Source organism: Rhea americana, unplaced genomic scaffold (assembly GCF_003343005.1).
Source record: "Rhea americana isolate MKP2758 unplaced genomic scaffold, rheAme1 scaffold_212, whole genome shotgun sequence".
NCBI lineage: Eukaryota > Metazoa > Chordata > Aves > Rheiformes > Rheidae > Rhea > Rhea americana.
Genome location: NW_028186279.1, coordinates 1,103,830 through 1,248,008, shown reverse-complemented (window position 1 = coordinate 1,248,008; position 144,179 = coordinate 1,103,830). Strand labels below are relative to the sequence as shown.

Here is a 144,179-nt window from a genome sequence, read left to right as displayed (position 1 = left end):
ATAAGTCGGGAGCTGAGAGTCAAGACATGAGGGTAGTGACTTCATCGATGAAGGGTGCAGTCAAAAAAGTAAAGCAGAGCAGGTTCAGTGACAGTAACCAAGGTCAGCCAGGAGTCCAGTGACTGCCAGAAAGGTTTGTAGCAATAGTTATACACAGACCAGAACTGAAAGTCTCACCTCATAGCTTAAGAAGGTTGAATCCAAAAGATGACTACCAACATACCTTTTGGACCAGCTTCTGCAGTGGTTTAATACAGAGGAACTCAAAAGTTAGTAAAGTTCTGCCAGTTGATCTTATTTTATCCCAAGTCAAATATAGTTTTTTTGAGTTAATCAGTAAGATTCTACTCCTATTAACAGAAAAGAGTCCTAAATGAATACAACTGACGTCTAATACCTGGTCCAACCAGTTGCACACTACACTAGCTCTTCTGCTTTTATAAGCTGAGCATGGGAAAACTGGCTGTACTTGTTGCTTCTGCAGCTCCTCCCTACTCTTTCTTTAACCAAAGATCCTCACCCTCTTGTCCTCCTGTGCCTCATCTCCTTCTTGGCAACACTATCAACAGTCTTGCTCCTCTACTCTGAGCTTGCTACCCGATCTCCTTCACACACACATGATGTTCTAGATCAAATTTGTGCTAGGCAGAAACCAAGTTATTCACCCCGGAAACCAACACTAGAGCCATATATTCATCCCAGCTCCACTCTTAGTGCTCCTGATTGCAGCAACCTGCACACAGCCAGCCAGTGGCTCCTGGAGCTGGCCAGCACTCAGCCCCACTCGGCAAAGCCTGCTGTGCCACACGTTGCCCCAGGCAGGCACCTGGGACATTTGTGGGTCCATTGGCAGCCAGGCTAAAGGGATGTCATATTTTGCTAACAGCTAGAATGGGTTCTTCTGTGGGACGGTGGATCAGTGCATTAGAGGGGAAAACATGAGGCCTTTATGAGAAACTGTCTGGTTTCACTAACAAGCACTAGGGGAGTCCAGCAGGCTTATTCAGACTCTGTCCTAGRGTTAGTCTAGGGCTGACAAGTAGGTCTTTTCTGCTGCTGGGATTCTGCATTGTTTTGCAGCTTGCTTAGTCATCAGTAACAGTAGAAAAGGTGTGGAAAAATGACTGTCAGTTTTCCTTCATGTTTTACATCCTCTTTGCCTAAGTGTGAATGACTATACAAGGTGGACAGGAATGGATAAGCAAAATCCCTAAGTCCATAATGCAGACTTCTACAAAACAGAAGCCAGTCTCTGGACCATCCTATGTGTGGTCTAGAAAAGTGCTATTTCCAGGGAAATCTGGCTGGGACTTCCATTGTGACTAGGGATAAAGGAAGCTGTTGCTAAATCTGCTGGGGCCAAACACTGCATTTTTTTTTTTTTTTTTTTTTACTAAGCAAGCTGCTCTTGAAATCAGTGTAAGCTTTGCATCTTTAGAGAAATGCAGAATTTGAAGTCCTAGGCAAATATTATTTAAAAGAAAATCTACTGAATTAAGCAGAGCCAAATAGTGTCCTGCTGAGCAAGGGCAGAGTCAGCCCTTCACATCTATAACAGGACTTGCTCTTCCCATTCTGTCTGTTAGTTGTCTGCATTTGGATGCTCTGACAAACAAAAGCTAACCAACACAGAAATGGAAAGAAGCAGACATCATAGACAAAATCAAATTCAGCTTAAAAAAAAAACAAAGAAAAATTAAAAAAGTTTACTATTGCTTCCTCACCTCACATCTTAGATTACACAACGGGATGGTTATGACAGTGTAGCCAGGAAAACACTGTGATGTAAGAAAAGCAAGAGAATATGTTGAACTGCAAATAACTGAGTGCTCCATGATAAAAACTGAAGGAAACAGCCCCATTTGCTTCCCTCTGCGTGAGTTCATGTAACTGTTAGCACATTAGTTATTTCAYTTGCCAAGAGATTTTTTTCAGCTTACCTAGTCAATTCTAAGTAGCTTTGGATAATTAAAGTTGTTATCATACTAGTATAAAATCCATTCAGGCCCTGTTTCCACAGCTACAGGTAACTAGGCTCTAACTGCAGTTTATGCCTGAGAGGGGTCACAGCCTGGAAGAAAACACGTTGCAAAGCCATCCTTGCTACAATCTTTCCTCTTGCCACTAGTCTATGCTGTTGTATAAAGTTCGGAACAGGCCTTGTGAAGCTCATTGCAACCGTTTGAGGTGATCACTTTTGTCTGAGATTCTTCTGAATTCACTTGGAGAACTGTATGCTCTATTGTTCTATTTTGTAAAGTATACTTAGCTTGCTTAATTAACCTGTATTTCAGACAAGCCTTGCAAGCATTCACCCACCTCTAGCACATGCCTGCGTTAATCACGCAAAGAGGTCTAAAGTAAACTCCTCCTCCATATTACGGTTCTGAAATAGACCAAAAAAAAAAAAAAAAAAAAATGCTGTCTGAATTATCATTACTCTGAATTTTCTCTAAGAGAAAAGAACATGGACCAGAATGTATGTGGGTGAAGAGGAAAGGGCGTTTCTGATTGTGGTTAATGAAGGTTACGTCTATTGAAGCTGGGTGCAGGGATGTAAAACAGTTCAAGGTGCAATCTGGATGGGGCCCAGAGCACGAGAGGTATTACACAGTTGTCAGAAGTAAGCTTTTTTTTTTTTTTTTTTTGTAATATGTGTGAAAAATCATATAATTTTTCATATTTGTATTTTGTCCAAAACAAATACACAGCAGCATTATTCCTAAATAAGAAAAAAAAAATCAATGCCAGGCAGACTAGCACTCATAAGCAACCTCACAACAGCAAACCAGTGTGTGTTTGTAAAGGAAGAAAAAGGGATAAGATAAGAAAACAGATTTCAAGTATCTAGTGTTAAAAAAAAAAACAGAGGAAAATAATCATTTTAGTCACTGTAAGGGGGAAAATGCTTTGCCCAGTGTCCTTTAAAATTTCAATTAGAGCAACTTGAGAGTCACAAAAATACTCATTTGTCTACTCCTCTGTTTTACTTTAAAGAAAAAATTTAAAAAGAGATTTATTACCAGAAGGAGGTGAATAAAGGTTGTTCTGATGAACCATTGGCATTATTATGATCTTAGTACATATTAATGAAATTTTAAAATGCAAATCATTGACCCACTAGGTGGTCTCATGGTCTCATAAATAGTAATCGTTTGCATTCCAGCATCCAAATACCTAGTTAGGAGCTTTACAGAATGCACATTGTAGGTGATACAGACCATAACAAGTACTTTGGCAAGGGAAAAAAAGTCATTCCAGCCTATTGTGTCAATTAAAATGAAGGGGTTTTTATGTAGTGAACCATATGTTCAAAGAACATTACATGTAAAATTACATACAATCGTTCTGACTATGAAGAACACAATAATCCTGACACACTAGTGTATGGCTGCTGCTGAAATCTGATACTGGTGCTTTTTCTACTTAGCTTGTGTCAAATAATGATTTGGATTGCAGCCATACCTTACTTTGGGCTGTGATCCTACCAAAAGTCACAGAGTAAGAAGATCAGGGTGATTATACGGGAAAGTAAAGCACCAGTGAGATCTTTCAGAAGCGATGTTGGTGAGGGTGTCACTACTCCCTCTTAGCCAGTGGAAAACTAATTATTCACACTGGTGGTTTAGAGGAGATGTAGTTTAACAGCAGGAGAGGGATTCAGATATGCTACTGGCACACAAATCCCCATGCCTCCTTTCCCCTCGCCTAAGCATTGCAATCTAAATAGGCAAACAACCGAGGCCCTTGGGGTCTAGAGCAATGGGACCTGTATCTTAGCAAAGAGAGGCCTTCAAGTGTTCCTGCATTAACAGCCCATTTTGGGAGATAGATACAATTTTTTTATATGCCTTGAAGCCAGAGCAAAAGGCATACACAGAAACAAATCCTGAGGCACAGTTCAAAAGTGCAGTGGTGTGCAAACTAAAATGTGTGATGTCCTAGCCGGCTGCTGGTGACACACATGCACCCTGGTGTTGCTGTCTCTCCAACTGCAAGGCTTGGTGGTCTTTGGCAATTGCACATACCACGACTTAGGTCTGAAGCGGGTGCCTGACTTTCCACCTAAGTACGGTGCTCAGAAGATTCTCTCTGGTGCAGCTGCTGTTGCAGGAGCTACACGCAGTGTTAAAGAAACRTTTATGCACAATTAATATTAAACTACTGAAAATGTTTTCCAGTTTGTAAAATTATTAATTCTATTTTTTACTGATCTGTCTATTTACCAAATTAAGCCAATATATCAAAACTAATGTCTTCTCTCTCTAATTATTATTAATAAACATTGCTTATTTTTCTTAACAAGAATTCATTTTCTCTTTTCAAATTAATAACAGTTTGGAGTAACTCAGGCACCACAGGGCCTGATTCCAGGCTCATTTTCACTGAAGTCAATCTGGAGTAGCTCCAGAACTTTCACGTGGAGAGATTTACAACTGTGTATGTGGGAGCAGGAGCTATCCCTCTGCCTATAGACTCTCTCTTGAAAGTTTTTTCTAGTCTTAAGTCCAAATCGTRCTCTTCCACAGTATGGGGCAAATAAAAATCACATCACCAGCCATACCTTAGTTAACACTTGTGAAGCTAGTGGAGCTACATACCCTTATTTTCACCCTATAAGCATGCAGTTTGGCTACAACTCTTAGGAAAATCAGTCCACGTAAGGAGATGAAGAAATATTCAGAAAGGGCAGAAGAACTGGTGCTGAAACTATACAGAAGCAAAGCCACCATGTGAAACCTGGCTACCCTTCAGTGGTTCCCAGGATGTTTGTTCTCTGCTCCTCAGGATGTTTATTCCGTGCTTCTCAGGACGTTTGCCCTGAAGGTCTGCTCCTGCGCGCACCTCCTGGGCCATCCTTCCCCTGCTGCAGTGCTGGCTGGGAAAGGTTGCAGCCGCAGGCAGCCCGGAGCTTGCATGGCGCACCATCTCCCGCAAGGCACCCCGGGGGGCACAGCACGGAGCAGGCACAAGCCTTAAGGGAGCGGAATTAGCCCACATGGGCACCTCCTCCTGAAGCCACAGGTTTTACAGGAGGGGGCACGAAGGCTCCGTGACTACACGCTTCCTCCCAGCCTGCCACCAGCGGAGGGCTGTGAATTGCTCCCGAAGGCCCCCGGGGAAGCGGGAGGGCCCAAGGCAGTCCTACCTCCCACCAGTCTTTTCAGGACTTTTTTGCCCCCTTTTAGTGTAATTGTTYTGTTTCTGTCTCTGCCATTCAGCAGAAGAGAGCCTAAGACGGACTGCAAAGGAGTGGATGGAGTGCTTGCTGGATTTTTTTTCCCCTTTCTGAAGCCAAGGCTGTTGTTTTATAAGCGCCCTTCTGACACATATTTGTGCTTGAGGAGGTTAGGGAACTTATGCCTCTTAAAAATGATGTCCTCASTTTATCCACAACCTCTGTATAGCAAAAGCAACTGCAATCAAATACCCTCATGTTACCCAGCATTTAGCACAGCCCTGACCTGACAGTGCCATCCTCTCCAGGGAGGAGAGGTAATTTAGACTCCCTGATAGCTCTCTTCTGTCCAACTCTATAGTACCGGATGTTGTTTAATTATATGTGGGCTGTGCTTTGCTTTGTGCCTTTTTATAAATTAAACCTCCCATTGTCATTTTAGCACAGCTTTTGTACTCCTGCCTTAGCCTCCTAAAGCTGCATTAGCCTCCTAAAGCTGCATCTGTACTGCATCTTCACCCAAGCATCATAAAAAATGCTAAATGACTTATGTAGGTCTTCTCACTTAAGGTCATTTCAATTATGGCAACATCAACAGATGTATATGTTCATTAATAAAAGTGTGATATGTGTTTGTGTCCCTCTGAAAGTTCAGTCAGAAAATTATAGATTATACTGAGACACTGCAGGAATTGCTACTCTGTAAGTCAAATGCTCTATTATTAAAAATGTCATCCCATATGAATTTCATAAATAGCAAAGCCAAGAACAGAGTAACCATTTTAAAAAGTCTAGAGGGGATTCCATAACAACATTTAAATGCATTACTACTCAAACAATTTGATTGGATTATAAAATATTTAAAACTGCAGCTGTACTTGTGGTGTTTAATGTTGACTATTTTGATWTCTGGAACATCTTACCTAAGAAGTACAAGTTTACAAAACTAATTATATAATTGTTATATAAATTTATAAGCAAATCCATAATCCATGGAAATCCATAGTTTATAAGGTATCGTGTACCGCTGGCTCACTCTACATACATGCATAAATGAAAACCGAAAAATAATGTCAGATATTAGAGATTTGTTAAGACTTATTTTATGAATAAAGCAGGCCCTTATTATGCCAAAGTTGTCCCAACAACTAAAAATAAATATCATAAGAGATATAGGACCACCTGTGCTAAATGTACACTATTGCGCAGATTCTCAGGTAGGGTTAGCTGGCATTGATCCATTGAAGTTAAAGGCTATATAGACAATTTTTGGCTTTATTTTCAGTCTGTGACCTCTAAAATTTTTTTCAGGATCTCTCCTGAAAGCATATCTGAGATATGCTTGGATTGATAAGTAAATCTTCATTGACTTTTTAAGGAGAAAGGACCATTTCAAAATCTATTTTTTCAGAAGAATAGCTACGTATTAATCCACAAATATATACCGATGCCTATATGCTATAGATATCCTTTCCTATGCTATCTGCACTACTTCTGCCAAACTGTCTGTCCTCTCTGCTCTTCTACCTGARTGGGTGTCAAGACACAATTCATTCAACAAGCTCAGGTTGTCACTGCATTTTCATGGAAAGTAACCTAGTTTCTGAAGCTTGGTGAACACTGGAAGTGCCTATTTTAATAGCTGATATGTTGGGTGAGACTTTATGGATTAGACGGGGGCTGAAAATGTTAACCTCTGCAGTTTCAGCTGTAGGATCAGTTTTGCAGGCAAGTGGCTGTTGGCATATGATGTAACAAATCTGAATCCTTTGTGCATGTGCAGAAAGCAGTGTGGGTTACCCTGTTTTGCCACAACAGTTCCAGGAATGCTCTGAATTCCAAGTCACCGCTGGGACTTCATGTCCACTTGCCTCCAGGAGGCAGCCTGACRTAAGCCTGACCTCAGGCAGCTTGTGACTCTTGTCTGTCCCTGCAGCAGTGGCTGAAACAGCGAAGCTCTCTGCTGCTTGATACTGCTCCTGCAAAGGCAGACAGAACAGCTGGAGACACAAGCCTGCCCACAATGCATTTAAGCATGTGTTAAAGGAGAATTCAAAGTTTTGGGTGCATCTGAGGAATTACCCAGCAGGGTCATCCCCAAACACAATTCTACAAGCATAGGGTTGAAATAGCAGCCTAATTCTGGCCATAATGGCACAGCTGTGGTATTTCACTTGGACTTGAAAGAGGTCCCTCTGAGGGACCTTCTTACAAAGCCAGCCTTCCACATGTTCCATGCCTTTACACAACTCTTATCTCTCAAGACATTTTATTTTGGGCTATTTGACCTGCAATATATGCAAATTCAAAATGCCCTTTTGAAATTCACATCTCTAACTCTGCCCATCATTTAGGGTTGGCATAAAAGCATCACTCACATATCTCAATGAGCTAAGTGACCTTGGAGACCTTGTTTTCCTGAGGGAAAGTCACCTGTATTTATTTCTATTAAACAGAAATTAACTTGGACCTCCATATGCCACCTCATTTGGCATAGTTAATTCCAGGTTCCAGAGTTATCATTAAAACAAAAAGCAGATCTTATGCATTGAAATCAGTGGGAATTAGACTTTAGTAAAGCATACAAGGCTATAATAAAGATAATCAAACAGTGTAGAGACAATCCACTAATGGTTGAAATGAGGCGGAACATCTCCATGACTTGTCTCTACAGCTAGCCCTGGGCTCAGTTGCCTTTGGAGTTCAGGAAGTTTTTGTCATTTTAAAGTATGTATGTCAAGCCTACGCACTTCAGGCCACAGCAGGCAGCAAAGAAAGGGTTTTGCTTGCCCTGAGGTAAGAAGTTCTAGTTGAGGAAATGAAGATCACCCAGTTCCAGTTGAGCAACTGAACTCCGCTGGTTTCAGCTGATGGCATGCATACCTACCAGGCCTTTAAAACCAGGCCAATGCCTAAATGGTACACATTTTTCTTCCACAGATGGTCCTTGAAAAATCACCCAGTCTTTAAAACAAACACAGACCTGAAGTTTCTGTAATTTCTTGGGTTTCTATATGACAAAGAGGCCAAAGGCTGCTGAAGCAAATTAGGATCATGCTCTCAGTATATCTTCAGAATTATTTTGTTCTTATCCTGAAAGCAGAATTTGACATTCAGTCACCTTTGCAAGTCCAAAGAAATGCTATTGACTTCACTGGAACTACTATAAATTTACGCTCAATATAAGTGAGAGTGAAGCTGTGCCCTAGTTTGGTCATTACTCTATGAGTTCATATGGTTTAGAGCAAGTCCAATAATTATTGGTGTTGTTTTTATTTTAAATGCCTAGCTTCTTGGCACACAGTAATTTTCATGAGTGGTCCCTGCCCTTGATCATTTCAAATAGTGTTTGAAGCATATGGATCTTAAAAATCTCACTGGCTTTTAGGAATAGAGCCTTTTCTATGACTAGGTCTGTAAGCTAAAGCTGTGTCATTTCAGAGGTTCAGAAAAAGGTACAATTGGAAATTTGTGCATTAACCTATGTACACAGTGGAGAGCTGAAAACATCACAGAATTAAAGGAAATGTAATGCTAACAAAGCTCTTGACATTTGGCTGCCTTTACTTCTCCTCTACTACCTATGTGTGGTCTCTTGGAAAAAATAACTAGCTATATGGAAAATACATGATCAAACATTTATATTTAGGTACAGCATGAATGAGCCTGCATTACGTTCCTCCCTCATTACAACTTGTAAAGAGGAATAATCCAGCCATCAAGAAATTTGTCAGTTTGAAGTTATAGGGTGAGTAGCTCTCACCTTAGACAAGACCAGTGCTCTTCTGTATTCACATAACATTTTGGGTATAATGGATGCACATTTCATATCATTATTTACTTCCAGTTGTACTATAATTTGCAGATGGTCCAAATAGCCCAAAGATTATTTCTTTGGGCCAAATAACTGAAAGATTATTTAAGAAATAAAGCGCCTCTGAATAGGATATCAAATATGAATACATACTCCTCTTCATTCTCCTTCATTAAACCAGGTTTTAAGATCCAAGTACGGGAGGAGCCTTATTTCTTGCAGTGGAGTTATTCCTGATTTACACTAGATTAGAATTAATCCTCATAACTGGAGAAATCTATTCTACCAGGATAGTTATGGGGGGCATTGATCCTAAAGAAATAACATGATCTTCTCCTTCAATTACTTTGGACTTCACTAAATAAAATAATTTTGCTAATGAATGTTGCAAAAATATTCATGTAATTCTCATGCAGTCAGTCTGAGCTTCTGCTGAAGTAAGTTTCTGATAATAGCAAATATTTTACTCACCAGAAAGTGTACAAGCCATAGAGCCACTCCTACAACAGAAGAAAACAGAAAATCTGAAAATATTAGTTCATTAAGGTAACTTCAATATCAGTGCCAGACACTGAGATCTGTGCAAACACGCACACTAACTTACAAGGTGCTAATACATCTTCTGATCTCATGAAATCATTATTTCTTATTGACCTACTGACTAAAGCCATGGATAGAATTTATAGACCAGATGTGGATCCTCTGCAAGTGGAGGCTATTTTTGTTGAAATAGTGTTCTTACGGACAAAATCACTGACTAAATCAGGCAGGCAGAACTTAGGTAGAATCCCCTTTGAAATCAATTGGAGCATTGCCAGAATAAAGACTGCAAGCTGAAAGATACACTACTATAAGCAGCAGTAAAGTACAGCTTAACAGTGGAGAAAGAGTAGAATCTTTTGCCAGTCACATGCTTATTAGCTTGCATGCTGGTAAAATATATGAGTTTTCATACACTGTTATGAKTTTTGGCCCTGTTTTTTTATGAGCGCTCTGAAACAAATGGTAACCCTTCGCAGGAAAGGACCTGTAAATATAGGTGTCCTGCTAGCAAACAAAGGAAGTATATTCATCATTACCGAATTCTTAAATTGTTCATGTATTTTCATTCCAAGTCCTAAAAAAAACTGTCACACTAAAAAATTAACAGGCTTCCTCTGATACACAGCCCCCATCTTGACTCTTTTTCAGTGTTTTTGACATGCYGACCTATTTCACTATTTCTAATTGTGGTACATTCTGAGGTCCACAATTTATTGGTAGAGATCTCCTAAAACTAATCCAGCCAAGGTTCAGCACCACACATGGTAGTCGTTCCTATAAGAAATAATAAGGAAGAAGACAGTGAAGGGGAATAGGAAAGGAGGTGAGGAAGTCATTGTCAGCACAGAAAACTGCTAATCCCTGAAACATTTTATGTCTTGGAAACAAAAAAAGTGCTACAAAAATACAGGGAGTGTTAAGGAAAGAATCACAGAGGGGGTCTCTTCCACCTCACCAACTGCAAAGTCTTCTATCATCTCCCTACAGTTTGGATCACATTTCACATTAATAAATCCTAAACCTTTAGGTTGACTCTCGCTGTATATTTACCATTATAAAGAATAACTATCCTAATCCATTTGAACAATTCAACCTCTACTATTTTGTGCAGATTCACCCAACACAATGTAATAGTTTAAGAACTTTTCTCCAGGGAAGTTCAGACTCACCTCAAACAGTGCCACTTACCTTGTAATCAGGAGTACGGATCATAGCCCCAAAGGTAGACTAAAAAGAGCCAGGATTTATTAAAGAATGCATTTAATTTTCTTTTGCTTGTTATCAAAGCAAAGAAAAACAATTCAAAAAATTTATGTATGACAGRCCAGATTACATGATTGGCCTGCTTATTATCTAGTATCCTGTTACTACCATAGCTTATTAGCAATTGCTACAGGAAAACACTTCACTGTAAGCAGTCAAATGTCTATCATGATGTACATGTGTAGTTGCTCCCTACATCACATCAGGTAATATGTAGCATATGTTCTGATGAAGCAGGAGGGATTATTTCTCTGCCAACATTTTTACTCCTATCTTCAAATATTTACCATTAGATATCTGGATAGTCTTGTTATATCTAAATAGAAGTCACTCTTTAGGCTTCACTGATATCTTCTGGTGATCCATTATTTATTCTAAGAGTGCATTTTATTCTCATTTTTAATGTACAGCATTTCAATTTCATTATAATTTCCTGTTGTATGAAAAACACTGCATGGTTAGAAATCAGAGGGGAGGTACTCCAGAAGCCCAARTCCTAATACCTGCAACATTAATTAGCCATTCCTGCATGAATGTGTGGTTCCATATAGTGGTGCGTGTACCATACTATTGTTTATTACTTGTACTGCCGCAGCAGTACACAGAGAATCATGCAATTGTGAATCAAGGCTACAGCATCCTAGGCACTGTGCAAAGAGACTATCACCTCCCTAAAGTAGAGATCTCCTACAGTAAAGCAGAATATAAAATGCGGAAGGTTTGCAGCAAGCCCTGGTTTACTACCATTTACAACTTCTAACTTCACATAGCCTTAGATTCCCACTGTTGTACCAATGTGCATCCTGAGTCTTGACACCTCTTACTGCAGATGCATCTTACTGGGATGCATCCAGTGAGGCTCTAAGAGTAACTCTGCCAGTTTCCCGGCAAACTGCTGATAAAGGATAGGTAGGATTGAAATAGGGGGGAAAGTCTGAAGTCAGAGCAATGGGGGACGAGCTACCACTGAGGCTCCCCTTGGTCCTTCTGCCTTTCACAGGAGCCTTCTGCAAGCACAAAGGCTGGTCCATCTGCTAGACCGAAACAGCTTTGGTAAAATARTGCCTTGGCTTTTTGCAGCTTGGAGGGCTGAGTCCCCGCTTTTCCATGGGCAGTGTTCCCATGCCCTCACAGCTAGATTTGGGTGCTGCTCGCGTTTCACATACTGAACTGCTACCCACCCAAAACCAGCTCTGCATAACTCTGCAGTTTTCTGGCTTTCTGGCATTTACAAAGGATTGTGCAAGGCTACATATTCCCTAAGCAAAGCCTTAATCTGTTTTCAGTCAGTCAGTTTCTTTCTGGCAGCAGATACAAGGCCACACAGTCAAATAATGAACTTGTCTTTCATTGGGATATAGTTTATTAATGACAAAAACACTAATCCATTAATCAATTTAAAACAAGTTGGTAAATGCAAAAAATTCTGTCTCTTTTAGTAACAGGATCACATGCATCTTAAAAGGGGGCCATTATCTCCATGGGTTTCTCAGCTGAAGTTAAAAATCTAAAAATGATTTTCACTCATTTCTCATTAATATGCAAAATTATTCAAATTAGATAGTAATTAACCATCTACTCAGTAGAAAACCTTTTCATGATAATTTATGATAAACTCAGTAGCAGCTTTGATTGAGATTGATTTTTGGTGTTGAGAAGCTATCATGAATACAAAAAAGCACCTGAAAAAATATTTTTAAACACCTAACTCACTGCTCAGCTAATTATATGGTAACCATGTTCATAGATTATTTCAAAGGGAGGCCTATAGGCAAGACACTAAAGCTGAATGAAACAGGCAAAACATCCTTTTGAGTTTGTCCTACATTTCATCTTAAAGCTCAGCTTTCGTTACATCTCCCAGCCTAATTCATTTAGAATGTTAAATGTTTAGCACTGTTTAATTCAGCAAACTGATACATTGGAACTAGGGCTTTGCTTGATAAGGCATACAGGAATTCTTTCAAGATAAAACCGTTCTGAAAAATCAAAATACATTTGAGACAAACTGTTGTTTTACAATGTACTGTTCCCAGGAAAATCACTGTGATTTGTAAACAGACCCCAGATTTCTTTTTGCAGATGGTGAAGGGAGCTCAGTGGGTTACAGGTTTAACATCATGGGCATGTTGCACTACAGAGAATACAGTTCTGTTCTTCACAGCAAACATGAGCTTCAGGATTGGGGGACATCTTAGCTCTGAACACTGGGGATTGCTGTTCACAGATGTTACTCTCTTGAGATGGGAAAACCAGAGGGAAAGAAGCACTGACCTTGTGCTGCTGAAGTAGCACTAAGGGGAGAAAAAAAATATTCAATACCTATTGTTACTAGTGGGAATTGCTGTGAGCACCCATGCCAAAGAGGCAGGACTATGGAGGAAAGGAAAAATAGATATTTCTAAAGGCTTTTCCTCTGAACTTGATCACAGAACTGATGTGACCAATGCCTGATGCCTCATAATAAATAAGCTATATACTGTTATATTCTGAGGATTTTGTGTTATTTAAATAATTACCAACAGTAACAGGAGAAATAGGAACTTTGAAGCCAAATCTCTTGGTCTATGTAATTTGGGAGAGGAGGGTGAAGATGAGGGGGAAGGTTGATTACGAGCTCTATATCCTTAAGATTTTAGCTCCAGCTCGACTTCAGAGGTCAAAGGCTTGTTCTCTAGGATGCAACCAAAGCTATGCATAAACTGCATGTCAGCCCAAGTAAATCTTTTTCARTCTTTAATCTAAGACTCAAAGTATGCCTGTATGGTATAGCGTTGTACCCTGCAAAATACCCATTCACTCTAAATGAGCTATCTGTGGTCATGCCTAGCACAGTGCTTTGCTCAGGTGTACATACCTTGACTCTGGTGCCTGAATTAGTGCAGGTTTCCCTGCATAGCACTATATGCCCTCAATATGAAAATYTGATCCCTCTCAGAAATTTGCAGAGAAATTGTCAATGACTTCCGTGAAATTAGGATTTTTCTATTTGATTCTAGCCTTAAACATGATAGAAACTCTGTATACATGTCTGATGTGAGACATCCAGTATAAACCATGTACAGTGACTAAATATAAAAATTTTCTTATCAAAAGTCACAAAAAGAACCTAGCTTAGTAAGAAAAAATGTAACTAGTGTGAAAAGGTTAGAGTAAGATAGCTTTGAACAAATCTCCATTCATACAAGTGCAATGGCATCAACATTCACATACATTTGCTCTTGGCTCAGTCTTATTTACTGCCTCACTGCAACCCACAAAATCCTTTTCCTCATCTGTGTGCTACATAAATGTCCCAGTTAGTAAATAATCCCCCAACTGTACTCCGTCCAGCATTATTTTTTACAATGTAATGTATTTGCCATCTATTGACCTGGTACCTATACAGACCAAAGCCTATTGAATCTGATTGCATTGTTCCTCGTTATTTACTCTGCCTCCAATTGCTTCCAGATGGTAGCGCATTACAATGACTCTATTCATTCCTCCCAGAGAAGGCACAGAGGGTGGCAGTGGACAACCTTCCCCAAGAGCCCTCCCCTCTGGAGTCATAGAGGACACCCCATTCATCCTGACCACATTCATCCACAGTCATGACATGGGAATGTTTTCAAAGGGTTATAAAAAACTCTCTCAAGAAGTTACTGATGACACCCAAGTTAGTATTTTTCCTTCCGCGGACATGGGGAGAATCATCTCAGACATGGTACAACACTTGCAGGAAATTCAAATCAAAATGCAAACTCAGGTGTCATGTCTATACAATGACAAATGTCATGAATGGCGCTCAAAAGAAAGGCCATTTGGGGGGGAGAAAGTAAAATCCCTCAAGTGACAAAGATTTAACTATTGGATCAAAGAGAAGGGAGTCACAGAGGGAAAGAAGATAGAGAAGAATTTCAGTTAGACTGGAGTAGCAGTGCTCTCTGAGGCAGCAGAGACTGATAAAAATGAGAAATTTGTTCCGAACTTCCACACCCATTGCTTTTCAATTATCTATTTTTCCTACTTTTTGAACACTGAGATTCAAATAAATTGAAAGTAGCTGTGTCTTTGACAGAAGCAGAAAGAATAATAATCCTCTAGTATTTATAAACCTTTTCTTTTATTCCTTCCATTGGAATATCTCAGGGGGAGTTCATAGGTAGGAACTTCTCCAGTAGTGAAGTACTATTCTACTTACTTTACAGATGGGAAACTGCAGCAAAGTACAGGTTTGGCCATGTGTCTGAGGTTACACAGGAGGTTTGTGTCAAAATTAGAAAGAGTTCCTTGACATTAACATTAACTTGGACTGCTAAGCATTAATCACGAGATTTTCTTAGTGGGTGTGGGAGAATGGATGTCACTGAGAAGTTTGGGTGAGTGAGTCCAGAATTAAGCAGGCTCTGATAAGGATGTGCTGTTCAGGCAGCTGGTAAGCTGCGGTGAGAGAGAATTACAAGAACAAATAACATCACGTTTTAATGTGGCATATTTTTTAAGCTGACAGATGAAAGCTTAACAATATTCAATGACTGGCAGTGGAAACCTGAAGAAGTCCAATTGGAAATCAAGTGTCATCTCTCTGACCACTTTGCACCACTTGAAAGAGAACAAATCAACAAAGCTACCTTAGCCATCAAGCTGAAGCCACTACTGCTCTTTTGCTGCAAAAAGAATCCAGCTCAGAAAAGCTTTGCCTCCCCAGGAGTCCTGGAGCACCCCATTCTGCAAAATCCTACCCAGATTCTGGGGAAAGCGCTGTTAATTTCAAAGAGGATTCAAAATAAGGTGGAATAGTGTATGGTCCAGCTATAAAATTGAACAGCAGAAGCACCACAGTACTTACATGGGGCAAAATTCCCCTTGTCAGTCTACTTATTTGTCATCAATGAGGATAACCCAAAACTTTGCCTTTGTGTTTTTCAGTTTAATTTCTTTTTGCTGCTTGTGGAAATGTGAAACAGTTAACAACTTTGTTTCAGTAATATATAATTCCTAGGGAGGAAAAATTGGGGACCTAAGGAACCTTTTTTTTTTTCCCCTCCCTTATTATAAAATCATTTTTCAAATCACCTTTCTGACAAGTTTGTCCATATTGATTAGCTCCTTTTAGAATGACATTGTCTGACCTGTCTAAATCCATCAATTGCTCTCCTGCTGATGCTTAATTCCCAGGCTACTTTAGCTTCTAATGGTATAGTATGAATATTATTCATAAAGTCTTTTTGCTGAAACGATCAATAATCACATACATCTTAAGTTTGCATTCTGCGCATTGTTCAAGTAGCCCTTTAACAGGCCACAGACTCTTCTGTTTTCCTTTTATCACTGTGGACTGTAAATGTTTCATTAGTAGCATTTAGAGAGTACATACTTGATATTATATCCCCAGGAGTTTCAAGGGAGATATTAGGAACTTGTTCAGCATTAGGATTAATGCATATTCCCAGTAGTTTTCATTGCATTTCCATGCTGTGTGCCACAAATTCTACTGTTAAATATGTTTTGTCCACTTAAAAACTGTTTGGTAGGGAAGGCATGCCTTAATTGTTCCCAAGACATTGGGTAATGCTCTACTGATGGGCCTAAGGTTGAACTAATAGGCAAGCAAGATGCAGTTTAGCTTCAGCAGGTTTTAAAGTACTAATGAGACACAACATACTGAAGTTAAGAACTTGTCAAGATGGGTAGTTCATATAAAAACTTGAAACAACTTTTAAATTTTTTTCCTTTAAAAAACATACAAGCAGTGTGGCGATCTAGCCGATGCAGAGAGGATGATATGCTGATGTTAAATATTTTCTAGATTAATAGGTAGACAATTGCCTTACAAAGAATTCAAGTATCATTTGAATTTTACAAAGAAGTATTTTATTAAAGGAACTGTTAGGAAAGTATTTTCAAAACTAGATCCCTAAATTGACCAAAATGTACCTGTCTGAACAGTAGTAGGTAAGCACGATTGTAAAACACAGTTTTTCAGTTTGCATAATGGTTGAGTTGGATATTCTGTATTCCAAGTTGTTGTTTACACAACTGCATATCTATATCTAGCAGACTTTAGAAGTTGGGCAATTTTAAAGCCTTAAAATAGACATACTGACTACTTACCGTTTTAACTTTATGAGATTTTCCTGGAAGCTCCCTTAAAACAAAAATACAAGATTCTAGGTATTTTAGTAACTACAAAACTGATTGGAACGTCATTGGATTTTAACTACTGCATGCCAGGTTGTTGTGTTCAGTGACATAAAATAATTCATTTTCATTTTATAACATAAATGTGTAAGTGTCCTGCTGCTGAGATGTAGCAATCAAATCAGAGGTTCAAATATAGTATTATCCTGATGCTGGTATAAGGGTGAAAATGATTCTTTAGTTCACAGTTAATCGGTACAGAATGTCTTCACAGTCAGTAACAGACTTCTGCATATACTTCTGCAGAGCCATTACTTCAGGGTTCATAAAGTGGAATACAGCACTTCTGACAATGCTATAGGATTTTTTTAGACCATAAAAATGTTGCTTACATGGAAAAGGAAAAATCAAACTCATTTTTAGAAGGATCATTTCAAGACAGGCATTTCAAACAATTAAAGCCCAAACTGCTTTGTGGATAGTGATATTTCACAGATGTTTGAAGAATGGTTACAATCTGCCCAAACACATTTTTTATGAAGACCACTGGAGAGCTGCAACACTGGGATGGGATACTGCAGGCTAGGTGACTGCCTTTCTGACCATAGAGCACATGGTTATTGTAGATAAATGGAGTGAAATCTTCTCTGTGATTGAAAAGCTCAAAACTATTTTAATGCTCACAGATTAACAAAAAAAGTCATATAAATAACAGCATATTGCCGTATCTCACACTTATACCTTAAATGTGCTTTGTCTTATACAGCTAACTTAGCTCACCACTTCACGTGCCCTTTCTTAGTTATACACTAAAAAAATTTAATAYATGCCTGTACCAAATGGACAGTACATGCCCCAAGTGCCACTTCTAATGGCTCTTAATTTGATCAAACCAAACTTCAGTGGAATACGAGTACTTTTCTGCAGTGAGAGCTACTCAGCTCCATGCCACATTTCCTCTGTCAGACATCCTGTTGAAATATTAAAAAAGACAGTTGCTGCTGTAATTGTAGAATAACACAAGTCTACTTTTTGGCCTTTCTTGCATTAAAAAAATAAACAGATGACTGAACTGCTTTAATATTAGAGAAAAAAGAAAGACTTGCAGGTAGGAAACCAATTTGAAAAAAAAATAGCCCAAAAGATGAAGTGATAAGCCTGCAGGCAAGACTGCATGCTGATTTGCAATTACTTAGTGTGGGAACAAGCACATACTGAAAGGCTGGGAGCAGTTAATCAACCAAAATTTGACTTTTTGCACCTCCCAGTACCAAATTCCTAAAAGCTTTTCCATAGTCTCCCATGTTGTTCCAGAGCTACATCTGCTAAAGGATTCAAGATCAGCTCTGTTTTGGGGCCCTGGCCTCTAACCGCTGAAACCTTCTAACCGCAGAAAGCAAGCAGTCGTATTAAAATGCCAAAAAGCCTGCACAGAACGGTGGTCATGGAAGGTCAAAAGAAGAGGCGACTTCAGGTAAGTTACATAATGAAAGTACATCGAAGAAACTGGACAATTTATAAACTCCATGTTTGCACCACCCCTACCACCCCTGCTTGAGCAAGTATATACACGTGCCACTGACCATCACTGTGAAGCAAGACTGGGAGTCTTGGCAGCACTGGTCCTTTCACTCTCCTTGCAATGTTAGAGACAGTGCCTGAGGAAGGGCGGTGGTGGTGATATTACCAAAACCCAGTTATCTACAACAGTGCGGGGGAGGAAGGGTCTTCAAGGACCCTGAGAAATCTTTACGCAAATGCCAGTGAGGTGTGCCTTTACGTCGATGTGCCATTCCTATAATGTTTTTCCACCAAAATTTTCAGTAGGGAATATCTAAAGTTTTTTAATTTGCTGGGAATCAAATGCTCTTGTTTACAGTTTCACACTTCTCATAAAGTGGGAGGGCATCTTATCTTTCTGCAGCTGAGTAAGTCAATAGCGTGCAAAGAGGTTATTTCCCTGCTTTAACACAAATAAATGCCCAGTTTCAGAGGAATGCAGCACCTGCTTGAGGCTGTGGCTCTCCCAGAACAAGAGAGAAGGACTCAGCTTCTGCAGCTACCTTCCTGAAAAAAAGAGTAGACTGCTGTACTCACTGAGGAACACAACAGGGGACAGGCAGTCTTTTGCATCTGGAAACCCCCAAAAGCATTTTTGCACATACTTTTGATGCTTCCCCTGGCACACTGCCACTCTTCTCCCTGGTTGCATACAGCTAGATCCTGTAAAAGTGGCTGAATTTTTATGAACCAGACAGCTGAGGCTACTCTGGGGAAAGGCATCAGGGGACAACATCTGAGTAAGGGAAAATTGGAAAAATTATTTTGGGCATGAATTGGGTCTAGTTTTTCCTGAACAAGCTCTGCTCATCTAAGGAAGGCCTGAATCAGAAACCAAAAAAGGTGCAAAAGAACTTCCAGGATTGAATGCTGAATGTTACTCCTAAGATGATTTCATTTGGTCTCTTATATGTAGCATCAACCATCAAACATTTCCCCCCCCCCAGATATACCCTGTTATTTTGCTTTTTCTGACCCTTCACAAGATTACCTTCTTTGCCGCTTCTCATACTCTTAAGGCAGTTTGGAAGTGCTGCTGCACTGTACTTAACGCTGACCCAAAGGACAGAAATCTCCACCACACTGTTAGGAATACTGCAGTATTTGTGATAGTTAACATTCACTCTTTACCTCTAACCTCATGCTTTCTGCCCATCATACCATAGAGTTTTTCTGGACTCAGTATACAAAGGAAGAAAAGGAGAAAACATAAAAGTAGTAATTCCTATGTAAGCTTGCTCCAATATAATTCATGATGCTTCCTTAGCAAATGACTGAGTAAGACTTCATTTAATATTACTGTGGGGATTTTCACAGTAATATCCTCTTTCTACTAAGCAAGGCAGATAATATTGACAATGTTGCCAAGTAATTACATCAGCAAAGCAAATGTATGGCGTTGTGCCTTAACAATTCTTCTTCTGGCTGCCCAGCATGCATCTCAGCAAGCAAAGATACAGGCCACTGACAATAGAAGAAATGGTTTTATTTATTAATCGTGAAGCTCCAGGTTACAGAAATGCCCCTCAGCCTTGCTATGCTTCCCATATAAATAATTGAGCATTTTATAGTTCAGCACGGTTGCTACGAGAGCATGTAAAGCACAAAGTTCAGGTGTTCATTGATAGTCAGTGCAATATATAAAGAACCCAGTAGAACCCAGACAAACTTCGTTCATTCCTTCCTTCACCCACCAGAGGTGTACTTGATACCACCATAGGCTGAATGACATGCAGCTGAATGTAGTTTTGGGGACAGCTAGTTCAAACAAAAAGTGCCTACAGAGCATACCATCTTGTCCTTCGCAGGATTCGCTTGTGTTCTTGGCCGCAATCTGGCTTGTCACTGACAGTAGATTTCTTGGAGACCTTTGAAAGTCAATGACGGTGTCCCTTCAGATGCCCTCTTATCAACCCTCTTATCTCACCATCCTGAAAGTTACAGGTGAATGGATAAATAGCAGTGCTCCAGACCCTATGCATTGTCATTTGGACAATCCAACCCCAGAATTTCCATCATTGTCCATGCTTTTCATCTTCTAGAAGGCATCTATCAGTCAGGGAACTTCGCACAAGTGTAACTAGAGAAGACACTTCAATAATCCTTCCTGCTGTGGATGGTTCTGCTGCCACGAACAGCAGCCATGAACGTCTGACACTGCCTTAGCCTCACTGATGGCTCAACATGACACAAAACAGTATCTCTTTTTCACAATGTTCTGTCTTTGCCAGGCAGAAGATTGCTATCAAATGCACCAACAATCCTCCTTATATACCTATAAATTATCTATGCATGCACCCCGATGCTATGAGGGATGACCATATGCTCACTTCACCATGAAAAATAGAATTTCAGAGACACAAGTATCATCAGTAAAATAGCTGTCTTCCCTGACAACGTGGAATTTTGCCATTTAAGATCCTACAGTGGATTTGTCTCTTAATGTCTCTTTAAAATTAATACTTCTGTATTTTTGCATATTTCCATACAGAGTCTAACATCTTAATACAATCACAAGAGCTGAGTTTTTCTCTAGATTTGCATTCCAAAGTGTGTTCTTGTGTCTGCTTTATCAAAGAGACTAGAAAATTCACTATTTTAATTCAGATGCACTAGAGAAAGTGCCAAAAAGTTTTCAGGATGACTACAGTTATTTGAAGCTCATCACATTACATGAGATCACACTCATTTTGTTACTACTATGTAACATCTATACAATAGATATATATATCATGTATATATGCATATATCACAAATTTCACTATCAGACCACATGTACAGCCTAAAGTTCATTTTTGAGACAAGGGATGAGTAGGAGGGGCATAACACTGAAGGTCTGTTTTAATAGTGAATTGCTCTATACATTCACAAAAATAAACTACTAGTTTGCTATACCCTATAATGAAGTATGCTTGATTCACTAAGAGATACCTTGATTTCCTGTATAAAAATGGAACACTGAGCATTTTTACCAACACTTTCTTACATGAGCTACAAGCCAGTAGAATTAGTTTCACTGAGTCAGCTGGATATCAGCTCAGATCAGTCTTATTCTATCATAACACATCCAGTCCAAGAGACAAGACAAGTCCCCAAAGCTGAGGAAAAGGAGCTGGCAAAAGCACTTGAAGTGCCAAACTTAGATTTTCTCCTAAATAGATGCCTGTGCTTTAATGACACTTCCAGTAACAATAAAGGTAAACACTAGAAGTGAGAAAACAAATACCTTTTCCTGCATTTGCTTACACAGTTTGGGGAAGGCATGGAAACTCTTAAGTTTTACAATGTCCTTACTAGGACAAACATACGTAAGCCTTTCTTTGTGCATAAGGATCGATTCTTTTCTTTCTTTCTTTCTTTTTTTTTTAATGGAGCTTTATTTGTTCCCAGTTATCTAATATAAATTATAGGGAGGTTGCTTTATACCTTCCTGTATATCTAGTAATATAACGCTAGTGTTTTCCGGTCCGGATGATCAGATTTTCTTCTTTTCCTTACATGTGAAAAGTGTTGACGTGATAGCACAGAACTCTGTATACTCTACAAGACTCACCTGAACAGTTCAGGAAATAACAATTCAAGTTTCCCAACTGTCCTACTGCTGTATTTCAACCCTCCTTTGGAAGGACAGCTTCAAAGAATTAGAATATAAATCCATTCTAATGCCCATTCAATCCTTCGTCTATCTGCTGTCACTGCTAAATACTGTGTCAATTAGTGTCAGTTGTAATGGTGGTTTCTGAACTATGAACAGTTCTTCACCTGGGAATTGAACTAGAAGACCATCATCTTATTTCACACTGGAAACCAAAACAGTCATCATGCAGTAATAACTTTTGGTCACTGCTAACCCAGACCTCATCAAACCAGTGACCTTGAAATGAAAAGGTCTGCATCCCACTCCCCTTCCTTCCATTGCTCAAACAACAAAATCAAGAGTTTTTAGGATTTGAAGGAATCTAAAATGTAATGGATATGTCATTGAACCCTGACGTCTAAACTGGAAGCCAATGAGATCTATTCTCTATCATTCTTCCAAGGCAAGATTGAAAGAAAAACCCAAACTTACTTATACAAGGATTTCATTTTCAGCAACAGCCTACGAGCTCTTCAATACCTATGAAACCCATAATCGCTGACCTCAGGACATCTCTCACCATCAGCTGATAACTATCCCAAATTTTCCTACTGCAACAATCTTTTTTATAGTCCAATCTATATGCAGAATGTCACATATTTTGGACTTAGTCCACTGTGAAAAAACAGACACTAACCACTTAAATTACTGGGTTCTTATTTATTTGAATTATTAGTTCAAATTAATTGAAGAGGTCTTGTTATTGAGCCAATGCTGTTTTATTACCCCTGCACAACTTGAGCCAAATATTTGCTGTTTGGAATAACAGGAATCAAATTTTTTTCCGCTGCCTTTTCTTTCTACTAAAAAAATGTTATAAATACTGCATTAAATGGGTAATAATATACACGGTAATCTCTTTCATTTCCGTTCTTTGTATGTTTTATAGATCAATTGCTGTCTTTTCACTTTCAGAAAACTGATACCTAAAATTTGATGTGAAATGTGTGTGTACCTGTAAATACACACATGTATATATATACGCTATTACAATTACAGCACATAAATCTCTATGTGTGTTGCCAGTTTTAAACAGACTGACAGGTCCCTGAAAATATTCAACATGTGGGCATTTTAATTTTAGGTCCATGACATTTAAAATTACTAAGGCTAGGTTTTGTATCACATATAAGACTTTTTTCTTTTTAAAAATAATAACTGTAGATCTGCTTTCTCATGCCCAAGTAGTCCTCTATGAGACATGTAAGGATATGCACCGCAGATTGTCATGAACAGAGCAATAATCATAAAATTAGAAACAAAGGAATCAGACAGAACAAAGCTTTTCTTAAAGATTCTAAATCACACACAAAACATTTGTTCTGCTCCAGCTCTTTGTGAACTAATTGGCTCTCCTGGAGGGACAGGTAATTGTACTTGACTACACAAGCTGTCCTGAAGCTCCCTTGGAAAGCTCCAGTAAGCTTCCAGTGTTAGCAGCCATCAAGGATTTCACAGGTCAGGCATCGGATCGATACAGCTAAAAGCAGCAGGGACTGTAATGTCGACAGCAGGTTTCAGAAAACGCTGCAAGTGCCAGTTTGTTCCTCTTCATGCAGAAGCTCAAGACAGCTTAATTAACCCTTGGAAAATACAATTTATCCAGAGGCTCTGCGGGTCTGTACTAGGCCTTATTGGTGAACTGATAGCAGAGATACTGTTGCTGGCAGCTCTGAATTCCCATTTTCCCCTTTAATGCTTTTTCAGTTAGGATGCAAAAAAAAGCATGATTTTAGGTGGATGTTTTTGCCTTGTCCTGAAGAGGCCACGAAGGAGGGTGTTTTGYCAGAGCCCACCTGGGATCTCAGCAGAAGCCTGGCCCAGCAGGTGCACTGATCACTCATGCCTGGCGCGGTTGGTGTGTGTGCATGTCTGAGCTGGGCGTGCGGGTGTGGGGTGAGAGAGGGAGAGAGCGCGACTACGACAGAAACAGAGAGGCAAAGTCATCTCCCGCAGGACTAAATGCTTCTTTGCCCTCTTGCAAAGATGTTCCCTTGTTAGTTGTCTATTTTGACTGTCTTTTAATACCACATGGCCATGAAAAGTGCAGACAAGGTAATTTTCCACATCCCAAAACATCTACGTTTTAGAAGACAAAGAACTTGCCAGGAGTGACAGACCAGTGAGAAGTTAGCTTGTCTGATATGATATTCAAATTTGTGTCTGCAATGTCAGGCCAACAGGCTGAAGAGTTTTTCCTTCCACAGCTCTTTTCAAGCTAAGGAAATCTCTGAAGAAGATATGCATAGAGCAACTAAGAAAAAGAAGTTACTGAGGCTTAGCAATCCTACCATATAAATCTACCTATGAATTCAGTTAAAAAATATTTAAAATATTGCTCCACTTATAGTTACATTAGTTATGTTTTTAATTTGTGTAATTTCAATTAATTCATTTAAATATATCTTCAGTTTCTATCTGCTTTCATTAATGAACGAAACATGTAGCTTTTGAGTTGGTAGGGCAGATACCACCCAATTCCCTCTGGATTATTACTGTTGCTGATTGGTAAAAGGTTGTGTTTGAATAAGTAGGATGAAGTAGCTGAACTCAAAAACCAAAGTTTTATATATGTGCATATGTATACTGTAATATACATATACATCCATGTGTATATCTATATTACCCATGATATTTACTATAAAAATTTGAATCCTTCTGACATTACCATAAAAAGTTGGAATCTATATTTTCATCTTCAGTAACCATTAAAGGCATGGGAATTTATTATGCGATAGAAAAATGGTGAACAATAACCAACCAGGAATTTAAAAAAAAACAAAAGGCCAGACAGTATCCATGATTCTTATTTTAATAAGCTTGCAAAAACTGTGCACAAAAAGCACTTGATAGAATTATTTAATACAATTATGTCATGGTCCTATCCAAGCAACTAGATATTAATTTTTCGGGATAGCTTGTAGGAGACAGTCTGCCAGAGGTAGTGAAAGATGTAGCTTGAAGGTCTGCAAGCAAAGGGTAATGATAGATACTTGACACATTTCAACCTGGTATATTGCTGCCTACTGGGGAGCCAGAAGGTTCTGAGGTAGGCCTGTTCTCATCTGACATCTGTATTAATGATAGGCAAGAAAAAATAAAACAGCACTTGAATGACAAATGCAGAAGAGAGAAAGGGCTGGACTGTGTCCAACATACGTATGCAAGTAGAGAGGATACACTGGGCATGAAGAACTTGTGCTCTTCCTGCAGAGCTTAATTTTACGTGAGAAAAATCATCTTATATAGAAATACTCTGCACTTTCTATGAGAAGAGGGTCTTGCAGGTGAATGGACAGCAAAATGAGACATAAGACGACCGCAAAAAAGCATTACAGCTGCTTACACCAGCTGTAAGTGCTTCTCCAGAATTTGACAAAGGGCTGAGAAAAGAACTGCTCCATTCATGGTTTCTGAGCAGCCAGAAGGCACCATTATAAATCAGATTCATATTATCAAATAGCTTCCCTTTTCAGAGAAATCTTTACTTTCAGTTTGGGCTACAACCAGAACATGCTTGAAAAGACCATAGAATCCAATCAGTTTTCTAAGATTTGTGAGATAAAGAGGCATAAAAGTATTGCTAAATATGTCATCCTTGTTCTTTGGAGAACTTGAAGCTGGACTGAAGAATGAGCCAGATACCAGACAATACTAGGGGCAAGATTTATAATTAGTGTTAGAACATCATTTAAATATTTTTTTTTTCTTCAGAACACACATATGTGTCCATGGAAAGACAATGAGGTCCCCTAGGTATGAAAACACACCTGAAGAGACCTGAATTCTATTCCTGTCTCTGTCACTGATCCCCTTGGTGGCCTCAGGCAAGTTTCTTCTCTTCACTGTGTTTCTGGTTTTCCTGTCAGAATGCCCCTTCTTCTATATTTGCACCTTTAGTTTTGTTTTTCACTGGAATTTTTTTTTCAACATTTACCACTGTAAGGACCTGACCTCTATTAGAACCGCAAGGCGCTACAATAATACACAACAACATTTGATCAGCTTGTCTGCATGTAAGAAGTCACAGAATTTGTAGTAAATGCCATAACATGCTCTTGCACTTAACAGCTTCAGCATTGCAACATGTCATGCTCCAGAGATGTTGAGAAGCATGTTAGTTTCCAAGTTAGTTAGGTTGCTTTCTTTCATCTGTCACTGTTTGGAAACAACCTTTAAAAAAATACATGTTGTGAGCATTTTGTCCAGGAAATTCTAATGGATTCTCAGGACACCCAACCAAGTGCATGTTATGAGGATTCCAGGATACAGGGGACATTAGATAATGATCCTTACAGAGAGCTCTGTGCTGACATCTTCTAAGTAGTAGTATTCATTAGCTTCCATAACAGCAAAATCTAAATGTGATGTAATTCGAAAATTCCATTTTAGTAATAACAACAAAGAGCTTTCAAGTTCCTACAATATGTTTTAAAAACTAAATGCTCCTGTTACTAGGGAGTGCTGTCTCTCCAAGGATGAGTACCTATTTCTGTTTAAAGGTCAACACTTTAAGTGCTCTAAAATCCACATACTTGCTCGAATTGCCTTGAAATTTGGTGTACCTCATGGGGATCCAACATAAGGTTAGAGTGATAAGCTTAGGGTCATTTCTGCTAGTGCTTCTCAAGATACGGCCTGAAAAAATAGCTTTTCTTAAAATGAATCTGCTAAACTATTTCTTTCCACTCTTGCACTCTTAGTGGATCAAACCACTGCTTTCACAGTGCTTCAACTGCTCTTAACATTCACCATAGAACATATTAGGATTCTGAAATCACTTCTAGCTTGCCAACTTTAGTATGAGCTGTGTGGTACAAGAGGATGTACAATATAACTTACTCTGCCTCATCCCTAGTGGCAGTTGCATCTGATCCTCAAAAGTAATTCTGAAAATGAGCTGCGTATATGTGATTATTAATGGAAAAACCTTTGACAAAGACATATTTTATTTTTCGGAGTAAATACAACCAAAAAATTTTTGAAAAAGAAAGCAAATTACACATATAAATTCCTGCCTTGAGGAGAGGGGAACTAACAAACAGCAAGAAGAGGAGACCAAAGAAGCAGGAACATTTTAAGGGCAGTGGTAAGCAAGAAAGGAAGGGTTGGGTCACAAGACTCTGAAAGGAAGACCTTGAAGACAGCAAGGAGGAAGGGGGTGAGCAACTGTTGGGTCCTTATTCTCTTCTCTCATTTGTGTTTCAGGATTTTGAGAGATCCTCTTTCTGCTCCTCCACATTTGTGTCAGTCCTGGGGAAACACTGTTTCCTTGGGAAGAGAGGACAGATGTCCTCTCCTGTCCACAGGCAAGTCCACAAGTAATACAATTTTAAATGTGTGAAAAACAGGACATTCAATATTAGATTCCTGCCATCTCTTTGTAGAGGTGGGATGATGGAACAGGCTAACGCCAGAGCTGACTTGGCCAAAGCAGGCATAGAGAACAAGGCTGCAGAGGTGGACTAATAAGTCATTAGGCTACAAAAACAAAGAATATTATTATCTTATTTCTATAGAGATACTGGCTTAATGAGAGAGGGTAAAGTGACTGGAAATGGTGACTAGGGAGGCTCTGTGCTGTGGGGAAAGTTACGGAAAAAGAAGGACTGACACTGATTTTATAGTACATATTTAAAATTCCTGTAGCCATACTGTAATAAAAAAAAAAGCCCAAATGTTGGGCAATGTGTCGTGTTTGTGATTTCTCTGTTAGTAAGCAGGAATGTCTGATTACATAAAGCATCTGCTTACTGACGGTGTTGCGATGAAAATATGGCATGAGTTAATGACCATACGCTGAATTATTTCCCTGCAACAATTTGTTGAGGGGACTGCCTCAGCTCAGGGCATGTGGTGTCAGTCCTGTGAGGAGGAAGAAAAGTTGAGCTCTAGTGCTCACTGTTTAAGCTCCTAAGAAATCTTAAATTCACGCATGTCCATACGTATATAAACATGCATGCTTCGCTCATACTCCACGAAATCTGATCCATTTGTTTTTACTGAGTGAGATGTGATATTAACAGTTTGAAAGCCATATACAGTTCAGCACCACTGGACCCTCCTTTTCCACATCTGCAATCTTATGCATGTGGAATGGGATGACTGTGTATTTGTTGCTGTTGTGTATCTATCTATGAAATGTTCTGAATAATAATTTTGTCAATAACAACTGTGATTTAAAACATCCCCAAACCATTAGTCTATTAGTTAGTATATTAACCATTAGTTAGTGTAGTCAGCCCAAGTGACCTTAGACGTTTCAGCAGAAAAGTGTACTTGAAGAGAAAATACCCCAACAGGAAATTTCCAAGAGGAGATTTCTGCCAAGTAGCTTGAGACATTCAATTAATATTTTTCACTTTATTAGTGAATTATTTCCCATTCTGGAGTATCAACCCTCCCATTTCATGAAAGTAGCCTACAACCTGGTAAGCACTCTGATGTGTCCATGCTTTCTGTTATTGGATAATCAAGTATATTCATAGTCAAACAGCATTAGTGGAGAAATCTCTAAGTATCTTAAAGTCAGTGCCAAAAACTGGTCATACACAGTCGTGCGTGCACAAAATTTAGCCTAAGAAACTCTAGACAGCGTGATTACTTATTTTAAGCACAGCATTTTTCAGCATGGTTACACGGAATAGACAGATTTTCCCATTTAGTATGTAACCTTTTGGATTTGAACTAGCTCAATTTTTAATATTTTATTAATCTATGTCAACTGACATAATTACATTAAAATCATGCAAAATACATGTTTGTCAGGCCATAAACTAATCCTTTTTAAGTTTCACCACAGCAAGTTAACGCTTCTACCAATCATCACCACCATCCTCATAAAGCCAAATGATTGTGGAAAATACAAAGGTGTCAGGTAAATCCTGTAACCTGCTCTACGAAGGAAGGACAAAATGGCATCCGGGAGAGGTACGAATCACCTCTCCTAAGGAAAAGCTGCAATCCCCAAAACATTTTCTTAAGTGTCCGGTAACAGTCTCATGGAGGAGTTTGGTGACCAGTCTGTTGCTGAAACACGTGCACCTCTGGGAACCATATGGAACAGTGTCAGCCTCATAAAGATACAGGACTGGAAGGGAGTTTCCTGAGAATGCTCAGCCAGGACATGGAACCTTTTTAGTCAAGATCTAAGCCTTAGGAAGCAAAAAGGGAAGAAGTAGCTACAGCATGTCAAAGTTAATTGCCTAAAAGAACCTAAGCCCAATGTACTCTGAAGTGTATATGATCCCCTTCTGACGGCTAAGCAAGGAAGTTGGTTGCTGTTCTTTAAAGAGCCCTCATTGTAGTTCCACATACATACTCCTGCTGCAGCATTCAGGCACGTAAGTCTGCATGTGTGTACAACACATTACTCACAAGAACAAGGCAAGAACTTGGAGAAACCCAGGGAAAAGCATGGCAGAAGCAAATCTTGCAGACACGAGCACAAGTCATGCCCCTGTCCAGAGCATATTGCCAAGAGTGAGCTGGTCAGAATCTTTGCCCCAGGCTGCTCCAGGGGGGACCCAGAAGAAGAAGAAGGTAAAGTAACAGTTGTAACTACAAACTCAAGGAAGTGACAGTGACACAAACATACTTGACACTCCTGGGTGAGCAATATGCTGTCTATCACTAAGAGTCTTAGCTTCTCATAATTATAAAAGCTTAACAAAGAGTGGAATTTACTCTGGGAATTGATAGAAGTATTTTCTCCAAATCCATACAGACTGTGATAGGATCAGATTGAATAAGATAGCCTAACAATTAGGGCAAAAATTGGAACATTAGATGTGCCATGCCTTGAAAACTCCCTACCATTGCTCTGAGAATTGGTTCACCCCAGAAGGCAGAGACACAAAGGATGGGTACAGAACTAGGACAGGACCATCTTACTGCTTCTGCTTGTCGCCAGAAGGACAGAGAAAACCGTGCTACTTTTGAAAGGAACAATTGCCCTTTACAGTAGCAATACAGTAGATTTAAGACATCTAGGTTAAACAACTAGGTATTTCTAAAGCTAATTTACTTTTCAAATCTAGTAAAGATATCTCACTGCTCAGACATATTCCTGAAAAGTATAATGGTTAATGATTTAAAAGATGACAGTGAAGCAATTTGCCCACCAGAAATAATGTAATGGGGGAAGGGGTATGCAAGGACTTAAAAATACACACTGTTTAATGTACAGGCTAAATATAATGAAACATGAGCTCTTTCTAATTTTTATCCTAGTAACTCTGCTCAAAATGCAAGACCTAAATGGCATGGATGTAGAAGATAATAGGAATGCTGCTACATAGCCACACAAATGAGACTCCATGTATTTCTATCAGCATTGATATGTTACATAAATATTATTTAAATATTAACAATAATGAAGACTGTTGTATCTGTTATTTTAATATAAACAAGTTCTTATCGGACACCAGTGTTATGCAACTGGGTGGCTCAGGGATGTCTTTGTCAGAAGGGCAAAGAATAGAAAACCAGGGTAATAACAGGATGATTGATGATGGAACACCAATTTGATGGCTACAGAGTACAGATAGCAAGATACCACTCTATGCACAAAATACCTAGCAAAGCCAGAAGTCTTTGCTAGCCATGGAAACTTGTTGCTCTAGATAACTGCCTTCAGATGAAGGTAGTGTCAGTGTTTACCTTAGAGGTGCTCCATCGTCTGAGATTTTTAAGGGCCACCGTTTAGAGAGCAACTTTGGGAAACAAGCATATATAAGAGGGTTTTGCCTTGCTAGGAAGAACATAAGGACCATACCATACGGACTGTGTGTGATACAGTACAGAACAAAACAGCTGAAAACTGCAGGAGAAAATGGTTAGCTAAGGTCAATTATTAACTTGGTAATGTTCCACATGTGCTGGGCGAGTATCCTCTGAAATAGGAGGACTCTCTGTGTAGTTACTAGGACTATAAGGCAACCCTCAACAACTGTTTAGATAAGGGTCTGGTCTAAATTCTGAAACTCTGGAATCACTTTATTTGGTCAGCAGTGGGGCAAAAGATGATTTAGGAATAGTTTCCTGGTGTGTCTGGAAATACATCTGTATTTCATCATACAATGGAACGAACACAGCATAGTTCAAATGCAGGAATCAGTTATATCGATGATTATGTTCATTATAGGTACAAATTAGGAAGCTCCTCTGGGAAAATTGGCTTATTCTGAAGGTCATTGTCAGGTCATATTTACTCCACAGCAGCTTTAACAGAATCTGAAACTAAACCAATTCTGCAATATGCTTGGATTTTGCTCAGCTGAGTTTTCATTTGTGTTTTGCCTTTTAATTTCAGAGAGGTCCCAAACTTGACCATATTAATTGCTGCGTGTAGATATATAATCTTTGCAGCATTGAAAACTTTGAAGTTGCAGTGCTGTACCTGGTGGGAACGGCTCTTGTAAAGTGACACTTGTTCCTGCTGTCATTCTTTCATCTGCTGCTGCTGACATGAGGCTCCTGAGCCTGCACTGCATGCAGTGAGCCTCTTTCCTCTGCAGCCGTACTTCAGTAAGATGAGATTATATATGTTCTGCATTTCTGAACAAGGGAGAAGTAGCATAGCTACCCCTTAGCCTTCTCATTCCATTGGATCTTACATTGCAAGAACGCAACATTGCTACTGTACAGAAGAACTAACCCAGCTCAGGAGAAGGATCTCAAAACTTAGGGGTAAGAGAAGGATTTTCCAGCAAGAGGAGAGTGCAATGGGAAAGGAAAAGTGAGGGAAGAGCAAGGGGATCAATAGCAAGAAGTGAAAAATGATAGCCCCAAAATTACAGTGTTAAAAAAGGCTCTAATATTGATACCTTATCACTAATAGTAAAATTCTGCCAAGCAGTTTCAGTGAAATCAGTCAGTTCAGTGGGACACTGCAGATGTATGATTCACTGCAGGTTCAGGGCTTACAACACTATGTAAGGATGGATAGCAGAAAGTGGCCATGCAAGCACCTGCTAAAGCCAGCTGAAAAAATACAGAATTTTGGATGCCATCTTTAGCTGTGTTTAAATGCAATAGATCCACCATCGCCATATCAGTTTTCAGGAATAACATTCTCTAATCTTGCAGAGCCCTACCGAAAAATTGAACAAGATTTAAAATATACCTATCTCAGTAAAGATAATCCTGTTCATGAGGGGAGATTGTGTACAAGTCTCAGATGAGTTGCCTCTGAAGTCTGGCTCTGAGGAGCCAAATGCCATCAAGAAAAGAGATATGGACCATATTTTGTGATGTTTATGTATGAGAAAGGTGACAGAACTACGTGGAAGAATCTCCTGAAAGCCTGTGATAAAATTAAATTAGCAAAAAGTAATACACATTTATAGGAGATGACTGCGGAGATGAGCACAGAGTGGTGAGTACAAAGCAGTCTGCTGCATCTGAGAATGCAATCCATTTGAAAACATGGTAGAGCATAAGGAGTAAATGTTCCCCATAATGTGCTATAATTCTAAAGGTGGCCAAACATACTTTAAGCAACATAGCTTCCAAGAAGATCTCTAAAGTTATAAGAATTGTGTTTTTTTGCAAAATGGCTTACAAAAAACTTTTCAAACACAGACCTTTATTTTATATCTGAAGAATTCCAAACATCTGCAAAAAAGAATGATATGAAACACACTAGACTGTATTCTTATCACCTTGACTCAAACAGGCTCCTGAAGTGCTTGGTCCAAGTATTAGCATGATAGAAAAAGTACCTACAGGAACTGTACCCCATTCAAGCACATTGATGAGTCACCACATGGCTAATTTAATCTTTTCTTCCTGTGCTGACCTCTGAACAACAATACATTCAAGTCCAGCTGAGATATGCAAAGGTAACGTCTTAAAACCAAATTTCCATTCTACACAGCAAGAAAAAAAAAAAAAAAAAAAAAAGAAAAAAAAAAAAAAAAAAAAAAAAAAGACCTGAAAGAAGAAGTGAAAGAAGGAGCAATCAGATATTCTGTTTTAAATCTTGCTTCCACATAATACACAATGAGAAGTTTTTCATTGACTTCACTGAGCTGAAACTTTACTTCAGATAAGGAGGAGAAATAAAAGGGAAAAGAATAAAATGTGGAAATAGAGAAGTACTTAGCCTCATAATATAACCTGTGGTTATAAAAGGAATTGAGATAACTAATTTATCTAGCAGATATGACTATGAGACTTTTAAGAAGTCTAAAAATCTTCTGCAAGTAAAAGTTGTACAGAAAAAAGTCACCTTGTCTTTATTTAATAGACTAAGTTTTCATCACTGGACCAAATACTGTTTCTTAATGTTACGCAAACTCTGACTAAATGCAAACTATTCTAGATATTCTGATCTGGATGTTAAAATTTACTCATTATTTTTGTTCAGAATTATGGAAAAATCAGAAATCATTAAGAATATGACAATTATGACAAATAAATGCCAATTTTAAATGACAATTGTTAAGAGGGAGTAAAGGCCAGAGGAGAAAGCAAACAGTCTGGAAGAATATTCACTTGATTAAAAAAAATGTTTAAATCAAACTATACGTAGTTGTAAAAAGTTATTTTTGTAGAGGGCTGGGATATTAAATATCTGCCTTGGAAGACATATTCTTATGAATTAAAATATAATGCACAAATATGTTTAAAATATATTGTTCAAAAACTGGAAATCATGTGGTATGTTACTATTGTTTGGAAAACTTTAGAGCAATAAAGATGATATGTAGTCACAGCTAATACTCTCTCCAGCACCTACCTGGGCTACACAGTGTACTGTAATCTGCTTCAAAATGCTAAATAAATATGCTTGAACACAAGCTTGTTAGTCTGCTACTTTGAGCAGAAGACAGTTTGTTATGTAAATTCTTAATTGTTTGTTATACAGATAGGCGGACCATCAAGACACCATCAGGATTACAAAATATATGCAACAGTTTAATCAAAATGTACACACTAATAGAGATAGGTTCCCTTTAGATTCCCACATTCCCACCAAGTATCCATTAATTATGTCATCAGACTAATCCTCTGTTGTGCCTTATTGAAGCAAAGACTGAGATATGTTTGGGTTTTATTTAAATCCTAGAACTATAAAGGAGGACTCTTCAATGCAGTGATCACATCAGTTAAAGCATGTGCTTGAACTCTACTTTCAGCTGCTTCCCCTTTCAGAGCAGTAAGAGTTCTTCAACAGTTTTTTTTTTTTTTTGTGATGGTCCATAGTCTCAAGCTTGGCACAGGCAAAAGAGTTGTTCTTACAAGATGTCCTAACTTACAAGTCAGTAATGTTATCATAGAATCACAGAATCAGTAAGGTTGGAAGGGACCTCTGGAGATCACCTCCCCACTAAGCAGGGTCACCTAGAGCATGTTAGACAGGGTTGCATCCAGGAGGGCCTTGAATATCTCCAGAGAAGGAGACTCCACAACCTCTCTGGTCCAGCGCTCCGTCACTCTCACAGGGAAGAAATTCCCCCTCACCTTCAGGCGGAACTTCCTGTGGTTCAATTTCTGCCCATTGCCTCTTGTCCTGTCACACGGGACAACTGAAAAGAGTTTGTCCCCATCCCCCTGACACCCTCCCTTCAGGTACTTGCACACATTGATAAGATCCCCCCTCAGTCTTCTCTTCCCCAGGCTGAACAGGCCCAGCTCTCGCAGCCGTTCCTCAGAGAGCAGGTGCTCCAGCCCTCTGACCATCTTCGTAGCCCTACGCTGGACTCTCTCCAGTAGCTCCATGTCTCTCTTGTCCTGGGGAGCCCAGAACTGGACACAGTACTCGAGAGGAGGCCTCCCCAGGGCTGAGTAGAGGGGCAGGATCACCTCCCTCCACCTGCTGGCAACAGTCTTCCTAATGCACCCCAGGAGACCATTGGCCTTCCTGGCCTTCTTGGCCACAGGGGCACATTGCTGGCTCATGGCCAATCTGCCATCCACTAGCACTCCCAGGTCCTTCTCTGCAGAGCTGCTCTCCAGCAGGTCAGCCCCCAGCTTGTCCTGGTGCCTAGGGTTATTCCTCCCAAGGTGCAGGACTCTGCACTTGCCCTTGTTGAACCTCAGGAGGTTCCTCTCCGCCCAGCTCTCCAGCCTGTCCAGGTCTCTCTGAATGGCAGCACAGCCCTCAGGTGTGTCAGCCACTCCTCCCAGCTTGGTATCATCAGCAAACTTGCTGAGGAGGCACTCTGTCCCCTCACCCAGGTCACTGCTGAACAAGCTGAACAGGATGGGACCCAGTACTGAGCCCTGGGGGACACCACTAGCCACAGGACTCCAACTAGACTCCACGCCACTGATGACGACCCTCTGAGCTCTGCCTTTCAGCCAGTTCTCCATCCACCTCACAGCCCATTCGCCTAACCCATACTTCCTGAGCTGTTAAACTGAAAAATAATATATGGAATTCTTGGACTTTTCAATACTTTGTCTACATTTCTGTTACATCTGTTTATGTTTCATGGCTCATTCAAATGTCAGCATGAAAATCACACTTATAAACAATGCCCGCTAAGCATTTATACTTTTTATGGTGCATTTTGAACAAGCTTTTTGATATTTTCATTTTTACAGCCAATTAATGAAAAACCACTCTGAGCTATAAAGAGGAGATAATGTCAGGTTCTGACAGATGTTTTGTATGTGTGGTGCATTTATTGCAATGTTTTCACTGTAAAGCTGGAAAGGGAAACTGCAAATATTTTGTTTGTCTGCTGCACCTTAAAAATACATCTTGGGGATCCTTCAGGAAAATCAATGAAAAAATCATTCCAGCCATTGAAATCATCTCCTTCCAATAACACAAGCCTTCAGCACTGTTGCCCAAAAGAACAAAAGCTAGGGTCTCTTCTGACTCTCTTTTCATTCTCTTTCTATAATCTCTTGAAACCTGGAATGTAAAACATCTATTATCCTTTTTCCTCTTATTAGGCTTTGACTTGCTTTGTCTTCTGCTCTTTGGATTTCATTGCTCATATCAACTCTGCTCTGGGAGCAGAATTTCTTTGTCTCAAAACTGTTGTCAGAGACACAGGGACAGATAAAATTCTCGCCTGTTTTACCACATGACCTGTGGGTCCCAATGGGTGCTCTCTCGTGAGAGGAAATATGGGCGGTCAGCTATGATACATCCTCCTAGTTGTCAGCCATTGGATGTGCACAAGAGATGCAGGGACAGAACCTCCATGGATGCAGTTACTCTTTCTCCAGTTATCCCATTCCTACTAATAGCTAAGGAACTGAGGATCTTACCTATCAGGTGGTAATAAATTCAGATAGTATCAACTGTTAAGATTTAATCACAGTAGGGTATTTTCAGTATCTTCCAAGGATGACTGCTGCAGCTGAACATGCATTCACATCACAGTTCGAGTATTCAGGAACATTTATTTGAATATAGAAGGATATGAGATGTGAACTGAAAATAAGGTGACAGGAGAACCAGGCAAGACAAATTCTAAAAATGATATTGTTATTAATGGGACTATGACAGTGATCAGACCACTTGGGTGACAGGCTTCTTGACTATATGCAGTACAGCCTAGAGCATTAACGGTATATAATAGAACTTGAAGAATAGATGGAAACTGGATAATAGCAATTGTTTTTAGAAATAATGCACGGAACTTTACTATTTACATAAACATATACTGAAAAGGCCATAACAGAAAGCAAGTAAAGAATCATCTTGCTTTTCAATGTATAGTGAATAAAGTTCAGCTCAGAATGATTTGCTTTCTTCAATGGCTGCTCCAACTCTAACAACAAACATGAATACAAAAGGAAAGGATGGTCAGTGAATCTAAAAGTGTAACAGATAAATATGATTTACCCTTCATTAATCACCATCATATCTTTTATTGCTAAAAGAAAAGAATTATTAAATTCAGAATTATAAGAACTAAAGGAGTAAACATACTTTCCTCTATCAGGTGATTCTCCAGGGGCTACATGGTTGGCAGAAGCAGAATAATTATCACTAGTACAATTCTGCAAGGGCTAAGCCTCTATGTTTATAAAAGCCATTACTGTTCGCAATATTGTCTCATAAAAATATTTTGTCCCCAACTACAGAGTTCAATAGGGGATTGGGCTTTATTCTTTGGTTAGAAATTACTTCCTCATCTAATCCACAAACCTACCTCTTCTTCTCCCAGGACGTCCTCCCTAAGAATAGTAACGGAACTGAAGACAAATGCAAAAAAATCACCATATTTAAGAGTCAAGAAATATAGCAAAGTGCTCAGTGAGAAGGCATTTACTTTAGCTAGGAAGAAAGTGATTTAAAAGTCACAGTGAAACTCCTCCACAGCAGAGCCAAAGGAACAAAGTGTGTGAGATCTAGAATATGACAAGACCACTGATAGCTCAAGGGAAACTTTGAGAACTTAGAAACAGACAGAAAGTGTCATGAAAATTAGGCAACTCTAATCTGTCTAATTCTAGGGAGCAAGTAGGCAGTAGGGCAGTAGAACACTGTGAAGTGATTTCTGTCTGGATTACCAAATTGTGCTAAGCTATTGAGCACAATTACTATGAAACCAGAAATAATGCATGTATCTGATTAACAAATTGCTATGGCTAAAATATTAGATGTTTGGATGATGACATCTATTTGCAAGTTAGGAGCAGGTGTAACTACACAGAGGTGGGAACAGAGTTCTCTTTTAATAGGACAGGAGGGGCAACCAGGAATACAAATACCATATGTTTGTCTGACAGAACATGTGGTTGAAAGATCTAGAAATTTCAGAGGGGTGAAGGCCATGAAAGCCATGATGATTATCTGGTCAAATTACCACAGGCTATAGAATTTCATTCAGTAATTTCCACCCCCAGTCTAGTTATCTAGAAATTTGTGGTCTATCACAACTTGATTAGATGGAAGAGCTGATAGAGATCTATCCTGGAAAAAAAGATTACTTCTACAGCCTTTAAGCAAGAAATTTATCTCACAAAAGACCTGAAAGACTTTCCTCTCCTCCATACTTAATATTTTCCAGCATGTGTAATCAAGGCAAACCAAATGGTATATAGACATTTTTAAGTAATCTGGGTTTGGAAAAGTTTTAAGCTTAGAGATGTATTTGTTTCTTCTCTCCCAATTCTGTGACTTGACCAATGATTTCATCTTACAGCTGCTGGTTGGSAGATCAATTTTATGTCATCAAGCCTTTTCAAAGTAATCTAGATATTTTCTGTGGACAGAAATAATCTATTTGTAATGTCAAATATCCACTGCATGCAGCCATATGTCTAAGGACATCTACTCATGGTGACTGGCCATCTTTCTGTCCTGGAAGAGGAAGAAGAGCCTGTGGCCGGGTATGCATTACATGGTTCATTCAATAGGAAGCCACTCTCCCCATAGTATGCTTTCAATTTTACGGTTCCAGAGTCTGTTACATAAACTGTTGTACAGCTAAAGCTACTACCTTCTCTCTATAATGTATCATGCCCACGTCTCCCAAAACTCTTAGCCACATGCCCATGGAAACCTCTTACCAAAATTCCTATGTCAGCTAGTTTCTAGAAACCTTTTCCTGAGTATTAACTACGTCAGGTGTTGAACCAAGCCACTGGGCTGCATACATACAAGGAAAAACATACAGGGATACAACAGAAACGATTTACTGTGTGGGCACACAGACAACGGTGTACAGGGGAGAAGGGAAGGTATACTTTTTGCACTACTCCAGTCCTATGGAAAGGATAAGAGAGCCATCCAAACAAAGTAACCTGAATAAGGGGAATGATGACCAGGATAGGCTATTAGAGCGCAACGATCAGTTGATTACTTTGCTCTTGACCTTTAGTCAGAGGAGGCAGAAGAAAAGAGAGAGCCACGAGCAAAGGGAAGGATGTCTCTGACATTGTCTAGGGTTTGGTGGCTATACAAACAAAGTTGCTACATGCCTTAAAGGTGTTAAATATTACCAGCTAAACAGCTGTTTTTTATTATGATTTATGTAAAAAATAGTAGCATATGAAGACTAGGATTCTTAGAAGGAAATCTTTTTTTTTTTTTTTTTTTTTTTTTCTCTCTCTCTCTAAGGACATGTCTCTGGATTCCTGCAAGTGATATTTATATCCTTAAGGGATTTCATCAAATGTCTTCCCATGACAATCTGTTTCCCCTAAAGGATCAATCTGATAAACCACTCAACTACAGTAGGCCACTGCAGTTATAAAATGACAGTGTTATGGACAGGTGTTTATACATGTCAATAAGGCTGTTTCATCTTACACAAGCAGAAAAAATCTAGTGATCTCAACTGAATTTCTAGTGATTTCAATTACAGTGTTTTATTTTGGAGTTGCTTTTATTATCTTGGTGCAATTTTCCAATGGGAGCTTGACACCATTTGCAAACAGTATGACTCAACAAGCCAACGTCTGTATGCTATTGGAAGTACTGATGGAAACTGAGGGGCAAAAGGAGGCTCCCTGCACAACAAAAGAACCCAGAGAAGATGGTCTAGACTACAGCTGTCTATTCCAAGCTACCCCAACCGAAGGCTGCTCCAGAATGTGAGCTGCAAGGTGGACAACATAAAGTCTTGAAAATCAGCTCCCTGGATCTCATGCCCCAACCTAGATGAAATTCTCTCAGAACATGCACAGTGTGAAGAATGAGTCCTTAGCACTACTGACTTCCTTATACATATATATATATATATATATGTATATCCACTTCTGTAGTGCCACACCACTTGCTAACGTAGAGATACCTTGCACGACATGGAAGTGCTTGCCAGCTCTGAAAGGGAGTGTATTCCTAGCTTTGTCTCAATCATTTTAGAACAAGATCCAGGTACATAACACCTCTAATCCTCTTGCACTCTCTTTAATGTATGCAAAACATCAAGTCTTGAGGCATTTACAGGGAGCTCTAGAAAGTCCATTGGTCTGAATGATTGGGGAGCAGGTCTTAGAGGTAGTGATGGAGAACAGCAGCCCCACAGTTTTGATGTAAATTAAGTATCATTCCCTTTAGCCTTGTTTAATTTGAAAGTCTTCAATTAATTTCTCATTCCATACTTCCCCACTCTGAATGCTGTCTTCCACAATGGTTCAGACTGGGATCTTTGTGTGGCTTGGTCACAGTCTGTTTCTTTTAAATTCCCAACTTCCCCCTGCCAATTCTCTCTTGCAGAGAGCCACCAAGAAAAATTCTTTCCTTCCTCTTCTTATTTTAAGGATATACAACAATATAGGGTATGTCATTTGTGTATATGTGTATACATATATATGTATAGATAGATAGCAGACCATAGGATATACATATGCCAAATGGTGTGGATATGCACGCAGTATGATCTCTCACTTGTTTTTCTAACTTGCAGACTGTGAAGAATTATCAATATTCAGAAAGTGAGAGAGGTCTTTAAACTAGAGAAGAAAACTCGGGATCTCTAAAACAAATGCCAAAGTTTCCATTGATTTCAATGGGATGTGCTGTCAGTCTACAAGCTATCAAGGTCCTCCTGCTGTGTGAATATATATAAAAAAATGTCGTGGATGTGAATACRTCTAGAAAGATATATCCCAGAGAGTTCTAGGTTATTGATGCTGTTGAAGCTGTGTTGCTTTTCCCAACTCTGCAAGTCAAGCATTACTAAAAACTAATCCGTGACATACTCACAAAGTTGGTAAATATGACCAATATATTACCGAGGAAGGGAAGAGAAGCTGGACATAATGACTTGTCCAGTTAACAACACAGCACCAGCAGAGCTACCAGAAAAAGGCTAGGAGTCCTGACTCCTTGCTCCCTTTCCTTCTTAGGCATACGATGAAATCAAAATGTCAGTAAATGAGCAGAACTATTGAAAGCTACTGCTCAGGGGGCCAAAAGTCATCTTAATGCCCTAGCATGGAAAGAATAGTTTCTGGCTTTCACACAACCTTTGACACCCTATTTGCAACTTTGAGAGATGACTGCTATAATCTGTCCTAATGCCCATTCCACGGCTTGCTCATGAATTCACAGTTTCACTGTTGTGTATATATAATACCTTAAATATTGGCAATATAGTCTCCATTCAGCAGTTAAAGCAACTATGGAGTATACTGTAGTAAAACAAACAGCTGTACCCTACACAGAATAGTTCAAACCTCCAAATGAAATACTGAAATGAATCTCTACAGTGCATCTAGCTTTATTGCACAGAGAGATGAGTCCATGAAGACTATATACACAGAAGCATTATTTTTTGATGGAGGCATAGTACTTAGCTTTTAGAAAGGCAGTTCTGACTGGTTTTCCTGTGCTCTACTTGTAAGTACTATGTACCCAGCTGTCCCTTTTACACGGCTTTATGTATCACTCTATGTATTATTTATACTTGAAAAAGACAGAGCCACACAGGAGTTGGAACTCATTTACATATCAGTTACGTAGTAAGTTATTGGTGCTATTGTGTCAAAAGGTATTTTTGTTTATTCAGCAGTCTTGTAATCCAGTGATAATGAAAATAAATTAAAAATAAAAAATGAAGCTTCAATTAAGAGACAGTTGTGATATTTTCCTCAAAATATGTTATAGTTCTATTTTGATTTAATGGCCTGTTCATTTTAAAGTGACTGTTTTTAAAACAGTTGCACATTAACTGCCTTTATTATTACAAAATCACTGTCAAGTGTAGAAGTATGGAATTAGTGTACTTACATTAGAGAAAATTAAGGCAAGATGCYCATCTTCTTAACTTTATGTGCCTTTAATAGATAATCATTCTTCATCTTTTTCCTTTCAAATGTAAGGAAGCCTGAAAAGCTTAAACCAGGTTTAGTTTAATAAGAGAAAATAAGAGAACTGCCACATAGAAAATGACTAAATTATGCTTAGTTTAGGGGTTCCACTTTTCTCTTTTGCCTAAGGCTTTTGGGACATTAAGGCCATGTTATAAATCCTGGTCAGTGCTTTTTTCTAAAGAGCAGAAATGAGAGTTTATTAGCATCACAGTGGTTGCCTCAATAATGACAAAACAGTTGCTCATTACTGCTCATTAGATTCATATTAGATTCATTTGCAATAGCAATACATCTTCTATTCATACTCGATTGCAAAACAACAGATATGATTTGACACCTGCTGTAGTACAGAATTCATTAGAAAGTAATAATACAAACAGGAATTCAATGGATGGACTTAGTCTTCTCTCTCTGATGGGTCTAAAATTTATCATTTAATGTAGAATTCATATAGGATAAATACCACAGCAGGTGATAAACTACGCTTCAATAAAATATGACACACACAGAATTATATATACAAAGGGCAGACAGACCTCCAAACAAGCCAATCAACAGTATATATGCATATCATGTACTCAGTAATGTGCACAAACTGTTTCAGGTGATATTTCTATATGTATATTAACATAGCTATTAATTTTTAGAATCGTAGAGAAATACAAAAGTTACATTTTCCTCAAAATATTAAGTCAATAAGTAAACAGGTCCCTTGAAAATTTCTGGGATAAACTGGGCCCAGGATGTTACTTAAATAGTACTTAAATGCCATTATCTTAATTGACTTGAATTGTGTGCAACTATTAGTGTGTCACTATTCTTTGGAAACACTATGATGGTGCTAAACTAGGCTGAATTTTCTTTTTCTTCAGAAAATCTCATTGAAAAAAAAAAAATATATCTCTTACTTCAGCAATTCTTGCCATCTTTACTGTGTAAAGGATGAAGGTAAGTCAAGCTGTAGGTCTTCATATGGTGAAGAGTTGGAAAAATGGAAGGATAGGTTGCTTTCAAAATCTAGCCCAGAATATCCAAAAATAATGCACATTGTATTGCTCTATGCCTCACTATTACCTTTCATGATGTTTCTGATGTTATTTTGCAATCTACAAAACAAATGTCCCCTTTCTATCCTCTGCTCAGTTCTTAATTCATCTGTAAAATTAAGTATACCCAACTACTTAAATGTTTATGTAAAAATGTGTTCCTATCCCACAACATAACCAGTATCTGAAAAATTAAGAGTAATTTTATTCATGCACCCATTTTCTTTTCAATCCTTTTCCTTCCAAAACCCGTTTCCAGCAGAAGAGGTCCTCTTCCAACTCAATCCATAGTCATAATCTAGTTCTGCTTTCCACAGCAGAACTGAAGATAAGCATTGCCCTCTGCATTGTTCTAGAGAAAACATCCATGATTTGACACTTAAGGAGTATAGAAGACAGCAAGGATGAATTCTCAATGAAAGACTGCCAAAAATATATTCTGAATTTCATGATAAAGTAGAGCTGAGGCTAGAGGAACATGCAGAGATGCTGAGCTGGTATGATATGCTACAATTCTATCAGCTTTAGTGAAGCTACAATGCTTTAGACAAGCTGAAAGGCAAAGCATTGTATTACTGATTTTCCTCTTGCTAAAACAAAGCTTACTGCAAAACAAAAACTATATCAGTATAGTCTCTACTTTGAGGATCTTTGCACATGGTTCAGTTTAATTTTAGTTCTCCATGCTGGACCTAAACAACAACAAACCATGATATGAAGCTGCCTTCAGTCTTAAACACTGTGGTCCATTTTCTGTCAGAATACTGTTTTCATCAGTCTGTCTTGAAGCCAGTTTGCTTTCCTTCCCCACAACTCCCACTGGCAGACTGTTTAGACCTACTTCTGTCTGACGATTAGAAAATTTATATATACATGACCAATGTACATCTTTAGCTTAAGTCAAATAAGGTGGGGGGGAATTGCTATCTATCTTCTCAATATAATTCTGCAACTATTTGCTATATATGCTTTCTATATATCCCCTAGAAAGCAATTACATCTTCTTTCAATCTATATTTAGCTTATTTAGCCTCATAAGCATATGTCTTCATTATAATATTTTTTGCACCCTTTTGTAAGAAAGATTTTCTTTCTCCTGAATCATCATCTCTGCATCCTAGTTGGAAAAAAAAAAAAGAAAAAAGAAAGCCTCGAAATTATACAATATATACCTATCTTTACTGGAAATACTTCACCTAATACAACCTAGGATTAGTCTTGACTTTTTTCAAACTTCTTTTGTCACATTACTGGCCCATAACCATTTTGTCATTCTTCTCTTTTTCCTCCAGGAATCCAGGTTTATAACCAGCAGTCCCCAAAATTCTATACATATGTATTGAGCAGACTCAAATTTTGTATTATAAAATTTCATCACATTTCTCTTACACCAGTACTTTTAATGCATCAAATTCTTTGCAAATTTTGATTCTCTGTTTTACCAGTGCCTCACATCTTCGTATTCATTAGCAAATTTGTATAAGGAGATTTCTTTGCTGTTGTTGTTGTTCATTAAAATAGCAATAGTGAATTAAATAGGTACTGAGGTAGACCCTTAGGGAACTAACTAGTGACTTCTTTCTAATCCTTAATTTCCCCTTTCAATATATTACTTATTGTCCATTTCTCCACTATTTTACAATTCTTGCACTTATTCATACATCTCTAGCTTAATTAATAATTTCCCATGTGGTTCTCTATTAAATGCTTTTTCTGAAGTTCAGATAAATTAGATCCATCAAACTTCTCTTGTCTAGCAAATTTTAGAAAAGACAGATACCAAGTTAGCTTGGCACGATGCAAGGCAATGTTGCATTTTATTCCATATTCCATTAATCATCATGGGCTTCTACTATTCTTTCTTTCAAAAATTTGTTCTAAAGCTGCTCAATGTTGAGTTCAGGCTACCAGATATTTTTTGACCAAATCACTTTTCTCTCCTTTCTTAATTGTAAGTATTTTCCACATGGTAATATGTCATACTACCTGAATTTATTTTCCTCACTGTCTATAAACTACAGAATGGAGGTTGTAATCTTCATTCTTGACTTATTCCACCTGACACAACACACTGAAAACATGTATTAAACAGAAAGACCGCTAGTAAAACATCATTTATAAAAGGCTTATAAGTATTCCTCCTCTACTGAAGTGGGCACTTTGTTTTCTCAGGACCTCTAGTAACTATACAGTATTATTTAAAGGTTATTTCAATGCAAGACCTCTTGTCCCTGCCTGTCATAGAAAAGTCACATATAATTACTATATAACAAATATTTTGAAATAAGAGATCATTCTTGGTTCAGCCAACCATTAGAACAGCGGTTCTAAACCTAGATTTCCAAGAGTTGCTATAGAAAGAAAAAAAAAAGTCACATGAGCAAGATAAGACTCACTTGAATAAGCTAAGTGCTTTTATAATCAGCTGTTAAGGAAATTATTAGTAGCAGATTATTAGAGAAAACAGAGTCCCAGATACTGAATTTACTAACCAAAGCTGCCAAATTACCTCATCAGTCTCCTTTTATAACTATGCTTCTGTTCATGGAACCGACTGCATGGCAATGGGTATTGGACTGTATCAGGCAAGGACAGGGGCAATATTACCACTCTATGCCCTGCATTTCTGAACATTCTGGAAAAGTAACATATCACTATTTTCTTAGATGCATTATATGGTCTACATGCCATTCACCACTGTCTATAATTATTTTTAACTAAATTGAAAGCAGTCTGAACAGTCATTAAAATGCAATGGCTTCCAAATTTCTCCTGGGAAAGAAGGCATCAACACCCTGCCTCTTTCCTTCTGGATGGGATCTGAGAAATAACAATGCAAATATATTAATATTGCATGATCATGGCTACTTTCTATTAATATATCATTAATATAATGACCTTTGCACTACATTTAAAGATCATGAAGATCAATATTTATTCTGAGGTCAGGAAAAATCAATCTTGCAGTAAAATGAGTCATATTTAATATATCCGATCATAATAATTAAGTTTATATATAAAAAGTAGCATTGATATGTGAATAATGGATGCTATGACAGATGAGTTGCCCTTCTCAAATAGCTTTATGTAGCTAATCTTAGAAATCGAAAGACTTAAATGAAAATATGCACCTTTCTCCCCGAGTGCTTTACCAAAATTCCTTTTTGCTTCACTAAACCCTTTTACAAATACTGCTATACAGAAAAATAAGAAGTCACTGCCTCCTGCAGACCAAGAGCACTGGTATATTACTGCCAATATTCGTGTTATTTCCTCATTTCCTTTCACAGATATCCTTCAAAAAGACTTAGCAGCCAAGTAATAACCACCACAGAAGCTGAGCAACCTTCTCCTGCCTTTCAGATCAGTGAATCTTTACTTCTATACTATTCATACTTTATATACTAGCATAAAATGTGCAAGGACACCAGTGGAGACAAATGTACTTATTTTCCTCGCAAGACTGATAACTTCATGCAATTTTTGTGTTTCATATACGTTCATTTTTGCAGCAGAAAGGCCTGAATAGAAAAAAGAAATTGCAACAGGAGAAAGAAGAGCGTACATTTTAACTGCCTGTATGGGAAACCAGTTCTAATTCATCACGCATTCCATGATAAGGTAGGGCTAATGGCCACCATCAGATAACAGCAGCAGCAATAATCCTTACACGGTAACTCTCATCTGAGAATTTCAAAGCACCTTAAAACAAGCCACCTCAGACCTCTTCAGATGGATAAAATGAGACAGATATGAAATTATTTGTATAAGGTCAGTCAGTAGCAGAGCAAGGATTAGGATTCCTGGAATTACTCCCATAAGGAAAATCATTTCTGATCCCTTTCTCTGCTCTAACCATTAGACTTTCCCCCTTCCCTGCAAATACAATAAAGAAATCCATTCCCACAACAACAATAGACTTACATCATCTCTTCGCACATTTTTGAAAATAAATGAATGTGGCTAAAAAACATTCTTTTCTTCAGTGCTGATTTAAAAATTTTTTCTAAAGGTATGAACAGTAAAACATCTCAAACATGAGAAGAGATAGGGAACACACCCAGGCCGTGATCGTCTTTTCAGTTACAGTGATAGGGGGTAACATCTCATCCCAACAGCCGCTAAAATGATACGAAAGAGGGAAACATATGCGGGGAGAAGAATCCTGACCCTGACTGTACACACAGATTCTGCAGCTCAGTCGAAAAACAGACATTGCTTCTTCCCTGTTTCAGGGCTTTTGGAGCTTTTGTTGACAGAAGCTTTGACCTCAGTGTAATAATCTCCCATTTCAGCTAGTTCGCGATGTAGAACTGACTATACACTTCTCTGATATTTGTAGCAAAGTGAGAATGTTAAAAGAAGACTGTGTAGGCAAGTTTTGAAGGCTAAAACGGCCCCCTAGGTTAGATGATAACCCCCTCTAGAAATAATTTCTTTCCTGGCCTGGCACAGGGCAGTATGGGAGTCATTCATTCATTCCTTCAGGCTACTTGGCTTTAAAGCAAATATCACATATTGCTGTTGTTACGTCCTGTATTTTAATAAAGCTTTTCAAACAATTTGTGTTATTATAAGATGAAAGTTCTTAGACCTCCAGTTTTTGTATTGTCTTTAAAGAAAGGCCTGTTTTTTTGCCTGCCTTTTAGAAGTCTCAGCTGTTTTCTTCTGCTCTGTTTAACACATAAAAGCCTTTAATACTTTGAACTTACTGTTAGATGCAAAATGCAAGAACTGTCTACTTGAAAAACCTTAATCAGTCAAGAAGTTGGTAAATTATGTCTTCATGCCATCCATATTGAGTGTCCATTACTCCTGGACATAGCACATTAACTGACTCATTAGCTATTTCAAACCATATGGACTTAGGTTTGGGTGGGTCACACTGATAATATCCTGAGGTGAGCTTCCTAATTATTGTAATTACGTGATCTCAATCATGGGGCCAGTCACACAAAATAGTGTCAGAGTCTTTAAAATGGGTGTCAATGCACCTAGACAATGACTGAGATGAGCAATATGCCCTCTGGATGTTGGAGCTCCCTTGATACTGCAAAAAGTAATTTAAAAGTTCTGAGAAACTGGCAGTGAGCACAGTGATGACTGAATAAGCATGGCAAGTGCATGGGACTCTGTACTGATGCATGAACACAAATGAATTTCTTAGTAGAATCTGGGAAACTTGATGCTTTTTTGTTAATAGTCTTAATACAGATATGTTACATCTCCAGTGTAAATTTAGCCATGATATTTTAAGCAACAAGGAGAACTGAGGTGTAGGGGGGGATTAAAAGTAGATGTTCTAAAACATCAGTGTTAAGTACCACAAAAGCGTCGCAATGCAACAGTGTGAGAAGTTACAAGTTGTTCACCTACTATAGCAAATTTAAATGACTTTTTGTGTGAGAGGCTGCAAGATTTCATATAATTGACTGAAATCTTTTATACTGAAGCTTAGGTTTGAAGAAGAGGAAAAGAAAGGAAACAAATGGAAAATGGATCTAAGTTTTAATGTACAGTGCTTTAAAACAAAAATAGAAACAATATAGCCTTAGGACAGAGCTAATAATGGTTTGCTGTTTTATTAAATACTTAAATAATACTTTTAAAATACTTATTAAATACTTAAAGAAAATGCTCATTCCCTGAGAAACTTACCACATATGGCTTTTTGTCACACTCTATAACTTACTCTGGAAAGAGGATTAGGAGTAGGTTGCTGCTTCTGAGTCACACAGCAAGATAAAACTTCTCAAGTTTGTGCCTTACAGGTGTACTTCCAATTTTCAAAGTGCCTCTTAGGCACTTACAGACCTGAAAGGCCAGGTATTTAATGGTACCAGGCACCTGAATACATAGCTAGGTAGCCAAACCCTATATTCAAAAATTATTTTGAAATGTAACTGTGATCCCTGATCTAAAATGATCTACACATGTATCAACCCCAAAACTAGAACACTGTGTTTATTAGCAATGATTACTGAATGTCCTAGAAACTATAGCCTACCATTTTCTTTCTTGGCAATATGACAGTGACCACACCTGTACTGACTCTGCAGAAAAGCTCAGAAGATCTACTCATACATCACATCTTGACATACATATAGCAAGCAGAATAGATGAATAAAACTCCAAAAGTATTGGGTCTATCAAAACATTCAAATGGAGTCCATCAGAGCACTTCTAAGACACCATTCTGGGTAACTAGAAACCAGGCACCTGAGCTGCATGAGGCAGGCCTGTGGCACTCAGCTATTCCTACTGATGTGCCATTAGCAAGTAAAATAACAGTAACTTGACAGTATTTGCAGTCTCTGTAAGCCTCAAAGGCTGACACCTTTAAAGAGCACAAGTTTATTAGAACAATAAGGTAATAAATAATTTTTGTAGTGGTATATGCATAATTGGTGAAAGTATAAGCTAACAGCAGAAAGCCAATCTCTTTTCCTACCCATTCACTTAAACTGGATGCACTGCTATAACCTGAATACATAACTTGAATCACATACATCTCCCTTCATCCAATGCAAAAAAAAACCAAAATAAAAATATCTCATATACAACTGTTCCTGACTACAAAGGAACAGTTGTACCTTGTAGTTGTACCTTGGATAGATTTGCATATTTTTACTCTTATTTGTGTACATATCTTTCTCCTATAAGGATTCTTGAATTTAGCAGTAATATTGGCTTTACCACCTTTAAGGGGAAACAGCTCCCATCATATTTAGTTTCTTCTGAACCCCTCCCACCGTATCTGTAATTATTTTAGCCATTCTCCCCCCTTATATCACATTCCTGCAATAAGGCAATAGTTTAGAAAAAAATGGTAGTAGAGGTTTTAACCCGACTAAATGAAACTAGCTTGCATTTCTTGGGATAGTTACTAACTAGCTAATGATAATAAAAATGGGCTGTTTYAAATTCCACGCAACAAGAAAAGAGTTTTTAATCCCTCCGACAAAGGAGAGCAATGTGCTGGTTACAGGGCAAAGAGTTCCTAACATCAAGTTTGTATCTGAATAGCTATTCTTTGGTAAAATCTTTGATCTTTACTGCCTTGACTTTTTTAAAAGACATTTTAAAAGGTTATTTTAAAATGATTTTTTTTAAAATGCTTTGCTTCTTTTTCTTCCTCTTGCCTCATCTAAAACAGAATTGTATGAAAAACTTTCTACTTTTTAACTGCAATGCTATTATATACTTTTTGTGGGCTCACTGGTTATTATTGTTCCTTGAATGTATCTAGATTTAAACAACAAACTCATTCTTCAGGGGCAGCCTCCTATGTCTAGGAAATCGCTGTTCTCAGTAAATCAATCTTGGTAAGTGATATTTGTTAGTTTTTATTACACCTCTGTGTATTTACCTCTGTTTTTCTGTTCCTGTAACAAATGCTAAAAGCTTAAAAACCTTTAAAGAAGTTCTCTATTCTGAAAAAAAACTGTCCATGTCTTTCCTTAGAATTTCTCTTCTCTGACTCGTAGGTATATTTCAGGTCTTTTTATACTGCATGATAATGCTAACCTGCACAAGTCATAAAACATTTACATGATATTAAAGATGGGTAAGTATTCAGATAGTCTTGCCTTTGGATGGAATTGGAGCTATAAATCTGCAATTTCTCTTCTTTTAATAGCACAAGAAAACTGTATGAAAAGCTTTTCATTTAAAAGCTATGAAAAATCTAAACCACAGCTACATATGCAGGTATCGGTTGTTAGATGAGTCACTTAAATGTTATGCAGCCTTGAATTTTCAAAAACACTAGCAGGCTGTATATGCTACTGTGTTCGTTGGCAATAAATCAGACCCTTGTGTCTCTGCTTTTAGTTTCGCTTTTGCTATCAGTTTACAATGACTATATTTCAAACAGCCTCTTCTCTTGATGAGTTCTTTGTTTCTCAGAATTGCATGAAACTGTCTTCTTGTGATTCTTATTCTGGTTTACGAATCAAAAGCTTAACATGTTCTCGAGAACTTAAAGCTATTTTTGAACTGTAAACTTTTTGCATTAAACCCCAATTTGCTACTAAATCAATGAATTTCACTTGTTTCCTGCTGTCCTAATATTCCCAACTGCTTTATAGAAAGGATAGGAAATGAACTCCAGTTACTTCTTCTTTTTTTTTTTTTTTTTTTTTTTTTTTTTTTTTTTTTCAACTGAAACAAGAAAAATCAAGAACATGCTCCTCAGTTTTGTTTCTTTGGGAACGTACATCTTTCTACTCATTCACATATAATCTGTTTTTTTTTTTAACATCATTGCTACAAACTTTGTGTTTTAATTTGTTGTGAAAATTTCTCATTTCTACTTAAAAAGAGCCTTAAACTATCCAATAATATATGTGGCTGTCCATGGATGTCTAATGCTATCACTAATATCTGCCTAATGTTTAGAAGACAGCTGTAAACTTGATTTCAACTAGTATTTTTCTTTCTTATCCTGATGCTGTACGTTCATGGGTAGGGAAAGGATAACTAAGAAGCAGCTAGCAGTTTCATATATGTTTTCACTGGGGTTCAATCATTTGAATACTTCTCTGCAATGGTTATGCAAAAAGCACTCTCTTTAAAGAGCAGAGGCTGATTCTCTGATTCCCAGGCAACTATCTGAAGGCAATTTCTTTCAGCAAATATCTTTCAGCAATGGCAGAATGGTGTTCTCATCCAAAGTGACAGATATCCTAAGAGCATTACCCAGATGGTGGAGAGATCTCTGTGAATTAAGGTGCTAGTTCCTTCTAGTGAGTGGTAATGGTTTCTCTAACACAGTACTAGTTACCTTTCTAACCTCCTTATGGTATATTTTGACTCCTGCTGTAAAGGAAGAAACCTGCTATGAAATGCCCTATGGTAAATCTAGAGAACTTGTTTGCTTCAGGGCTGAGCTTTCTGATGCCTTTTTTTTTTTTTTAAGCTTCTGTCCTTTTATCTGATTTCACTGTAAAATCAGAATAACCCATATGACTGATGGAGAAAGGGCTACCTACTGTAATGATGCCAATACATACCTTACAATCACAGACTCCCTTTCTACCTTTCTGTTCACTAGCAAGTTATGTTGTCCCTGCAGGTGTTCTGGATTTTTGACTATTAGTGAACTCTTGTGATCACCCCATAAGAGGCCTTGCTTTGATAAGAAGAATTCTGGTCATTGCTTAGAAGTAATGATGGTCCACCCATACCTGCAGTTGAACAAGCAACTGTTTAGAGTCATATTTTCTAAAACCAAGTCTGAAAAGCTGAGGTAAGACCTAAGGTGCAGCTGGTTGTATGGGTTAGAACATCATATGGCAAACCTCAGTACACAGGGAGTCAAAGGATATGAGATCTTGGGCCTCTGTATTTTATTAATGTGTATATTCAAACCTACAGGGGCAATAAATCTAGAAAATTCCATGTGAATTATCTCCCTTAGTTCCTGTTTAGTAGTAGTTCAGTCTTTGGGAATTTGTAGTTGAGCAGGAAATATTCTCTAAAACAAGAAGAAGTGGAAAGATTACCTCCTTCCCAATGAGGCATTACAAATGCATAGTGTGCTGACCCTTAAAGACTTAAGGACATCTAGCTGTGTATGACAAGCATATTTTGCCAATCGCTGCTAAGGGGTTTTTAGCAGCAAGGGCAGCTGTAGTAATGCATGGACTGCCTTTCTTCCAATACCTCCATCTACGGTCTAGCCCAGCTCACCCAAACCTCCCACCAGATGTAGACCTGTGCCCTGCCTGCTCTGGGAGTAGAAAGCTTGGTTTCACTATGTCCCAGAACCACAGAACAGTTGAAGGGACCTCTGGAGATCATCTAGTTCAATGTCCTTTGTTACCAACTCACATGTTGTCAGTGCTAAGCATGATCCCTCCAGGTCAGCTGCTGCTGAATGCTGTATGCTTGCAGAGTAATGGCCCATGAGGCGACCAGGGCCTCTTCCCAGGGCGTTGTGGGGCTGTGGATGGCTGTGCTGCAGATTGCTGATGGCTCCTACTGGTCCAAATCGCACAAGTCTCTAAAGGATGTAGGGTGGTGTTTTTTTTTTTTTTTTTTTTTTGAATGCATTGCTTGCTCTTCTAGGTAGGTATCAATGTCTCTCTGTACAGACATGCTCCTGGGATGTGAGCTGGGTGCAGCAGCAGATCTATGCTGGAAAAATCCTGAAACTGCTTTTCTGAGGGGCTGGCAGCATGATAGCTCTGTTAGTTCACTTTAAAAGTTAAAGCACTTGCTGCTCTCACACGACTTCTGTGAACTAAGACTTTTCTTTTTTTTTCTTTTTTTTTTTTCCTCTCTCCAGGCAGGGAATGGCGAGTCTGGCTAACTACTTCTATAGATATCAAAGCACTTCAAGGGGAAAAAAAATGTTTTCTCACTTGTACAGCTAAAGGGATGGAGGGCTGAAGTGACTTGCGTAAGCTCTAGCAGGGGCAGATGCACCTTCTGGTTTCTTGACTTCCAGCCTGTTGTCTTTAACCGGCGCTTCTGCATGGGACTGAGTCGACGCATCACCAGCGGCAGAATGGCGATTCCTGGGCCCCGGCCCGAGGGGAGGCGGGAGGCGGCTCTTCGCCACGCCGGCATCCGCCGCCGCTCGCGTCGCTGAGGGGGAACCCGCCGGCGCGGAGGGAGGGCAGAGCCGCGACACCGCCCTCGGCCGCCTCCGCCGTCCCCGCCCCGGGATTTCCCGCGGAGGCCAGGCACGGCGGGCCGGTCCGTGCTGCGGGCTGCCGCACGCCGCCTCGGCGCCGCGGGCGGGAAGTTCCCCGCCGGGAAGTTTGTGGCCGAGGAGAGGCCGCCGGGGGCCCGCGGAGGTGCGTGGCCGTTGGGCCCTTAGCGGGCGGCGGGGCCGGGCGCGCGCCGCTCCCCCCCCCCCCCCCCGCGGCCCTTGGGCCGTTGGGCCGTTGGGCCGTTGGGCCGTTGGCGGCCGCGCGGGCGTGCTGGGCCGTTGGCGGCCGTTGGCGGCCGCGCGGGCCTGCTGGGGGAGAAGGGGGGTGTTGCTGCGAGGGAGCAGGGCGGCGGCGGCGGCGGGAGCTGCGGTCGGGGAGAGGGCATTGCGTGCGTGGGGAGGCGGCGGGAAGGCAAGGCCCGGCGCTTACAGCGTGTACCGCCTTCTGGGAAGAGGGTGTCGAGTGATCTCTGGCAAAGGTCAGCCTTGTCTTTTCCTTAAGGCGCCATGCCCCCGAAGAGGTGCGGAAGAAGCAAACTACCCACTCCTCTGCCAGAAGGCATGATCCTGAAAGACACGGAAGGAAAATCTTGGAGGTTGGGCAGTCAGATCGGCCAGGGAGGATTTGGCTTAATCTATTTAGGTAATAATACCGATGGTAATTACAAGGGTGTTTGGTGAACGTGTGCTCATAATCTTGYTGCATTAAAAAGAGCGCAGTGCCAAAATTTATTGTTACGGATGTGCCAGTGCTCACCTGTGCTGRAGTGTGACTCTCGGCCTTTAACAGCACCCTGTCAGGTGTCCTTGTTGTTCGAAGTTTTGCTGATGGAGCAGCATGCCTCTCCCTGGGTTGTCCAGCCCATTCTGCCAGCCTCAGATGCTTTTTGCTGTGGGGCTTGCGTRGGGTAGACAGGGTGCTGTTGCTGTYAAAGACTACCAAAGAATTAAGCGGCCTCTTTTGGGTTACCATCAGTCTGATGCTCCGGAATGCTCCTTGGGTTTCTGGTTATCAGAAATGTCATCATCTGGATAAGATGTAAAATCRGAGCTTGTCAAAGAAACGTAACGACAGCAGTAGTTAGCTGGGTGTTGCCTCTGAATTAAAATTTTGTTTTTCACCAGAGGTGGAAATGCGCATGTTTCTTCATTTTCTTCAGAAGAAGCTGCTACATTTCACTCTGTCAGTGTTTTGTAAGGAAAGAATGGTTTTAAAAGGCAGTTTGTAAAGCACTCTGGGTCACTGGAGAGGGTATAATGTATGTTGCTGTTGCTGGTCTCTATAAAAGAGCAAATACAGTTTTCAAGAGAGTGGCATGAGCTTTTTTTTTTTTTTTTTTTTTTTTCACAGAATGTGTACAGCATATTGAAGCAAACTTGTCCACAGTGATCTATCAGGGACTGAACTGAGCTGCTGAGCTGGTATTAAGATAGCAGTAAAAAAAAAATATTTAGAAGCATAGTTTAGTCCATCACCCCTGGAGGCAAGCATTTTTTATTTTTATTTTTTTAAAAAGTTAGTGATATATTAACTCTGCATTTGGAGTAATAATGCTCAAAACTTGATAATCAAACCACTACTGTACATAAATTGACTTTCACATTTAAAAAAATAGTATTTTAAAAATACCTTTACTTCTGGTATTGTTGTTTTCTGCTTTTTTTTGATCTCTTAAAAATGTGTATTTCATATTGAGTACTTTTTCAGTACTCTGATAATTCACTGAGATACAGCATGAGCTTTCCATGTAGTGTGTTTTCCAGAGTTTTATAAGAAGACAGTTTCTCATTAAAACAGGCATCATATGTCACACATCATTTCACTTCTTTTGCCTTTAGTAACTGCGAGCTGTTCAGTGTGCAGGGACTCCTTTCAAACATGCAGAGCCATGCTTGATTCAGTGGATTCGGTATGGTTGCAGGTGAAGGGGTTGCCCGTCGGTATCAAACTGTGCCATTAGGCTCCTAGTGTTGAGAGAAAAGTTTTGCATTTTCTGTGTAGGGGTTAGTGTGTTTTGTCTTTTGTATTTGCAGTCATAAATGTAGCACTCACGTGCCACTGYTTTCTTTATGACAATCTAGTATGATCTTTGTTATGTCTATCTGGATATGTCATTGTGCTTGTCTGCTTTCAGCTGTTCAGGAACTTGTAACAGCGCTGAACTGTTATTCTCCTCCCTCCTTTATTCTCCTCTGACCTATTATGGTAATTCACAAAGAACTGAATGGCAACTGAAGACCTGTATTTTATTTCATGACGTGATGGTCCCATGTGGGATCTGATGTTAGTTCTCTGAAGTGGTTGCCCAGATATACTATTCTGTTAGTTAGTGATATATATCTGTTCTCTACAGGAGGGTGAGCAATCTTTCTTGTGTTCTATCTGGACTTAAGTTACATCTTAACTTCAAGTTTGAGTGGAGAAGTGTTCTGAAAAAAAATTGTACACAAGGCAGTATCTAATATTCTGCCTTTTAAAAGGAAGACTAAATTGTATTTTGTTACACTGAATGCCCGTGTCCACCAAGTGAAAAGTCTTCAGTAGGAACCTAAATTGTTCCTGCTGCTCTGTAGGCAAAATAAGTACAGTCAGTAAAAAAATTTAGAGAAAACTATGGCTGTGTATATGTTTGCAGGTAGTTTGGTGTAGTAGAATGGATAAGGAAATGAGAACAGTTGATGATTAGGTACCTACATCTATCTTATATTTAAGTTGAGAGTTTGTTTTATTTTGAACTAGATCTGATCTGGTCTGGTCTGCTGCACAAAATTTTCTCACTAAGTGTGTGGTTTGGTGGTTTGAGGCTGTCTGAAAGAACTGCTTTGAATCCTTGTGTCACCCACAGGAGTTGCAGTGCATCCTGTAGGCTCCTACAGTGGAGTTTCTGTTCTAGTTTCCTCTGAAATTTATAGTTCACACACACTTAACTGCTCTGCAGACTGAACGAGTGGGTGGTAAATGGGGATGTCTGGAGTTTCAACTACTGCTCCTAATCAGAATGCTAGTGTAGACATAGCCTAAGATGTTCTTGACAGCAGTTCAAAAGTTACTTAGCTTTAAACTACGTTAAGAAACTGTTTTACTTCCAAACTTTTTATCCTGTCTTGGTAGTTCTTTGTTTCCTGATAAGAAAAGAATAATTTGTCTGCTTCTTCCATTAATTAAATTCTCCAGTGTACGATAATGTTCTCTTCTGATGTTAATCTATTTTATATACTTTGTGGAGGTCCTGAGCTTTGTCACAAAAACAAGCCTAGCTGCCATATCTTTTGCTTTTTTCCCTATATTGCAGAGTGTTCTATTTACTCCTTTTTTCGAGTCAGATCAGTAGCCATAGTTCCTCAGAAATGAGCAGTTATAGAGGAGCCAAAGGGTAACACACTTTTGATATTTGCGTTTTTTCTTTTGATGTATGTGGTAGCTTTTTATGACCTCTGAAACATCAATTGGTTGTCTTTGAGAGCTACTCTGCCTAGAGCATATATGGCAAGTGTTACCATAAGAAAATAGACCTTAGCATGAGCTAAGAAATGAATGTAAGGTGTGTCTCAATATTGCCATTCAAGAATAAATTGTGAGAGAGTGTGAGGATGTAGAATACAGGATCAGGATGTAAAGGAAAAGGAGACATACAGACTTGCAGAAAGCTCCCACAGACAGGAGGGACTAAAGGAACTGCAGGTGCAGTGCAGAAAGCAAGGTTGTAGTGGGTGTAAGTCTCAATGCATAAGATAAAGTGAATTGAGAAGATATAAGACAAGCGCTGTGTTCCTAAATCACTCAATATATAGTTCTGTCATATTTTCTGTTACAGTCAAATCACACCAGACCTTGTAGATGGTACAGGACATGGAATTCAATGAGTGTTTCATGCAGATTTGATTAATTTTCTGACTAATCACAAGGACCACATGCACTGTGGTATTTGTTGCAGTTTGTCTCCTACTGAGCTGAGGCAGAAAGCTGTTGGTGGATTAGCTGAGAAAGGGAATACTGTCTGGGACCATTGTTATCACTATTTTGCTTTTTCTGTAAGTGACAGTATAGCTGAAGAATGGCAGCTACCATCTTTATAATGGCATTTGTATTAATTTTATCCCCTCTTTCAGAAGGGATATTTACATTACATAGCACTGAACTAAAGGCTTAGTCCCCCTTGGAGCTCATCGTACAATTAAAATAGGAAATGGACAAGACTTATTCTCAAGTATTGGCCCTGACAGAAGCCTTCCTGTTTTGTCCAGCTCTCTCTCTTACGTGTGTTTGTATTATGTAAAATTTATCATTCAGCAGCTTATCTGGGGCTTGATTCTGCAGAAGACTTTGAAGACTTTGTCTTTGAAAGTCAAGATAACAAAGTAGATCATGGAATCAGTAAGGTTGGAGATCATCTAGTCCAACCTCCCTGCTCGGCAGGGTCACCCAGAGCATGTTAGACAGGGTTGCATCCAGGCAGGCCTTGAAGATCTCCAGAGAAGGAGACTCCACAAACTCTCTGGGCAACCTGGTCCCAGTGCTCCATCACTCTCACAGGGAAGAAATTCCMCCTCACATTCAGGTGGAACTTCCTGTGGTTCAATTTCTGCCCAWTGCCTCTTGTCCTGTCACATGGGACAACTGAAAAGAGTTTGTCCCTGTTCCCCTGACACCCTCCCTTCAGGTACTTGTACACATTGATMAGATCCCCCCTCCGTCTTCTCTTCCCCAGGCTGAAGAGGCCCAGCTCTCGCAGCCGTTCCTCATAGCGCAGGTGCTCCAGCCCTCTGATCATCCTCATAGCCCTGTGCTGGACTCTCTGCAGTAGCTCCATGTCTCTCTTGTCCTGGGGAGCCCAGAACTGGACACAGTGCTCGAGAGGAGGCCTCCCCAGGGCTGAGTAGAGGGGCAGGATCACCTCCCTCCACCTGCTGGCAACACTCTTCCYAATGCACCCCAGGAGACCATTCACTTTCTTGGCCACAAGGGCACATTGCTGGCTCATGGTCAACTTGTCATCCACCAGCACTCCCAGGTCCTTGATGAACCTTTGAGTATTAGACACAGATGCTTGGTGCTGAGAGGTGCCTTCTTGCTATGTGTTGTTCACCCACTTTGAGATAGTGTGTAATATGTATGTAGCTAGATGTGTCAGTGACCACTAAACTTTCAGAGAAGCTAACCCAAAAAGAACTGTAGAGGGCTGAGCAAGACAGGGGAGTGGAGACAAATTTGACTGTCTGCAGATATGAATGGCAAACCCCTCTTACAAAAGTAAAGGTTAACTTTCACTGTATCTTTTAGTAAGTATTTTTACAGCAGAGGTGTGAAGATTTTGATGTGCATTGTTACAGCTTAATTTCCCATTAAGAGTACTCCATACTCTATTAATCTGTAACAATGTATGTACTTGAGAAATTTTGAACTACCTCTGCAAAATATATTTACTATGGTTGCATTCCTTGGAAGGTTCTGTTAACTAAATCAAAATTACTGAAAGCTATTTACTGACCCTGAGCCTTAGGATGCAAATGGTCTTTTCAGGTGTGGGGCTTCTAAATTTYTGATTATATATGTGGAATTCACCAGGATCTACAGCTTTTATCCTCTCAAGCATTTTTCCTGGCTTCCTGATTTTTTTTCTCCTATATACCATCTTATCTGCTTCTTTGTTGACTTGTCCCTTCCCTTAGATTCCATTTGTGTATTTATCTCAACCAGAGCAAATCCAACAGCAGAAGGCTGATGCAAATACTGATTCTTCGCAATGCTCCTGAAGAGTAGAGCTGCTGCTGCTGCCAGAAGCAATATGAGCCATCTAAAATTGTTTGTTCAAATGTTGCTTTTGTCGTAGGGAAAGCAGTACAGATCATAAGCTAGTACCATCTACGGTGTTAAATGTTAGAAGAGATTTTTCCTTTTGGTAGTGGTGCTGATTTGCTCTCAGCTACCKCCGACAGAACTGTATTATCCCATTGATAAGAAGGAGGGATGGAGAGCAACTAAGGAAGAATGTGACATAAGGGTGATCTCATGACTAGTTTATAGCCCTGTGGAGAACAGTGGTAGTACATAAGAAAATTAAACAAGACTTGAGGAAGGTGCCACTGAGAGCCTTACATTCTCTCATTTATCTTCCTGATCACAGTCAGTAATTAACACTAGGTTTTATATAAATCATTCTCTAGTCCTACTGCAAGGACTCTATTAATGTACAATTTAGACTGAAAATTTAAATACRGAAAGGTCATATAATGTTTTGTTACGATTTCACTGCCACAGTGAAATCTACCTTGCATAGCACTATCTGCATTTAAGCTTCCCTCTTTTGAAACTGATGGTTCTGCCAAATATTGTTATAGATATCTTTTATAGTAATAGTTACGATATCGTAAGTATTTTAATTGTATTGTAATTGTATCTTACAATGCAATGGAACTTAGTAAGTGGTAGGTGAAAGYTAAGAGTTTTGAAACCATTTCTCATAGGTGGCTTTGCAGAAGGTGTTTTTATTTGGTTTTTATTTGACTGCTATTTTTGCATGAGTTTTGATGTGATACGGGAAACTCAGGAAACTACTATTGCTAGAGTGGTAACAGTGATACCTCAGTCTCTTTGGAGGTCTGTGACAGAATATAGCCAGCGCATTAACCATTTTTTTCCTAGAGAAGGCAAAGAGTATCTGCTTGAGCAGTAAGTATTGACCAAATGGGTGAATACTCTTAATATGAGCAGCCCAGGGAGCTAGGCTGCTGGTAGAGGTAGAGAGGAGGTGCCCCTTCTGATTTTAAGCTTGGACCACACTGTGCTCTGTCACTGGTATTCTGAGGCCTGATGTTCTGGGAATCAGGCTGATGTGTGTGAAGAAACTGTTTCAGAAAGAGTAATTTCCAGGGGTAATTTGTATAGCTGTGATGAAAGGTGTACCTGTGTCAGTGAGCAGAAGCTTTGATGGAAGCACATTCTGTCATTATCATAGTGTTCTTTCATTGATTTGAGTTAGAAAGCAAATTTTAATARCTGGTTCTAGAGAAATGAAATACTTCAACAGTAGTTTAACTTTACTAAAATATTTACTGTGTTATGCAGAAAATTAATTTTAAAAATGCAGTAAAAATGATATCTACAGATACGTGTTCAGCATCACTTTTATAAACTCAACAGAAAGAAGAACATTAATAGTGAAGAGCTGTAATTACAGGCACTAACAGGTGTCTGCTTAGGTATGGATCTTTCTGAACCTTCGGATGTTAAGCTGTAGTTTAGCGAAGGTCTCATTGTACATCCTGCTATGAACTTTAGAGGGAAAATGAATTCAATGCTAGACAACCACCACATGAGGAAAGAGTCTTTTCATCTAGTTGCTAATATTAAACTGCATAAATACAGATATAGTAAGTAGATTACCTAATCTTTCACCCTGTCTCTAGGCAAACTAAATCGTAAGTTCTGCCTGATCTTGCTGCTCAGTAGTTACTGGAAGCAGTCTCATCCTATACCATCTAGTCAACTGTAACTGCTAAAGGGAAAGTCTTCCCTGCCTGTACAGCTTCTTGCTGGTGCCTTCTTCTTCTTGAGTCTTCTCTCCCTCATCTCTCTCAGGTTTTCCATACTATTTAGCCTAGAAATCTTAACTTTCAAAGTGTAAGTTATTTTTACACAGTATTACAAAGTGTGTTGGAAAGTCTTCAAGGATCATTACTATTAYATGTTAGAGTGCTAACGCTTAATATGGCCGTTTTGTGTTGTTTTGTTTAAAACACTTGTGATTTGGTTAGGAGCCGTTGTCTTGCTCTGCATTTATCCACCTCATAGAAGTTCTGGTCAGGGTTTGAGATGATAGCGTGCTGGGTAAAACTAGGAAGTAAAGGGAGCAAGTTTGATTTTTTTTTTTTTTTTTTTCTTTTTCAGTGAGGGCGCTTTTCTAATATGATGACGGGAAGAGCTTCAGATGAAATATATAGCACCTGTTGCCTTATGGAGAGTGCTCTCTTCAGCCACCTTTGGCACCTATACCCAGTTGAAACTGGCATAGCATCTTCTAAGTGGGCACTGTGTCAGGCCAGCAGATTGGCTAGAGCAGAATCTTGCCAGAAAACAGTTTGTGCATGAAGTCTTAAATATTAGAGGCCTAGGCTCTCATCTAAGAGTACTGTAAGCAGACCATGCATAGCTTTTCTGCCTGGGGTTAAAGGATGTGTCATACCTATTCCAGCTCAGAGTTAATTAACTCTGAAAGTCAAACAATGGCTTCCATTGCTGTGGAATGAGAAACTTTGGCTTTAGTAAATCAAAATTAGGGTTTCATAGAGAGTTGAATAGGAAATAAAATGAAATTTCCCAGCAGAACCAAATGTTCCTTACTTAGAGGCATTTGCAGTTACCTGCGAAACAGTTTAGCAATAGAGCACAATTTTCTTTTGAAAACAGTTTAGTTAGGTCCTGTAGAAGATGGATTCACAAGCACAATACAGATCCATGTATATGTAATTTGTATAATAAAACTAAAATTCATAAAGATACCTGAAAGCATAATCTAGAAAAAAACTATTCAAATATGCTGATTAGAAAAGGATCTGTCCAGGAAATGATTATTTATTGTTAGAGTAAAGTAAAGATACAAACAGAGAGGCAGGTCTTCCTTAGGCTATATTAAAAATGAGCTATAAACACACTTCAAGCACTGAATGTTTTTATCCTTCCGCCCTCCATCTCCAATATTTTCTGAAAATTGAAACTATGTGCTGCATTTACCTTTAAATATTTGCCTTGGTATCCTCCGTTTTTGATGTATTTAAAATTAAATGTGTTAGATAGCAGATGCTACTTCTTTTTCATTTATGTACATTTGGTTTTTAATAACAACATTCCTGCAACTTAGGTTGTTTTTTATTGTTAGATGCTCTGAGTGACATTTTCCTTCCTTTTGTTAGCCATCAAATGTAACAGCTCTTGGCTTTATTTAAATAGGGTCGGAATTTTTCCAGCTTTTTTGCAGGCAGCCTGTAACTCTGGAGCATAGTATTAACTTCTTAAGTTAGGTTTTATTTCTGCAAAAACTAAGCTGACAATATCACTCTCCAGGATCAGCTATCCAGTGAAACAAAGGAAAAATAAAATGTAGTGACTCAAGAACTTTTGAAAGTAGTTCTCTTCGTGTTTCCAAAACGAATATATTCTCAGAATATCCAACAGTGGCAAAGACACCAGCTGTGGGCAGGAGTGGGGATGTTTTTTYGAACTGCCAAATCAGTGCTGTTTACTTTTCCGCTGTGTAAACTTTGTCAACAAAACAGGTTCTGTGAGAGCCATTGAAAATATTTCACCATATTCCAAATGTGAGTACCACAAATTAACTGCTAAAACTACAACAAGCACGTTTGAACTGGCAAGCAGAATTGGCACGTTTCTTTGTCAGGCTGTATGCAATTGTGCTCTGTGGTTGTAGGAAATTGCAGTTCATCCAGAAAAACTCTTTTGTTACTATGTCATATTAGCATTTAGAAGGCTACATTAATTAAGATTGTGGCACTCAGTAACAAAACCATTGAAATTCATGGTTAAAGCGGATGTTAAGACCATAACTGCTGTGCCTGTATGAAACTAGGGAATTCTGGATAGGGGTTAATTTGAGGTAAGTTATTTGCTGTGTTGTCTAGGCAGAACAGTAGAGAATTATGGCAAAGAATGTGAATCCTACTGCACTGCTTTATCTCAGAGTGTATTTTAAATTCTTCATATACTTTTCTTTGGTGGTGGCTCTGATTGTGGGATGGAGGAAGGCAAGAGAAAATAGAGCTGTAGCCTTTGTGCTTTGTAAATGTTTGAGAGACTCTTCTTGGCATGAGATAGAAGCAGCTATAGCCCCCTACACAGATTCATCTTGTGCCAGTGTTCCCAGTTAACAATTATGCAGACAGTGGTTTTGATTGTATGCATACATCAACACCCCTCCCCCCATCTAAGGAGATCATACATCTCTATAGTGAATGAAAAGCAACATACAAGCTGTAAACTGGGAACTCTCATATTTGTTATGCTATTTTAAGGTACCCTTTGCAAACATAATCTTGCCATATAGCACTCCTGGTACTCTATGTACCTACTTAAATGCCATCAGAGACCTACTGCATGTCAGCGTTGCTCTCCTGCAGGGTCTCTGCTTACTGTCCTGCAGTCTAGCATTTAACTGATTGTAATATTATGAATAGCCATGTGCTACCACACAGAACGAGGCTAGCACATGGCTAATTACAAGTATACAGTAATTAACTATGAGCTAAACTCGCAGGAGAGTATGTGGTGGTGGTCTATGAGGTATGTAATCAGACTGTTTGTTAAACCTTAGGAACCTTTCCAGTCTGTTAAGTAACTATACATAGTAATTAGACATTTTTTTAAAAAAAGTTATGTATATTTATAGACAAAAAGGTAGTCTGTCTTATATGTTAAATGTAGTTAAAGTACTGCTGCCTGATATAGGAATGGTAAATTAAAACAATGTAACAAAAGTGTATATATGCAACTTCTGCTTATCTATATGTAGGCGATTAATTGTCTGAGCGTTCCCTGCATAAGAAGGTTAGAGYTGTGTTATCCACTGTGTGTGTTGAGCTTTGTTTCATGTATATGCAGTAAAAATGGTGATACTTTTTCTCCTCTTGTATTTTTGAATGTCATGTTACTTATTTACTGGAGCATCTGTTCCTGTCTCTTATTGGGTTTTGTTTGACTTTTTTCCCTTTTCACCTTGTAACCATTTGCAGTGAGTTTTGTTCTCATTTTTTTTCTTGAGCATATTCTTTCAGTATGACTCCAAAAAGCTTCTATGGTGGCATTGTGTAAGAGTCGTGGGAGCTAGGCCCCTTTGCTGGGCTACCTCCCATTAATTGCTAAGTAATTTGATATTAAAATCTATTTTCTTGAGAACAGGTTCCTTTCTGATCTGTGTCAGGGAGCACATCTTATGCTGTTCTGGTGATGTGATGACATTGAATACAATGAAAACACGTGGGATATGTCCCTCTGAAGTGTAATGTTTTTTGCTATTAAGACACAGTCTACATGTGACCAAACTAGATGAAGACCTGAGTACCTGTGCCTTACTCCTTAGTCCAGTAGAAGAATATGATAAGAACAAAATCCATTTTGACTTTCCTTTCTGGTCATAAGAATAGTTTTAAATTGTGTTCTGAATATGACTGTTACTTTCCTGAATTTATAGGTAGTTCACACCTTCCAAAGCTGCTGTTTTAGGGTATGACCATATTATCTCACAAATRTTTCTGTGCTGATAACATTTTAATCAAGAGGTGTCAAGCAGAAGGCTTGGGGTCTTTGTCTGTGGGGTGTGCATACTGCCAGATTCAACCCAGATGATTTAAGCAGACCTTAAGGGAAGATGGCAGCTGAAGGAGTCTGTTCATTGTAAAAATATTTTTATGCTCAGACCATCAAAAATGTAAGCTTGGATAGTTTGATTAGATCCAAGTTTATTTGATTTTTATTATGCGGATAAAAGAGGTCTATTTTTGTGTGTGCCACTAACTGAAGTGTTTCACACCTGGACTGTTGTTGGTATTTGATCATTGTAAGAAGTTTGAAAGGGAGACTTATTTCCTAGGAACTGTATTCTTTTTAGATTTTTTTTTCAGTGATCATTCTAAAAGATGATTTAGTCTCATTAAATTTTAATCCCAGTGTAGCTCTGTGGTTCAGCAGTATCAGGGAAAACTGATAGTTCTCTCAGGGTCAGAAGAAAATAGAATCACATTGTCTGTGYGGAGAGGTTCTGTCTCCTGGGCTGTAATTGGCACATGTGGTCAATTATTGTTTTGAAATTTCTACTTGCTCTAAGAGGCGTAATCCTTCATCTCTCTTTTAGGTAAGCGATGGCTATGCTATTCCTAACATAGGCCAATGTCTAAATAATGTCAAAATAGAAAGTGAGGTTCTGGGGCCAAATTAATTTGTAATAGTGGAAAGCAGACAGTCCTGTCTACAGGCATAATGTAGGTCATAACTTTTAAGTGGTGTCTTTGTCACGATAGTGGATTGACGGGAGCCAAATAAAGAGGTTATCCAATTGACTTGAATGACTAAAACATCACTTGTAATGTGATACCTCATTGTGGTGCAAAAGTGATGGAGACATCCTGCTTACTCCCTGATCAACATTGAGGGAGAGAGTTCTGCAAATGTGGATTAAAATTGCTTTTATACTTTCTGATAAAATTTTTGAGTTTTTTTTCATTTGACAAAATTTTGATCTTTAAAAACAGGAATTAATACTACATGTTAGGAATTGGAAATCTTTGTCCCACATTTTTTGATTGCCTTATGCAACATTAGCTTGCTCTTTATTTGCAATTATGTTTTGTGGTATACAGCTTCATTCCCATCTCTTTCTCATTTTGCAGCTTCCCCTCAAACTCATGTTCCTGTAGAAGATGATGCTGTGCATGTAATTAAAGTGGTAATGTGTAGATCTCATTTCTAAATTGTTAACTTATATGCAGTGCTTTCCCTTAATTATCTATTCTTATTTTAAGCATTGAGTTTGTACTGAATGCTTGTGCCTTTTTTTCAGTCTCTTTTTTTTTCATGCTCTGTGTTTCCTTGACTTCATTAGTGCTCTGAACAGTTTAGTAAGGAAAATGAGACTGTGAATTTAAAACTATGCCTGATTTACAGTATTTCTGAAAATAGTTTCCTAAATAATTCCCCAAAGAATCAGTGTTGTTTATAAGAACATGTTGCCAACAGATTTTTCTTCTTACTACTTACAAAAACGGCAAATCAGATGGCAAAAAAAAATGTAAAAAAATATATGGGGAAAGGGGAAAATAGATTTTAATCCTCTGAATTTCACATGCTTTTTTTTTTTAGGAATTGTTTTCTTTCTAATGTATTTTTTGATATGAAGTTTACTTATTTCTCAATAGGAGTACCTTGAAAATGGCCCCTTGTTTTCTGAACTGAAATTTTACCAGAGGGCTGCAAAACAAGAGCATAGTAAGTAATGTATAAGAAAATAAAACCTTGAATTCTAATTCAGTTAGTTTTAAAGCCAAGTTTGATTGGTTTTGTTTGGTCCCCCCTCACCCCCCCCCCATGAGGTCTGATACTTTAGTGCTTTATAGTCATCTCATTTCATACATGCTGAACTGATTCTAGTTGGTGCTATAAAATTTTAGGTTGCTTTAGGTTTCTCTACTTGGATGTAGCCCTTGTTCTTTCTGATCAGAAGTGAGAACAGAATGTGCCAARTGATTTCTGCTGATACCCACACCAGGGTCCAGAACAATATATGGACTCCTGAGTGAGGCCAGTCTTACAACAGAGGGTACTTCTGCTGTAATAACTGTTCCCGTAAACAAAGTTAAGAATGCTTTTAATCATCAGAGAATTTTGTAGTACCTGAGGTAGTTGATTCTGCAGACACTCAAATAAGCATGGATGTGATTTATTCGTAGGAACTGTCCTAAAGACTATAGAGACTATAGATGACTTAGATTGCTGGTAGACATAAGAACCTTTGATGGTTTGAAGCATGCTATATTGATGTACTGTGTTTAAATTTACCATCTTGAATAATGTAAGGCTTTTAAAATCAATTGCTTTCTCAGCTGTTGCTAACTGTATCTGTTGCCTTCTAAGGATACAAAGTATCACATTGCTGAAACAGAAAACTTCTTGTTTTAGAGAATATAGAGGACTTAAAAAGAGTGAAGTTATCATCTGAATTGTTTGCTAAAGTAGTCTGTCAAATCATGTTTGTTTCATTGTAGTGAAGTCTTGGCTTGATCACTAAAAAAGGTAATAAAATACTAAAAAAAAGTCTAGTTACCCTTAACACAATGTTGTCTTTTTATTATTATTACAGTAAGAAAATGGATGAATCTCAAAAAAATAAAATGTTTAGGAATTCCGGTGTTTTGGGGATCAGGCTTGGCTGAACACAAAGGGAAAAGGTAATAATAAGAGGAATTGTAATGAAGCATGAAATTGATGGAAGAGCCATTTTCCACAAAAAGAAAGATATGTCTTTTCAATCTGACGCAAACCTACGTTCCCATCTTAAAGGATTTCTCCCTTCTGTGTATTCCCTGACAGCTATAGATTCATGGTTATGGAGAGACTGGGGGAAGACCTTCAAAGCATCTTTGAARATTCTGGGAGTAGGTTTAAGAAGGAGACTGTTCTGCAACTTGGGGCACGAATGGTACGTACGGAGAGAGAAAGAGAGAGGAAATTGCTATGCTTTTGACTTGTTGAATTCAACTAAGGAAATCCTCTTTCTGAAATGAAAAAGTCCTTTTAGGTAGTTTTTGAGTTTAAAATTAAATGTAAATAAAATTTACATACTATACTTTTTAAAGTAGAAGGAGCATTAAGTGTAAAATCAAGATGCCTTGCAGACTGGAATGTGGTGGGCTCAAAACAGACTACTTTCTAATAAATTGAAGCATAGACCAAACATTTTTAAATGTATGTCTAGACTGAGATGTGTAAACCATTCTCATATGCTTTAACATTAATTGATTTTTTTTCCTTTTCTTTTTCAGTGTCTGAAGGGTATTATATAAGATACTTACTTGAGAATTTTGATCACAGTGCTATCAGCTGTGCAACTGTGAAGTTAGACTRTTTGCTAAACAGTCTTGTACAGGCCAGGATTAGGCTATTTGCAACTGTCAGTTTTATTTTTAAATGTATTTAGCAGATGCTAATGGACAATCATATACACTTTCCTTTGTAATCTCATTTGTGTTGTGAAAGACTGCTGTTGCTGTTACTGTATAGAAATGCACAGCAAATGGAGTAGAGGCAATGGCTGCAAGCTGTAAGAAGAGGAGTTTGAATTGAGTGTAATGAAAAAARGTTTTCAAAGAAAGAATAGTTTAATACTGGAACAGGTTGCCCAGAGATGGTGTGGAATGCTAACTTCAGAGGCTTTTTAAAAACTTAATTGTTTCGTATCATGTGCAACCTGATCTAATTTTGAAGTTAGCCCTGCATCAAGCACAGTTCAACAGGAGACTTCCAGAGATCCATTCCAACCTCAGTAAAAAATAAAACTGTTAAGAGCTTTTGTAGCTATGTAATTAAGCAAATCTGYAACGCTTCTTGGCCGTCTTCATTTGAACTCTTCAACAGCCAAGATTAGACTGTCCTTTGTTCAAATTGCCAAGTATGAGCATGTGTTTTCATAACAATTACAGAGCAGTCATCGCTCAGTGAGGAGCTGAAGAAGGATGAGAGGAAATGGGGAACTGAGGTGCAGGCCTGCAATAATTGGCAGGATCAAATATGTTATAAACTTTTAGGGCTGATTGTGTATGCTCTTCCTCTGAAGAGTCTGCTGTTCTCAACAGTTCCTCCAATGTTTATAAAGTGCTTGATTTACTCTTATGACCTTAGAAGCTGGTATTCTAAGTATTTAGATAAGGATACTCATGCAAAGTATGGCTTGTTTATGATTAGCCATTAACTGCGTGCCTAGTGGGAACAGAGCATGTGGACAGAACGGAGAGGGGAATGAGCAGACTTTGCCACTGGGCACTTGGCTTTATCTGGTATGATGAATAAAGATGCAGCACAGAGTGAACCTTCCAAGAGGGAAACTAAGAGGGAGGCCTTTCTACTTGTTCTCTACTTCAATATGAATTTTTCATCTCACAGCCTGCACGGCCCCTGAGCTTGCTGTAGGAGTGAGAAATATTTGGTGGTAGGATAAAGAGGAGAGTGGTGATGATGGTGATGTTTTTCTTTTTGTTCTAAATCCTTTCCTAGTTGGATGCTTTGGAATATATACATGAAAATGAGTATGTTCACGGTGACATTAAAGCAGCAAATCTGCTTTTGGGCTATACCAACCCRCATGAGGTAAGTATTTTTAAACTTATCTGTGCTGCTCTCTAATGTGTTTAGAACTGTTCTTAGCTATGCATATTCTGCATTAACAATTCATATATTAAAAGAAGAGAGAACTTGCAGCATGAACATTGTCATCCTCTGTTCACAAATCTGATACTGGCTTTGTGGAGCTTAAGGCTGGAGAGAGAAGCTGCACAAAACCCTACTTGGTTCCTTTATTGCTCCCCTAATGGGGGTGATAGTGAAGGAAGGGTAAAATAACCCACAGGTAAGTTAGAGGACCTAAAAGCTGAGATAGATTATGCCAGTTTAATTATGGAAGTATGATTTAAGAATCTGGCTCACTGCATTAACTTTCTTGGGAAGAACTAGCTTTCTAGTGCTGTTATGAGTTGTGGTTCCATGATACTGACTCCCATGTCTTGTTCATTGTAGTGGATTTAGCAAGTGAATATCAGTAAGGTTGTTGCTCTCTGTCTAACTGCGCTAAAACCAAAAACTAGACATGAAATGCAAGTTTTTTTGTGAAATGCTCTGAAACAACCTTTTGATCTTGACATGTTTACATTCTCTTACAATATTTTTATTGTTGTTGTTTAGTTAATAAAATTTTGGAATATGTTTTTCTCATGAAAAATGATCTAATTTTGGAAAAAAGGGACATCGTTTTAATGTCACTTAAATATGATCAGCTATAAGCAATATTTCTACTTTTCTTACAATTTTTGTTTTCCTACAGCAGTGGGGAAGAAATAGATATTGTAAAGAAACTCAATGCTGTTGAAGGTTAAACCACTGAACTATATCTGATTTCTTCAAAGCTTCAGAAGTCCTCCCCTTTAAATGACCGATTCAGATTAAACTTTTTAGCTTTCTAAAGCACATAGATTAAAAACTATCATGACTGTTTAGAACAGCCATGTTTTTAGACACTTGTATCAATTAATACATTATTTCACTTCATGATGTTTGCCAGCCTACTGAATCTGATGAGTATTTATTTAGAGTCAAAACAATGTGCTACCCAATCCCATTAACATAAAGATAAAACAAGTAATTTGAGTTGGATTTTGTGTATTTTTATGACAGCAAGATATGCTGCTGCTGTTCATGTTGAAATCATTTTGGATGTATCTGTTTACAGTAATCACAAAGTTTTAAGACATGTAGCTGACTTTGATCAGTTGCTTTTGACTTAGCTAGATTGTGGGGTGGTTTTGTAATTTACTTCTCATGTGACTGGATGAAGATTGTGCTACTAGTAGTTTCTTTTTATGGGTGTTAAATTCATTGACAGATCAAAAATAAGGTAGTCATGAGTCACTGGACAATGTTTTGAGTAGCAGTATAACTTAAATACTAAAAACGTCAATAGATTTTAAGTAAATCCTAACTAATAGTGTACAAGCGTGAGTTATTGCTGAGAGGTTCTGTGTAGAATTCTTTTCTTGGTAGAATTCTTCTTTTCCACTAAAATACTTCTATAAAAAAAGTGCCCACTCTAATTTAGAAGAGTTAGGAGGAAAGGATTTCTAGCACCTGTTTGCACTGGCAAGATATGAATTAAACTTTTGTTTATGTGTACCTAGGAAAACAGAGAGCTGTTTAGGTGTTTTTGATAATAAAGTGAGTGTGAAGGGAGTTAGATTTCCCAATCATAGGCCCCAGAAACTGTGCGAGTGACCACAGACCTGCTGTGTAGTGATACTGTGCTGACAGAGCCTAAAAATACCAAGTGTGTGTGCATGTCATGATTATTCGTAAATGTATTTTAAAGAAATATATACTATAGTCAGCTTACACAGGAAGGCAGATGTTTTAACAGAACATCTCTCCTTCCGGTAAAAAGTAGTTATCCAGGCACTGTTTGCACTGCACCTCAAAACGTGTATGCTTTGTGGCTAGTGGTGCGTGAGAAGAGGGAATAATAAGATCTTGCCAACAGTTGCAGAATTCTTTTATATTAGCAGATCTGCATATGCTGTATGACTAAATAGGTTTTCTCCTAGAATTGTTGACAGTGGGATGTTGTCTGCCACCATAGCTTTGATAACTGTTCTGTACCTGGGCCCTTTGTACTTTTAGTTAAGGGCCGTATTGGGCAATATCCTCACACAAACTTCCAATGTTCAGAACTGAGCATGTATTTTGGACACATGATGTTGCATTTATCCTGTCTTGGCCATTTTTATGTGTATGTAAATTTTGACTTGAAAGTTGCTTAATTCTGCTCCGAGTGTTTCCTGTGCCAATGCTAGGTTTCATGGTGTTGCGATGCCTTTTCTGCAAATCAGGAAGCTGTCTTGGTAACATGCTGACAAGTTGAATATATTATGTATTTATCAAAACAATATTTTTTGGAAGCTCTGTATGGCCATTGACCATCTCTGACCAGATTTGTATCACCATTGACTAAGTATGACAACAATAGGGAATATTCTGCTCTGTATTCTCTTTACTGCTGTTGGAGATGCTGTATTTTAATTTACTGATTCTATCTATATGAAGCTCAGATAATTAATGTATAACCTGCAAGACTCTCTTGTTGCTACCAAATGCCTATGAAGTGTTTTGTCTTGCTTTCTGTGTTAAAATGGAGGGTAGCTATATAACTTTGTTTTTTAAAATGGTGATTAAGCTAATTTCATAAATAATAAGTGGGAATGTCTGCCAATGGCAAACTCAAAACTTGGAGGTGGAACAGAGGCTGACAGACCTCTAATTCCAGTGGAAGTTAGCATAAAGAAACTGTGTGACCTAACAATTTCTGTGGTGATTTTTTTTGGTTACAATTTTTGTGCTAGTGGGTTCTTCCTCTTTAAGGTTTAGATGCATAAAAGAAAATAAGTTGGAAATGTGCTTTATTTTACATTGGTTAAAGAAGTGTTAGTTAAAAAGACTCATAACTTTAATCTTTTAAAAAATTCAAAATTCTGTAATTTATTTCCATATTCCAGAGACAGAAATCTGTGTTCAAAAACAATATATACATTTATATTCAATTTTGTGCTTGCTGTTTAGTGGCTAATTTTGCATCCTATTATTTTATGTACAAATTTGCTGCTAACTTCCTACAGTTTCAAGAATGGATCATTTTTCTGTGCTAAGCTTTGTGCTCTTATGCTGTTTCTTCTGTAAATTAACCTAGCAAACTTACACCACAACCAATAAATACCATAGTCCCCCTTTTGAAATAACATTTGAAATCCGTATTGCTACCCCTTACCTTCTGTGGCAGGGCAGAGAAACAAATAAGCAAAGGTCCTGTCACCGTGACCTCCAAATGATGTTTAGAAATGGTTAGAAGATCAGAATCAACTGACCTCAAAGAGCAGCTTGCTGCAGATCTATTCAATACAAGGGAGTAAGGCCATTCAGTGAGTTACAGGTCAAAAGATCAATTCTCTAGTCAATATGTTTCTTAAYATGGAGCCAGCACGATGACTGACAGAACAGGAGTGATGTACTGAGGAAAGTACTTAGCCCATGAATCTAGGTGAGGTCTGAAAGCAGACTTGAAGTGATCAGATCTATAAATTAGAGAACAAGTGAAGCACTGTCTCAGTACTGTGGTGAGTTAAGGATAATTCAGTACATAGCAGTAACTATGGAATGAGCATTATTGATATAGACCCTAAAAGAGAAATTTGAATCCACTAACCTCATTTAAATTGCGATACTTAGTATTGAAAGAGACAGCTTGTCATCAGACAAAAGCTTAAAATCAGAGTTTTTGTACGTGAAGTAAGGTTTGGAAGAATGCCTCTTTGAAGCAATTATTTTACAGCATTTTTTTTCATGGGCTATGTGGGCAGACATGCTTCAGTGCTGTGGATTCTTAAGACTGTATCGTAGGTCCTATGTTATTTTATTTTATTTTTAAGCTATAAATTTTAAAAATAGATTTGCACCTGTGAGTTCTGATTTTTGGTTTAAAGTGTTTCTTAGACACTATGATAGCTTCATAATAGAACCTACAGATATAAATCGGATAGGCTTAATAGAAGAAGAAAAATAAGAATACAAAATTTTTAAAATACTAATTTTTCAGACTAGGTTGCTGGGAAACAGTACAAAAACAACAGAGCCCACACARTAAGCTCATAGGAAAAATACACTGAAAAGAGTTCCAGCTCTAAACCATTATTCCTTGTGAGATAAGTTCCACTTTTTTTTCCTGTTTAAATTAAAATAAATAAAGTTATTTTGTGAACAGGTAAGCAATAGTTTGATTTTTTTGCAATCAAGTATGTAGTTGAAAAAATCCTGTGGAAATTGACTTGGCCATTCCAGGATTATTCCTACTCTTTGATACAATACAACATATCTGCTCAAGAGGAGATGAGTTGAAGAAGAATGAAAGTCCTTTGCGTGTCATTTGTTTTGGTAAGGATATTTATTGTACAGAACAGTTGCATTTTAACACATGAATGGTGGCTACTCCCCTTATCAGAGATACAGCTTCCCAATCAGATACCCTTAACTTTCTTTTATCAGTCTTATTTCTACATTTGACTAGAACTACTTAGGCTGGTTTGATTTCTTTTTGTGCTTATGGTCCAAATACTTTGGAATTCAGTTGATTCTAGTATTGTTTTTGTTCCCCTGCTTCCTCTTGGTTTCAAAAGAACAAGAATGATGCAGAGTGGAAACACATTGGTAGAAAAGACTTGGGCTGCAGTGATGGCTTGGCAGCCTCACTGAACCATTTTGTAGGCAAGTAATCCTTTTTTTGAGTTTACAAAGGGAGCTGTTGCCTGGATAAGATTTGAAAAGAAGTAGAGTTAAAATTAAGGATTGTGTGAAGCACTGCCTCAACGTTGCAGTGAGCCTGATGTTCACTTAGTGTAAGATCTTTCAGAACATTTGAAAACATGGAAATACTATTGATGCTTCTTTCTCAAAAGTCTTGAAGAGAGAAATCTACTGGATTTCTTTCTTAGATTTGTTTAGGCTAAAGTTTGTACAGTACTCTAGATATTACAGTTCTCTTTTCTTCTGTGGGCTCTTTGCTCCAGTATTAGTCCAACCTGTGAGATGGTTTCACCCTGCTTAGACTCAGTCCTCTGAGTCCATTTGATGCTTGTCTTTTTATCTAAAACATACAATAAACCCTGTTCCAGTCAAAATGTTGTTGTTCTGTTTTTAAATGTTACATTTTAGCAAGATTCAGACAAATTTAACAAAAAACTTAAACTTTTTTAACACAATACTTCACTTACGTTTTTATTAAGAATGTTACCGTTTTGCCGGAACTTCTATTTTCTTGATACGTATATTTTGTGATACTTATAAGTTCTGCTTTCTTGATACTTTTCTCTCCAAGAGTTTGTTGCTGAGAATGTTTCTCTCTTAATATTCCAAATCAGGTTTTCTCCATTCCTTTCTCACATCTTTTGATTTTTATTTTTTTTCCTTTTCTTAGCATAGTAACATTTTTTTTTCACCCTGCAAGACCATTTCATCTTTCCCTGTATTTTTTCCTAGAGTCTTACTCCGCTGTGTGTGTGTGTGTGTGTGACAGCGTAAAAGTGAGAAAGAACAACTACCCTGTGTATCATGCCATATCTTCTTCAGGTGGAACAGCTTTCTAGGCAGTGAATACAGAATTTTTAAAAAGTGACTGAAAAAGGTCATCTAGTGGCCTAGCGTCCCTTCACAGGTGCAGAAGATTTATTCTCTTCTATTCTTTGGTTAATCCATTCCTCCTCCTTCCTTGTCTTGCTTTCTTGGCTTCCTTGGTTTTGTGGAAGATGCTATTTCTGTCCCAGTCACTGTACTTCAGACTTTTACCCCAAGAGGTATTTCACTCCTAAGACTTTCTTTAGTCTGTCTTTTTTGTAGAATAGTATTCGTATTAAGTTGACAGCTCTATGGCCATTAGCAACCAATCTGCCTCTTATAAGTACAGATCTACTTAATTATTTACAGAGCATTGTGTAAAGTTAATAATGGAACCAACTGGAGAGAAAACGTCCAAAGAAAATCTGGGTATTGTTATTCTTTCAGGGATAAATCATCTGTTAGGTGTATGTTAAGATAAAAGAAAACACCATGAGAATCCAAAGTACCAGGCCTATGACTTCCCAGATCAGTGCAGTTATAATATATACGTTGTAGATGTTTTGTATGTTTAGCACATCAGATATAAAGCACTGTGATGAGGGAATCATGCACAAAAAAGACCAGGGGACTGCTAAATACTACAACTGCTTGCTTGTGCAGTTAGATAGGTATTTGTGCTTATACAGCTGGTTGTTTGAGTAAGATGAACATATTCATGTTTGCATGAAATTAAGTGCTAAGACTTTGGAAGTCTGGCTCATAATCTCTAATACAATCTATTAATAACAGACCATGCTAAGCTAAACTGAAATATGTTTCTAAAAAACACTTGGAAAAAAACCCTGAATAAAATCAGCTAGGTTAAAATAAGTGAGTGGCGGGAAGGCAAAAGTGTATCATGTAACACAGCTAAAACCAGTTGTTCTAGGCTAATGTCAATGTTGTACCTTCCTGATTCTTGGTATCTCTTCTTCTGTTTGAAATTTCTTACCTTATTCTGCCTCTCTGTTGTTTTGCCTTGTTTCTGCTTTGTTCTTATTATAGAAAGTGTGGAGATGAAAAATACTATTTTGAAACAGTATGGAAACACATGCTAACACAGTACCTTCAGTATTTTTGTTCTTCTTTAATGTTGATTCTATTTCCCCCCTTCCCTATCATGTTAAAAACAAACAGAACAAGATACTTAACTACTCTTACCTGCCATGTTCTGAGTGAGTTTGGAAGGCCACGTTGTGTCGCATTATCAAAGAAGTGACAGCTAGCTATGAAGAACTAATATATTTTATGATGATAGTTGTATAATTAGAACAGATGAAATCAAGGAAAAGAAATTTAGGCAAAGTAGTAACAGTGTATTGCTGGTTTTGTACAAACTGAAGGGAACTGATTTTGTTGGTCCATCATAATGGCCAACTTGGATTTGTATGGCTTAAGACATCATTGCTTTTTGGTTTTCAAGTCTTGCTTTTTTCAGTCAGGACCGAATAACCTAAAGCTATTTTTCACTTTCAAAGAGTTTTTTTTTTCAGTATAGCTTTTAAAACAGCTCCGCTGAATTACTACAAAAGGTATTTTAAGCAAATTTCTTGCTTAAAAATGATTTAGGAGCACACAGTTACCATCTTACAGATAAGGCACAGTATTTGTGTGGTTCAAATTTGGCTGATGTATATTTGAGACTACTTTCTAGACACCCTATTAAGACCACCAAGGTTGAGCTGTCATATGGGAAAAACCTATTGCATGTGGGAAAAACCTATAGCATTTCCAGCCCAGATGGAACCAGAGAGCTGACAGAGATATTTATTTCTTGTTTTCTCTTAATGATTAAATTCTCATTTTAGTATAAGATGCAGGCTGAATATTTAGAAGTTGAAGTCCATTCCAGTCAACTGTATGTGCCAGATGTCCACAGTCAAGCAAAATCTAAAATTTACTGCTTACTCAGGAAAGAGTACACCTTCCAGCCTCCTCGCTGCTTCCCAGCCTGCAGAGGATGTGGAAGCTTCACAAAACTTGATATCATGGTAGCTCAGATTAGTTCTAACACCGACTGTGGGCTCTATAGGACAGATACCAGAGCATCAGGAATACACTAGAGAATGAATGCAGGAGAAAATCAAACCGACGAACCCAGCATAGTTTATGGCTTGTCCCAGATTTTCTAAACATGCCTACGGTCTTTAATCTTATCTCACAGTTTGTATAGTCTGTCAGGTGAAAAACATCATCAGTAATCTTAAAAGCCATCACCCTGCAGGAAGTGAGTGCTGCATCCCAGCTTACAYGCTCCAAATAAGCACAGATCCTGCAGCAGAAACAGTAAAACCAAGAGACCAGCCATCCCAGGATTTGAAGCTGCCTGGAGCACAAACAGGAATCAGTAATTCAACAAAATGTGCTACAAAATAACACGTTAAGTTTTCTTGAGGGCTTTTGTTTGTTTGTTTGTTTTTCCTCTACCGAGAGTGATACAATTAAATTAAAAGTGAATGCCAGAAGAGTTTATTACAGACTTTTATAGGATAAGCTATTTCTTAGCTAAAGAGAAAACAAAAACTAAGCTTAGAATAAGAAAAAGAGTTTTTCTTTATAACATAATGTGATTTACTAGAAATGATCTCTGTATGACTTCCGATGGTCTAATTTCTTCCCCAGAGATCATTTCCATTGGCAATATAATAGCAGTCATGGATTTTTTTTTTTTAAGTGAAAAATACCATACTTGAAATATTTCTAAAAAGCAATTACCTAATGTGAGAACTGGTCAATGTAAGGGGGCAAAGGCCAGGTGGGAGTGTGAAAATGAGTGAGAAAATAACCTATGGGAGATTATGGGGCGGACAGATTGTGATTAAATTCTAGCTGCTTTCAACAAGTTACTGCTTGTAACCTGCCCTGCAGTAGTTAGCCGTGKGCATGTATTAAGTCCAGTGCAGGAAGATGGAACATATTAATCTGAATTTCATACAGTGGACTTGTGCCCTTAGTTTAAAACATGAGAATGACAGAATTGACATGGATGCAGTGTTAGTGCACTGTGCCTGTAGAAAAGCAGAAGTGTAGAGGTCAGGTAACTTGTTCAGGAATGTCTTGACAGGCAGCAGAAGAGCAGGAAGTAAAATCCAGTTCTCTTGAGCTGCTCTGCTTTCTACTTTTAATGCCATGAAAGTGAGCCTGACTGTAAGTTTAGTCTGTTAATACTTGTTTTTGCAGCAAAGTGCTAAGAATATGCGAGCTCATCTGCCAGATACGACATTCAGAGCTATGGGATTTTCCTCTTCTCTCTCTGGTTACTTGGGTAACTAGTGAAGTATCTTGGAAAAAATGACCTGTCCCAGGATATGAAGATAAACGTTGCAGAGTGCATGAACTTGATGTGGTACACACAGTGTGGGTCCATTTTTTTTTTAATTATGATTTAATCCTGATTTAGTTCTGTGGATTTGTTTCAGAGTAACTTAGCGTGCCGTTTGACTCTGCCTTTTTTAAAACTTCATTTTGAATTTCAGAAGGAAATCTAAAATTTCAAATTTGGGAGTGATTTACTGAGATTGCCTTCTGGTTTTGGAGCATGGCAGGCAGAGAGCTGGTTTGTTTTACTTTATCTTACATGCTCTGTTTAAATAACTATTTCCGTTGTGAAGTTACTGGCAGTGACATTCATAAAGATGAGGCTACAGCCCAGCTAGTGCCCAGCAGTCCAGTGGTTACATTCCTTGTTTGCCCTGTAGTACTGTGTTCTAGGGAAAGCTCCTGCCTCTCACTTCCTCTGTGGCTTTTACATTGTGCTATTACTATGAAATTGTACAGTTGCAGTTGGTGGAGGATTTGTGTGGGGGTGAGGTGTACATGTTTTAGTAAGGAGAGGAAGGGGTCCCTTAAGCAACATGAGGATACATAAAAGGCATATTGCCATTTATGATATCTAGATGCCCACCTAGAAAGGAGAGAGCTTAGGAAAAAAAAAAAAAAGACTTAAATTTACCCGTCTTTGAAATAAGATAAGAGTATGGTAGTAGTAGGATTTAAATGGGGAGGGCAGCCCTTATAGCCCCCAGTTGTACATATTTTATCCTGAGGCACCATTTGGTTTAATAAAATTTAGATGTAAGGCTGTCCTTAACCTATCAGTTTCTTAAGGCCTAATTATAAAGGTTATACTTTCAAAGGACAAAAGCATTATTCATTTGTCTGTTCATGTCTTCCAGGTTTATCTTGCAGATTATGGACTTTCCTACAGATATTGTCCCAATGGGAACCACAAACAGTATCAAGAAAATCCTAGGAAGGGCCATAATGGGACAATAGAGTTTACCAGCTTAGATGCCCACAAGGGAGTAGGTAGGTTTATTTTATTTTATTTTATTTTATTTCAGAGGAATGATTACAGAATGAGTAATCAGGCTGTGTGAGCTGATATTACAACAGAAGTAGTCTTGAGGATTGCTCAGGGTTGATCCGACCCTTGTGTGGTGACCTCTTCTTGTGCCTAGGAACATTTCTTTGGTGCTGTTGGGGGAAGCATGATTAAAACTGAAAGGCTCCTGCATGTATGGTACTGGAAGATAGACCAAGATGCCTTAAGAGAAGCGTGCCATTAAACTTGATTGATCTGTGTTGAGAGTACTGGTTTGTATTTGCTGTACTCTACAGAGACGGCAATATTTGTTACTGTTGTCAAGGAAAAATGTTCCAAGTCTCTGAAGAGGCCTTTACGGAGATCTGTATCTGAGTGTCACCATCCGTGTTATCAGAGGATATTTTAAGATGACATTGCTTCTGCAAGGAGAAAACCTGTTTTGAAGCCCATAAAGTGTTAACTTTTGAAATCTTTTTTCCAGTAGCCTTTCATATATCTTACTTATTTAAACTCACTTTGATGGTATTGGAAACACATTTGCAGGTAAATTACATACATAGTCCTTTTATTGGATATTGATTATACTGCCTTGCATTCCAAGGCAGACTTAATTCAACAATTCCCTAATTAGTTAAAGTCATAACCTATGTCTTGTATTCATTTACCATTAATTAAACCTTAGCTGTTTATTACACTGAAGTCCAAATCCAATAGCAGACCCATAGAGCCATGGAAAAGGGAATGAGAGGTCAATATCGAAAATATATGGTGCAAAGTCCCACTGATGGCTGCATTGTTCACAATCAATATGGTCAATGCAACACAACTTTCTTAGTTGCTATGTCAGCAAGACAAAAAGTCAATTCTAATGTTATGCTAGTGAAAAAATGGTGATTATTGAAAAACTTTGACTCTTAATACGAAGCAGTGTTTTTGTTAACTTTTCTTTATCSTTGCCTCCCCTCCCCACTTCAAGATCTTCTAAAACAAAAGGAATRGTTTTATGTTGCCAGTTTTGCTAAGATCACAGTGTCACAAGTGATAACTACAGAAATTTGTGCTTGTTAATAGCTGCTGAACTGTTACCTTAAACTAATACTTTCTAATGAGTTTTAGTTGGCACAAACAACTGTATATTATTGCTTTTTCTATTAAAAGGACCATTGACCATGTAATGTAGAAGGTCTTGATAATTTGCCGGTGCTGTTAAAACCTGCAGTCGTTTAGCTCTGGTCATTAGAAAAAATGAAATAAGGCTGTCAAGTATTTGCCGCTAAGACAATTGCATTTCACCTACTAAAAAATACGTTGTAGTGAAGAGGGCATCTGTTTCAGCTCTTCTAGATCACCCAAGCATATAGTGTATTTTCTGGAGACGTGACTCCGGCTATTTTTCCTAGTAGTGAGAGACATGTGGCTAAGTACTAGTACTTTATGTGGATGCTTTTGGAAGAATAACTAGAGGCTGGTGTATTTGGGATTCAGCAGTTGGATAGACATAGCAGTTAATATGCCCAGTGGACATGTGGCAGGTAAACTAGTAGCATGCAAGTGTGAGTGAAGTTGTTGTCTTTAGCAAACTGTGGATTAGATTACCCCCTCAAGTGGCTGAAGTCATGGTTGAATTGGTGAGAAGTGGAAGAGTCTAGAAAAGAAAATACTCAGAAAGGTAGCTTGAGTGAGTTTACCTCAATCTGAGAACTGAAAAAAATTATGCTTGTTAATAGTTGCAGAGAGAGAATCTCCAGATTTGCTGTTGCTCCCAACAGAATAGCCTGCAGAACATGATRTGAAATCTGGCATGTTGTAGAGAATTCAGAGTATTCACGCTGAATGCCTCGGCTCGAGCTCCAGCTTTGTAACAGCCTGAATCCATTAAGGTCAAATTACCGGAGTTTCCCATTTGCAGCAGGTCTCAACATCCCAGGGAAAACGTCTAGCTGCATTAACTGTGTGAGATTCTGCAGATCTAGAAGGCAAAACACARCGACTGCTTTCCTTCATCTTTTGTTGTGAGGTGTAGAGTTGTAGAGATGTTTAAGGACATCAGGGCACTGCAAGTTTTCCCACACATGGGGCAAAGGTTGTTGCTTAACAGTCTCTTGAACTCTCAGTACATGATTCTTTCTGTCAGCACAGTCTATCCTTTACAAAGTGAAATGGGGTGCTCTTCTGAAAAGTTTTTAAAGACTGCATTGACAACCTCAATTCTGGTGTTACTCAACTTTTCGGGGTGGAATAATTTTTATTTTAGTGCTCTTTCAATATAGTTTATTTTTTAAAAGTTACTTTACATACATGAAGTCCTTTCCAGAGGGCTTTTCTTGAGTGTATATAGTGGCATGAATGTCTCAACTCTAAAAATCCCTGACTAGTACCATTTGTTGTATTGAGTTAGACAAATGAGAACATTGTGATTTATTTTGCTTTCTATTTTTAAAGCAGCTACCTGAATATATAGTGATTTGAGTTTCATGCTGAAATTTAAAACAGAATTATGAGWTTGTTGCTTTCCAAAGTGCTTCTTGCTGATGTTTGAAGCTGATAACCTCCTTCCATAAAGCCAGTCAAATGCAACCACTTCCCACTAATTTATATCAACACTGGTGTTTCACTAGTTGAACTGAGAGATTAACCCAGCTGCATACCTATTCATTCCCCAAGCTCTCTGTGGAGCTTGTCAGTTTTAGAGGCTACACAGTCCTCTGAAATCCAGGACACTTGCTCCCATGGACACTGTATGGCAACACTTGCAGTGATAGAATTAGTAGTCTTTATTCTTCTGATAATCTCTGGTAAGGGCTGAGCTGGACATGCTGTTCTTATGGCAACTGAATGTGAATCAGTGTCTTCAAACAGGTTAGCTTAATGTATGCTGATGGCAATTGATGGTCCTGGTGGTTTGGACTTTATGCTGGAACTGTAGAGGAATTCTCCCTGAGTTAGGAGAGGCTGGAAGCAGCTGCCCTGCCTTGTGTCTTGGCTCTTCATGCTGTTTTTATTTTACTTTTGTAAGTTTTGCACAGTCCGCTTGCATTCCTTCCAGTGTTTGGGGGCTTTGGAGGCTGCCGCAATGCTTCTTGAAGGCTTCTAGACTTGTCAGGTGTTCAGCACAGTCTTAGTTACATCCTCTGTCTATATCCAGTGGTAATTTTGAACCAAGTCATGGACCAAATCAAGGCTTTGCCGCCAGATCTGGTCACACCATCAGCTTTCTTGTATTCAATGGCAAGATTTTTTGCAGCTTAGCCTGTGGCCAGTAAGGAGCACTGAACAAGGTAACATTCTACAGGGCATTTTTAATTAAAACTCGTTTGCACCACTCGTTTGGTGGAAATTCCATATGACACATAACTTCATTGTTAGTTTTAGCACAGTGTTTGATGGTGTGAGTATAACCTTGTATTCATTTTTAAAGACCATGCTGTATAAACAGTATTACATTTTTGCGTGTTGCATGATAATTAACGAAAATTATATCCACACACAATATACATTTAAAAAATTGTTACATAGTGTTAAAAAGTAATATTTGGATCGATGCATTTTATGGATTTTTGTAGATTTTCTACTCACTGAGGCATGCAGTCAATACCTAATTTCTCTGGAGATGTACTGCGCTTAACATATTGAGTTTTTTTTAAATACTCTAGTCCTGTGCATTGAGTGCATAAGACCAGTTTTAATTTGCTGTCATTGATGAACAGAAGAGTATGAACTGTCTGTGTAGAATTCCCTCTAACACTTTTTTGTTTGCCATACGTTTCAAGATAGTTCTTCTCTTCCTTTTAACAGATATATTTCATAATAAATACTGGCAATTTGGTTGTCTGTTGCATTGCGTAGTGAACCTACCTAAATTCTTGCAAAACTGATATATGCATCTAGAATAATAAAAGCTACTTTAGGTAGTAGGGATGATATTTGGCAGGCTTCGGGGTGCATGGAGCATCTGATAGTTTGCATCAATTAGGTCCACTGATTGTTACTTTCTTCTTGGTAGGTAGTGAATACATTTCTTCTCAAACTGGTTTCATTGAGCAAAAGTTTGTGTTTGGGGTGGTTTTTTTGTTTGTTTTTGGTTTTTCTTATGCCCTGTTTTCAGGCGAGACAGTTGCATTTGTCTTTGTTGCAACCTATTGGCAAGCGCTTTGTGCCCTTCACGCTGGGCTGTTGCAGTACGTGCTCCTGGAGGTCCGTCACGATGCTTGCGCACTGTGTTTGTGCAGCACAGTGCAGGCGTCGGCCTGATTATTGGAAAAGTTCTGGGGTTTTTGTTCTTGTTTTTCCTGCTGCTCTAACAGATCCATTGTATTTTGGCGTTAAAAACATAGCTCAGTGTTTGTCCCTTGTACTGTTTCTTTTACTTGCAGGGGTTGACTAGAATATATGCAGGGCTCATTTTCTGAGGAAGGATGTTTAGCTCAGTTGGTTAGAGCATGGTGCTGCTAATGCCAAGGTCATGGGCTCAATCCCAATACAGGGCTATGCTGAGGGTTGGACTAGATGATCTCCAGAGGTCCCTTCCAACCTTACCATTCAATGATTCTGTGCTATACAAGAGTATTAACACCTAAGCCTGGAAATAGATTCTTTCTGAACCTGCGTGTCTTCCAGAGCACTTTAGCTGTAAATGGCTCTGGATCTAGAGGTATAGTTGGAGTTTGTCCACATGTATTTGGTAGTCAGAGGGAGCCTGTTGGTGTTTTTTATGTTGGTCAAATGAATTATAGATCTGCTGCCGTTTGCCATGTGTTTCCCAAAGACTATATGCAGGACAAATTATAAATCAAAAAATAAAAGGAGATTAACGTGTCTCATGAAAAATAGGCAGAACTTTGCAGTACAATGTAAATAAAAAGATGTTCTAGTTTTTGAATGTTGGATAAATCGGAAGTTTGGAGAAGGAGCAGGATGTCGGGTTGAATGTCAGGAGAAAAGGGAGCAGAAGGTTATAGTAAGTGAACAGAGAGTCAGCTTTGGGCAAGGAGAAAGAAGAAGATCAAATAAGTTCTTAAAAACTTCTCTGTAAACTTATGCCCTGCTGAGAATGGCCAGAAGTAGTTAAAATACAATGATGAGCGTCTCAATTTCGTGGCACATCTGATGAGTGTGGCTTGGAAATGGCTGTTTTCTTTAATTTTGTCTTCTAATTTTTGAAACCAGAAATTCTAAGTTAACCTTATAGCTACTTGTTAGCCCCTTACCTCCATGTTTTTTTTCTACCACACAGCTGTGAGGGAGGAGTAAAACTTCGTGTTCCCACTCTCCTATGACCTGTTCTCCTTTCTGCTAGCATGGGACCTTTTACTTCCAACTCCCAATCAGGTACCCAGACCTATTGTCAGCACCATTTTATCTCATATGCAGATCCTCGTGCTGAAGTTTGCTTATGTCTTCTCACTTTCCTACTACTTACATCTTCTCATCTTTTTACTACTTGAACTCCTCCTCACCAAACCAGGCCTCCAGCTCTGTTGCTTTCAGTGCATCACATTTCACTAGTTCTAATTTTTATTCTCTCGTTGTCCATGTTTATAAGAAATGAGTCCTGGTGCTGGTTCCAATCTTGTTTTATGGCGGGGTGAAAATTAGGGAGCTCTGCAGTTAGCTACTCTCAATTAGTGGATGTATGTAACTGCTTGTTTGGAGGTTGTTATTCTTAAGCTTGAGAAGAGTGCACGTGGACGGAGTTGGGAGATGAGGCTATTGTGATTGTTTAGTACAGCTGGACAATCCCATTAACATTTGGGAACTTGCAGCCTGTAAGACCTGCTGGCTCACAGTGTGCTCATAAGTTAGGAGAGATAGGACAGAGACAGGAGTGTTGCTGCTTCTGTGACTCGTGAGGTAACTTATGTGACTCTTGGGCATCCTGTGACGGATAGGATATTGCCGAGGGGTAGGCTACTAGCCAGTCTTGATCCTGGCTTTGAAAAGATATGAGCCTGCAGGAGAACGAGGCTGATACTCTCAGAGCAACACCTCTGTGACCACCTGGTACAGCCTACGGGGAGGTGATGGAACTGCTAGAGAGCCCCTGTTGCATCTTCTGTGTGGGTGAGTTCAGGAACCCTTCTCCGGTACACTATATGTCTTATGCCTGTCAGCCACATGAAAAGTTGAGTGTTTGGCTTTGGGATTCAAGTTTGGGGCACTGGCCACAGTTGCCGCAAGGAGCATAGGAAGAAGTTGCTCATTGCCATGCTTGAAGTTGAATTCTCTTGAAGAGCTGTCATGCAAACCTGCTTTTTGGATTAACTGTMTTTTTCTTTCCAGCATGCTATGACTGGTGTTGGTTATTATGCCATGAGTACATTGGCAAACAAATGTCATATTGATGATATAGAACTGTATAGAGGGAAAGGAGATATTGTTCCTGGCCCCTGCAAGCAACTSTCCTCAAGACAAGATGAATCTGTATAGAATGGCCTATAAGTATTAACATTTATCTGACTTCTTCTTTCCTTTTAACCATCCACTCTATTCAGTCATTTACTATCCTGCTGCAGTGAATTCCTCAAACTGACCAGGACGTGGAGGAAGAAAATACTTCACTGTTTGTTTTTCTGATCTCTACCTTCCTCCTGCCCGTAATGCAAGCACTGATTTTGACAAGATCTTGAGAGTGTCTGGTTTTAACTTCTCAACCCTGAGTTTAAAAGTTCTGTCACTTTTAGTTCGTTGTAGATTAAAACACCGTGATAATTTATTTTTGACATAATTTCACTTCTCCGTGGTCATATTAACAGTCTTTTTTGTGGGCTTTTGAATTAATGGTTATGGTATATGAGTTTTAATTGTTTGCAAATTAATATGAATTTGTATGCTGATAATATCATTAAGAACTGGAGATTCCACTGCATGTAAACACAATAGAAGCAACTAAAATGATCCTTTCTATGAAAGGTTTCCAATCTAAAGAAATATCAATGGTAAAATTATAGTGCAACAGTACTAATTAAAAATTATAGAAAAATGTTTCATCCCTGTCGCTCATTACCCTCCTAGATCTTTACAAAGGGCTTGAGAAAGCTGGCTTAATAAGGGCCATAAAGGAAAACTCTCGTTTATATATGACTTGAAGATGAGTTCTGTAGAGCATTGTAGTATTGAGAGCTTAGAGTGGCTGATGTGAAATCATTTATGTTCTGTTTTGAAATAGTAATCTGAATTTATATTAAAATTCAGCAAACTGCCAAATCTGGTGTACAGAGAGACATAATATATTCTCTTCTCGATATGAATTGCTTCAGTTACATTATTCTGAGTTACTGTTCAACCCTGTGCCTGCGTGTTGGGTATATATGTTTGTGTTGCATATAAAACTTCTTATGGCCTGACTCTGATTTCGTTGAAATGGTTGTTAATTCATTAACTTCAGTGGAGTTGTTCCTAATTTATCTTTGCAGGAGTGAGTATAGAATAAGGCCTTAAATCTTCAAGTAAAAAAGTTGAATTATAAAAATGCTGTAAAATAAAATATCACCAATGTGGTCCCATTAAATAGTATTTCATGAGAGACTAAAATACAAAAAAAAAAAAAACAAAAAAAAAAAAAAAAAAAAAAAAAAAAAAAAAAAAAAAAAAAAAAAAAAAAAAAAAAAAAAAAAAAAAAAAGAATAGGAAAGTAGAAATCAAATATCTATTTTTTAAAAAAAACAGAAATTTTTAGTCCACAGGAAATAAAAGAGAATTTGATTTAAATAAGTATTATTTTAACTATGTACTCCTGTAATAATGACAGGTGGAATTGTTTTGTTGTTGCACGACTATCACATTTAAAATGAAGCCAGACTAAGTTCTTGCAGTTATGTTTGATGAGAACTCTTGTACTCTCAAATTGCATTAGATTAGTTTTTCCAAATAATTATACAGTTGAAATACAAGTATTAGGATTTAATATGGGATGAAAATCTATTCCATTGTTCATAGATCATATAAATTAATTAAATATTATCTTGCTTATTTATTTATTTGAAAGGATCAAAATTATTTAAAAAGTTGAGGAAGCTGGCATCTCTAATACTGAACCAAGAAAGGAGCAGGGAGAAAGCTATGATCAAATGTTGACATTTTCATGTGGATCTATGAAAACCACATGTAGAAGTCTTTATGTAGTAAACACTTCAAGGGATCTGATAAAGTGATAGGGGATTTTACCATCTCTTTGTAAAACATGTTCCCTTTATTTGTGGTGATATATGGCTTTGTTATGTGTATTACTTTTTGCCCTCAGCTGACTACTATGGCATTAGGAACATATTAATAAGTCTTATTGTGTATATTCCTGACATAGTAGTCAGGAAATGGGCAAAAGATCTAAATGTGAATTACAAGGTAATTAGACATGGCCAAACTAAGTAAACTCAACTCTCTGGGGACTCTTTCATCAGCAAACCAGTTATCTTAGGTTAGATTCTGAAATCTAATTGACTTACTGTTACTCTCAGTGGRAAAAAAGGTGGTCCAGTATAACTTTAACTTTTCTTCTCAAAAGGCCACTTTGTATTTAGCCCATCCTATACAAACAGATGCTAGAAAAGCGTATTGTGCAAATTAGAGGATCTGCAATCGAAAATGCTGGCTTATATGGTTATAATCTGGAATTGCCATAATGGAAAAAGGAGTTGTGAACACATGTGTATGAATGGAATTGTTCCACAGTTAACAGGAGATTTATGACTGAAGAAATTGCTACGGAGCAGCAAGTGGTAGAGATTGTGTTTTTATTTTAATATGAGAGCCAAGTCTTGCATTAGGACATTGTTGAACCTAGTGCAAAAAATAAATGACACCCAGGGGATGATGTAGCATTCTGTTAGATTGAAGGGCCTTTAATAATCGGATAGCCTAATAGTAGTTAAGATAGAGGATGTATAAGAACTAATCTTGTCTTCTGCTTTTATGGTAATGTGTGTATGGTAACAAGAAACGGTTATGATATGTTGGCACTGTAGCTTTTAGCGGTGACTTCTTAAATTAAACGATAAGTTTGCTGAGTGACTTTCTGGAATTTATTTAATGAAGATCCATAAAATACAATATCTATTTACAATTGGATTAACAGCACTATGCTCTACTACTAGTCTATACTCTAGAAAAAAAGTACCAAACGAATCTGAATTCTTCTTTCATTCTTGGTGAGTTGAAATTCATTTTGGAAATTTAATTTTTACATCTATTTATTTTAATCATGATTAACAGTTTCTATGTTAGCATATTCTGTATTGTCCTGTCTCTCAAACTGTAGGCTGTAAGTCAACTCTGTGAGAAGAAATATTGCAGCAATTGTGTGTTTTCTCTTTTTAAGTTTATTTTACTCAGAGCAGCAATAAGCAATAGTAATTCTATTGTACTTTTACTTCCTTTTTCTTGCAAAAGTCAATCTATAAATTAACTTACCTGGTTTTCTGTACAGGAGATATTTGGGCATAGCATTAATTTTTGATAGTATTATTTCTGTTGTACTCTATAGTCGGTATATCCCTTTGGGCTGTTCAGGGTGTCAGTAAGTAGTTTCTGAAATAACTTAGTTTTTGGAAACGGTAGGGGCAAGTTTACCTAGGACTTCCTAAATAGTAAGTGTGTTAGCCTGCGCTACAATCGCTAAACTGTTCATGGTACTTGTAAGCAGTCAACTTTGGTGTGTAAATGTACACTAGATGGCAGTTTTGTCATATCTTCCAAGTTCAAATAGTTCTGTAGTAGAACAGGAAAGGCCATCAGTGTTTAGTCTGCACTTACAGGGTCCCTGCATGACCAATGTGGACCCCATGGACTTCCTGGAACATATGTTAGCAATTTAGCAGCAGACATTTATTTCTTTGTTTTACTGCTTGACTCTTTGAGAAAGTGTTGGTGCTCAGTTATGGGCTGTCTGGATCATGTCAGAGGCCATGGGGATCAAGTCCATGTGACAGGCCAGACTGAGGAAGGATGAAGCTGGAGGAGGTGAGGAAACTGACCCTTACTTCAACAGTAACAAGTCACTGCCTGTCTGTGGACTGTGGCCAAAAGCCTGGGCGTTTTAGGTCTAATACAGCTGAACAAACAAAACACTTTGCCCATTTGGCTTTTTCATATTTCATCAACAGTAGTTCAATCAAAGTCTTTTCTGTTTGCTAAGAATTGGTTCTTCATCTTTTTTTCCTCCTTTTCCACTCCTTTTTCTGTTTCAGCCCCATCTAGACGAGGTGACCTTGAAATCCTTGGCTACTGCATGCTGCAGTGGTTATGTGGGAAACTACCCTGGGAACAGAACCTGAAGGACCCTGTAGCTGTCCAGACTGCGAAAACAAAGTAAAAATAAAGCAACACACACGTGCATGYACCTATAACATACTCCATCGTTTACCAAGAGAGGTCTCAAATGGAATTTCAAAGACAGCTTACATCCTATAGGATATCATCTCACATGAAAGCTGAAACAATTTTCCTTAATTAAGAGAGATGTTAAAAGCTGTTATAACTGCAAACTCTCTATGCATATATACCATTTTGCACATTTATGTATGTACTGCTGTGGAGATGTGATGATAAATGCACAATACATGGTCATTTCCTCTGCTACATACCTTTTCATACTCTTTGTTTCTTTAAAAAAAAAAAAGTGAACAAGAGTATACCTGATACCATGCATGCGGAAGAACAGGGTGGATTTCCATTAAACTTCATAGGTGCTTTTGGTAGAGACTATGGTACAAAAGTCATTTGAAAGTTTTCTTTCACACATGCTTTTAATTTATTTAACTTTCTACTTGATACCTATTTTTCAGATATTTTCATGTAGGTTTTTAATGCCATATAAGCTAACTGCCATTATAAACATTTAAATACCAAAATGCTAAAGAACTTGCTTAGAAGCTTTTCTTCTTCCCAGCATGACTCATTAGAGCTTACTAAAGCAACAGAGTGTATTAGTGTTTTCTTTCACTGCTTTCACAGTTGGGACTTGAGAGAGTTAATTGCATGTGGTACAGTGTAGCTTGTGAAAGGATAGATAGAAGAGTACTTATCCACAAATGTAACATCACAATTGGAGAAAGCAGCAAACTTCTAAGTAGGGCAAGTCACAACAGAGGTACACAATAGGGATAGCTGATCCACAGAAATCAATCTGCAAATTCAGTGTGGCATCGGCTCTCAACAGAGAAAAAGGTTAGCCTGCAGACTGTGGATAATACAGATTGCATCTGTAAATGTTGACATCGTATGTTATGTTTAATATTTCTCCTTTAGAAGTTCTGATCATTACACAACCCCCTGCAAGGTAACACTTATACAATTCAATGTTAAATCAATTTAATCAATCAAGCTGCTCCACTAATTCTTCCCTTGCAGTTAACCCTTAGTTTGCTCGTATTTCCAGAAAGCCAACTGAAGAGAAGCTCAGGAAGAAATGCACAGAAAATGATACAGATTCCACTTAGCAGAAGTATCCTCTTAGTGTAACAAATTATGTTCCTTGGCATTAGATGATTTGTCCAGGTCATCCTCTTACTTAATCTGATTTTTCTGTGCCTATACTGTTTTAGAGGGCCAGAAGCAGGCATCAGTATACATAGTCGTAGCCAGTTGCTTGCAAGTTAGTAGGTACATTACCAGCACGGACAGGTTTGTTCCAGTCCTTTGCTGTGGAGACTCTAYGGTTGTGATGAGGAAGGGACTAGGACAGCTGGAAGGTGGAGTGCAGTTGAAAAGCAAAAGCCAGAACAGGACCACAGATTCTGTTACGAGTTGCCTCTCCTCCTTCCCCTATGACTTCTCAAGTCATTCCTTGTAGATGAAACTAGAAGCACTGGAATGTTGAGGCAAGTGTGCTAAATCATTGGGCATTGGAAGGGCAATATTTAAAGATTCCTGCTGGTAAACTTGATTTCAGAAGTTCTTAATTGGAGAGGGTGCTCCATTTGAGTTAGGATTTTCAATTTGGGGAAAATGAAATACATTTAAGCATATACATTTCCATTTAATTTAGCTTAGATTTTATTTCTGATGCTAAAAAACAGCTCCTGATCAGACCAAAAGTCCATCTAGCCTGATATCCTGTTTTTGGAATGGTCAAGAGTGGAAGGAAGAACACAAGAGGAGCTCAGTTACCTTTTTCATAAATCATGTAGTTATTGCAATATTTGAGATTACTTCTGTGTTTTTTATATGGGGAAATGAAATCACTGCTGTAGTAAAAAGATGCACATTCCAAATAACTACACATTAAATAATCCTATCCCCCTTTCCAGTTGTTACAAAATAAAAAAAACTGCATAAGGGTATTTTTCTTGAGCCCAAACTTCTGTGGTGTCCCTCAGTTACCACAGCAGTATGTCTTAGGACAAGGCCTACTCAGTGGGCTTGATTCTGCACATTTGTCCTGTTGGCAGAATTCGACTGAAATTAAAGTGTGGATAAAGCCAATGTGTACCAAACGAATTAAATTGAAATGGCTGGCTAACCAGTTCATGTAATCAAAGATTATTAGCCTATGTCCTCCAATTTTATGCATTTGAGAATGCATCCTGTTACTGGTGGATGGACCTTTGTGATTCCTTTAAACAAGAAAAATATGTGATTTTGAGTCTAAACACTAAGTGGGAGGAGGATAGAAAACACTAACACTGTCCATTGGCATACTTCTACAGCTGTGCAAAACACAAAGCAGATATTCTTGTGTGTTCTTTGCCTCATAAAGATGTAGACACATTTAGACCATAAATAATACTTTGGTAATGTTGCATCCTTTTTTAAAAAAATGAAGACCTGTGGTTTCATGGTGACACATCTTAAGTTCTATCCTTTAGTAGTATTAATAACTAGACTAAAGTAAGAGATTTCATTCTCTCAGAGCAAGGGAGCTTGTGCTACTGCAGGTTCCTAGAGGTGCTAGAAAAGCACCATGATTCAGATCTGCTTCAAGACGAGAGGTGCTGTTGCTTTATCTGGTTTTTAGAATATGATTTTTTCTGAGCTGCAGCATACAGGSCTGTCTCTGGTTTTAAACAGATCAAAAGTAGATCTGTGGCCCTGCRTCTTCAGTTTATAAAGCTGGATTTATAGTTGCTTAACTTCCTTCTCTCCCTGTGTCCCTGCCGTGCTTGTTTGTGATACTGACAGCCATCCYGCAGCAGCTCATGAGCAATATGGCAGAAAGAATCTAATGTTAAATGACTACTAAGTAGACCAGAACCATTTATTAAATTTTAAAAAGCAAATAWTAATCGTTAAGCTGAAATCAGAACAAGCGATTTAAGCTCAAAGGGCTTTTTTCTTTCTAGAAAATGTAAAACATCTGCAAAGGAAAAAAAACTTAATGCAAGTCTAGCTGTAAGTCTAGTCTTGCTGAAATTAGCAAACTCCAAAGAGTTAAAAACACAGCTGGTAAGAGGAGATGTTTTAAAAAAGCAATACTATGAATCATTAGCTTTCCTGGAGGTCCACTCCCTTTGGAATTGAGACTTACTATCTTCCCAAATGCCAAGTGAAGSATCACCTGCTCCAGAACCACACTAAACTGTTGCATTTTCGTGTTGTTTCAGACTTATGGATGAGCTCCCACATTCAGTGATGGAATGGGATTCTTCTGGAAGCAAATGTAGTAAGTGTGCTTACAGTATGTACCGTATAGCTCTTTAGTCTGCTATGAAAAATATTTAAATGCCTTAATCTATTTGGAGGGAGCAGCAGAAGAATAAAAGTGTTACAAAGTTAACCAAGCCTTCTGTAAAAATAATGAACTTAATCACCAAGTCTTGCACCCTAAGGCAAATAGCCTGAGTCCATGTAGTATTACTAGGCTTTAATCTTAGGGCAAACTACAGTGTGCAAGCATAAGTCGTCCTTATGGGACCCCTTGAAATCACCTCTGCAGACCAACCTCTGCAGAATCACAGTTGTCAGTAGAAGCATCCTAGAGATAAGAATGAGCACTGGGGCCAGGCTGGCAGGTGAGTGCAGGCCAAGCGGAGTCTTCAGGGCAGTTACAGGCTGCTGAGTATTCCCTGTGAGTGGTCTAGGTCTCCCATCCGTCGTAGCTGAGCCTTTCTAGCCTTTCTGTTCTCTGATGCCTGTTTGACTGACACTGTCACTGATACTTTTTCTTACTTTCTTTCCTGGCCTTTTAATCTAGTTTCTACCTTCTGTTTTTGTCTTGCATCACCTTGATTTCTTCTCTTGTATCTGCATCAGTTTACTAATGCCTGCCTCAGTTACTGCAAGCCTAGAGGGGCTACTTTGGGTCTCAGCTTCTGTCTTCCTCTTTGCTCTTGTACTTCTTTTTTAAGTCCTGTCCACATACTCTTTCTCCTGCCCTAAAATTTCTTTCCTTTTCTGTCTACCTGTGTTTAGCTGTTGCATTAGTTAAATCCTGAGGAGAAGGTGCCTTCAGCCTCTTTCCCATAGATGAAAGAGCCAGGGATGAGGTTTCCATTGTTCACTTCTTTCCTACAAGGTTGGGATGTGATTCTTGCCAGATACTGGAGTACAAGTTTGATGGTGGTAGTGGGCTTTATATCTGAGAGAGCAGGGAAAGAGCAAAGAAATCTGCATATACACAGTGCTTATCTGTACATATGCAGTGCATACTTAACACAGTTCTGTGTTAAATGTGGTATTAAGATAACAAATAGTACAAAATACAGCTACTTCATGAATGGATGCATTTGGGCCAGTTTTCTTTTATCCTGTTTGTGTAAAATCTGATAGTACAGTGGTCCAGCWCTTAGTATATATATATTCAACAGAAGAATTCAGCCTGCAATATCTATACTAGAACTATATTTAGCTGATAGCATGGTACTTATGTAATACTGTGAGAATTATATACATCACACTCATTAATTAAGAGCGTAATTTAATTGAACTCATAGTTTTACTGACTTCAGTGGAACTGGATCAGACCCTTCCAGTAAAGCTTATTACAGTTTAAGCAGTTTTAGCTTGAAGGCTTGTTTACTGCAAGAAGAGAAGGTAAATTTCTGGTCAATTCTGAATGCTGGTGATTCTACAATATGTGATTCTAGAGGCAGGGTACTTAATGCTTTATTGCAGGAACTTCTTTTTTGCTGTTAGTTTCCTGTATTAGCCCGCAAACAATTACTAAGTAGATGTTGTAGACATTAGGGCTAGATTTTCAGCCCTTGCAAGTGGTAGTGCAAAAATCTTGATCCATCTTGTCAGTGGTTAGTGCCACATAGTGACATATCTGAGTGCAGTCAAATTGCACCTAAGCATCGGTTCATTGTTGCTGTGTGCCTAGAGGCTAGCTTGAGCTGTTGAGTTCAGCCTGAACTCTTGTGGCTGAAATGCTGCCTTTACTGTTCATACAACCACCAGAAAGGGGGGAGAGAAGGGACTGCCACCAGGAGAATGGCCTCCTTCAACCACTTTTCTTTTTTATTAAAAAAAAAATCATAAATGCTAATAATGTAATTCTCAGAGTCTGGTAGTTTTCTGTATTAAGTGAGAACACGGTCCCTGCAGGAGAGAACTGAATCTAATACTGGCATATTAAATCTTAGCTATATGTAATCCAAGATTTTGGGAAGCAGTGACTGTCTTAGAAATGTAGGTAACTGGAAATAGTAAGCAACTGTCTACGAAGGTTTATTGCTTAGGATATTAGGATCCTGTTTAAAAAAACAACTGAATGTATGGTTTGGCTTGCAGTGTGTTTCCTGCCTGAAGTAGTACAAAAGTAACCTAGAGGAAAAAAAAACTTTGGTTTAGGGAAAACATCAAGTTTCCCTCAAAAGCAGTATYTATTTTTGATGCGTTCACTTATTTCTGTGAAATTCGTGTATTTGAACTATTGGAATGCTGCTGTGTTAGAAAAGATACATTCACAATGTACCTGCATAATAATAAAACTTTATGTGTGGGACTATAACAGATGGTTTTTCTCTACACATTTTTCCTACTAGTATTATTTCTGTACTTTCAGCAGCTTCCCTGTCTCTAGAAGTACTCAGTAATGTTAGCAAAATAATGCTGTTACTAGGCTGTATTAGAACTTACTCTCAAAAACAACATTTGTCCAAGTATTAGATGTTAAAAAAAAAAAAAAAAAAAAAAAAAAAAAAAGTTTGCTTTTCTCCAAAGCATTCAAGGTACAATATCTATGCTGATTAAAATACTATTATTGAAAATATTCAATATTTAACAGGGTATTACGATCTATCAAATACAAAATGCTTCTGTTTTAGAATGAACTCTGAATACTTGTCAATAAAATATTTTGATTAACTTTTGTACTTGTAGGCCAGGTTTTAGTAGCATACAAATTAATGCTTTTCTATTACAAGACATAGCACTGAAAGGTTAGCTGGTTTATCCAAGTCTTATGTTCTGGTTTTCTCATCTCAAAACCACAAGATACTATCAGTTCTAAATTTTGTATGTTTCTTCAGGAGAAATTTTGTCATCTTGTTTGGCATTGTAGCATTYGTATCTATTTTGGAATTAAAACCTTTAGGTTCTAGGTCTACACCAAGTGAAATTTACATTTAAATTATGCTCCGCAGGTGAAACAGCCAAGTTTCTCGCATGTGTTTATGGTTTAGCTTATGATGAAAAGCCGAAGTATCGAGAGCTAAAAAAAATCCTGCTGGATGGACTCGCGTCAAGTGGAACTCACTACGATGGCCCGCTGGAATTTACTGCTGCAGGATGCACCCTAAATCACTGTGCTTCTAAAGCGTCAAAAGTAAGAAAGACAGTTGTGGGAGTATTTTCTGAGATCTCCTGCTGGGTGGTTGTCTCTCCTTTTGTAAAAGAAGAAACAGTTTAAGATCTCAAAACGAGACTGACGCAGCAGTTCTTTTGCCTTAAATACACCATGTTTGTTAATTCCTGTTTCCCCTGGCTTTGCTAAATAGTGGGATGTCAACCCTTAAGGAGGAAGAACTGTCATGAGTCCTTTTGACCTGCAGCCTCTCACTTCAAAGTAGTAGGTCTGTGGAGAATCGTGTACTTTCATGATAATGGGGAAGTCAAGGACTTTGTTCACTAACATCWTGAAGACAAGCCTGAATGCCAGGTTTTTCTTTCTGACCAGATTAAAAGCAAAGTTACCATTAGTGAAAGCATTTAATTCATTTTCTTGCTTTCAGACTGTTCTTTGTCATTTGCCTTTATATTCTTGCACCCGTTAATCTGGAGGATGTATTATTCTAGGATTTAACTGTTTTATTGGTATGTAGAGCTATATGATGCACTAACTGAGTTTTAAAGCTGACAGCAATCATGTTATGTTTTCCCTTTGTATTTTTTAAGTCTGAAACTATATAGTTAATAAAACCTTGTTTTAATAAGTGGAGATTGATGTAATTAGCAGCCTTACTGGACCTGCTGTGAAATGTCAGTCCCATAATACCTCTGCCTTGGGACTACCCATATGCAAAAGCCCTGCTTTTTTCTCTGATGTGTGTTCAATAAGGCAGGGTCAGGGTACCATTCATTTTTAATATTTCTTATGAACTTTGGACCATCACAAGTGTACGTGAGCCAAGAATGCACGATGCAAACTAATGTGACTGATAGGCTGCTAGATGAATGGTGATTCAAGTATCAGTGCACAGATGGTTCTGATTTGCTGAGTTTTGTAGCTGCTGCAACTGAAGACATAAAATATCCTTCTAGTCATAAATTAGCTCTTTGGAAGCAAAACCTTGGCACCAGAGCTTTACAACCTTCAATTAGTAGGGAAAGAAGTATTTGAATGACTGTGGTATTGACATCTGTAGGCCTGCATAGTAATCATTCCTAATAGAAGAGAATATCTGTTTGAGGGGGTTTTGCATGGCTAATTAACCACCAGTGAGAATATGTAATTTTTTCATGATCTCCTGATTGTCACCTTTCTCTCATGATACAATTACATTTTATTGTAGCAAGTGCCTCACAAACCAATTGTCAGTACTATTTACGTATTATAGAAAGCAGAACAAAAGTTCATGTTTAATAAAAAGCCACTGGGTTTTGATCTTGGTAATTACAGATACTTATTTTAGCAATTTTATTGACTTTTCTGGTTTTATCACTTTTTTTCATTTAACAAAACCAAAAGCTATTTCAGTGTCAGTATTTCCCTTTCTATGATGGTCACTGCTTAATCTCCACTAATTTGAGAGCTTTTTTTTTTCAGTTCATACAGTTTTTTGAACTTAATTGAAATATCAAGTAGTTGTTAACTTACCCAACTAAGTAATTAATTACTTATCTAATTGTAAGTAATCTAATTGCTTACTTTTAGATTGGATTTTTGATTCACAAGAATCTTATTTAGAATCAGATACTGAATAGTAAAAGTTTTTTTTCCTATTTGTGGGCACAACAGAACGCATAACCTTTCATACAAAGGATGCTGAACCAACTGTGTGAAGATTAATCTCTTTGTTCTTTTTTAGTAACTATATGTCTACTTAAAAACAGTAAGATGTAACAGGTGATAGGAAAAATTGCAGATCATCTAGAAATACCAAAACTAGATCTTTTCTCTATGTTTTATATATATAAACCTAAAATTTAAACGGAAAATCATTCTGACATTTGAAAAACACCATCATTCTATACTATATTCCTATGCATTTTAGATTATGAGGGAAAACTAACTAGATTGCTGGACAGAAGATTTACTTTACTGACTGACACTTTCTTTCAGGAGTGAAAGGAATGTATTTGGTTAACTTTATCTCTGAGCCTCAAAGCACAACATTTTCTGATTCTTTCAGGTTTTTTGCCTGGTCAAAAACTTGGCCTAAAATCSTATAGTGGCATAAAGGATGGATGTTGAACTTTCAGATTGTAAGAGGTGCTGTAGCACTTGTTGGCAATTATACAACCCCACTTAAAAATCTGAGTGAGAAGTGCCAGTTACCACCCCTTTTGTTCCTTAGGCCTAAGCAGAATTATTTTTGATGGCCAGTAACAGGATCAGAGAGAGAGCTGCAAGATCTAGGCACTTAACATCACTTTTTTAGAGAGATTTTTTCATGTCAACTCCCGTGCTTCTTGGAACAGTAAGAATGCTCCAACATTCTTTACATACATGTAGTGTGTTTCCTTAGATAGTTCTGCCTACTGGGAAGGGTTTCCTGTTATATTTACTGCAAAATAGCTACGGAAAGATTTCTGGGGTTATTCAGTAGACTTGAGGAGCACTTTAGTGAAGCTTCTTTACTAGTCTGAATGGAAAAAAGTGCAAATAGAGCAGATAACTGAAGTTTCTTCAAATTTATTGCCATTTTCAGAAAATCTGATTTTCAGTCTGTGGCTACTGGCCTTGGAGCACATTCAAGGCCTGGTGTGCTTTGGTGCTGCAGTCCTGACTAAGAGAGTTTGTTGACAGGGAGGCACTTCCCACTGCATCTCTTCATTGCACTGTCTGTAGTTATCTTTGGTTTGACTCTTTTCATCTTTGCCCCTCTGCATTCCCTTTTCCACCTCTCCTTTTATTCACCGAACGCTTTTTCCATTAAAGAGAGAACCTAAGAATGGTGGGAGCCACTACAAACAATCCACTGTCGCCTCACTTGGGCAGGATCTGACTTAGATGACCTTTTTGACTCCACCTGTACCAGTTTGGTACAGAAAAAAGATGATCTCGGTGAATTCCCTTCTGAAGACCAGTAAACACTCATAGTACCAGGAAGCAGATCCTGTGACACTAGTTCCTTGAAGATGATGTCAAGAGGAACTGCTATAACTTGTGTGCTTCAGCATACAGCTCTCTGKGTAGTACGTGAATCTAATCTTGATGTGACATAAAAAGGATAACAGCGGTTACATCCTGGCTCTTTGTTTCAGTTGTACACCAAACACAGATGATAAAGCACRGAGTTATTTCTCAAATTTGTTTACCTGTTTTTGGCAATGGATAAATCTTTCAGCTTTTTCACCTACACAGTGCTAGGATTATGGCCAAATGAAATATGGTAAGGCCAGCCGACWAGTTGCTAGATTTTGTACATTCATTTAAAAGGAAATTACAATCAATACAAACTTGTAATTTTTATTAGTGYAAATATGGTAATCTTTAGGCATAGAGTAAATATTTTCAGAAATGCTGCGAGTAAGTCTTGTTTTGAAAGTGATTTAGTCATTTAAAGCATGTACACRGTGTGAAAATCCTGCGAAGATACCTGAGTTAGCTGTCAACAAGATTATCAGTTCTTGTGTGATGCAGTATGTGCTATGCGGAGAAAACAGCTTTGGCCCCAGAATTCAGATAATTGTCAGTGTGGCACTGAGGCTTACCTAACTAATTCCATTTCTCAAGGCTATCTATCTACAAATGATGTTATATCCTGAGTTACTGTTTGAAACTAGCTGGAGTTACTGAAAACAGATGCACCTTTATGTTGCTAAACATCAATAATTTTCACAGAGTAAAACTATGGATTATATTCTTAAAAGGTCTTTTGGATTAAACAATAGGTGTAAGTGCCCACTAACACTTTCAACAGTATTTAGTTTGTGCAATTTCTAGCTCCTGTATGCATTTAATTTGCAGTACAAAAAGGAAGCTTATTACTTCATTTTTAGCTGGTACATTCAGATGCAGCTGCTGCATAGAGGACCATATGCAAACATTACAGTTACAGAGTTATTAGTGTGCCAGAAGTACCAAAGGCATGTGGCATACAGCCTGTGTTTTGGCTACATTTGTCTTCCAAGTTATAAAAGCCAAATACAGACATCATTTGATACTTACTGCTTAGAGCAGCACTAGAAAAAAAACTTGCATTAACTAACTCCTGCAACTATTCAGAGCATATTCCCCATTACATTTTAGAAGACTATAAAAGAATATAAGACTTCACTCTTTAATTAATTACCCGAGTCCAAGGACTTAGGGATTATCTTATTTCAGACAATTTTGAATTTGACTCAGTCCAGTGGTAAGGAAGGTGTTGCTCTCCTGAACATYGATACAAACARTGACCTATTGGCATTGTTGCCATWAAAGGTTGTTAATGAAGGTTTTTAAAATTTATAACTCACTTTGAGTTTATTTTGTTGCATTCTTCCCAAATACAGCATAGCTCTTTGTACTGTTTGAAGGAAATATTTAATGATAATTAAGATGCTGAAAACAATTCTTTTGAGAAAGATTATACAATCTTAGCCTCAYTTTAAATTTTTGGTACTAAACTTAAACATTTGTCTTTCTGAAAGACTGAGGGATTTTTTTACTACATAGAGTTGTTAACTGTACATCAGCAGGTCCGCTTWCGAAAGCCTGTGCCAAAACCAGTTCAACAGAAGCAAGAAAGGATGGAAAGTGAAGAATATGTCTGTCCGAACAAAACCTATACTGGTGTAACACGCAGACAACTCCAAGATGAAGAAAAGCCAATTAAATTAAACACAACACTTCATCGAAGAGAGCCTCAGCAGGTGAGGATTTTGGCACTACAGTAACACATGGAGTCCCCAGTTGATAGCTCAGTGCCTGCTTTGGGGGGAGGGGAAAGAGCGTCCTTTAAGAAAGGGGGGGGGGGGCTAACCCTAAATTGTAAACAACAGAAGTTGTCGTATTCTTACTGGATTGTACTATTTACTTTGGTAAAGTCTAGGTAATAAGTGCAAACAGGGCACTAGCCTTACTCGTCTCAAACCTGATGGGTTCAAGGATTGGAATGGTACCTGTGACAATTGTGAACACTATTGATTTTTTTTTTTCCCCAATATACAGACAGAATCGCTATCTGTATATCAACAGGTTCATATACCAAAGCCTTCGCTGAAACCAGTARAACAGAAGCTAAACAAGATGAAAGATGACAACTTTAACTGCCTAAGCATGCCCCGTGCTCGGGTACCACGCCGACAATTCCAGGCTGAAGAGAAGCCAATTAAATCGAACACCATGATGCAGCGGCCTGAACTACAGAAGGTGAGGTTTCTGGTGTTACAGCAGAACAGACAGGACACAGTGTGATAGAAAGATTAGCTTTCTTTAAAAATATACCTTTTTAAAAAAAGATACAATAAATGTATGCAAACTAGATGTTTGCTGTAAACAGTGTAAGTTGGTATATGAATATACTTGAGGCGAGGGGTTGGACTAGATGATCTCCAGAGGTTCCTTCCAACCTTGACCATTCTGTGATTCTGTATAATAACAAAGAAAATAATATAACCAAGCAAACATGTTATTTCCAAACTAAAACTCATTTCAGTTTTTTTCTATAGTTTGGTAGTAAAGGCACTGCACTTTCAAATTGCAATGGTATATCTGTCCAAGAGATAACTGTTAGGATAATAGTGGAAACAATAGTCTCCTTTTATGGCCACTGTTGGTTTTTCTGGTCGAAACTTCAGTAGTTTCCTGTTCTAAGTAATGTAAAATTTTAGGAATTCAATTACTCAATTAAGAGTGGTATGAAGTAATCTTAAATTTTGACTTCTTAATCTGAGGATTTTATAAGTTAGCTCAACTAGTTCTGTTAACAACTGCACAGAAAGGTTGATGGAGAAGATTCAGTCTTACCGTGCAACTGCGCTTTCCTAGGGAATGAAAAAACATTCATCAAGGTTTTAGCAAAAATAATGCAGAATGAAGTACATCGTAATAAACATAATCTGTTCCTTCCATTTCTTTCTGTGGGGATTAAATATATTTTAACATGGAAACTGTGCTGTGTTTGCTTCCTTTATTATAKAAGGAAGTCATTATCATATAACAAGTTATTTRTTAAGTACAAAAATTAAACTGTACAAGATAGCTTTATTATTAATTCAAAATTCTTTGCTTCAAGCAGTCTGCTGATCACTGCCTGGAGACTCCAGGAYAAGGTAGCAGAGTGAAGCAGGAAAAGCACAGCTGTACCTGAGAGCATCAGGCAGTAAAGTGGTGAGCAGAACAATTTTTGGAGATTTCTTGGCTGACAGGCAGCCAAATTATGAAAAGTCTCTAGAGCCCTGACGCACAGTGAAGACTGAAGGTAGCAGTTAAGACTTCATTTTTGCATGAAGATACTGTAGTGCTACTAGATAACCCTCTGTTAGCAAATTAAAAAAATAAGAATATATTAAAACTAAACACTCCTCCCACCCCCTAATGTCTTCCTGTATACTTTCTACAAAAGCTACTGTAATCTTAAGAGGTGGGTACAGCAACTAGAGAGCCATATTTGGGGTTCTACTGCAAGGTAGGAAAACAAGCTGATTTCCTGGGACCTTCCCTTGTTGCACTTGAACAGCAAGCACACAGCGTAGCTTTTAGATCTTGACACTGGAGAGTAACTTGGGGGATTTGTGCATCCCTCTTCTTTGGGAGAGGCAAAAAAATACATTTTGCTGAAATGGGACCAATCACTGGTCTTGTATGGGGATTGTGTGTGTTTTGATTTCGGCTTTCTGAAGGGAAGGCCACTGTTTGATATAACTACTAATGCTGTGACTAAGTAGAATAGGTCTGTAGTACTCATGCAGCATTATACATAATGGAGAGAGTTAAAATGGATGTCAGATTAAAATTAAGATATTCAAATCAGAAACTGGAGAAGGAAAAAAGGCCAGGAGGTGTTTGTTCTTTATTGCAGGCTTCCTCTTTATCCTTTTCCCATAATTTAGGGGATCAGTATAGGAGAGAGATAAAGGAAATTTTGGAGTACTGACATTATGTAAATTAAGAAAGGTACCTCATGCACAAAGAGGGAAGTGAAACAAAGCATAATGCTGCAACATTTAAATAAGTACCAGTATTGCATAAACAAAGGCAAAAGTTTCATATATGTAGGTTAGTACAGCTATGACAGCCAAGGAACATCATCTTCGAACTCTTATACAAATGTATGATGTGGAACAGAGGGAAGTCTTTCTGGTAGCATTTTGAAAGAACAAAAGAGGATCCAGGTCTGATGGACCAAAATTGGTTGCAAGAATGTGCACATGACCTCACTGAAGGCAAGGTAAGCATTAGCACAGTAGGGCTGGAGTTGCTGTGGATTGGGGAACGCTGGCCTGGTAGGAGGACCTGCCCCAGTACTAGACGCGGTACACATCATGCATACCCCAGAGAGCAACTCCAAAGCCTTAGGTTAGGCAGCTGCCCTGAGGCGTTCACCGCAGGCGCCTCCCTGCAGCTTAGACAGTTACATGGGATGACCACTCTTGTTGCCATGAATGCATGATGCAGCTAAAGGACTGCACGCAGAATGTAGAGAGAAAGTTGTGCTCTTCCTCGTCTGTCTCTTAAGGGAAGCCCATCCAGAAAACCATCACCCAGCTGGGACAAAGACAGGATAAAAGTAAAGAGTTATGAGTGGGTATGCTTAGTAAGGCAGCTGGAAAGCAGTTACAGTCAAAGTATAAACAAAAGGAGAAACATTTCTGTGCTGAAAAGGAAGTATCTGAATGAGAAGGACAGTTGTGAAAGACTTGACAGCTGGCAAACTGCAAGAGAGAGACTAAGGAAGACATAGCAACATGTAAAAAAGAATGGGAAAACAAGCAAACAAGCAGAGAAAAAAACATTTACAAGCCGCCCTTATGCTGCACATCATAGTATCCTTTCTGTAAGTCAGTGCTCATTTTTCCTTACAGGAAAATAAACTGACACACCTGTATGTCACTAATCTGCAAGAGGAATTAAGCACTTGGTAAGACAGAAAATTCCTATTAGATAAATGTAATTTACGTCAAGAATTTTCTCTAAGACAGCTATATTGCTAGAGTTGAAAGTACATGGGATGTATTCAGAATTATAACATAGTATGAATGAAATCATGAAATGAAAACTAAAGTTGGTAGTTTGTCTAAYGGTGAGTAAAATATACAGTAGAAGGGGATTTTGAAGTCTTGCGTATCTAAAAAACAATTGTAGGTGTCTAGGGCTTCCTTTCCAAGAATGAAGATCAAAAAGGTAGGCTAAGCTTAGCATTGCTCCTGAAGATTATAAACAACAGCAACAACAACAACAAAATCAGTGATGGATGAAAGCTTTTCAGCTTCACTCTGAAATGCAAAACTTTTATACAGCACGTACAGAAATTGAAACAGAAAAATTGTCTAGGTTTCCAGGCTAAAACTTTATTAGCAGGAACATTTTAAATATTTTATGTATTAACACTGTTGAAAGGTACAACATCATCAGCTGTTGACTTCAGTAATAAATATGGAGAATTGCTGTTTCAAAGGCTAAATCATAATGCATTTAAAAGGAATAACCTTGACTAAATTCATGCAAATTCCAGAGTTAAGGCTTTGACAAAATGGCATTGCCTTCTCAGGGATAACTTCATTACCTAGATGACATCTTTGGTATCTTTGTTTTTTTTGATTCAGCTGTCACTGAAAAACTAAATTCTTTGGGTTTTGTTTGTTTGTTTTTAACCTGCAGGGAGACACTGGAAGAGATCTACCACAATTCCACTCTCAGGAAGTATTCTGGGAAGCCAAAAAGACACAAGATCAACACTTAACTACAGACAATCTAGTTTCTTCGCAAGAAACTGGATTTGACATTAATAGTTCTCATACATTCTCTAGATTTAGGCTTGCATTTCCTAGAGAAATATACTGCTACAGTATATGTATACTTATACTTCTGTTACTAATACTACTTTCCTTGAATTTTCTTTGATGCAACTGCTTCAAATGTCTTCAGTTTGCAGTGGTGTTCATATCAAGCTGTTTTTTCTTTTTTTTTTTTTTTTTTTCTTTCAGAGTTTCTTCATTGAAGACTTCAGTGTAAGGGGCTTGGAAAAGATTTTTATAAGATATTACTGTAAATACGTATCTTTTAAAAGCAAATTCTATTAAACTTTCGAAATTACACTGAGTAAGATACATATGCCATAAACTTTCTATTACACTATTTTGTAAGTGGTGGGATTCTTTGGGGATTCTTCCCCCGCCCCCTCCCCCCCCTTTTTGGGAAACTTTTTTAGTCGTTTGATATAGCCATATTAAAAAATATCAAGAAATATCATGATGTGATATTTAATTATTTGAACATTCTGGTATCTTGATAATTTGTTTCTAGTCATCTTCAGGCTCTCAGTTTCAGCATATCTGTAGTTAAGTGGTATACTGAATGTATYGGAGTCTACCTCAAAACTCTTCCTGTTTTTATTCCACAAGATAGAATTTGTGCTTTTATTTCAGGAAAGATTTTTGTTACGATTTTTGCCTTTGTCTAAGCTGCTACCCAGTGTTTAGTTCAAGTGCACATTTACATTTTATTTCCTTACCTTACTACAATATGGACATTCGCCAAAGATGACATTAAAACTCTGTCTGCTAGTAGGAAGACCTTGTAGCCACTGCAACACAAATCAGTGAATTAAAATTCACATTTGTTTTCTATCAAATTTACAAATGSCCTATCCACCAGAGGTTCTTGCAAATAGAGTTCATTTGATAAATATCTTACAATATCTTATCTATCTTACAAGATTCTGTACAACCACAAATTGAGGCAAGTTCCTCTCCAGTGAACTTACTGGGTTAGAAGACAAACAAATTGCTAGAAAAATTATTGCACTTCCTCAAAGGATTTTGCTTCAACTGAAATTTTAACTGTGCAGCACTTATTTCTGGGATCTGTAAGTAGCAGCTAAGCGAGTTTGTCCCGTTAACAACTCTTTTACCTCGTACAGGCAAGCCTGATGAAAAGGCCGTCCACATCGAGGATCATCACACACCTGATCTGGAATAGTGCCATCAAGTCGATAGGCATAGCAGATTCCACAGTCCTTAGTAAAATCCTTAAAACACAACATGTTTTAGTTTACAGTAGAAGTGAAAGGAAAAGAGAGGACTGGTGACACATCATAGTATCCTTTCTGTAAGTCAGTGCTCACATATAGAAATGTGTTTGGCTCTTTTTCGGTCTGCAATTTGTATTAGTTGGAATAACTAAACATTTTTGCCTTCAAGTATATGTTTACATCATTATGAAGAGTAAGATTAGTTTTAAGATGTGCAAGCCTTTGCTAGGTTTTATCTTCTCACTAAATTATGTCCAATCTGACAAGCATTTAATACTTCTGGGCCTCAGTTTCTTTTCCTTTATTATAGACAATGATTTGTCATTACATTTGGACGTTAGACACGAGACCTCACAGTCAGATACTAATTTAAAAATTTCACAAGTGAAATCAAGTTAGTAATCCAGTGCTACAGCATTGTCAAAAATTAATTCCAAGTTTGTTTGAAATGCAGCAGTATTTGCATGGCCTCTTGTCCCCTCTAAGCTGCTCTACCTAATTAGAACTTTAAGTCATCAACATCCATAACAGAATGTTTGGATTTTCCACATCTCATTAGCTACTCTGGAACTTCCTCTTTCCCTTTTAATAGCAGTAAGGCCATTAATAACAGGCTTCACTATGAAGGCCACAGGAAAGTGTGCACCTCTAATCAAAGGTTAACAAGCTCTGACAATGGTTGCTTGAAGTTCAGAAGTCCTTACGACAATATATTAATCCAATTGCCTCTATTCTGAGTCTCTTACTGGCAGTTATAAAGTGACCATTTAAATTTTACTTATTCAGAAATAACAACTGATCATTAACAAAAAAAGCAACTTACTTACACTTTTTTCTAACACAGCACGAGATGGAAAATCAATTTCTAAGATGTCTTTCAAGTTTTGTAATAAGCTGATTTCTGGATCCCTGCAAGTTATGGAGGGATGAAAAAGTCAACGCTAGGAGCAACAAATACAGTTTTAATTTCAAACGTTATTATTAAGGATGCTTACCACAAGTGCATGCTGTTGTTCAGCTTAATTCTCAAAGGATTAACCACTGCAAACAATGTAGATAAACTGTTAGAGCATCTTGGGATCCCTTCTCCTCCCAGTTCCACCTCTTACACTTCAGTGCAAAAGAGAAAGATTGCAGCTATTGTAACTACTACAAGTTGCCTTGTAACTATTTAAGGCACCTAAGTCCATGACTGTGCTTAGTGATTAGTTTTGGAAATTCATTACTCGTAACATTTAAAACATCATACTGTTGAAGATATGATCTCATTTCCCTTAAGGAGCTCATAAAAAGCTGTGTGAAACCAAAGTGATATACTTCAGAAATATTTCTAAACATTATTAGGGCGTGTGAGGTGGATTTTTTAAACATTAAAAAAATAAACATGATTGGGTAATCATCTGTGTGAACATCTGTAAGACACAGGATTCCCTCTAAATTGTGCTAGAAAAGCACTAGGGAAAAAAAAAGGTGACTCATGAATTAACACAGTAAAAGAGCATGCCTTGAATTTAACTTGTGGGGAAAAAAAAAAAAGTCTACTCTCTGAAACTCCTTTATAGTTTCAGCTTAATAATTTCTGGCTCTTTAAGTAAAGCTTATCCCCAGAGACTGATACAGCTTAGACTAGCATCTGCTTACCAGAGATTAGATTATGAAAGAGAAATGAATGGTATATATATCTGCTGCCTTACCGTGATCTGCTCCAAGGAAACAACACTCAGGAAGCATGTTTGGATGCCTAGGATCTACCTCTATGTTTACTGAAACATTGTTCCCTACAATGAGAAAGCAAATAAATGATGTGCAGTCACAGAGAGATGTTCAAGATCTGTTTACAAACTGAAATATTAACTTGCTTAACAGTTTTAAAATATTTAATTCAGGTTGTGTTTCATTACTACAAAAAATGAAAAAGTTGAAAGGTATCTGACTTAATTGTACAAAGTATCAGTATATACGCTAAGTATTTCAATAGACTGTAATGAAAAATAGCAAGTGATTAAAATATTTGCCAGTCTTGCATTGCTGAGAGACTAGTCTTAACCTTAAGATTTCCATTTCTGAATAATCAAACTCAAGCTACGTGACACAATCAATTTGAAATCTTAAGTGATTTTGTAAAATAGTACAGATGTTAATTCCTCATCATCTTTTATAGTCAAAAATAATAGGACAAAAGTGATATTAAGCAGTAAAATACATCCCCTCTACAGCATACTCCTGGACTGAGCAAGCAGTGGCATGTTTTTGAAACCGCAAACTTCATGCATATATATATATATATATATATATATATATATATATATATATATATATATATATATATATATATGTATATTTGAATATACATATATATATATATATTTTAAAAGGATAGCACATCATCAAATCCTCCTCAGGATTTGCTATTCAAAAGGAGTAAGCAGCTCAAAAAGTGTTCTGGAAGATTTAAAAACTCACAGCAAATACTCTAAATGAYAATCAGTTTGTGAAATTAACAGCTCTGTAAAGCTTGCTCCCTTTGAAGGGAAAATAATAACCCTTCAGTGTTCAAAGTGTCTTTCAAGGGCACACCTCTATCACAGGTGCATGTTCTTTTTCACAAGAGATGACCTGGTTCCGGGATCTGAACTACCTTTTGGATTGTCTGTTTCTTAGAACCAAAGTTCCTGGTCAGTCACTCTTCTAGCCAGAAAGATCCACATCCTAGTTCTTAGAGTGGAAGGACCAAGTGGCCTGGAAGTCAGTCCTGCCTGCATTTTGATCGATTAATACAATGAGAATGAACGAAATCAGAAAGTCTAGTCCTAACTGAAGGTTATCTGTGACCCACAACAAAGGACTGTGAGCTTTCCATCATCCTCCTGGGGTGTGAYGTGAGGAACCTTTGGGGCTTCTCTTTCCTTTTCGTAGGCCTTTTATTCAAAGCACAGCAGAATGGAGACAGAGCTGCGCTGACCGTGCAAAAAGATTTCTGCTGGACCCATGACACTGTAGCCGACTCTCAACTTCTCTCCCTCCTTGCCCTTCCTGCCGCTCCCAGGACTGCCAAAGAAGGAGCAGCCTCAGAACAAAACTAGCTCCTTTCCTTCCTCACTCCGCAGGCAATCAGTCTTTCTGCAGTCTTTCAGGCGAGGTCTACTTTTGTCCATTGCATGTTCTCAGATTTCTACAACAAACTTCTGACATTTGGGGCTTAAGCTGAAAATCTTCTTGCAAAGATGATAACGTTTGCCCCTGTATCTTTGACCTCTGACAGTGGCAAGTTTCTCCTTTGCAAGCACAAGACTCCTTATTCTTCATATTAAGACCTTAAAATGCCACGCATCACCATATGAATTAAGGTTCTTTTTCAGCTGGTTAACACTGTATGCCTCTGATTTCCTCTTTTTCCTCCTCTCATTTCTTTGTCCTTTCCACATGACTCCTTTAACCCTTTTKCTCCATCTTGACTGTACTCTAACTCTTCTTTCACTCTTTCAGGACAGATTAATCTGAAGTGATATTCTTTTGAAAAATCTGTAACTGGTGAGAGAATGAGATGGGGATTTTTTTAGAGCTGTTTTTATAGGTTCTGACTTTCTGGAGTTATAGAAGTCCTCGACTTTGACACTTACGTGTTCATAATTTTCAAATACACAAGATTTCTTCTATAGGAACTTTCATTTTATATTTAACATTGTAAAATTGAATTTGATTTCCTAAGGAAATTCTGCATTCTGTGGAAGGATAATCTTTTATACACAGTAGAGAGTTTGGCTTTTTACTGTTTTCAAGTGCAATCTTTAATTTTCCTAATTCAAATAGGCACAATTTTAAAGCAAAACAGCACTATGACTTTTACTTCTAAAATTCCTTGTATTTATTCTAATCTGTTCATACCTATTGCAATTCTTCTTGTTGTGGCACTCCGTGTGGGATTTTCTGGTTCAAGTACCCATGTATTCCCATCTATTTCATCCATAGCATCCCAGAACCCTCTCAGTGATTCTAATGCTRCCAAGAACTGGTTATGAATGTCTGTTAAGGAGTTCTAAGAAAAGAAGAAATTCCAACAAATTTTACATAGGTATCTACCTACAGCAATACAGAATAATCAAAACCAAAAATGTAGGTCATTTTACAAGTGTCAAAACCCAGTACATACACAATTATGATATATATTATCATACAGAAAATGTTAATCTTCACATAATAATAAAGCATTTTTAATTCAAACAACAGAAATTAGTACCAATAAATACTCTGGTCAGATTTCTAACATACATAAATACACCACACCTGGAGTTGATAGTTTTGTATTCTTTTTCAGAAAACTGTAACTTGTAACATAAACTACTGTACAATGCAAGTAAAAATCACCATTATCTGTTATTAAACTTCTGAGTTTGTCCTCCTGATGAGTGATTATTACAGTGATTCCTACTTCAGGATGGTCTTGACAGAAAAATGCACCATATTGTTCATCACCTTGGCAAAAACGAACAACACAAATAAGAGTTGATTGTTCCAGTCACAGAATAGATTCTATCACAATTATTTTACTTTTAAGATGTTTACTTTAAAATAATTAAGATATACGAAAATTATGCTTTCAGGACTGTGTTATCCTTCATGCCTGACTCTTAACACAGGAAAAGTAGAAATCCTGCGATAAAATAAATCCAGAATGAGGAGGAAAGGTTAGAAAGCTTGCAGCTGACATGACTTCTGCCATTTGAGAAGTTAATTTTGCACCGTTTAGCACAGAGGACAATCTGGACATCATTCCTGTAAATGCAAATACATTTACAAACAATACTGCTATTCCAGTAATGCCTTAATGGTATTAAAGAAGAAGAAATACATTTTGCTATTGCTAGCTTAAACATATATACAGCACTTACTGAATTTTAAAATTTGAAACAATATGGTCTGATAGCTTTGATCCAAGGCAATATTATAAAAGACTCTGTATATATGGGAAGAAGTATCTTTTTGGACTGACCACTTCAATAATATATTGAGGAGAAAAGTACTAGATAACTATCACAACTTAAAACATTTTTGTCTCTGCTTCAGCTGAGCAACAATGCAAGGGTACCAAATGGCAATACCTAGAAATAGCCACACAATTAAAATAGATTTTTTTTAAAAAAATAAATAAGCTAAGAAATATAACCTAACGATGTCATCATCTCAGAATTAAGCACTACAAAAACAGATACATAGCATTAAATTTCAAGTCATCTAAATATGGCAACAGATAAAAGGAGAAACCATGCAATAATCAGAACTCAAGGCACTTCAATATTTGAGGCGGGATTGGTGGAATCAGAAAAATCTATGATTAACAGGACAATATATAGGGCAATAATTCAAAAGCGATGTTTTGAAAATCATCACTGATCAAAAAAGTAGTACCTGTTTCTAAAGGAAAAGACTAAGTACAAAAAACACTCAAGAGCAAAGTTAACTTTCCAGACGCAGATGTGCAGAGGGTACAATAGATGACTATCAATTTAGGGAACAAGGAGGAGGTGAAAGAAGGTGAAGAATGCAAAAGGAGGAAAGAGATGAGTTTTGTTTGGAGTTATAGAGGCTTTGAGTTGAAGGAAGCTTGAATCTGATATAAGCAGCAGAGGAATTTGGAACTGTCATGAGTAGATGAGGAGGAGAATAAGAAGCAGTGAGAATGTGGCTTCATATGGATAGATGAAGCTAAGACAGGAAAAAGTGAAGGTGTCAAGAAATGAGAAAAAAGACGGTAGTGAAGGAAGGTTAAGTAGGAAAAAAAGGTGGTTTCAAGACAAAAAAAAGTGGTTTGTAGTCTCAAAACTAGAAGAACGTTTGGGAGTACTGAAAGATATTTTGAAATCATTTATCCAGAACATAACTAAGAATGTATGAGTAAAAAGCACGAGGAATAAGGGACAATTGAGAAGACTTTTTTTGATTACAATAAAGAGATCATAAAGTACATTTCAAAACAAAAATAAAATGGTGTAACAAGGGCCACATTTCATATATCTTTGGGGCATGAAACAAGTTCTTGGGGCCAAAACTAAAAAGCAAATTGAATTATCAGTTCTTAAAGAGCTATTTTTTTAATATATACTCACAAATATACCCGAAATGGTTTTCCTTAATCATTTGTAATTATTTTCTTCCTTTCTCACATGAACAAAAAGGAGAAGCAAATTAYATAAATACTTTCACATGAAGAAATATGTTTTTGTATGTGATATATTTTAATATTTTATACATACATATTTTAGAAAGAAGTGGTGTAGCTTAGAAATAAAATGTTACATGTTACATTTTTCCTGCTGTTATTAAATTATATTAAAGTAGGAAAGCACTTAAGCAGAAAAGTGTGAATACTGCCAATTTCAAAATGTAACGCTTATTATCTTTAAAAGCGTTTTGTTACTTTTATAATACCTGAAGTGATATAATAGTGTCAGTCACTTAACCACATCTTAGAGTATAATATCTTCATCTTAAGTACTATTATTTCCAGTATTTTAATAATTTTCACAGAGTCCTGAAATGTGATCTTTTGTGCTCTGATGACACTTAAATTAATAGCATAATTTTCTGGTACTTGCAACAGTTGCTTTCCATTTTGATTTTTTACATTTTTCTATATCACATACAGATAAATCCTCTAATAATCATTTTTATCTTTATCTTTCGGGAATTCAAAGGGTTTCACTAGAAAAAAGAAACATCAAGGGATTATAACCCACAGATAAGTTTTAAAATCCAATTAATTTTAATACTAATTGTAATTTTTCAATGATGTTCCTTTAAAAGGTAGTTAAATCTTTTTTTTAAATGCACTGTTCATTTGATCTTATTTGCACGCTTCATTGATGTTGCCAGCTGTCTCCTTCTATATACATAAATGCATCTATAGCTATTTAAATACATCACATGCTTGTCATGCAAATCATAAAAACGATAGTATTCCTTTTTATTTGATTAACCAGCTAATTTTTGGTCCTTCCCCAACATTGTTTTTTTTTAAAAGACTGCTATCAATGTTCTTTTTGTCTGCACTACACCAAGATACTTGTTAATAATGTCAAAGAACACATACTGTCTTCTTGGTAACCTTTGTACAATTGCAGTAGGTTTTGTATGAAATTTGTCAAATATTCTTTGAAAAATAAGACATTCATAATCAAATATATCATTACTGACTGCCTACCTGACTCTAGAAACCATTAGCAGAAATAAACTGGTTATTCCATCTTCTGTAATTACTAGCTTTCTGTGCCCATTACACAAAGTACACGTTACAAGAACATAAAGAACACTGTGGCATTCCATCTCTTGTAACAACTTAAAGCAAAATGAAGATTTAATCTATATCTTGCTTGTTATTTCTAAGTATAAAGGACGCTGACAAGATCAGCTGCCCATATGAGTAGTAATTAGTAGCTAGCATAAGCTAGGAAATATTAGCATTAAAGCAGTCACAAAATCTTAATGTCGCTCTTTTGTGCAAAAGGATTTCACATCTTTCCTGCTTAATCACATACTATTTTTCACATGGGATCATTGACATTTATTGCATTGGCTGGAAAGTGATCTCTCTGCAACTATGTTGCCCCCAATCCCCAGASTGATACAGGTTATAAAGCCAGTGGACAAGGCACTAGGTGTAGTCCAAGCTGGAAGACTGCATGTAATTCTAAGTAGGCCTTCTCAAGAAAACAAACTGCAGTTGGCACAAAGGAAATATCTCTAAGATGAGGAACGGAGAGTGAATCATTAGAAAAGATCGAAGCAGTTGTATTCAGATAAGGAAAGTGGTGGATTATCATCCAGAGGTACACAGCAGTATACCAAGCACCTAGAGCTTGGGCCAGCAGGAACCCACAGGAGGGCATCGCTGGAGCAGGTGCCTCACCACCACAGCGCAGAGGGTCTGGAAAGGCCTTCCAGTCCCAGGACRCTTCACTGCTTTCAAGAGCGAGTTTGAGAGTTTCTGACAGAGAGGTACTGCATGACCAACTGATCAAATTCCCTTCAGCTCTCCTTAATAATCACTGCAGCAACCGAGCTGCCCAAAACCATGAATGAGTTTATCCTAAAAATGCACTTTCAGATCAGATGGCATCATTCTAAATTTTCAAATGGGGAAAAAATGAGACACTGGAAAAATGTTAGTTTGGAATACTCAGCTTGAGGTCTCTCATCTGGCTTTTAAGAGAACAACGTATTTATTGCAGCATCATGTTCAGTGACCATAGTCACAGCTGTGAATGCTCAAGACTTCACATTTTTCAGATTTGAAGTTGGGAGYGTAGAAAATGAGGACTACAATTAGTGATCGCTTGTGAGAATGCAGTGTAAGTAACTCTCTGCACTGACAGTTTTCTCTGTCTGCAAAGCATCTTTTTTTCAGGCATCAAAGTGCTAGGGCCACTAGTGCAAAGTGCCAAGGCTCTATGTCTACGAGGCAAAAATCTGGTATATACCGATACAAGACACACTGATATAGTCTGAATACCAATTCTGTGTTCATTTGGAGGGTTATGAATCTGTGATCTTAGCTTCTGAAAATAGGTGTTTGCAGAGACTGGGTTAAAATTGTTATTTTATAAAAAAAGTAGCGTAAACATATCAACTTTCACCTGATTTATCAGCAGCATGAGAAAAACTTGATCAAACTGCTTCTTTTTGTGCTATCAGATGATATCTTCCTCTTTTAATGTCAACAGCTAGAGGAGATGAAGCACAAATTTTGGTCAGCAAAAATCAGATATGCTAGATATCAAGGTTTTGAGCTGAATATACTCCATTTGTGGCAGCTCTTGCTGCTCTTTACCCTGAAACCTCTTACTTTCTGCCTCTCTCCAGACTGGCCTCATCCTATCTCCTTGTCTACCAGTGAAGAGCCTCACRTGTAGCCTTGCAGCATTTTTGTTCCCACTTCTATCCTTTCCACTCTCATCTCCATCTCATCACTGGTAACTTCTCATGCCAATTCCTTCTGTCTCCTATTACTTTATTCCAATATCAAACATTTTCCCAAGTTTACCCCCATTGCTCTATAATACTCAGTTCATCAATCACTTAAATTTAAGTTAAACTATTTCCTTCAATTAAAAGAATAAGCAACTGAAAGAAAGTCAGCAATAGAGACTGGAAAGAATAAAGAAAAAGTCTTTATGAGTCTGGGACTGCCATGAAAACCACTAAAATCTTCAGTAACTTTTTAAAAGTGATAACATACATACATGGTAAAACATGGTAACATTCCTGCCAAATTTCAAACACTCCTTCCAAATGCTGGATGGACTAAATATTAATCAAATGGCAGAAAGAATGTTTTATGCAGTAAATTTTATTCAAGTTTATTTTTAAATAGAATTATAATATGATTTTATCTTTATTCTGAGAAAAATAGTTTTGCTAAAATTTTTCTTAAAAGTCTTGCCTAATACAAAATTTGATTATCCTTTGAAATTTGGCAAAATTGAAACTACTGCAGAGCTTCCAAAAGGAAAAGGTCAATTAACCTAACTATAGGCGCTGTTACCTGCCTGCCCTTTAAGCAGTCTTAAAAATGGAATAAATAGCTAGCAAGTTGAAGGAATTCACAGTTGTCATAAAATTGGGAAGAATTTCAAACACCTAAGACCATAGAAAATAAGAGGACATTTACGACACAATTATAAAATGAATACAAATGCAAAAGAAAACAGGATTGAGGATWAAAAAAACCCCTAGAATTTAATGATATCTAAAGGAACTGATATGATAATTAATAATGTATGAATTAACATGTAATATGCCAGTGAAAATTTAGATTACCAAAACAAATAATGGAGCAAGACACAACAGTTTCTGCACAAGTCTAGCAAACTATGCCAAAAATGCTTCTCAAAAGATATATATATATATAAGAAACACAGTATTTAGTACTGTTAAAGATTGTTGGGGGAAGAAGGGTTAAAGAAAGCGTCAAGATTTATTTCGAAAAAGAGAACTTTTCTTTTAGAAAACAGAAAGCGCTCTCTCATATTATGTACAGATGTTAGAGACTATGAAATATATCAGTAGTTCTAACTTATAATTAATCTACTATTATTAACATAAATTTACAAAAGCAGCTTCTCCTACATAAATTGTCATGAAAATACTATTTTGAATTATAAATATCCTCTACCAGAACTACCCTGCACCTATTGAGGGCAATTGCAAAAAAAAAAAAAACATGGTATTTCTGGTATCAGTATGATCAGAATTTCACATCAGATCTCTACAACTTCTAAAAAAGGAGTCTCATACACGTGCACATTTATGGTTTTAGTATAAAAAGACACATGATAGTGTTACTAATACAGAGATTTATAAAAGAAATTCTAAGGAATTTCATATAGATGGGCTGCTGAATCTACACTCTTCTATCCAAGAAATCTTAGTTTCTGAAGCTATACTAATTAGACTTAAAAAATACATCCCTAATCCCTGCATAAAATAAAATATGCTGAAAGGCAGGAATTAGGGATGTATTTTTTAAGTCTAATTAGTATAGCTTAGCTTCTACTAATGGAATTTCTGCTGAAAAGAATTGACATGAAATTTGGAAACTACACTTGCCCTTGTTTAATTCTTCCTTCTTAATTTGTACTCCGCTGGTGACAAATTGCTAAGAGCAGCCCTGTTGGTCAGAACAGACATTTCTCTGATTAATCCTTTCACAATTGGTGATTTCTTAAAGCCGTGAAGTAACTTATGTCTCTGATGAGAAGGCTAAAATTCAGTTGCCTAAACAAAACCATCAAATGCCACTTGAGATGACTTCAGATATCCAAGACAACATGACACTAGCAGTTTGATCTAAAACCAAAATGATATCCACGCTGTTCTGGAGCAGGATCTAGAAGCCAGACAAGATACTTTGAGGCATTTAAAATGCCACTAGATGTTTATGATTAGGCTACTGAACAGCTCCCAAGGAGATGAATGCTCCAACGCCACAAGTTCTCTGTGGATATGGTATAGATACAGAATTCCTCACCTCATAATATTTCCTCACCTTTTGCAGATTTGCCACAAATACAGATTTGGATGGACATTCATATATATTTATTTCAAGATACAACCGAACTCCAAGGAGGAAAAAGTCSCTTTTATAGTCAAAAGTTTACTCCTACTCATTCTCTGTCTTAGAAGGAAGACATTTGTGGCAATTGTATTCACTTAAACATTAATGTTGCCACTGCAAAATGATACCTGTTTCACTATTCTGAATTTGGCAATGTTCACATACGAGATTTCAAGCACATATTCAGACCCATTAAAATATAAAAGTGTATCATAAAGTTAACAGTTAAAARACTTGGAAGAAAATACAAGTCATAATTATGGAACTGCATTGCAATATATATTCAAGAAACTCTACTAAGAGGTATTAGGAAAATCATACCTATTAACCTGTAAACATCAGCCTACTGTAGGTAGACAGAATACAATTTAATAAAGYGAACAGTTGTTGGCTGGCAAAGGCCAGCCTGTATCATCTAAACAATGTATGATTCTTCAAATATGTTTGAACTACTGTTTATTTCTCACAAACTTAAGTTTTACAATTTGCCTCCTGCTTAGCAAACTGAAAGAGAACATTCTGTAATCTTTATAAAGTTTCTTGTCAACTATCTCCACTTTTTGTATTGATAGATATGTAGAAAGCTGAGGCCTGTGAAACTCCTTTGCATAACCCCCCCCAACTATGATTAATTTTATTGTGTTCCTACCAAAATAACTGCAATATCATCCATACACTATACCTTCTGAATGTTATATTATTGCTTCGTTGCTGGCTGGCTGCATGACCTCATTAGTCATTAATTTCCACTCTCATGACCTTCATGTACCAAACCAGGTGGGCAGTGGGCAGTATAGAAACAATACCCTGATGTGAGGGCACCAGAATGTAGATGTACTGAATCTGCTAAACTATGCTTACAGTATATGCTAAAATGTGGAGACAGCAAATTTATCAGGTTATTTAGAAAAAGAATGTAAGTGAAATAAGTAGATGTTCTTGCACTTGTCATTGAGAAGCACTCTGCATTTATTTGGCACTTATAACTGTAGCAGCAGCAGCATTGCCCTTGGTGCTGATTTCTTACTACTCTAAAATGTCTCCTCTGAGCCAGAATACACTGGCTGTTGCTGATCATGCTGTGAGACACCTGCACTGGCTACTAGGCTTGTCATGACGCACAAAACCCTACCATCTTCAGCTTGACATTGTGCAAGTTATAATTATTCATCCAAATGAATATGTCAGAGCAGCAGCAGCAGACCTCTCATCAGAGCAAAAGAAAAATACATCAAAACATTATCAACCCAGCAGGAAGACAGGGACCATAAGGAAAATTACCCATTTTTAATATGGATGCCATAAAGCCATGTCTATTATTATACTAAAAAAAACCACACACACACACACACACACACACACACACACACACACACACAATCCCTCAAGTTTAAAGTCCATAAGCACTGAAGGGAACCTGAAATAGGCAACAGCACACAGAAAAAAAAACAATCAATTATCTGAAATCTATTTATATTCTCTTTCATGGGAGTTTATATTATAATAATGCAACTGCAGGATTTTAGTTAAGTCTTGTCTTTTTTACATTAAAGGTGACCTACACATATTAAAGACTCATCAGTATCAAAACTTCATGTAATTCTAAGTAGTAGATATGTAAAGCATGTTCTCTGTCCCTTTTAGAAACCAAAATGTTCAACCACTTGAGGACCTGCTAAATTTTTCTACCAGTGGTGTTCAAGCATTTGCTATGCTTAACCCTGATTTTATCGTAGCATGAAGACTGCTCACTACAGTGATTTCCATGCATTTTGAAAACAGGAGTTTATAATAGTGAAAAACATGTAACAATTACAACACACTTTTTTCAAAGTGTCAAATTCATGACAGATAAAGTCAATTTTCAGAAAAAGGCTGTACAACTAAAGCAATTCTATCAGCATAATGCAGTTTGCTGGTATTTGGTTCAATATTATAGCAGACTGTCTGCTGCTGGAATTACTATCTTATGGTTTCAAAATAGTCTTCAGTCACTTATATACCTCTACTGCTCAAGTTTTCAAGCAGTCCACAGGTAATTCTAATTATGAAGTTTTTTTAAATCTTAAGCACTGGAATAGCCTATTTTTAACATTAGATTTTTACTAGTTTGTAACGTCAGTATTAATATATTGGCTAATATCTTTAACTTGTCAAAGAAGGTTGCTTTGTATTATGTTTTTAAGTACATTTTATTAAAACATAAGTCCAATTGATAACTTTAAACTTACTAACAGTAAATTCAGAGAGGCAACTACTTTCAAGGAGATGTAAAATGCTGCTAATTGGATGCAACATATATTGCAAGGCTGTGAAATTAATAAAATAATAACGTTAAAAATATGTATCAAGTTAGAAATAATATTTAAAATCCTGCTTGTATTATATGGATTCCAGTACAAGCTAGGGGAAAAAAAAAAATCTAAATTGCCACAAACCATACTAAAGAATCAAAAATTACAAGTAAAACTACATATGGAAATAAATATATTTTTCATTTGTAATAATCCATTCCTGCAGTTACTTCCTCAAGCCCTCATACTGAAGTGATCTGAGATGGTACACAAAATGTAGAGCCTTGAAGTCAAAATTTTACTACCATCCTAAACTCATACTAATACAATCTTTCAGCTATGTTCCTTACACAAATTTAATATAGTAAAGATATGCTTTACTGATGGGTAGAAAACCTGGCAAGAGTTAGAATTATGAAAAGCCATCATTTATGTAAAATCCATTTTCTTGAATTAAATGAAATTAAACATCAAGTATTTTCTAGAGATAATTCAAATTAACTTGCATGTAAGTTGGCACATTTAAATCCATTTAATCAAGTACATATGCTCTATTATAGGAAGACTGATACATGAAATAATGCAAGAGACACTAAAGGCAATGGCTCTTGATTCTTCAAATTAACAATATCAGTTAAACTATGAAAACAGAACTCTATTAAATAATTTCTTGTCGCACTTTTAACTTAACTTTTATCAACTTACGGAGACTACACAGGATAACAAATTGGGGAAGTAGCTTTTCATTTTTTTTCTTTTAAGAAAAGGTCAACTTCAGAGGTACTTATTTCCTTCTCATACACACATTTTTCCTAAGAATATTATTCCTAAGAATATGACATTTCAGCAGTATGAACTGCTTCAGAGAAAAGCAGGCAGTATGAGTGCAAAACATACAACATGTAAGATACAGCTACAAGGTATGGGAAATATTTATAACTATCACAATAGATTCAGAGTTCAATTTTACTGCATTTAGATAGGCAGGTATAAAAGTGAAATAGATTACAGGAAAAAAAATGGAATTAAAAAATAAAACCCAACCCATTTGTATTAAACATCATTACCACCTACATGTCCTATCTCTTACATCCTGCAAATAAATCTCAGCGAATAGAAAAGATGCATAGTACAGCATTTTACCTGTGGCATCCAAGAAACAGCAAACTGAACAGGAAAATCCACAAGGCAATCCGGTGGTTCTGTAGGGTACTGAGGGTAGGAAAAAAAATACAGTTTTTCTTTTCTTTTTTTTTCAAATGTAATTTAAAGTGAGACTGATATTCAGCTGCCAAATTTGATAATGAAATATGAGCACTTCAAGCATCTTGAGAACTTGGTTTTCAAAAAAAAAATGTAAAGCATTTGGAAAAAAAATTATAAATGTTGATTATCATTTAAAGAAGAAATCTTCTCTTAAACTTTTTTTGTATATCAGATTTTACTAAAGGCAAGGGAATCACAGTTTCTGATGTGTTTAATGTTTTCAAAGACATACTGAAAAAAACTTTTAAAACAAAAAAGTCAAATATGTCTTGGTATCTTGACTACACCTATCTAAAAGAAGCTTAGCATTACTAATGCAAAGTTCTTACTCCTCGGTTACAGAAGAAAACTTTCCAAAAAAAACAAAAAACAAAACAAACTTTTCCAAGTCAAATTAAATTTCATTTAAGCAAGAATATTTGCTGCTATAAGTAACATTTTTTGTTTTGAAACTTAAATGTAATCAGAGTAAGCACGTACTCCTTTAGAAAGATGACCATACCCCTCCCTCTTCCAAATTAAAAATTACCAATGAGGAAAAGAAAAATAGCTGTATTAAGAATACTGATGCTATATGAAGAAGTTTGATAACTCAAAGAATGACCTCTGACTATTTGCTACACTAGTAAACTTAATGCATTTCAGCATCCTCATGTAAAGTCTGTGGAACAAATAGGTATTTTCTGAGAAATAAATTAGTCAAAGAAAAAAAAAACATTTAATTGCAAATTAATTATATCCATTTTAAGAGCAAATAACCAAAATTCTGTAAGGCTTATTGTCTCAGAAGCTGCATCTTTTAGTCCAATCCAACCTTTAGTACAATGCAACCTGTCAAATTCTAATAGTGATATGTGGCAGTTTTATATAAATTGTATCAGTATTGTATAGTATTGCATACATAACTGCCCATTCAAGCAAGTGTCATAGAGGATCTTACTTGGGAAGACACAGGAGAAAAAAGTCTCATTTTCCTCACAAAATTAAAGACTTAAGACAAAAAGGTGAAGCTTAACTATGCTTCTGCCTACAACCACTTTCCACCCAAAATAAACCCTCAGACAGTGCTACTATTTACCGACATTCTTRATTTTTAAAATGTATCTTTATTTTACACAAAATGTATTTCTGCACTAGTTAGTTTCCAATTGCTATCTATTGTAAAGAGCAAAAAAGAAATATAGCTTCCTTAGAACATCCATTCTTATTGCTTTGATTTTCTTTGATAAACTAGCAGATTTATGTATTTCACAGAAATGTCTTTAAACTTGCATTTTTTTATTTATGTTTTTTTTTTGCTAGATACCCATTTTACGAATAGAACATTTACAACTTGAATATCTTGTGCTTTACAGTTTTATCAAATTGGTGGCAGAAAAGGTAAATAACAATAACAGAGCAAGAAAACTGAAACAACTAATTTGGGCAGGAGACGGTTACAATTTAAAAATGTCTATCCACAAAAGCTGTTACAGTTTCTTTTATTCTAGTGCTGGTATGATTTTTCATGATACATACTTCAAGGCTCACATAAAGTAAACTTGTTTTCTGCATATAAAGGTATGCCTAAAACAGACTAAGACTGAACAATTATTCTGTAGGATGAGTTTTGGGACCACCAGCTACAGCAGCTTTCACCAATTATGTGCTAACTTTCCTGATAAGTAAATTCATTTTATGCACTTTTTCATAGGATGCCTTTGAACAAGTGACTGCAAACATATTCCACTAATTTTATATTATTTTTAAAGAAACCTTACAGCAATTTTTCTCTGCATTCTTAGCCAAATTTTCTGTAACAGCACAGCACAATGTTGTACTTCTGTGAACCAGCTAATTCCCMAAACTATGCATTTTTATACAGCAATAATTTTGTATGTATGTTTAGTATAATGCTTTTAACCTTACAGGATGAAATTCTATAGAAAATAAGGCGAGTGGCTCCCGAGGAAAGGGTATTATACAATACCATGACAGAGCACATCAATGACATCACACTTTATATTATGGTTCCATTCAAATATATATTTATATTAGAAATCATCCCATTATTCTTTATAACAATTTAAGCAATTATTAAAGAAAATATTTATATTTAATTTTTGAACACACCTCTAATACTATAGAGCAAAAATATTTTCCTAACCCTTCCAAACCATTCACATAATTATTGTCAAAACATCTTGTTCACTACATGAAATACAAGTTCTTGCAGTTGTCTATTGAATTTTGGGGATTTAAAATGGCAAATATTCAACCTACCTCCTAGAATTACACATATTAGTTTCTTGTGCAATAAAAAATGTAATCTGATAAATCAAAACTAATGCATTTAGTTTTATACTTTTCAAAAGGTTTTCTGAAAACTTCTCTAGGTCATTTATTAATAATGAAAGGATAAAGATATCTGGACCAAATCTTATCAACCAAACAAATTTGAAAATTCTTTCACAAAATGTAATCTGAGCATTAAGCAATATATCCTTTTATAAGGCTAAAGCTAATAATTCATTAAGTCCAAATTTTGTAGCACGTTATTTGGCAAACATACCTAACTCTACGATRCAAGCATTCTCAATAATCCCAGATTTACTTCAGTCTCACAGAATTTATTAGACACTTTGGAAATGCAGTTTATAGAGAGCAAATATCACGAAGGGACTGTTTCTGGTACAAAGAACATTAAGAGAGGGATAGCAAGTAGAAATTTTTCACAGTGCATTAAGTAAAAGTCCTCAAAATGTATCCAAACTTTAAGAAAGATAAAGAAGGAATATTTAGAGGTTTATCTGAATACATATGGTAACTTCATGAAAAAAAAATTACCAAATCATTTAGAGAAGTATTTCTTCCTGAAACCATTGTCAGCAGGCCCCAAAATTCATTTCACTGCATAGCGTGCATAAGGAGAAGGCTGAACAAACTCATCTACTAGAAAACAAATGGCGATATATGCTGGGGGGTGGGAGGGTTTAGCTCACATACCAGCCTTTTCCAAAGAAACAAAATAATATAAATAAACATACCTTTAAAAGTAAAWTAGCACAATAAATCCTGTTAAAAATACTTCAAAAAAGTCTAAGAAAGTGTTAAGACATGCACATGACTGAAAATCAAATCTCCATGTCACCAAATTTTTGKTTCACACAAGTTCTCTCTTATGGCAAGTTTAAATGCCAGACGTTCTAAAAAGGACAAACACAATTGATCGTTTCATCATAACAATCACTTGGAAAAAATGTTGATTGATGACTACTTGTTACAATAGACAAGTTGCATAATTGAGTCTTTTTATTACTTTGTATCGTTAGCTGTTAGACCTGTTGGCTTCTGCTTCTAGGAATCTCAGCTTCAGACATTTTATTACTATAAAGAAAATACACAAGTTTTTGGATAAATATAACACAGTAACCTCAATTCCCCTTATGGGAGAGTGCTAAAGTTTACCAGAGGAGACAAAGGATAAAGCACCATTCTAACTAGAATTAGGTACATGCTATTACTGAAGGAATTTGGTAAGCATGTGGCAATGCTCATGGATGCAGGAATGCTCATGGATGCAGGTTCTTACTCTGCCCTTCTGCTACAGGCAAGAGAAGCACAGTCATATAAAATCAAGCTTGAAAATCACATATACATCCAGGACAAAATACTCTGCCACCACAGTGCCTCTCAAACCTTGTTGAGGAAGTTAAGAAGCTAYATTAGGGATAAGATCAAACTTCTAGACAGCACTGACAGTGACTGGAAATCACAAGCAGACTCCTAAAATTCAGAGAGACCTATAACTAGCTACAAAAACTGTACTAGCACATTTTTCAAAAATCAGTTGAAATTGGATTTATGAAGTTCCCCAACTAAATGAACCGTTTAGCGCTAGCTTGATTACAGAAATACAACCTATATCAGGACAAGATTCTTCCTCAGGCACAGGAGACAACACGTGTGATTGGTCGCACTGACAAAAATAGAAGAATTTGTATGCAAAAAGTAGGTGTTGATAAGTTTCATTAAATTGAAGCAAAAAGATGGAAGTAGCTTTTATCATGCACTAAAGAATATGCAAGAGCACTATAAAAATCAGACCTAATTTTATTTACAAGTTTTGAAATTTCATYCTTGTAATTCAAATGAGCAATTTCATTCTAAACAACAAAAATCGATTCTTGGAAAATTCTGTCACTCTCTCTCTCTTTATTACATAATCAAGTGTTACTCCAATCTTCATTTTACATGGTTTCAGATAAGAAACTCATCCTGAGTTAGAAACACAACAGCAAATTTTAAACGACTAAAAAGAGGATGTAAGACAAAATTTAAAAAAGGAAAATTCCAACACACAAATCTTAAGTTCTTCTCCTTTTCATATCACATTCTTCGAACTGAGTCCCTATCAACACAGCAACAGGGCCAGATTAGAACTCTGTGTCGAGGTGAGGTTTATGAGCAAGCTACAAGAAACCTACAAAGCAATAGCTACCAATACTGAAAAATAAAAMCTTTCCAAACTTGCTTTCAACTATGTATTTTGCAGAAAAGCATAGATACAAACGTTAAGGGATTCCTCCATGAAGACTCTTTAGTGCTTCAGACTAATGGACATCATCTACCAATAGCTGGGAACAGGTCATCATCTGCTCTTTCTAATGCTTAGCTTCAGAGTATCTTTAGAAACACYCAGAGCTAGAACATGAATAATCAAATAATTAGCCAGGTGTATTTTAATAATAAATTTTATAGAGATCATATTTGAGAAACTAGGGGCTATACTATTGTGTTAGAGTTTTGAAAAGCTCTTGGGAAGTAAGTCACTCGCATCATCTAGAAGGGGAAGGAGGAGGATCTGAGGAACGACAGGACACTCAGCCTCACCCTGATCCCTGGGAGGGTGATGGAGCAACTACTCCTAGATACTATTTCCAGATATGCAAAGGACAGAAATGAGATTGAGAGTAGCCAGCATGAATTTCCAAAGGGAAAATGACACTTAACCAACCTTATAACTTGCTAGGATGAGAGGCCCATAAAGGAGAATCAGTGGATGCTTTTTACCTTGACTGTAATACAGCTTTCGACACTGATTCCCATAACATCCTCGTAGGCAAGCTGACAAAACACACGCTAGGTCAGTGAGGCGCACTGAAATCTGGCCGAACTCCTGGGCTCACAGGGTTGCCATCAGCCGCATAAAGCCCAGCCGGACACCAGCCACTAGTGATGTCCCCTCAGAATTTAGTACTGCGGCCAGCACCATTCAACATCTTCATTAGGGACCTAGCTGAAGGGACAGAGCGCACCCTCTGCAAGTTCACAAACGGGGATAGGCTARGTCCAGTCGGTTAGAGCGTGGTGCTCATAATGCCAAGGTCATGGGTTCAATCCCCGTATGGGTCACTCATTTGAGGGTTGGACTAGATGATCTCCAGAGGTCCCTTCCAGCCTTACCAATTCTATGATACAAAACAAGGAGCAGSGGCTGATCCACCAGACGGCTGTGCTGCCATTCACARGGACCTCCGCAGGCRGGACAGATGGGCACAGGAGAACCTCAGGGAGTTCAACAAGGGAAGAGGGAAGGGCAAGGTCCTGGTCTTGCACCTGGACAGCAACAGCCCTGTGCCTCAGAGAAGGCTGGGAACCAACCACCCGGAGAGCAGCTCTGCAGAGAAGGCCCTGGGGGACAACAAGCTGACCAYGACGCTGCCACGCRCCCTCGCAGCAAAGAAGGCCAACAGCCGCCTGGGCTCTGCGCCCCTCTGCGGTGCAAGAAGGTCGAAGGAGATGATCCTTCCCCTCCACTCAGCWCTCGTGAGCCCACACCCGGGGCACCGGGCTCCCCAGTACAGGAGGCACATGGACTTACTGCAGCGAGTCCAGCAAAGGCCCACAAAGATCATTAAGAGAATGGAGCATCTCTCATACCACAGGAGGCTGAGAGACCTGGGACGGATCAGCCTGGAGAAGAGAACTCACTTGGATCTCATCAATGTTCCAAAATACCCGATGAGAGTGTGTAAAGAAGACAGGGCCTGACTCTGAAAACAGTGGCGCACACGTGGCGACAGGATGACAGGCAACGGGCACAAACTGGATACACACAGGAAACTTCACTTAAACATAAAAAAAAGAATCTTTTTTACTGAGAGCACGGCTGAACACGGGAACAGGCTGCCCAGAGACGTTGCGGCATCTCCATTCTTGGAGATATTCAAAATATGACCGGGCATGGCCTTGAGCAACCTGGTATGGCTGACCCTGCTTGGGCAGGGGGAGATAGACTAGAAGATCTCCAGGGGTCCCTTCCAACCTCAACTATGCTGTTATTCTGTGCTTTTTTTTCATATAAAACTGTAGTATTCCTAAAAACCTATGCTGTTTAGGATTTGCTTCAACGCAATTACTCCCTGCAACTTTTCACATATATAGTATACTTTCAAAGTTCCTAAGATGATAGAGTCAAATTTGAGAATTAAGAAAACTGGAAATCATTTACAAAAAAAATTCCCTAGGAATAAATTTTCTTCCACAGTGTATCAATATTACCCAGTTTATGGAACTCTAAATGGAAGATTCAAAAACACAGGCTTTCGACTATCAAATCCTCTGTTTCTAATTTTGGACGACCAATAGTATCTTGTCACTGAAAGGCTCCTAAACACTGTGGCTTGCACCGTGTATCTTTTTACTCCACTGAAGTCCAAGCCCACCTTTGCAAAAACAGCTGTTGTTCTTAAAATCGAGGACATGATTTTGTCCAAAGAAATGTTTCCCCAAAAGGAAGTCTCAGTACTATATAAAACTTAATTTGGGAAAGTTTCTCAAAGTAATAAAAAAGAAGTACTGTCAGTATATTTTCATCATGTATTCCATGGATTCTTAAAAGCTCTTCCTGTGCTGATCTGAAATACACTGATTTTTAGGATATACCACAGGGGTCATTTCTTTGGTCTTTGCAAAAATTATGGGAACCTGAGAATCAAGCAGTGCATAAATGTAATAGTGTTTGATCATTGCAGTTGCTTGTTAAATTGGGGGATTGGACTGTATTTTGTTTCTGTACTTCTAAATAGTTAGAAGAYCAAGATAGTAATGTACTTCAGTTGCCATAAAATTAAAAAAGAAGCTTAGAAGCAATAACCTGCATTTCTTTTCCAGTGTCATATCAAGTATGGAATATCAGCTCCCTTATTAATAATGACAATATAGTTAGAGTATGTTTATATTGTCCCTGCATTTGTCTTATGTAAAACTAAAAGATTTCAGGTATTTGCATGGAATATAGGAAGTCTGGGAAGGTTAAATTTAATCTTACACTACTATGCCCAGTCCTCATCCCTTCAAAACTATTACTCCAGATGCTGGACCAGGTACAGTTACAAACTGTCAGTGTTTAGACAGGKAGTAGAGTCACAGCAGGTCACAAAGTGACCGTCTCTGATCTACTTTTTCCCTGAATGGATTTTCTGAAGAGAACACCAAAATCATATTACTGTTACCATTCAGTGATTCACAAGATTCATGCTTTGCAATGTAAATTTTTTCAAAGAAATAACACAATTTGAGTTCAACCTATCATGAAGAATTAAAATTTTGTTTTCTCCAAACATGCCACTGGTTTAGTCCCCCCAGGAATGATTCCAAGGCTGCTAGGAAATACATGTAGGACTTTGCACTGCCAAAAATCAAGCAGCCTTCCACGCTACACTTAAAACAATGGCACTGTAAATTAGAACAAAACAAGTCAAGGTAGTATTTAAGGAGTTATAGGGATAACTAGTAACAGAACATGATGTTAGAAGCAAACACTGTCAAAATCAGTCAGTTATTTAACGTAAGAAGAAGTAAAGTTTTTTAACATACGGACCCAACTTCTGCAGGTAGTCTGTCATAAATCTTTGCCTCTACAACTTAAACAGTAAGAGTTGCTAAAGCAGCTCATCTCTAATTCTTGTTATAGGCTTAGTTTCTGGACTGAGTGATAATAAATGAAAGTCTCCCAAATGGCTTTGCCTGTAATACAGTAAAATAATTACAATATCATAAAAAGGCTTTTGCATGCGGTGTGCAGCTTCACACAAAAAGATTTTTACAGATAATCATAAAATTTTAAATGAAGTCTGAAAACTCTACCCTATATAAAATCATTTTGCCAAAAAAACACATTATTTTGCATAAGAAACATGCAAGAATTTCTAGAAAGAAATCACTAAAATCTCTAAAATCCTTATAAATTTAAATAATGCATTTTTTTCCACAAAGCCTTAAAACATTTTCTCYAAATATAAATTCACCTGTGCATTTAACTTCAGAGTGATTAGATGTTGTCGACCACACGAGTCTTCAGCTTTTAGCTTGACTGTGGTAAGACTGCTATCCACATATGCAACTCTGAAGAGGAAAGAAAATTGTAAGAGTATTGTTAGAATTACAGTTTGAAATGTCTGCAACACTCTTATTAGTCTGTTAGAAATATTAATCAAAGAAGTCCTACAGGCCAACCATTTCTGCTGTTCTAGATTTACTGCTATTAATGCACCAGTCTACTGCTTAATGCAGTCATATATCTTTGGGTTATTTACAATGTGTGTCAAGGCTCACGCTGTGGTCAGTGAGCACTATGTTTCAGTTTTCCATCACTGGAACCTTTGACACACACAGCATGTTCCTGTCAGCTTCTACTTATGTACACATTAAGCTTCCTGTCAAATCTTTGATCCATTTCTGCAGTTTCTTACAGTATGAGACTTTTATGCTCTGGATTTGCTTTTCTCTTCGAAGAAGTTCTCTTTTATTATCAATATTATTATTGTGGAAAATTCAGTAGATATTGGCTCATATTCTGAAATTGGTTTTCTATAGATAACAGTACTGGAACAAGTACAAAATAAGTTATTAACAATTATTCCCTTTTATTTTTATGAACTTTTACATAGTACACATGCACCCAAGCAAGTATTAAGTACATATCACAAGTTTAGAAGTTTTAAAACTTGGGACATAATCACTAACTTTTGCTTAAGATGTTACTGATTTGCATTTCCCACAAAAATGAAAATGAATACAATTGTAAAATATACTGATTTCCAGAAATACATTCTCCTGAGCAGTTTCACCAACTGCCAAAAGGATTCAAACTTATCCATACATTTACTAGTGAACTGGGCACCTAGATATTTTGACATTTTCATTATGTCAGTCTTGTATAAAGATAATAAGTACAACTTACCACCTAGACTAATGGTAAGAGCCATCACAGTTCAAAGCAAGCACCTGCTCATTGACCTAAGTAACATTTTTTTTTAAAACTATTACACACTAGCCTGGTCACTTGAGCCAGCATGCTGGGACAAATGGTCCTCTTTCAAGAGCTACTGGGCAAGAGAATTGTAGAAGCTTGCTCTAAACAAGAAAAGAATAGGACCAAGCCAAGGGGTGTGTCCATCATACGTAGAAAGTAAGAAAAGAAAAGAAAATCATCCCCACAGATCACACAGCSTCAATATACAAGAACYGAAAAACAAAAACAGAAAAAGCAGTAGCAGTAGTAAGTGGGGAAAGAGATGCATTATTTCATGTTAAATGCTGATTGTAATGTAATATTAAATAAATGTAATATTAAACTTGGGAGTATTTTGACATGCCTTATTTTCCCTTAAATGTATGAAAGAAACAAGTCTTGGTAAAACTTGCATTTCAACTGCAGGTAATAAACTGATTTTATTTAGATAGAATTCAGACCATCTCTACCGTAACAGGAAAAATCATTACTCCCACCTCCCTCTTAAGTTCACCTTAAAATTATATTACAAAAGGTTTTGTTTGTTTGTTTGTTTGTTTGTTTTTTTAAAAAAAAAGACAAGAAGAAACTGTCTACCTTCTAGCCCTCTATCTACTTTTGCCTAGGGTGGGGGAACCCCCAAACCAGGACAAACTATGAAAATATATAGTGTCCTGTCCAAAATATCGCGCAACTGGTGCCAGTCATATTGCATTGGCAGTTAGATGGCAAAAGCAAAGAGAAAAATTAAAGGGACACTGTCAAGGTGTCTAGGATTTAAAATAACCTGTTCTGATAGTTACCTTGTTTGGAACCCTCCATGCTTGTGATTCCAGAAAAGTATTGGTTGTTTTAGTCTAAATCAATCATTTTTGCAGTTCCTTACTGCACTGGGCAGGACAGAACAACATTAAAAAAAAGGATCTACATTTCCTAGATAGCAATGGACACAGTCATCTTCAAATTTATTTCTAGAATCCTTAAGGATTCAGTACTTTTATAATTAGCCTAACAATCTTACAGCAAGCCTTTAAATATTTATATATGTGTGCCTACTTACATACCTAAACTGTGGATATGCACACACATATGATTATATTAAAAATAACTGCAACAACACAGTGATTATATTCAATCATATTTGTAAAGAACACATTCAGTTTTACTGAAAGTGGGTATTAGACAAACTGCAAAAAAATAAAGTATATTTAGAAAAGATATAAATGATGACTACCCATTTAATGATGTACGTATAGATGTATCAAAAAAATTCTAAAGAGAAACTACTTTGTAAGAGTCCTTTTTTCAAGACAAAAACACCTTTTCAGTTTTARATTTCATATTTAAGATTATCTTTTTAAAGCAGCCTAAAATGTGACTTTCTCTGAGCTTGGAGATAGTAGAAAAGAACCGTATGCTGCACTACTGCAATTCAGTTCAATTTGTAAATTCTTACAACTTTTCATTATTCTGACTTCAACAACTATCCATTACTTGATGACACAACTATTCAGGTTAAAYAACACAACAGCTTTCAGGTATCATTCGTTACAAACAATGTACTGCTTGGAGGTTTTCTAATAAAACATTGTCTTCCCTTTCAAACTTTTCCACAATCGGTAACAGCAAGGAACAAAAAAGTTCTCAGAAAACAAGGGGTAGACAGAGTTGAAAAATGCCCTGAATGAAAATTCATAGCTAGACTTCTTTCTTCTCAACAGAATCTAAAAAGCAATAAACTGCCCCCGTGGAATGGAGGAAGATTCAATTTTCCATTTAATACAGAAAAAAAGTAGTTTAGCAGCTACCTGTGCTGTAACATCATTCCATCAATCTTTGGATAAGAAGAGAGGAAAAGGTAAATTTTGGAGCTTTGGATAAAGTTGGACAACCCTGTAAAAGTCATACAAACCTCCTTATGTAATTGTATGATAAAAGAAGGAATTGTTTATATAGCTGCTATTTCACCTATATAAACCTTTATTCCTCTGTAGGCTCCATTATTTTATTACATATGAAAGAATTTAAAGACTATAGCGATGTAAAACCTCAGTTAAAGCTCCGAAACAATCCAACATAACACATGAATGATATTTCATTGAGAGCACATAATAAAGCAGGATTCCACTAGCAGGAAGGAGGCAAGAAAGGAAGATACTTGTGATACGAAAAATCTTGGCAAGTACCAAGCAGAAATCAAGACTGCATTGAGACTTGTCTTGAGACAATCAGGAACAAGAGTCACCATGGACTGAAGAGATACTGGTAGTCTTCAAGAATTCCTRTGACAGTGATAGGAGTCCTACAGAAGCTTTCACAGTCAAAAGTCTACCTTCCTGAGGCACTGTCATTGAATTCACTAGTTAGATTATGAGATAATATTAAAAGACCCTTTCCATTAGCTACTACTCTGTGTGTATCCTTCTCCTCTCTCAGCTGACGGACCATATTTTATTAGGTTTCTGCTGATATTTTCCACCTTCTTAAAATGAAGGAAATATCCTCGTTTGAATTCCTCAGCTGCTGGAACGAAAACACTGAATTTTGGTACAATTCTAGAACTTGATGAACAATGACTTTTGTGTGCATGCATTCAAAAATGAAAAAAAAGTGTGCCTCTTCTTTGCATCTAAATTAGGTCAAAGAATCAGTATTAAAAAGAAAGTGATTATATAACCACAGGAGCCTGTCCATTTGCAATCTTTACTGTTTTTCTTTTCAGTAGTTGAGGACAAAAGAGGCATAAGATTTCAGATAATGTCTCCAGCTTCTTTTTGAGAGACTTCACATATTCCTCAGATAAAAGTCATTAGAACACACTAAATTTGTACCATCTCTGAGAGCTTCTTAGCTCACTTCAGAGATAAAGGAGCCACAGCCTACTGCTTTGATTTTCTTTTGTCCAAATTCCTTTTGTTATTCTATCAGATTTGGATGCAATCAGTTTCATCAGCACACTTCCAGCATGACCCACAACTCACTAAGAAAAAGTAAATATGGAGTCCAACAGAACATGACAAAAGCCAGTTCTTTTCTGAAAGGAATCCTGTAAAATAAAGCCAGAGACTTCTCAAAGCATGAGCAGTAATCCTTCCTGGCAGCACTAAATGCAGGCTAAGTCCATGCTGAAAGAGCATGAGGATCTTTACAATAAATGTGCACATACATGTGCATCACCTGCAATTCCAAATCAGTCTTGACTAAAGAGGCCTTCTTTGTGGTTCAGAGATACAATATATTGCAAAAAGCATACTAAAATTTAGGGGAGGGTTGCTAAGATACTTTATATCACCTCTCCAGGTTGTTATTCTCCTTTCAATTCATAGTTCAGATATGATCCTCCAAATACAGGCCAGTATTTTTATTAATGATTGACTTCCCTAAACAAAAAAATTAAATAGTGATTTTATCTGTAAAAGAGGTTGATCAAGAACTGTATGTATAATGAATTACACTACCACACAGGACAAAAGCACCGAGTTGTGTATCCTGATGAAAATCATCCTTGCCTAGAAATCAGGTGAAATTTTGCCATAGAAGTACACACTCTCAYAGAACACTGATGTAGTTTTTTGATAATAAATCACTAAATGTTTTGTATGTAGAGCACATCAGAGGAAACATCAGTTTCATGATCAGCTACTGAATTGTACTTTTGTGCAATACTGAAGTGTATTTTTGGTATATTTAATTACACATTCTATTTTGCTTATGCACTTTTYTATTTTGGGGGGAGAATATATACTCAGAATTATTTCCAATGCTAGCAAGACTGCATAAATATGTTTAGGAAACTTTAAATAACAATTTTGCAGACCTGAGTATGAAAAATCTGAAAAGAATGTCTTTAGCCAGCACAACTATATACTTAGTAATGGATATCACTGAGAAAACTTCAGCTGAATTAACAATGATATTTTAAATCTTTAAGTAAAGGAGAGTAGAAGAGTATTCAAAGAAAATTCTCATTTCATGTTAATTACAAGGTATTTATACATGAATCAGGTGAGAAACTCAACACTTCTTCAACCCAAGGCGTTTCTATTTCATGTAGTAAAATCAATACTCATGAGAGTTACCTTGCCATCTGAGACTAAGCTAAAAGTAGATTTGTCTGGAAGAAAGCCTTAAATGAAGACTTTTTTGCTTTCTTTTCACAGAACCTAAAAGGTAGCTTCTCAGTCAAGACTCTTCAATAACCTACACAATCTTTCATCTTAACTCCCTGAAAGAAGACACCATGAGATTAACTGTAAATTATTAGTGAAATTAAAGACAGTCTATAAATGTATCTCCTTCATGTCTCCCTACACTGAAGCAACTACTTTCTTAACATCATGCATGTCTCCTGGAGGTTCTAGTAGAAAGGATATAAACCATTCTATTGCAGGTCGAGGAATAAATGATTCAATATCAGAGAACTTGCCAGTGCTGGCACATGTGATGGCAGCTAAAGTCTTTCAGGTAAAAGTCCACAAAATAGGAGGCTACCATCTGATAGTAAATGGGACTCTGAACAATATAGTCTGAACTCTTTGAGAACCTAATGAAAAGCCACCAAGAGTAAGGTATGCCTACATTTCTTTCCTTAACAAAGAAAAATATCCTTTGCTACTATGCCATTCTTTCTGATGCTACTAAAACAACAGTTTTAATGTGAGATTTGCTTCAGTTCCCCAGAAGATGACCAGAACTGTCACTGCCTATTCCACAGATACTCWATCTATACTACAGCATATACCCTGAAACTATGTTTTCAGATGTACAGAGCCTACACCTTTGGGTTACGAACTTCTCCTCTGCTCATGTAGTAACCAATTTTCCCTACTTGCAAATGCCAACCCCCTTGACATCCCTCCTCACCCCCCAAAACAAAGAAACCCCAAAAGTATGGCCTACTGAATAAAGACAACCTTTTGGAGATTCCTGAATGCTCTCCATTAGCCCCCACTTCTGTCTGYGCCCATCTGCATAGCAGAAGATACGTATCAGTTTGCTGATCAATATCAGTTTACCTATCAGTTTGCATGTGCTTGAGGAAGAGCTGGGCTGCATTATAGCTCTAGAGTTACAGCTTTCTAAATTCTCCCCTACATTCACATACATTTTTCTTATAGATTTACCTTTTTTTTTTTAAGGTTAATCATGTTACTCCTTTATCTATGAAAGTGCCTGTGGCTACGGAAAGCAAAACAGAATTGTTCTCTTAGAAATAAGTAAATTATTCTAGTTTTCAAAAACACACAATCTAGGTTTTTAATTATAGCATAAATACACTTGCTGTCAACCATAGTAACTTTACTAAGTCAGTTGTAATTATATCATTGTTATCCTTCATTATATCATTACACAACAGGAAGAATCAAAAAGTTCTATAAACTAGGAGAAAAGAAGAAAGAAAAATGAGAAAAATAAAAGTTGTATTAAATATTTACTATGCCCACAGTTTATAGATCAAATAAGAATTGATTTCTTAGTAGTAGCTCACCTTTGAGCTAAATTGTCCGAGACTGAGAATATGCCTTCTGTTTATATAGCTGGGTTTTTTTAATTAAAAAAAAGAGCAGCAGAGAGTGTTTTTCATGCAAAATCATAGTTTCTGTACAAGATAAGTTAACTGAACAAGTATAATTGATATTCTGAATTCATGCATCTAAACAAACAGCAGATATTCTAAAGATAATCTCTTTTAAGTAATAAAATAAACATACTTATTCCAACCCAATATATCTATATCTCTCACAAGACAGGAGTAGTATTCTGGAGGCCATGGTATGTGCAGCTCTGGTGTGTTCTTTAAGGCAATTTCCTGTTTAAAAGAGTATTAAAACATCATTAATAGAGATTTCAATATTTTTGCATCCATTTAGTCATGTGATTTTTGCAATTCATTCAAAAATATTAAGCTTATGTAAAATTAACTGTACACTGCATTTGTTTTGTTATAGCCTCCAGCTAAAGCAGACAAAGAAGCTGTTTAGTAAATTACTTTAGATATTGGTAATGAAAACATCTGCAATTAAAAAAAAACAACCAGATGTTGACAACATAGTCTTCACATGCAAATATCAAGTGTGCCTCCTTTTTTCAGCTAATAAATTTAAAGTCAAGCATCTTGACTGAAGGAACATTTYAAAAGAAGGTTCTATTAAGCCCACAGCTGTCTCCAGGGCTGGCCCAAGAATTAAAAATAAAGCAAGTTGGGAGAGGGGAAAAAAAAAAAAAAAGGAGAGGTGTAAGAGAGACACAAGTTAAAAAAAAAAGAAAAAAAAAAAAAAAAAAAAGGAGAGGTGTAAGAGAGACACAAGTTAACAGATGGGCAAAACATTCAAAACATTACTAATGCTTCACCACAAACAAGATTTTTTCATTGCTAATAAATTAAATGTTGTACTTAGATACAAGGTGAGAGTCAATGGTCATAAATTAAAAAAGAGGGSGTTCCAACTGAGTACAATGAACAACTTTTTCACTATGATGACAATTAAGCATTGAAATACATTGTCCAGGGAGATTGTGGAATCTCTATCCCAAGAGGTTTTCAAGATCTGACAGGATAAAGACCTGAGCAACTCAGTCTGAATTCTGAATTCAATGTTGACCCTGCTGTGATCAGGAAGTTGGATTAGAGATCACCCTCAGTCTCAATCAGAATGACTCTATGATAAAATGGAATCAACTGAAAAACAAACCAATAATAAAGAAGGCACTCCGACAAACGAGTGAAAGATAAACAACGAAAATTATAACAGTACTACTTTGTTCTTACTGCAACAAATCTCCATTCAGCTTCCAAAGACTGAATCTACACACTTTGATTCAAAAGTAAGATTAACTTGTACAAGGACAGCTGAYATGTTCACGGCTTTCATCTGTTCAGTCTATCCCTACTGCAGGGTCGAGCTACTCATGAGGCAAGTTCTGAACTACCATTTTATAGCTAATATTTAATGGCAAATGAATTTGACAAAATATGCCTTGAAATATTCCACTGTGAAACTACAAAATCCAGAGGTGCCCCCCAGTAGTTCAGCACTCACTTTGTCAATCAGTATAAGTCTCCTTCACTTGCAAAGAACGTGTCAAATGTTCTACCAGACTAATCCTGCCCTTCAGTACGAAAGTTACTGTCATACAGGTGCAAGACAATGCAAAACCATTTCATTACTTAAAATGGAACATAAGAAATGAATTTCATCATCTCAGACAATTGTTCTTGGTACTACAAGTGTCATGCAGCAAAAAAGTGATTTTAAAAATGTGAGAGAACAGGTTTGTTTGTGCGTGATGTATCAGAGAGGGAAGGAGATGGATTCAGAGCATTCCACTGCCAATGTGGAATGTATGCTGAAGTCTTGGGAGAGGGATTTCCAAGCCATCTTGGAATCACTAAATAATGCTGGGATTAAGATACTACTGTAATCACAATGCCACATACTATCAGTAAAACTGCCAATTATGATTGATTGTTGTAATTACTTTACATCATCTCTAAACTATTCTACCTTAGGATTTTGTGCAGTGAATGGATAACTATCAGACTCTCCATAAAGTCTCAGAAACAGTGCAGAATGCACTGCAGCAAGCTTCTAGTACAAGTTAGAAATGGCTGAGTAATTTCTGAAGATAACTATCAAAATTCAGTGACCTATTTTCCAGTTATATTTGTTTTATGATTAAAGAAGCATTCCAAAAGAGTAAGTGAAGAGAAAAAGAACTTTTTTGAAAGGACAGCCACTTGTGCTTTGAAATGTTCATGACTGAGAAGCAAAGGTGATTGGAAAATAGTATGTCATAAACTGTTTTTTTWTTATTATTATTTACAAGTGTTGCATAGTTGATACTCATAAAAAAAGGGGGGAGAGAGAGAGGGAGAAGGGACAAGACTATTAAAGCACTGATTAATGCTATGAACAGCTTTTCCAGTGTTATCACGGGGATATCTTTTGGCTAGGTTCAACACTTTCCACAAAAATAAAGCTAGTCAATGTGGATATTAAAAAAAAAAAAAAAAATCTAATAACTACAACTCTTAACTGCCCTTCTCAGATTCTAGCTGCCTCTCAACATAACAATATCTATCCACTACTTAAAAGATTTTTTGTGATATAGAATTGTTAAAAAAAATTATATCCCAATTGCTACTCTCTTTGCTATCCATTGTGTAAAAAGCTTGAGTTCAGAGGGTGTTCAGCAGTTGTTTGGAAACCCAAAGAGGAAAAATTTCTACTCCTTTCTCTTGGTAATATATATTTCTAAAGAAAATCTAAGGACTAACATAAGATCAGGCAATACGAACAGAGCTAATGTTTGGGAGTTGGAACTACTGAAACTTGCATGATAATAATAGGGAACCAAAGTCTTCACCATGCCTGCTGTGAGATAAACTGCAATTATAAGTTACTAGAAAACCAATGCAGAGCAGAAATGTTATAAAGCTTCGGAGATTTTTTTTCAGAAGTTTCCAGTTTGTATCTCATTCTGACATCACATCACATGACATGTAAATCACGTGGACAGAAAATATATTTTCAGACTACAGCTGGCTGTCCTGCTACAAAGAAAATGCTAATATTTTTATAAAAAACACAATAAATCCTCCAAGAGATGCAGAACAGAAGAAAAATCAGTTTTCCAGAGAAAACTCACATTGCAATTGCAGACTCTTATAAAATGGTAGCAAAATACCCCATATTTTTATAAGAGGAAATAAAAATGTCAAGAAATACCAGGTAAAAAAAAAATGTAATGCTCTAAGTAAAATATTTATGTTAGTACAATTACTGTGATGACCAACTTCAGGATATCTGCTTTCAGATTTTAAGGCATTTTCTTAAGCCTTTAGTCTTGCTATGAAAAAGGATGACCTTACAAACTCTGTGATTTAGTTTGAAACTAACAGAGGTATTTTTCTATTGTTTATACATACAGCTAATGCAGAAATAGTAAAACAAACATCTCTCCCAAGTTCTCCTACATTGTCTTCAGTTGTTGTTTTCTCTATCCACATTCAGGATCACTCTGTGTTGTGAAACATTTTACTATTTTAACAAATTATACTTTCAATACATTCTCATTTTCCTCTGGGCTTATGTAGCAAGACAAATAAATTGGCGTAACTATTGCAAAATATTCCACAATAGCCACATGTGGACATTCTTATGTCTTATTCTTATTCCAAGTGCCTTTGTCCGGTTTGGCAGGGATTAATCAACATTGAACAAAGGCACTCTCAGTATAGAGAGTACAGGAGTGTAATAAAAGGAGAATATTTTTGTTGCTGTTTTGAAAAATACTTATTGTACTTTATTTCTAAATTAAGTAGGGTGTGACTATAACGATTCTTTGTAGAGAAGGCCTATGAAGTAAAATTTTACTAAGTGATATCAAAATATCAATTTCATGTGGTTAACCAAAACTTTGCTACTCTTAAAATCCTAGACTAAAAAAATTTTGATAAAGAATAAACAGCAGTCTTTATAGTACAAAATAAAGCTTTCTGCATTTATGGATCAAGTTGTCATGCAGCTGAAAGCACCTTTAGCAATCCATTGAAAGTGCACACTCTCTTTGTATTATTATAAGGCTTTACTACCTGGACAATACCAGAAATTCCAGTAACAGCATTGTAAAGAGGATAGCTCCTATACTTAACAAAGCCAGACGATGGAATTTTTTTTTTTTTTTTYCCTAAAACAATCCTTTTTCCAAAGAGTACAGTCAGTTAAAATCTTAGAGGGTATTTATATAAATATTATGCAAGTAGCATGTACACAAAATTGCCTCTTTTTTAATCATCATAAATCCATCTGTTAAATGATAAACTGTAAAAAAATTGAAAGTAAAAACCAAATCTGTAAAAACACCCCTCCTCTCACATACAAATCACGTTACTTACCATAATAGTTTTCAGCTCCACCAAAAAACTGACAAGATCCAGACTGCTGTGCAACCTCTGGAGAAAACACAGTATCAGTTCATTTTCTTCATCTCATAACCTTTGGTGGTAAAAAGTTTTAGTCAAACTACGTATTTTTCGGGTACTGTGAAAACAATCAATAGAAAAAACACAGTATGTTTAAACATTCAATTAAAGAACAAATCTTTCAGAGTATGGGAACTTTACTGCCAAATAAGCACTATCTTTGTCCAGTAATGTTGCATAATATATTTACATAGTTTATAAAGGCTTTGTTCTTTCTTTACTCATGTAGATCTGTATAAAGACTTTAGTCTTTACCAACATGAACAAAAGCTTTTGAATTGCTCAAAATCCTTACTGTTTAGCTACTCTTTTCTTTTTCTTTTCTTTTTTTTTTAAACAAAAGATGAACTCTGCAGACCCATCTATGTTTTGATGCTGTACATGTTTAAGGACCCCTGCCTGTCTTCAAACGCTGTACACACTTACACTTCACTTTCCTCAACTCTRTATCTTTGGATACTATGGAGTCACCATCCTTGTTCTACAAAGGGGTACAGTCCATGAGATGCAGTATTTCAACTAGCACATGTGGCTTCTTAGAAACAAAATAGTCTTCTTGACTGTAGACTTGTGTCCTTGCCCAGAGTTTTTTCTGGATAGGGAGGTTTAACTAAGATTACTTGGCCATCTACAACATAAAATTAGCTAGATATATCCACAATATATGTTAATTTTCTTCTTTGTATTATGAAATGTTTATTAAAATAAAAGGAAAAAATCTGTTTCTAATTGAGGAATTAAGGAAAATTCCAGTAAGATGTCAACTGTCATTTAATAAAATCTGTTCTATCTCAGACTCTAAGGTTGAAACATAAAGGTTGAAGAAAAACAAATATTTACCAGAACCTATCCAGCTCTCTTTAGCTCAGYCTGCAAATCCTCAGACATTTCAAAATAATAAATCTTGGTTATACAAAGAAAGAAGAGTTCTTTAACACTTTTAGACTGGGTGGATGAGCATAAGCCTTTCAGAATTACTATAACTAYGAATTTAGACAGAAAAAGCTTTAAAAATAGTATACCTGCTTTAAAATATGCTGATATCCATGCAGTATCTTCTTTAGGTGCCAGCTACACTCTATCCTAGACAAACAGTATGTTGTATGCATTTTAAATGTAGACTCATCATTTTCAGAAAGAATTAGAAAATTTGATACATATTAACACAAAAGGTTTTCCTCAAAAACACAAAGGAAGTAAATAGTATTTAAAATATCTTTGAGTTTTCATATTCAGTTAGTTAAAATCTTCAAATGTCACAATCTATAGTTCATTAAAAATTAATAAGCAGACATTTACCTACAAAAGTCTCCATTCTTTGTTGAAAACAACAACATAATTCTTGCAAGTTAATATGACTTCATAAAACATACCAATATTTAAAAATGGTATCCTGAAAATGTCAGAGATAACTATAACGCAGTTCTAAATATCCAGCCTAAAATGTAATAAAGCTATCTAATATCACATCTGTTCATGGTTTACATGTAGAAGCATAGAATAGAAAGACTAATTGTGAATATGTGTGCATATATGCAACACACACACAYAATTACATATGTACAATATTAAACAATTAGACCTGTAAAAATAGGGTTTTTAAAGAAATGCTCAGTAACACTAATTAAAGCATATTAACAAATAAGATAAAATTATGGTTAGTGTAGCTTTTTTTAACTTTAAACATTATTGCTTTAATATAGGTCTTTACACTGATTTTTCTATTTCCCAACTGGTGGCATATAAATACAGTCTGATTTAAATGAACACTTCTGTGTTTTCAAGTACATTGATTTCTATATAAACACAACCAATTAATTCCAACAGGTTTCAAAGTTAATTAACAACAAAATATTTTGATATAAGCAATGTTTATTGTCAGTGTATATTAACACTGTTGCTATAGGATGTGGTACAATTCTGATGCTGTGCCATTTTGCTAAGATGAAAATAGTAAGAATTAATTACCAAATTTGATACCAAATTRCAATTCATAAACATATCTATCATTGTTTTTATCAAAATAAACCTTTCATTTTGCACTTACAAATTTTTTTAAAAACTATCTTACCTTGCATTTTTCAGTTGAAAATCCATTGGTAACAGTATCCTGATATGGAAGTCTCTACCCTTAAAAATAAGCATTTAATTGATAGGAAAGTCAACAAAGAAAAATGGTTAGACACTAGGGAAAGTCCTAACAGGAGTGGCTACTAAGAGAGAAACTTTTACTTATCTGTGTTTCAAGAATGTTATTCAGAATTTTTCCTCAGAATTTCTTCATTTAGAAAAAAGGAAACATGACTGACAGGTGGAAACTGGCACGTCTAGYTTACAGAATTCAGAAAGAACTCTTCAATATATCATGTTTCATAAAGSAAAAATAGTACCTTTTGTAAGATCCAAATCCGGGCAAACCGAGAAATATAATCTTATCCAAGTCATGCTGATATATACGAAAGTCTCTCTTCAACTCAAGTTAAAGTTAGAAGAGACTTCTATCATAAAAGTACTTCACTAAAAGGAATTTGGGTGCTGATCCACAACACATTTCAGTAAGGTTTTAGAAACTAAACACAAACAGTCCCCCCTACATGAACATAAGAACTGTACTACTGAAAAAAAAAAAATAGTGAGGCCATTCTTAAATGCAACCCACTTGAAGTATTGTCTGGGGTTTTCCTGAATTCTGATCCCTCCTCTACGGTCTTATGTGGTAATCAAAACAGTATTGAAGTAAAGAAGGCTTGTGAATGGGCTTAATACCACTCCATAAAGAAAAGAACAGTTAAGTCACATCAAAACTATTGTTTCAGACTATCTCTAAATATCATGACTTATGACCATGAACACTCAGGTTTCTCCAGAAGGAAGTTAAAAACAACAACAGATTTCCTTCTACAATAGGATGACTGACTCAGTGGATGCTTTTTACCTTGACTGTAATACAGCTTTCGACACTGATTCCCATAACATCCTCGTAGGCAAGCTGACAAAACACACGCTAGGTCAGTGAGGYGCACTGAAATCTGGCCGAACTCCTGGGCTCACAGGGTTGCCATCAGCCGCATAAAGCCCAGCCGGACACCAGCCACTAGTGATGTCCCCTCAGAATTTAGTACTGYGGCCAGCACCATTCAACATCTTCATTAGGGACCTAGCTGAAGGGACAGAGCRCACCCTCTGCAAGTTCACAAACGGGGATAGGCTAAGTCCAGTCGGTTAGAGCGTGGTGCTCATAATGCCAAGGTCATGGGTTCAATCCCCGTATGGGTCACTCRTTTGAGGGTCAGACTAGATGATCTCCAGAGGTCCCTTCCAGCCTTACCAATTCTATGATACAAAACAAGGAGCAGSGGCTGATCCACCAGACGGCTGTGCTGCCATTCACARGGACCTCCGCAGGCRGGACAGATGGGCACAGGAGAACCTCAGGRAGTTCAACAAGGGAAGAGGGAAGGGCAAGGTCCTGGTCTTGCACCTGGACAGCAACAGCCCTGTGCCTCAGAGAAGGCTGGGAACCAACCACCCGGAGAGCAGCTCTGCAGAGAAGGCCCTGGGGGACAACAAGCTGACCATGACGCTGCCACGCRCCCTCGCAGCAAAGAAGGCCAACAGCCGCCTGGGCTCTGCGCCCCTCTGCGGTGCAAGAAGGTCGAAGGAGATGATCCTTCCCCTCCACTCAGCACTCGTGAGCCCACACCCGGGGCACCGGGCTCCCCAGTACAGGAGGCACATGGACTTACTGCAGCGAGTCCAGCAAAGGCCCACAAAGATCATTAAGAGAATGGAGCATCTCTCATACCACAGGAGGCTGAGAGACCTGGGACGGATCAGCCTGGAGAAGAGAACTCACTTGGATCTCATCAATGTTCCAAAATACCCGATGAGAGTGTGTAAAGAAGACAGGCCCTGACTCTGAAAACAGTGGCGCACACGTGGCGACAGGATGACAGGCACAGGAAACTTCACTTAAACATAAAAAAAAGAATCTTTTTTACTGAGAGCACGGCTGAACACGGGAACAGGCTSCCCAGAGACGTTGCGGCATCTCCATTCTTGGAGATATTCAAAATATGACCGGGCATGGCCTTGAGCAACCTGGTATGGCTGACCCTGCTTGGGCAGGGGGAGATAGACTAGAAGATCTCCAGGGGTCCCTTCCAACCTCAGGGATTCTGTGATTC

General features: G+C 37.4%; 2 protein-coding genes across 8 annotated transcripts; one reads left to right on the top strand and one right to left on the bottom strand.

Annotated features, from left to right (window-relative positions):
- Positions 1-53,556: 53,556 nt before the first annotated feature.
- Positions 53,557-104,931, top strand: VRK2 (VRK serine/threonine kinase 2). Of its 6 annotated transcripts, XR_014895837.1 has the most exons (16): positions 53,557-53,704; positions 54,062-54,202; positions 65,956-66,011; positions 66,481-66,550; positions 67,422-67,509; positions 67,652-67,760; positions 69,332-69,424; positions 79,195-79,327; positions 89,528-89,648; positions 92,882-92,940; positions 95,864-96,045; positions 100,563-100,739; positions 101,038-101,238; positions 102,107-102,198; positions 103,893-103,948; positions 104,689-104,777. XR_014895837.1 is itself a non-coding variant. In XM_085304902.1 (15 exons), the coding sequence occupies exons 2-14, from the start codon at positions 54,067-54,069 to the stop codon at positions 102,176-102,178; spliced, it is 1,497 nt and encodes a 498-aa protein (XP_085161028.1). In that variant the 5' UTR covers positions 53,557-53,704; positions 54,062-54,066; the 3' UTR covers positions 102,179-102,198; positions 104,689-104,776. The 6 variants fall into 6 exon arrangements, 5 of the variants coding, with proteins under 5 accessions (XP_085161028.1, XP_085161027.1, XP_085161025.1 ...); XM_085304902.1 differs by lacking the exon at positions 103,893-103,948 and having other exon boundaries at positions 104,689-104,776; XM_085304901.1 differs by lacking the exons at positions 102,107-102,198; positions 103,893-103,948 and having other exon boundaries at positions 100,566-100,739; positions 101,065-101,238; positions 104,689-104,931.
- A 61-nt stretch (positions 104,932-104,992) lies between these two features.
- FANCL (FA complementation group L) lies at positions 104,993-142,152 on the bottom strand. 2 transcript variants are annotated; one of them, XM_085304904.1, is made up of 13 exons: positions 142,064-142,152; positions 141,015-141,075; positions 139,906-139,962; positions 135,719-135,816; positions 129,022-129,118; positions 120,608-120,676; positions 109,946-110,096; positions 107,755-107,838; positions 107,056-107,101; positions 106,888-106,969; positions 105,941-106,057; positions 105,542-105,613; positions 104,993-105,046 (listed from the first exon to the last, which is right to left on the bottom strand). In XM_085304904.1, exons 1-13 carry the CDS (start codon positions 142,135-142,137, stop codon positions 105,011-105,013), a joined length of 1,044 nt encoding a protein of 347 aa, XP_085161030.1. In that variant the 5' UTR covers positions 142,138-142,152; the 3' UTR covers positions 104,993-105,010. The 2 variants fall into 2 exon arrangements, with proteins under 2 accessions (XP_085161030.1, XP_085161031.1); XM_085304905.1 differs by lacking the exon at positions 142,064-142,152 and having other exon boundaries at positions 139,906-140,050; positions 141,015-141,077.
- Positions 142,153-144,179: the final 2,027 nt, after the last annotated feature.